Source organism: Aplidium turbinatum, chromosome 12 (assembly GCF_918807975.1).
Source record: "Aplidium turbinatum chromosome 12, kaAplTurb1.1, whole genome shotgun sequence".
Classification (NCBI taxonomy): domain Eukaryota; kingdom Metazoa; phylum Chordata; class Ascidiacea; order Aplousobranchia; family Polyclinidae; genus Aplidium; species Aplidium turbinatum.
This window is the reverse complement of record NC_137483.1, coordinates 4,144,802-4,288,980: the sequence shown is the minus strand read 5'-3', so window position 1 is coordinate 4,288,980 and position 144,179 is coordinate 4,144,802. Positions and strand designations below refer to the sequence as shown.

Sequence of the window (144,179 nt, the reverse complement as noted above, 5' to 3'; positions counted from 1 at the left end):
ATAGTTTTTTTTTGTTCTTGGCATTGCGCTCTAAATCTTTACCAAAAATTAACGTTTTGTTCTTGCCAGACTTCGTGACAATTGTCGTTTGAACTTCCATCACAACTCATCACATCATCGACTTTAAAAAAATGTAAAAGAGCAAAAATTTAAAGAAAAGTCTGGCAACCCTCAAAACTTACAATCCAAAAGCTGGAATTAGTGTCGTACATTTTTGATCCGACTTCACAGCCCTGTTTGGGATAGAAACGTCTGAAACTACACAATAAGTTCCACAACTTAAAAAAACACAATACGCAAGTCAAGAAAATTTAACTTTTCGATTATTTTTTCGATATTTTGATAAATTACTGAGTATTGAAGCAAACTAAGACTTGGTGATGAGCTGGACGAAAAAAGCATTTCTTCTACGACTTGAGATTGTGATTATTTTAGAGTTATAAATCACTTGTGGAGAACCAAAACACGGATGAACAATGTTTACAACATTCTCGGCCGGCGAGGCTGCAAAACTTCTCTGAAAGAATGCAACACTTTTTTTGTGCCACAGACATTTTCAGGATGTGTCTCAAAATTGCTTGTAGGAGAAAGTCAAAGAAACAAAATATTTTTTCCGCTTGATGGAAATAATGAGCTAGGAAAATCACAAACGATGACGGATTTGCGAAATGTGATATTTTATCATAAATTGTGATATACAATTTTGGTAAAGAGGTCACTTTCTTCAACCACAGACATATACAACCAAGCAACCACACGGCATTTAACATAATCGATTAAAAATTGAACAAACTATAAGCTACAAACGTTTTCGGCCATACACACGTTAGCCCTTATCAAGTAACAAAAAACAACTACTTATCATATCTACAATGAAAATGAATAACTGATCTAAACACTGAATTGAAAAACGAAATGCAAAATGAAACGGCAGAACAAAGGAGAAAGGCACATCACATGGCGTTTAAATTACACCAGGCAAAGACGCATCATATGACGTATCAAGAAAAGACGTTGAGTAAATAAGAAGCACCTGAGGCAAACAACTGTGTATTGAGGCGAGGATTGTATGATTTTATTAGCAAAGCCTCGTGGATTTTAGTGTTTAGATTTTAGAAATTGTGATATGTTGATGTTTTAACTAAAAGCAGACGAACCTAGCAATGCCACGCAGTTATCTTGATATTTAAAAATTACGAACGTTTTCAGCTCCACAATAGCCGTTATCGACCATCTGAAAAAGCACTGACTGCACTTTACAATCAATTGTATTGCAAAAGAAAAACAATAAAACGAAATACATCAAAGCGAAGGCTCGATGCAAAATTATGGAACCTGCGATCAATAAATCAGAGGCTCTACCAATATTTACTAGACTCAGAGTATAATCTAAATAATTTCAAATTTTTTTTAGTTGTAATCATAAAATAAAAAGCCCAAAATGTAGATACTAATCCCATGTGCAGCAAACGTTTCGAAAACTACACTGCTTTCATTTTCAGTGCCCATGAATGAAAGCAATCTCTGGTACCGCTAAGTTTGAAGTTAAATTGCGGCTGGCGTGGCAAGGGCAAATCAACAAGCTACTATGAAAAAACAGTACTTGACAGAAGTCAGGGTGTGCAGTTTCACAACTTAAAATTTAGCATTATCAATTAAAACGGCATTGAACAGAAGTAGCAGTTTATAAAATCTCATCCTTTCATGAAAAACTCATTTATTCACACTGAAGATGAAAGCAGTTTAATTTTTGAAACGTTTGCTGAACATGACTTTAGTATCTACATTACATCAGTATATGCCGACAAAAATGAAATATTTTGACTATATCAAGCAATTACGGGAATAAAAAGCATGCTGGAAGCACTAGTAAAAACAAAAACAAAACAAAATGGAGACAGTTCATATGGGAAATCACAGCTGATCAAACATGATCAATCTGTTGAAGAAGAAGATGCCGGAGGTTGTCACTAAGGGACGCGATCCAGTTGTAAGCTATTTAGCAATATTGCTTGACCTGAAGTATTCATTTTTATTGAAACTTGTAGTTTTCTGTTTCATGTTTTGCTTCTTTTCACCCGAAATTGTTAATACGGGTAGAATGGTGTTAAAAAATCAAACGTTTTTTTGGTAGGCTATAGTTTGGCCGCTAAAATGAAATGTATGGCCGTGGAAAGGCCATTTTGGGGCCGTTACCAGCAACATTCCCTGGCCTAGAAAACAAGATACTGTGAAAAATGGCATAATAGTAAAAGTTAGGGCAATTTTTTTCAGGGCCTCTGGTATGCTGAAAGTTATCCAGGCCGAGTCCAAAAGTTCTCCTGGTCAACGCTCCTGATGAAACGAAACAGACCAGATAATTTGAAAGCATTGAATGTATCTTCTTTTAGGCAATACACGCTAAACTACAGTATACCAAGGCGTTGCAAGTTTTTTTGTCTTATCAAGACCTACGCCCTGTTGTAAAAGGTTTAGATTACCGGTACATGAAAGGGAAATCAACAAAGCCAATCTTTGGGTCTACCTTTAGGCATGCCACTAAGTGTCCTGTCAAAGACGCAGCCGCATGCTCATGACCGGTGTCGAACCGGTGCCCTGTCGATCACCTTGCCAAGGCGCATCTCACCACGCGACTATGCAGCCGATTTGCAAGTAATCTGCATTTACTCAGATGAGGTTACCTGGTAATGGAAAACAACTAAAATATCTGTGAGCTGCCAAGAGCATCAACAAACCACTAACAATTCTACGATCACTTAAAAACAGATTCAATTTTTCAAGCTTAGGTCAAGCTCACTCTGCCTTTGAAGTTAAACATTGATATGAATCACTTGCCTTCTTCACTCACCGCCAGTATCATGTGTGCTTCGGTTCACAAACACAGCAGAAGGGTCGGCAATCAGGTGGTTGCGTTCAAGCCACAGGCAGAAGCGATAATGAGGGTGGAAAGTTGTCAGTTGTAGAGATACACTTTATGCAAAGCAGGGTTCTGCTACATCGAAGTCAAAGATTTGATCACTGATGCTAAAACAAAGATTGATAAAAATTGTGAGCAATTAAGAAAAAATAATGTCATTTCAAGTCGTTTTCTGACAGTTTTTATCTAATGTTCTACGTTGTCTAACTTGGAAGTATAGGCTATCTACTGTAGTTCTACGATACACCGTAACTTTGAAAACACATTCGCATTAAACGATGAGGGATAAAAAAAATCAATGAAGCATGAATAAAAGTAAACTGGTTGAGATGTGTTATTGTGGTTCGTTTTCACTTTTACTTGATGCATTTCACTGGAAAAGCTGCCAAAAAGGTTTTTAAAATTGGCAATAAACCCAACAGCGCTCTATTAAAACTATTATCATTGATAGAGCCACTGCATTTCATCTGATACAAGTAGGCCTAATTGCCGAATTTGTTTATTTTTTTGTGTGGTACACCAAAATCAAGACATTTTTGTTTACAACCGCTTTTTTTTAAAGGTTCATACAAGTCTATACCAGCTACGTAAATCAACTTGTTCACAAACTAAGCCAAAAATCTCTCCATTTCACGCCTTTTTGTTGTTCCAAGATTGTACGTTTAAGATATCACTGACCAGATGCACACTATTAGTTACAAAAACAACCTTTTGAAAATAAGATATCTGTGCACCTTTATGTGATGTTGTCTTGACTATGTTCTTTTCACCAGAAATAAATAAAAAACTAATCAGCGGTGCTTGAGTTGCCATTTAGCTATCACTTTTCTTCAATCAGAATAGAAATAACATCTCAGACATGATAATCCTTTCAAGGTTTCTCTTTCATGCCCCTTTATTTCGGTTTATTGGTTGTAACAACATCACCTGCCTTTCTTTATTTTTGTTTTCAGTTGGTAATAAGTTTGTTTAGACTTTGCTGTGCCATGTCCTCTCTAGCCTAGTGTAGCCTACTGTAGCTTGTTTAAATTTCTCTTGTTTGAAGAAAATAATAATTACGTCATTAATAGGCTATCTGAGACGTTAATCAACGATGCAGCAACATAACATTATTAATTAACGTTTCTATTGTGTGTTGACTCCTACTTTCATGATGCATTCGCTAGAATAAACATTAGTTCTCACTTGATGGAACAGTCGGTTGTTGCAATGTCAATTTAAAATAACTTTTTGGGAGTTTGAACAAGTTTGAAAGTTCAACAAAGTCACGCAAAACTAATTGAAAATGATGGGAGTTTGTTTATCAAAGCAAGAAATAGCAATTGAAACTTAGTAGAAATAATATCGCCAATCAAAATTTCAATGAAAAAAATTTAATTTATAGCCATAACGTTTTTTGTTCAATTGCATTTGTATAAAATAGAGGCTTCAAACCACTGATGTCACCGAGTCAGAGCAGTTGACAATATTAACTCTGGCTTTAAAGTTGTCTGTGAACTTTCACATCAGATGCTGTTAAACGAAGAGGTGTCCTTGTTTTTCTTTCCTTAAAGCTACATACCGAGGGAGAACCATCATATTAAAAACTAACTCTTTCGTCGCGTTCAGATCGGGAGTCTACAAGTCAAGCCAGAAGCAGCAAATCATTTTTACCTTTAATCACTCAGGCTTATTAGGCTGCATTTGATAAGTCGATTAATTTGCTTTGCATGCAGTCTATAAGCTGTCATCTTAGAGATTAACTTCCGCGATAGATAGGTAACTCTGAGTCGATAGCTTTCATACATTGACCTTATCAAGTACGAAGCCTGATTGATTGCCGTGATTTGTATTGCAGGTTGCCAATAGCAGAGTTTTCAAGTGAATTCATTTGATTGGCTACAACAGTTTTTCTGAAGTGATCATTCAACTTGCGTTGGAAAAACCAGAAGTTGACATTTGAAATTGCTTTCAGAATAAAAGATAATTTACAAAAACTGAACATATATCCTGGCGATGAATTTTAAGTTTATATATCTTCTGTTTTGCACTTTTGTGTTATGCATATTTTTCTGTGGAAGCCCTGCAGAGGCAGGGTGTGCGGACCTCCAGCAGTGTTGCCCTGGTAAAGCATCAAGTTGCAGATACGAGTACGGAAATGGGGGAAGATACACAAGAGCGTGTTACTGTGACGAGTTCTGCCAAAAGTCTGGTGATTGCTGTGACGACTACAAAGAGCACTGCTTGAGTCGAGGTAAAATTAAGATGTTATTCTTTGTCATGATTTTCTGTACAATCAGCCATTGACACAAATGGCTAGAACGGCAACCCCTATGGAAAAATGCTTTCATTCTCGTGGAATGCTGTAAAATACATATAGTGTTGATCTGAAAATTTTAATTTTTATTAAACTTGTGAAACTGTTTTCCCGAAGCACATTTGTTCATGAAATGTTGTGGGATTCCATGTGTTGATCTGAAACAAAGAGCAACGGATGATATGGTTTCCAATCCATACATTATGCAAACACGCTTGTTGTTTATAAGCATAAACAATATTTTGGACGCCTTTATCTTCACCTTTTTGCATTCATACACGGAAACCACTATTAGACAATATAAAATAACTTCTATTTGATTTTGCTTTAAATTATGCTTCTATTTGAATAAAACTATACTGACGAAGTCACACTTGTGTAGCCAAAGCTCTTTTTATTAAACTTGCATTTGCCGATTTAGTGTGGTAGCCTTATGTCCACTTTTTTTTAATAAAAAACAAGTTTGCAAAACAATAGATTTACATAAAAAAAAAACTTTACATCAGTAATTAAAAATTTACAGGTTATTATATCTAAAAATACACCAGAAAAGGTTGAAGTTCCGGTTTATATTCCTTTAACGTACAATAGGCCTACATACTTGCTGTACTTTCATTGCTTCAAAAGTCATCCATTAGGGAATCAATGTCCAATAAAGTTTAAGTATTTTGACGTTATGTCTTAGGTGGATTGTGCGCAGTGTAGTGTAGCCTTACAACGCCTATACGACATCCATTAAAAAGCATGACTCATACAATAAAAACATCCGATTTCTATTCGTGCTTCTTGCCAACTACAAGTAATGCGTCGTTTCGGAAGATCGGACGTTTTACTTTGAACTGTTACTTTGACAAATAAATACTTTGAGTAACAGTCAAATAATCTTAAAAAAGTACAACAATGCTTTAGAAATAAACAAACAAATAATATGTTGATGAAAAGTAAATGCAGGAAGTAGAAGTCAAGTGCATGTTATTATTATTAAAAACAAAGTTGAAAACATAATTGAAATTATTATGGTACAGTTAGCTTTGTCTTTGTTTTTAAATTGTTTTTGTTTTTAAGTAAATTGAATTTTGCGGCACATAAACATATTATGAAAGATTAAATAGGGAAAGAACATCAAGAATTTGAACTGATGATATTAAAGAGTGGTCAGGACTTGATTACACAACTGCAAAAAAAAAATCTCACAACAGAGAAATTTGGCGCTTCATTGCCCCTACTAATCCTCGACTATAGAGGAAGGAACGTAATGCTGATGATGAAACATACGTTGCTTACGGCATTTTATAGATGAAATAATTCCCCATCAACAATACTTCAACAATCGAAAACTTCACTCTGTCAATCTCGGTAACCGGTTCTGCGTCAAAAGTCAACTAAGAAAAGATGGTCATGTTTTAGTAAAACAAGGTGCAACAATAACGAAACTCCGCCGCGTTTACATTATCCCACCAATTTAAAAGAGAAACTGTGATTACACGTTTACTATGCAATTTTTGAATGCTCTGTGTAGATTTAGATTTTAGATGGTAAACGGAAGACTAAAGGTTGTGCGTCTATGTTATCTGCCATAAAGCTGTTGTTTACAGAAGAAGGCTTAGTTACTGAATGGAAATGTCAGGAAACATCTCTTGGGTTTCCATAAAATAATGGGTTTCCATGATCCTGTCAAAACACAGCTAAGTGTTTGCAACGAGTTTTGAACCAGTAACTTTATGAACGTTGTCTGGAAGACACTCTTTCTGGTCTTACACGCAGTTGAACTGTTCTAGTGTGGTCTCTTCTTCATCTTGTGTTTAAGGCCACCACAGGTCACGTTGTTTCATCCAGGCGCAGCAGCCAATGAATTTTGTGTTCATCTAGCGTTGTGAGGTCCACATACAGTATCTATCCTGGGGTCGGTATGCAGGACATTGGTAGATAATGCCTTTTACAGTCTGAAAGTCTGAGCCACATGCACAAGATGGTGAGTCGGCGGGGTCCCATTGGAACATGTGGCTGTTAAAACGGCTCACCAAAGTTTGTGAGCAATTGAACTTCATCTTTTCTTCCAAAGTAGTTTTGCTCTGGGTGGAACATTGGTATTGGGAAGAACCATGAATTGAGCTGGTTTCCCCACTTCTTTCCATTTGCTGTTCCAAACTTTGGACGTATTGAAGTTGGAGTTGCAGATAGCTGCAACAAGGTGAAAGAAAAAAGATGATGCTGATGAGGAAAAGATGATGATTACAATGAGGGGAAATGCTCCACTTGACGAAACAAAACCAGCTTGTGCGTTGTCGTTGTTTTTGTAAAAAAACATCACTTTAAAAGCATCAGATCTTTTGTGTCTGTGTGTTAGGGATAATGTAGTGAGGATATGTGCATCGTGAAATCACCAGTAAAAGTGCTCGCAAAGCGTTATGAAATCACTTGAGTACTATGGCATTTAAGGCTTTGTTCGGTAATATTTAGAAAGCAGCTCTGTTCAATGTTCATATGGAAGTAGACTTGTATTGAATTGGTTAGGAATCGTTGACCTTTGAAAAGGTTCCTTGCGGGGTGCGACTATTTTTTCTTTTTCTTGATTTTGTGGTTATTGTGCGAAGTCGTGATACTGTGATAGTAATGTTAGTTTTGTATAACGCTGAATCCATTGCATTCAAGGGTTGCTTTTAAAAGCGTTAAAAAAGTATATAGATAGCGGTATAGAGACAAGATAGCGGTATAAAGACTCACTGAAGAGTAATCTTAAACTGTGTAACATCAATTATACAAACTGGGAGGAAACGGCAGAGGATAGGCTGCTTTGGAGATCTGCCACTCAGAAAGGTATTGCCACGTTTGAGAAGAGCAGATCTAAAAGGTTAAAAGAAAAAAGAATGCAAAGAAAAGAACGACAATCACACCCACAACCAACTCTCCCAAAGGATCTTAAATGTACCAAATGCAACCGAACTTTTAAAGCCAAGATTGGACTAATTAGCCATTTAAGAACTCACCGTTAGCTTTTATTTTATTGCGAAGGCCATCATCCTCGAAGACGAGGGATAGCCATCATGTCGCAATTAGTTTCGTAAGAGCATTTCGTAAATTTGATGCCTGCATTACCATAGTACTTAACTTTCATACTAAATTTAGCTTCTAAAATGGATGTGAACTCACAATATAGCACAAGAAAACTTATTTTTCTTGACTTGAAAACTATACGATAAATTGCATGCAGTAGGCTATACTAGACGGCTTTAAACGTTAACAAACGCAATAAAAAAATCTTTCATTGAGACCTACTAACAGTAAACGATTACAACCGAGCATGATCTGAAAACACACTACAAAATAAATTAGGGCCAAAACGAGTGTTGAAGAGTATTTCGAAAAATACATAATTTATTACAGCAATTTGTTTTTTTTAAAGAAACCATTCCTCTTCTAGTCTAGTTGAATCATAGCAATTCTGTTTCACCGAACCTTTTAGTGTTGATACTTTTTATTTTGACTTTAGTAAATGTTAAGTCGGCGTTCAAGAGCTGAATTGCTTGTTTAACATCTACAGATGCTATTTACTCGAATTTTGAACGACTTTTAAAAAACTCGTAAATTTGAATTGATATGAAATTTAACATTTGCTGTTGCGTCTTGCGTAAATATCAAAGTTCAGAATAAGACGATGAATGGGTTTAAGAAGTTAAGGTTTTCTACCAGCCAGAAGTTTGCACACTCTATGAATGAATACATCATAACTATTTGTATTGAGGGTTTGGTACTTAACATGTGGCATTTAAAATTGATAAAACTAAAACATTGCAGACTAAATGTTGTTTGTTAAAAAACATGCTATCAAACACTGTATCAAATATATGTAAATATGATACAAAGTCTTTTTTCTTTGTGCTTGACGTCATTAGTCCTCCCTACATTAGTCGTATTCTGAAACTGTAGATTTTCTTCTTTTAACTCAAAACAGAATGGTAGAGCATTGTCAAACTCACAATTGGCGATTGGGATGTAGGTGGGGGGCACAAAATTGTGAAAATAAAGTGAGTTATTATTTTGGTTTGAAATCCATAATTTTTAGTGCGTTTTTAAATGCAACTGCTGAGCACGCGCAGAGGTGGCTAGTCTTTACTTTTAGGCTGATGAGAAACGGCTAGTCCTAGTCGCTGATCTATTTAGCTTCATTGGGTTCATCTGGCCTTCACAGAAAGGCTGCTGTTAACAAAACCCATAGTTATAAGTTTTATAATCTAGGTTGACATCGCCATCTATTGCAGGTAGACTTCCTTGTTTGAAAATCTATTCTGGCTGCTTTCTTGTAGCGCAAGTTTCTTTTTCCAGCTTGAAGCCCAAGATCTGGGGCCGCAGATGCGGATTGTCGGTTTCAGTTGTGATTGTTCCTGCTCTTCGTTCGTACCCACAGTTTTCATATTCATTTTGTTTTCGTATCCCGGTGTAACGGTCCAGGAGTAACCGCAGTCCAAGAGTTACCAGGGTTGCCAAATAAAATTAATTATTTTTTTTTTATAAAAATTATTGAAATTCTTACTGCTCAAAAAGTTACATTGACAATTTTAAGCATTGATTAATCTTAAATGAAAAGGTGTCCATTAGTTTGAGAGCAACTACTCAATTAAACTTAGTTGCAAAGTTTTTGTTTTTGTATTGCTTTCGGATGCGCCGGCAGCTTTGGTCATTTGTGGTCTGACGTCATTTCTAGACTGCCACGCTGCAGCATCGTGGTAACTTTTGGACCGCAGTAACTCCTGGACCGTTACACCGGCTTACGCCTTTCTTCCATCATTTTTTTTTTCTTTAACAGTGGATCAAAAAATGGGTATCCACTATCCAGTTGCAATGAAACTAATGATATTGTGACAGTGAGTATTGCGATAACAAAAAGGTGTGCAGTACAGTAGCCTACTCTGTAGAAGAATAGACAAAAGCTAAGGTCTGCTGTACGCAGAATATCATCTCTGCGCTCTAACTGAAGCCTGTCACAGTCAGGAGTTTTTACAAGGCGACACGGGATGACAGTTCTAATTGCAGAAACTCCAAATGATAATGGTACCTAGGAAACCGATTTGAAAGTAATAGTTCAAACACGATTATTTAGTCACTATTAATCGAAAAAAATTCACAAACAAAAATTTAAAAATAGATTTTGATATTTTTACAGTGCAGTAATATGAAATAAGCGTTCGTCACACGCTCGTAAGCTACTGAATTATTTCAACATTCCAACCAAAAGACGTTTTGTCAATAAAACCGGAACAATCCAAAATATGCAAAAAATGTTTAACATTTGATGTCGTATAATATTGCGGAGTAGTTAGTTAAATATTAACCATGTCCTTATAAGTGGGTAGTTTGGAAGACTAGAAAGCCCCACGTTGCTAAAAATTGGTTGAAAATTATTACTGTAATTGTGACCTCATATTAACAATGGAAAAAAAATTCAATGCCATCACTTTGACATGCGCAATTGTGGATGGAACCATACTCAATACGTGAATGCATCCAGAAGATACAATCCCCAGACTACAGTATACCATGAACCAGGGTTTCCCAAACTGTGGTCTGCGGGCCATTGATGGTCCGCGACGACTGCACAAGTAGTCCGTGGCAATATGACTAAAAATTACAAAGTCACACATATAGTCCTGCTTGTGTGAGGCAGCATTTTCAGCTCATACTAACATGAAGACAAAATACAGGTCCAGACTTTCCGTGGACCCTGACTTACGAGCTTGACTTTCACAAATAACTCCGAGAATGATGACTTATGCAATAAGAATCCCATCCGTTCCATTGATGTCAGTTTTTTAAATAAATAAAATTCGGTTTTATTCATTTTACCTTTGTATTGGGGGTCTGCAAATGAACAGATTCACAAATAGTGGCCCAAAAAGTTTAGGAAACCCTGCATGAACTGTTCCATCCTGTCGTGCGCTCAACGGTGTATACTTACGCCGTTTGAACTATCGCCAATAGTTGTCCTCACTTCTAGCCCGAGTCACCGCCGCTGTTGGTGGATAGTAAAAAAGAACCTCATCCCTTGGACTATAGCATAAAAAATGTTTACTTGAAAAAGATTCCAATTCATCATTTAGTCAGTTTTCGAAAGCTTGCTAATGTAGATGGAGTGTGTTTTAATGTGAGGATTATGTGTTGGGTAACTATTAGATCGGGTTTCGAAGGGTATAAAATCTTCAACACCAATCATCGTATCGAACCCTTTTGTTTCTTCTTTTTGGTGTATTCTTACGATTGATCAATGATTAAAGTTTTAAGATTTCATCGCTTTAAAGAATAAACTAACGTTATTGGCTGGTTGCGCAAGTTTGTTAGGCTAAACTCAGTGTTAAAAAGAAGAAAATTTTCTCACAAAAACACTGTGTTGTGTTTACTATTTAGCACTAAGTTTGAAAAACTGTATAAACAATAACAAATTACGAAAAGAACATTCTTGCATTAAACCTGAAATCCTTACGTTATGTCTATGCATAGTGACGCAACAATCTTCGAACACACAGCAAGCGTAACAATGCCTTTCAAAGCTCCATTCACTCAATGGCATTGTTGTCTTAGTTTGTGTTCACCAGCAGTGTCGATAATTGCTTCTTTATTGCTCTTCCGTAACCGTATATTGACTCATTTACTGTTTTTAAAGTTCTTGTAACAAAAACCACATTATTCGCCCAACACGTCAATGCAACCCGAGCATGAGTTAAGCGCTTATATTAGTGTGTGACCGCACAAATGGTTTTAATAAATCTCATTGAAAACCAGTTTTAAAAGTAAACGCTTTCTTAAATAACTTTTCTGAACACTGTGGTTGCTTTCATGTCTGCTTTCTGATTTTGACGTTAAAATGGTGGCAAAAAACGTTTTTTGTTTCCAGTTAAAAAATTGTTATCTGTAATCGTAACAAGTTGTAAAAAAAACATTGCAAAATTTAAAATTACGCGCTGTGCAATGAGGTTTATAGCTTTAAAACCTTTGACCCAAACGTGTTTCACTGATTCCAAATTTTCGCTTTAAAAGCTTGATGTGTACGTAATTATTCACATACAAAAACTTTAAGTATCATTATTTTATATTCGAGGTAAATGTTTGACAAAGTCCAAATATCAAATTATCATGCTTATAATTCGCCGTTTGGACTCGCCGAACATTTACCTTGCATATAGAATTTCCAGGCAGCATTACGTCCTTTGGATCAGTAATTGGGCTTTTCTCTAGCCCCGACTTGACTGGGCGTGAAGCTACTTCATTATTTTTACATATCATTGTTTTATCCATTGAAACCAAGATTGAACAACACTTTATTGATAATAAAAGCTCATGCGGTGGTTGACAAGCTGTGGCAGACAATGTGTTTTGTTGTACCACAAAAATACAAATGTAACCAGCAAGCACACCATAGAAACACTTGTGTTGATTGACAGGGACATTTAAATAAACACCCAGGTAGTTGCAAAGTTTTACAACAGAACGAATTGCAAATTTGTCAACACCATGCTGAATTATCTTGCAGGTTTCTTTTGTCCGTTATATTTCTGTCAGTAACCGATCTACAAGATACAGGCTACGTTGGTACAACGTACTTAAACATTTTAATGGAATAGCCTGGTAGCCTGTATACTTTAAACATAAGCTCTCTTTTAGGGATGAAACGTATTGAAAGTTCAAACAATTACAGTATCATCATAGCATTACAGCATAGCACATGACCAGGAACTGTGTTCCCAAAGCCAGTGCAAACCGCCACTACCACAGAAAACTGGCAGCACCAGTCCATAGTAAAACAAGTCGGTTGTATCTACATTATGAAGTAAATAACGATCATGCTGCTAAAAGAAAAGCGAAACTCAGTCTATTGCAATTACAATATGTTTTCAGTTAAAAGACATCAACGTTTACTTCCCCACTAATAGGCTACCGCTACATCTAATTTAATGCAATAAAGTTCAAGTTAGGGTGGAACCGAACCAAAGATGTACAACTCAAGTTTACTGTTATTGAAATATTGACGCAAAAAAAACGCGCATCATATAAACACGTAGCCTATGCAAAACTCACAAAAAATGTCAAACGTCTGAGCGTCAAGTTTTTGGGGAGGGTGTGTTCTGTTAGAATCTTGAGTAAGGTGAGCTAAAATTGTGCATTGTGTCATTCTTCTTTTATGGATATAAAGAAATATTACATTACAACATTCTTTCATTGGACTTTAATGCAAAAAGTAATCTGATGCACTTTCTACCAACACTTAGCCACCTTGGGAAGAATTAAGAACTTGCATGTGTTCTTTGTTGGTTTGTCGCAGTGTAAAACTTCTTTGTTTATCTCATTCATCGTTTAATTAAAGGAGTGGCGAGACAGTTTAAACGTACGCAAGCTTGTAACACAGCAGCTTGATGCCTATTATTATCAGTCATTCTTGTAATTTATTTTTGGTTGGCAATTTGAAAACAAACCTTGGATCCATCATGTAGCAAGTTTTAAAATGTCCATACATCTTTTATCAGTCAATTTATTTCTTACACTTTGTTTGCTTCTTTTGATAGCAAACGAGTTGATGTGGTTGATTTACAAATACTATTTATCGTCCTATGCACTCTGATTGATTGTTCCTAAAGATGGGATTTCAGCAAAAGCAGTGTTTGAATGTTTCAAAGGCGAGTTTTTCCCATGCGTGAAAGACACTTTCTCTAAGAAGAACTCATTGTATTAACTAATCTTACGTGAGGTCAATTTACGCTATCCCCTATCCTTCAAATAAACATTGTTAAAGATATATTGTGATAGTTTGCTGTAGCACTTTTCAGTTTAATAACCAATTCATTTAGCCTTACGGTGTCTTTTTATGACGAATGCATAACGGCCCTCATACAACAGTTCTCATTGTTATGTTTGTTAAGTGTTTCTTGTTTTGAAGACTTCAACCGAAATGGGTTGAAACTTGTTGTACACGCTTTCATTCATTGTCTTTCTTATGAGTCAATTCAATTTTATGAATGAAAGATCCTATTTATTTACTATGGATTTTGAAGGGTAGATTTTAGCTGATAAACAAAATGATCTGCATCAGCAAACCACTATTCATTGTTGGGCAAGCCGCGAAATGACGTTTGAAGTTGTCCTGTTGACTTTACACTGGGAAAAAGCAAAAATAGTGAAAAGAAAAGCAATGTCAACGTTTTTGGAACAAGCAGTACTTTGAAACTACAGTAATTCTATTTTCCCGTTATGACAACACAATCAGTTAACATGAAAGCTTGCATGCCGGTTAGGTAGGCTACAGCGTGGAAAAGTGACACAAATTGCACAGCGTTGGGAAAACTAAATCTAATCCATTGTTACAAATAACAATTTTAAGACACGCATAGTTGACCTTCAAACGTTTTAAAATAGTTTCATGATTTGCCATAATAGCAAAATTAGATTTGCTAATAAAAACCAAAACAAGGTAATAATATCTCCCTTTACGCTGTTGAACCTTTTGAAGAATCAATATGTTTAAAGCATTATCACCATATAAGGAAATGTGAATAAATGCAAGTTCTTGTTGTACGTAACACACGTTTATGATGACGTAGGATAGAAGATAAAATCTAATCGAGGATACAAGTGAAGACAGTATTGGTTCCCGCGGCTCGTTGAAAAAACATTACAGAAAAATACATCGAATAAAGATGTTCTGAGACCATGTATCATCAATATTTGGTGGTCTGGTTCGTTTGCGTCGATTCTAGTTAGCATCCACTTAACATTTGTATGTTGCATGGAAAAATGAAATTGAAACCTAAACGTTTTGTGGTGAATATAGTCTACATTTTAGGGATACCATGTAAAACGGTGTGCCATCAATGCTTTGTTTTGTTTGTCGTATCAGGGCTGGCATTACACCTGGTAGTTGAAGATTTAGATTAAGTGGACGGGAAGGCAAGGAGGCCAATCTTCGTGACCACATTCGGGCATGCCTTTAAGTGTCCTGTTAAAGACTCAGCCGCATGCTCTTGAGCGGTGTCGAACCGGCGCCCTTTTCGATTGCTGTTCCAGGGCTTTCACCACTCGGCTATGCAGCCGACATGTTCAAATATGATTAATGTGCACTTTTAAGCGATTTCGCCATCAAATTAATGTTGCGTGGTGAGCTAGCTAATAGATAATTTTTTGCCCCGCTTTTGCTCGGGTAGAACCTGATTGTAGTTTAAATTAATTTGTAAAGAAGTCATTTGCATCTAGTTCACAATACTTGCTGGAAAAACAAAAGCCACAAAAAAACAGAAGTCGGTGCAACAAAATTTTGATAAGTTAATGTATAGCCTACTCGCCAGGTCAAAACAAACTGGTCTTAGATGTGTTTTAATGTGTGTTAACATTTGCAGCAAATCACTTTTCTGATAAATTTAACAACTTTAACTTGGCGTCATCATTTATTTTGTCATGTATGCGAGAACCTGGAAAAACAAAAACGCATAAACTCACAAAGTGTCATAAAATTAGTTGCATTTAGCCTGCTTCACAGTTCGGTTTCCGGGGAGAAGGCGGAGAATTTAAATGCAAACAAATTGGTCATTTTGAGAATAAGTTAAACATTTTCATATACCGTGTTTGCCAAGCCGCAAAGAGTAAACACTTACAAGACTGCAGCTTGGTCCAGTCTCACCGTAGAGTGTAAAACTTCAGCTTTAGCTTTATTACGCCTTTGCCAACATTTAAACAACGAAAAATATTTATCTTTCCGACTTCAAAGACCACTTCTAAGATTTTCTAATAACAACGCGATTGCAGATATGAGTCAAAATGAACTCATTCAATAGATTTGCGTTTTACAAGGTCTTGTGCTATTGCTTGTAAAGCCATTACTGGCTAAACCTAACCTATAGGCTACATAGTAGCCTGGCTCTTCGAGTTTTGTTTCTTTGCAAAACCAAAAAAGAATTAAACATTCTGCCCAAGACAAATTCTCTTGCAATTGCTACAGAAGCATCACATAGCTGTGTGTTTCAATGTATCACAATGCGTCAAGCTCACGGAACTCGTCAATCTCGGTGATCAGGCCTGCGTCAGTGGTCCAAAACCTCTACAAGTATGTGAAACTGTTAGGATGAAGCTTCAAAAGCGATTGTTTTGGTTTGAAAGTGACGATACCTACAATCAATCTGTGAAATTTACAGCAATTTATTCTCATGTCCCTCTTTCCAGTCAGGAGATTGGGCTGCAGTCGTATGAACCAACTCAAGTTGCCATTTAATCTACGAAGCTTACAAGCAGGCGTGGAAAAATATACTGAATGAAAGAAAAACAAAGCTTACACAGATTTTATCAATCTGAACCAATTTTTAACCGCTTAGTGCTTTTCATTCGATTTTAGTCTAAAAGCATTGTTACTGCTGATGACTCATTTTTTCGAGTTCAATATTTTAGAAGTTGTGTTTGATAAAGTGTAAAATGTCAATAAAAGTAGGAAGTTTATCAAAAAGCTAAGGTGTGTCGGTACACCCACTCCCGATTTTACTATACCGTACTGTTGTTATAAGGTCGCTGTGGTCAACTGAAAACGATTGACTGGATATATTTGTTTTGGCATCCATGTTAAGTAGATTTAAGAACTAAGTTTTTGGTCGATGTGCGAGAAATACAATTAGACTACACTACATTTTCTTCTGCAAACATTCACTGCAAACGTAAATACCAAATCGTGACATCCATGTGCGCCGGTTATCTTTTGCTTTGTAGAAAGTCAAGTTAGCAACAGTTGTCTTTGTTACATCGTTTCAACGTTCAGTGACGTTGCAATGATGTAAAAAAAGATAATTTAAATTACTGAGTCGGTGTGGTTGATAATGGTTATTGTCCCGAATACTTAGTGATCATTCATGAACTCTACTAAAGATAATTTATCTCAGCATGACATTTAACCCTTTGCTTTTCAACGTTTTTTTGGAAGTTAACTGCTCAAGGGGGGGCCGTTTTTGGATCAAATTCAATCAGCTGTTACGTGTTATCCGCTGATGCTATTTGAACAGAAGTTGCACTGGTGTGAAAGCAAATCATTTGTATATAAGTTTGAAAAGTCATTATTTTAAAATTTTATATGTTAAACTTGATATTTCAATTTTTGCAAAGGTACCCAAAAACGACAATTTTGATTTAACTTGCCGCTATTTAATTACCGTGCTAATCCGATTTCATGCAAACTTCTGAATAACAAAGAGCTCGATCGAACGCACGAAGTGTGTGTGCGGTGTGCCGAATCATTGCATTGATTAGAATTTACGACTTGCGAGCAAATCTTATTGTAAGCTACTCACTGATTCTAAAATAGTTACAATCAAAGTAACATTGTTACACGAATTTGAAAAAAAAACAAAACTGCGTTTGTTGTCTTACATTTTTATCCTAAACTAATGCATTCCCAAACTCATGGCTAGCTTCTAGTTTTATGGAACCAAATTTCTCATAAGTAACACCTTAGCCTGCTTGAATAGCTGTTTACATCTTCGTTTGTGTATTTAGGTCTACAATTGAGTTTGTAGTATGAATATTTTTAGTAGAGAGAAGACAGTTGAACAAGTTGTTGAAATTATCTGAAATTTCTAAGTTCAAATTAGGTGCTTTTGAAATTGTGGATTTGTGTCAAGTCGCATCACAAATATCATGCAGGCCACATCATAAGTCATTTCGCTTACGGGTGTTTATAAACATGACTCATAAATTACATCCACAAAAAATACAGCATTTATATCAACAAAGCTAAGTTCGAAGCTCACTTTTTATTGAAGATTGTGTCAATCAATTCGAAATAATGCAACAGCGAATTGCCGCCAGCGTCGAAATAATGCAACAGCGAATTGAGGAACGTGCGTAAACAAAGGAAATGTGAAATAACCCACAGTCAGCAAATCTACATAAATTTAACGTTTACAAATGTTGAATCAATGTAAAAGGACTGGATTGCTGACTGGGTCCTTATTGTTTGAAGCACTAAAAATACGCGTAATATCGACAACATCAGCAAGGCAGTGATTATGTTTCTGGCCAAAAAAAAAAAAATAACTTTTGACTTCAAAGATAAAAATGATTATAACGAAGCTTCAAAGTTTGTCGTAAAACATTTTACAGAGATACAATAAACATAATCATTTTGTGCCAGATTGTGAGAAGACTTCCTAGATTCTTTCCAACCATTTGCATGATTGCAAATTATTTTCTATAACTCTATATTGCTAAAAAATGGCTTCTTTGTTGAAACAACGTGGCTACAATTCTATAAGAAATTCTTAGGCCTACTACATTGAAGTAATGAAATTTTTTTTGTGATTTTGCTGATGACGTTTTACAATATCCGAGAAGTAAAAAATAATAATGATGAATTATTTTATAAAACCGTGGTTTGCAAGTGCTTCACAAAAAATTGTTGAGGGAAAATTTACTATTAGACGTAAAACGTTTGTAAAAGAAAATTGTCGGTTTACGTATTTATAATGTTTATTGCGCTGTTATCGAATTATAAACTGCCTGTATTGTCTACCTTTGTGGTTGCCGGCCAGCTTAGAGCAGCATGCAAACCATGCGTTTTTGGTATTTGCATCGTGTTATGATTCTCGAAAATCTCCCACAAGGTCTTTATTTTTATCGTGATATTTTTGTGCCTTGTCTGTCCTGAACTTGAAGTCATTGTGCAGCACAATCCACATCGGTTTTTAGACTCAGTCTTCATTGAAAATCTTTTGTGTGGTGCATCATTTCAAGTAGTGTCTTCCCCTAAACTGTTACACAAATCGCCCAGAACCAGAACCATCGTGTTATCTTACAGCAGTTGAGAGCCCGTTATTGTATGTGTGGAATTATTACTGTAGATGTCTGACTAAATTCATGCCAAAGTTGAGCAAATTCTGCTTTCGGGATCCTTGCCGTTATTTACGGTATTTTTTGTTGATAAGTTTGGGCAGCATTTTTCCAAGATAAATGAAGACATCGGTATTGTTCGTCACTTAGATTTAGTTTTCTCAGCATTGTTTATTCATTCTTTGATCCACTAGTTTGTCCCACTTTTGGTATAATCGGATCGTTTATAGCCTAAATGGCGGGTCTTCACAATAGCCGGCCTCTTATACATTGGCGCAACGTATTCAGATGTTGAATCAATGATGAAGAAAGCTGATTTGTTGTTTGTCTTATGTGACGCCTAACTTTATGCCTCGTCTACAGTACAAAATATTTTGTAATGTACATTGTGTACATTGTACATTTTGTTTGTAGGCCTACATTACAAAATATTTTGTAATGTAGATGAAGCATTATCATCTTTATTTTGCGCTCTTTGGAACAAAACACAGTGCACTGTGAAACAAAAATACAGGACATAACAACAAGTAGGCGACATAAATCAATGAAGGGACGCCATCGAGTTAGCTGCTACGTGTAAATGAAGCCTATCTCATAATTTTGAGTATCTCACAATTACTGTTTGCAAAAACGCTATTTCTCCGGCTTCTCCCAAAAGCATTTGCAGTGATACATTTCCTCAATTGCAAGTTTTGTCAATGAGAGCATTTCCATAGAACGTTTATTTCGAAACCAAGTTTTCGTGTCTTTATCCAAGAGAAGATTTCTTATTGTAACGTTTTTTATTCGTCAATGAATATTATCTGCTTGAAACAACTGTTTTGAATAGTTTGTGGCCTCCATAGTCTACTATTTTGATCGTGGATTGCTATTCTTCTTTGTAGAGCTGATAACGCAAAAAACGTTTGCTATTATTGTTTCTAATTAACAGCTTTGCGATCACTGGCTTTTCTTTGTAGCATAAGAAATAACGCGCTTTGTATTATTGAGGTCAAACCAAACAAAAGAAAGCAAGAGAATGCTTCTCTCTGCTCGCGCATATCGATGCACGAAGCAATTATGAGCTTATGGCTTGTCATCGCAATGTAATCCATTTCACGCTTTGCTGGAAGTTAGCTAGAAATAGCAAAAATTCACCAAAATCTTGAATTTACAAGAAAACTACACAACTTTTAGCATCAAATTTAATATCATCAGATCCGCCTGGCAATTTTAGGAAAAGTCAAGAAAAACCAAGTGCATGGCGTTACTGTGCTTCAAATAATTAAAGGAAATATGAGGGGGGGGCCAAATCCGGCCTCCCTTTGAGGAGCAAAGTGTTAAGTCTAATCTCAATGAATCAATGCAAAATTTTCTGATGGTTTGATGTCAAACGAAGCTTCAATAATAATTTGCAAAGCAAATCAACTTAATATTGTTTTTGACTGCGTTGTAATATTCTAAGACTTTTTGACCTTTATTTCAATGATTCTCTTTTGATAAATGTCGCAGAAGTTCGATTAAACTTTTGAAGAGTTTATTTTCACATATATCTAACTTGTTATCATATACCGTTACAAACACATGCTCAATTGGAAGTCTCGTATTAAAAGTAGGGTCAAAGATTAAGGTTTTTTGATGCGTTTGCTTCTTTGTGAAACTTTCAATAACAAAACATTATAATTTTTCAATAGATTCTTACCAGAGACGTCACAACATTCTGCGAAATCAATAGTCCGTATGAGATCAATTTAAGGTTTTTGTTATGACAATGGTAATACAAGGAAGTTGGGAGGAGAAATAGAGATACACGGAAATAAACTCACCTTGTAAATATGACATGCGTTATAATGTTGGATATAAACAACTTACAGCGTTCACACGAAAATTGTTGAACTACGGAAACCTGTTTTAAGCTTTTGAAACTAAAATATTCAAGTAAAAATCACCCACCAAATGCCACTTTAAATGTTTACTCGTCGTCGTCGGCTCTAACTCGTGTCCGAGCATTGGTTCCGTCTTCAAGGAGGATTTGGCTTTGGATGGTGATGTAGGACGTGGCTTGTTTAACTCGTTTCAAATCCCAATTATTTAATAAAATTTTTGTATTTAAAAGTAGGAAAAATTATAAATATAAAAATAATTGTTTGAAAATGTTGTTAAGGATAAAACTAATAAATTATTTTGATTTTTCCAACTTTGCACAAACCGGGCGATGACAGCAAATTACAAACGCAATGGCGCGTGGCAAGTCGATATTAAAAGCCTCCTTACCGCCATCTTTTGTTCACTCATGAAAAGCGCAGAAAGTTTCGAATTTGTCATGGAAAAAAATAATTGTTATTTTATTCAATCGCGCGAACGAACTAAGCTATTAAACCAAGCTGATGGTTAAATATGAAAATGATGTTTTATGTAGTAGCTTTTAAATGTTGTTTTTGCTAAAAAATATTGCTGATTGTCATTGCTATGATTGAGAATTGTTTACGTTATTCCAACGCAGTTTGACGTTTAATTGTTGTAAGTACTGCTAGTGAAAAACCTTTGCCACTGTAGTTTAACCACAGCATCCTCACCAGATGCTGCAATAACGAATGCTTTGATGTGGGTTAAATGCAGCACCTGGTTCATGCGATCCTCACAGCTTAACACCGCTGTGATTTTTATACAAGCCTAGTTCTTGGGTGGGCTTCATACGGTAATGGGATAATGATACAGTTTATGTACAAATGATTGATGATGTGAAAATGTCGTTCATCGCTAACATAAGTTAACTATCCAGCAAATCAGTCTTTTTAACATTAATTTAACGTCTGCAGACGTATAAATCATGTACAACTTACAATAGCCTTCTGGCTTTCTAACAACGATATTGCAGTTAGAAAAGCAAGTGAAGTTCCAGTTATCTCATTGCGCTTTTTCGAAAGAGTGCTGTGCCATCCTTGTAGAAATTGTTGCTAAAAATCTAATTCTACAAACAAGTATTTTATTTCGATTACTGCGTTAAATCAACCAAATAAGATTCATACTAAACTGGATTCCATATAGTTTTTTAAGTGAAACTACTAGAACTTTTAACTACCATTTACTAGAGTGGAAAGCTTTAAGACATCGGATAAGGTTGTAAACACTCAGGTCATTGCTTAACTAGTATTTTCATTAATTCAGTCATTGAAAATTCTTAAAGTAGGCCTATATCTCGTCTGACCACGTTTATCTACTTTAAACCCTTGGAGATATTACATCAACAACGTTTTCTTTAGAATTCTGCATAAGTTTCTTGCACAGTTGGTTGAACACCATGTGAATCAAAATTAATCTCCACGCCTGAACGCAATTTCCAAATGGACTTCAAAACTCGCGTCCTAAAATGGCTTCCTTGCCTTCCCTGAATCTTTAACCTCACATCATAAGCCTGGCATCCGTGACACGATAAACAAGTTATTCTGTGCATTCTTTCTACCATGTATTTATATTAAATTTTCAGCGCAAGATTGCATTATGACATACTGGAGTCATTGGAGCCACTGCACAGCAAGGTGCGGAAAGGGCGTTCGAGAAAGACGGCGGCAAATACATATAGCCCCATCTAACGGAGGAAAACCTTGTGGCAAGAGACGACAGACACGTGGTTGTTACCATAACGACAGAAGATGCCAAAATAAAGGTCAGTGTAAAAGTGCAGCAACCATAGCATGATTGGGTGGATGAGAGGCCTTTATCTTAATGGCATGATTTGCTTTTTGCTAAAATATAAAATGGAAATATGACAAGTTGGTGTCCTGTCAACCTCGTAAGCAATCAGGAAAAAGTGTTGGTTGGTTTTGAATATTTATCCTCGGAATGACAATGCATTGATAGTTTTTTCCTGGTAGTTTTGCATACTTGTAGAGGCTTTTGACGCAGAGCCGATTACCGAGATTGACAGAGTGAAGTTTCCGATTGTTGAAGTGTTGTTGCCAGGGAATTATTCCATTCATTAGGTACCGCTGAAGGGAGAGCAGTCCTTAAAATACGCTGCTCAAGCGCACACCCCGAGAGTCGAACCATGTTGAATCTTCTTCGTTCACGAAGACACGCGTTTAGTTTGCGATGATCGTATCATTTGATTTTGATGGAGAATCGAACAAGCAAATTTCGGGGATCGACCCTTCAATGGCCGCAAGGTCTGGATAGAATAACTCGACTGCTGCCATTTCATATACATGAAGCTCTCAGCTAAAAAAATCTATTTATTTTGCATTTTCTGCAGACGTTGAATCAATTTGAAAATCGAGCTTGAGAGCTGAAATTGGTTTGACAAGCGGCATAGTTAGATAATAAAATATCTTTGCACGCTTGTGCATTATTGGCTGAATATTCGATTGGAAAAACTGTCGCAATCAAACAAACCAGCCACTGATAGATTGTCCAATGTCCACATTAATCACATACGGTTCCACTTGGTGTTATTATGTCTTCCTTCTGACCAAAAGAATCGTCAAATAAGAAATTTGTGGAGTCCTGGTCTGACAAACATTGTTTCCGCTCACTTCGTGTAGGCTAAAATCTTAAGCCGATTTAAGAATAACCATTCCTCAGGTAGATTTTGCATTATTGTTTGCATGTTCGTATACCTGGGATGTTATCAGGTTTTATATGTTTGTGACATAGTAATGCATTGAAACAACGTTGCAGAAATTGCACAACTGCTTCCAAGCTATCTGAACAGGAAAAGAAACGAAGCAGATAAGTACGAAAGACCGAGTGTAGAAAAGATGATGGCAAAACGTCGAAAGAGGTAACCAATGATGTGTAAATATGTAGTTCAAACTAATTAGAATGATGCGTAGCGTCCAGTGAGATAGATAGGATGTTATAGCGGGGGGAAGCATTCGATTCGATTTCACATGTTTTCACAAAGAGCCACACTGTAATATTTTATAACCTGTTAAATTACCAAAAATATTTAGAAAAAAAGTGCAGATGGGGACATGGCCCAATGTACCCCTACGTACGCCACTGGTGGTGTCTGTGGCTCATAAGATTCTTCCAATTAGTCAAATAATTCTCGAATGGGTTGTAACAATGGGTTGTGTCCTTTTTGCAACAAAAATACGTGAGGAAATAACAAGAATGGGCCAAGATTACGAGATTGAGCGGTAACCACATGACAAAGTTGACACGACATAGTCCCTGGAAGCCTCAGGGTATCGTGACAATAATAATAAATGATACTTTTATTATTTTGATAAAAACGATGAGATTTAAATTAAAGAGGTTAAATCTATTCTTCCACTTTGGCCATGCCTGTGGCTACTGCGGTGTTATAATTTTTTTTAAAGTGGACTTCGACTTAACGTTGTATTTATTTGCTGCATTTCAGTTATTGCATCACCTACCGGATTGAATCAGTTTCATGGTACTGTCGCTATGCGTCGCCTTACCACGTGTTGAAAGTAGGTTCAATGGTGTGTGCTGAATGTCATGACACTGCTATGGATCGACAAAACCATTGCCAAGGTGAGATGGAAATCCCGTTGTAAATGAATTTTTGATACTTTCAACGTGACGCAATAATGTTTTCACATAGCGCTGTGTCAATTGTAAGCTCTCAAAGAAGTTTTCTCACTTCGAAGATAAAAATTCAATCAATCAATATCCATAGTTCTTAGCGCTTCACAAAACAGACAGTTCTAGTGCATGAAGACATAGCTGAATATATTATATACATTAAATCTCTTCTCTCAATACTAAGCGCTATGCAAGTATTCAATCACACTTTCATTAAGCCTTTGATACGCGGCAACAACGCGCAAAACCTATAACTAAAGATTCAGATACGAAAAATGCTTTGATCTTTATTCTCATTGGTAACTTGACACTTTTTTATGGAAAAAGATGTTGTACTAAAGTTGGTAAGGTTAAGACTGGTATATCTTAAGTTTACCTCTCAATGAGTTTGCTTGGTCAGCTTTCTATTCAGCTGGCTGCAGGTCCGCAATTAATCTGTCAATCTTCACTAGCATAAAGTTCCCTTTTTGAAGTTCCCCTTAAAAGGCACTTTTACGTCTTATTTAAGTTGCAAATTTAAACTAGATAAGACGTTAGTTTGTAAGCATTTAATGAGAATCATAAAAGTGTTGACAAAAATATATAAAAAATGTTTTTCACAGCTTACAATGAACCTTTGAAATAACACTAGCAGCCTTGTCTGTTGGATTTCCAAAATTATTTTTTTGCAGGAGCAAACTTGAGAATGCTTAGCCGCTGGAGGGCGATGGTGGGACGTTCTTGTTACGGGTCGTGGCAAAGTGTCGGTGACGTCACTGAAGACTGCCGGTGCGGTGAAAATCCGGGAAAAGATTTCATCTTTGTATGATGACGCATTACCTTGCGGCATGACGCTTATGACGTGCGCTTCATTGGTGGTGGAGCTTTGGCGGAAAAAATCATTGTATTTTTATGTTGCATGCGATCGATGCTACTTCTATTCGATAAAATGTTATCAGCATTATGTATTCTGATTTTTGAATTTTACTTTTTGAAATTATCAAAGTCTCTCAGCATATCATTCCCTTGTGCAGACGACCTCACTTTTTAAGAAAATTATTTTTAAGTTTGTTACCACACTAATTTTTCCTCCAAATATATTTCAACATCGTAAGCACGTTATGAATTTTAAAACGTTCCCGAAAGAGATGTATTTTATTTTGCATGTCAGCGTTTGTAATGAATTGTGTGTCACAATGCTAAAAAAAAAACACGTAAACGGTAAGACTCCGTTTTCAGAATGAAAGATCCATGCCAGGGGATCGCAGTTGCTTAAGAAAAACTGATCAAAACCTTGCTCAAATTAATTAAATTTTCCGGCACTTTATATCACAATATTTCTTTCCTCTAAACGTAGGCAGCTGTTACTATTTTATGGCCAAGCTGCAACCAGATTCATGATAAAAATTCCCGCCCAAAATATTTTATGAATTCAATAATTGACTGGAATCATCGCCATACTCCCTCAAGGTATTCGACTTTCGGTCTAATTATTTTGGTTTTCCTGTGAGAAAATTATGATAAAACATTTTGTTTTGAGACTTTCTAAGCTGCAACTAACAACGCCACATGCTGTTGACCCGATACCGAGAAACGTAATCTTTTCTTTATCGCGATGAACTAAGCAAAATGTCACCTTGCGATTGTGACGGCTTGAATGTTAATGAATGCTATGGCTATGACATCATCCATCACGTCGTTATGAACTAAAACTTATAAAACTTTCAAAAACATGATTGCATGTTTTTAAATCTGAGGTTAAACAAGAAGTTAATGAGATCCAGTGATTTTTCACACCACAAACTGGCGTGTTGTCTTGTAATGTTCAAACATTGCCCAATAAAACCTTTGGTTACTATTCCGGCACAGTTAAAGTCTTCTCAGCATCAAACAACTCTTAGTAATTCTGTATTTGGTGAAAATTTAACCGTTCAATAAAGCATTTAGGATTCTACAATCGACCAGCAGCATCATTCAAAACCGCACTTCTAAAAGAAAAACCATCAATGTTCTCGCAGTCATATGCAGCACCATGGCTACCTAAAGATATGGCAGCACTTTAACGGTTAAAGGAAATATGCTGTTTGAAAGGGACACCTAACTCATTGGTTTTGCGTCAACAAGATGCAGGACTGAGTAAGCAAATCTACAGTTGATACTTCGCACATAAAAACCAAAATGAAATACTTTTCAATACATTGCCATGATAGTATTGTTTTATTTTATCATGTTATTCAGAAAGCTTCCCATTTTCCGATGTGACTTAAATCGGTCTTTATATTGTTTCAAGCTATGTTGTATTGCATAGGTATGCTCAACCTTCTGGAACTATTGTTTTGCCTTTATAAGATCGCATGAATAGGCTTATAGCTACAGTATGTTATACGAGGTTGTTTCTCTGTGAATTCAGCATAAAATCGATCAAATCGCTTAGTTACCGCAACAAAATTGCATAATCGTAGTTTTGATTTAATGTCTAGTGTTTGTTATTTCAATGAAACTAACTTTATGTCAACTTCTCCAGTGTGTTATTTAAAAATCTAAAATTTTCTAAAGGTTGTACCTGAATAACTTTGGTCCAGAAAACAATCAATTCACACAGCTTCTAGTTTCGTAATCAAGAACGACTGTCTTTTGAACATGAAGTGAAATGTTGTTTCATTTGTGATTGGTGCATATCTTTTAATCTTATTATACAGCAATTTTAGCGTTGCATTAGCGTAAAATCGTTGTTGATTTCTTTCACTTGTGGGATGCCAGCTTGAGTCTATACGCACTACAGTAGCTTGATTTTAAGTTACATATATTTCTTCAAAGTACCAGCAAAACCACTAAAATTAAGCTCCCAAAGATGTTTTCTCAGTTCGAGGATCAAGATTTCCAGACAGTTTACGCGCTGATTTAAACTGTCACATACGGTACAAAATTATGTAAAAGAACTGGCATCAGACTATACAATTATACCTTTCATAATTGCAAATGTAATTATCTTTGTAAATATTCTTTAAACACATTCCGTTCAAGTTGAAATGGTGCTTTGGTGATAGCGATGGGTTTTTGAACATTTATTTACCCCACGTGTTTCGTAAACAGACATAACTCAGCAACAACACTACATTTAACATTGTAAAAACCAAAACCAATAAGCGAACGTTTTCGGCTAGTCATACAGCCATTTTCAAGCCTAAAAGAAAAATATTTTTTGAAAGAAATGGTAAAGAATCATACAGTATCACAGCAAAAATACGGTCAAATCTAAACATTTGAGAAACTGCTTAACTTGCTCACACAAAATGATAACTGAAAAATTACGCAGCACAACGGTCAAGTATTGGAAAGGTAAAATTAGTTAATTGTTCAGAAAAGGATTCAAGCAGATTAAACAAGACGGACAGAAGTGAAACACGAGATAGTGGCACAAACAAAGCAAAAATACGGGAAGCACAAGACGTGACAATTCAATCAAAAACTGTTTAAAGATAAGAGGCTCCGCCAGCAAATAATTGCCTGTTAAGCTCTAGGTTGATGATCAGAATTGATGATAAAAGATTTGATGATCAATGCCTCGTGAATCTTGGTGTCGAACTGTAAAATCGTCCGACTTGATTTTTCAATAAGGTTCTTAGAGGGTTTTTGTATTCGGCTTCCACTACGTCTCCAGCTGAGGAGCGTGATTTCAAGAACTTCCTAACAATTTATTGGTAAGGAATCCAAACGTCTTGCCACAACTTTGTCCAGATGTACTGCTTTGAAGTTTAACGTTAAGATTTTTTCCGTCTATAAAACATTTAAAGCTGGTTTCTATATTCAGTTGAAGTCTAACACTCCTTTGCGCTTATGTTCAAACGCCTTGTATAACTTCACTTGCTGGCATGATGCGAGTTCGACATACATTGGTATGACCACGCAATATTTGGCGACGAAAGTGGGAGAGCATTTGAATAATTTAGCTAATTTTAATAAAAACAGTGCAATTAAAGATCATATCAGAAACCAGGCGCGGATCTAGGAGTTTTTTTTTGGGGGTGGCCAGAAAATTTGAAAATGAATTAAAAAGTAAGAAAAAGATAAAACAGATAGCCTATGAACAATCAGTGGCGTAGCCAGGAATTTGGGGGGTTTTGACGGCCGGCGGGCGAAGCCCGACGGCGTGTTCGCCAAAGGCGACACCCAGCGACGCGGGATCTGGGGGACCTCCCCCAGAAAATTTTGAAAAATTATTTTGAATTTGGTGCATTCTGAGAGCATTTTCAACAAAAATATGGGTATAAATATTCTTGTAAAATGGTGCTGTTCGGTGGCATAGCAAAAAGATAAGATCATGTTTTCTTCGGCATTTTTTTGGTAATAAAGCTAAGCATCTATGTTTTCTTGTTGCTAATTCCTGGCTGAGATGTTTGAATGTTTGGTATTGGCAAAACTCGCTCTTTTAATGCAGTTTCGCTTAAAATTAGGCACACTTTGTTTTAGAGACATGGAGACTGAAAGCATCATTCTCAATCTCGTGACGTCACACGCGTGCCAAAGGGGGGGTTGTAAGTCAGCTGTGGGACTAATATCAGCTGTTTAGAAGCATATCAAACCATTCAACAATTTCTCACAAAATTTTGGGGGGGGCCCGGGCCCCTTGGGCCCCCCCCATAAATCCGCGCCTGTCAGAAACTGATAATCGTGTTCAAACAATAAACCCTGATTGGAGTTCTTCGAAATTGTTCGTAAGTGTTTGTCCAAGTTCTACACCAAGATTCACGAGGCATTGATCATCAAATCTTTCAACCCAGGGCTCAACAGGCAATTATTTGCTGGCTGAGCCTCTTATCTTTCAACTGTTCTTGATTGAACTGTCACGTCTTGTGCTTCTTGTATTTTTGCTTTGTTTGTGCCACTATGTCGTGTTATGCTTCTGTCCATCTTGCGCAATCTGCTTGAGTCCTTTTCCGAACAATTAATCAATTTTACCTCTCAAATGCTTGATAGGCCTACTGTATGATTCTTTAGTATTTCTTAAAAAATAATTTTCTTTGAGGCTTGAAAAGGGCTGTATGACTAGTCGAAAACGTTTGCTTATTGCTTTTTGTTTTATAATATTAAATGTAGTGTTGTTGCTGAGTTATGTCTGTTTATGGTTTAAAAAACTTACCTCTCTACTCAAATTGCACCACATGTTTCAGTCCCACAATCTTGAATAATCATCTTTGTTTAAAATTTTTGCTTTTAAACCCAAAACCAACATACACAACAAACTCCAAAAGAAAGTTACATTGTAGGTTATTTATCTTTTATAAAATAATAATGCTTGCATTAAATTACATGAAAATTGCACACAAAAGCAAGTTTGCCGTAAAAGCGTAGCGGGAGCAATTTCGTACATTTGCTCCTCTTGCTTACACACAGGCACGCTCTGGAGTTTCTCAAACCTCTATACTTGCATTGTAATGAAATAAAACTAACATTTATAGACATAGTGTTTGTAGTTCTGGTGACAATGGGAACGAAAACACACTGCTAAAATAAAATGCAGAATTGAAAAATCAACGCACTTAAAAGAGTGGAAGGTCTGCGTCTCTTGAATGATGAAATCAAAGACCGGCTGCTCGAATAATTTTCCAGTGTAGTCCAAGCACATCGTGAACCTGGGGTGATAAAAGGATACACCCTTGGCCCAGAAGCTCAAACAAAGAAGAAAAGGTCGATAACTTTGATTAGACTTAAGTTTACACAGACAGCTGTTTATTTCCTATAGGCTACTTCATAGATGCAAATATATAAACACTACAGATTAGTAAGAATAACTATGCACTAGAACTCTTACCCCGAAGCGCGTTTCAAACATTAGACGACAAGGGCAGCTTTTCCGTCAATCACACGAGTTACCAAGCGTTCCAGATTATGACCCTCGTAATTAGCGTGGTTGAAAAGGCAACTCACCAAAAGAGGGTATGTGATGTAACTTGTATGCTCAACCAACTCAGTAGCCAAGGGGCAGTTACTCTTTTTACTGCTTGTGGCCGAACAATATTTGTGTTAGGACAATATTTATAAACATACGCCGTCTAAACCTTTGAAACGCAAACAGTTGATCTGTTTAATTAGTTTAACCATTCTCTACTCAAAATTACAATTAACAATCACCGTAAGTTCAGAAGGTTTAAAATCAATTATCTTCCTATATCTATGCAAAAAAAACACTGTTAGCGACATTTTAAAAGTGCCTGCCGTTTTCAAAATGTCATATTTAAATTATCTTGGTTAGAATAAATATTGGAATGTCGTACGTAATGCTAGGGTTATAACTTAGTCAAGTTTAGAGGCGGATCCAGTCTTGAGAAAGGGGATTTCAATAAAGTACAATAATTTTCAGATCTACATTAATTCGGCCTTGCAGATACACAAAAAATAAAATAATATTTCTGTGTTTAAAGGGGGGCGATCGCCCCATTTCCCCCCTTAGATCCACCACTGGTAACATTGGCAGAGAAAGTCATCTTTTGTTCCATTGCGGAGGTTTTTTTTACAACGACTTTCACTCACATACACAAAATAAAGAAAAATTGAAACCTTAATACATGCAGTTGATAGGTAGGAGTGTGCAATATGCCTAACCACCTGGCTTAGCCACAGAATTCAAAACAAATGCAGTTTAATCTATACCCACTCAGCAAGTGAGCAAAATATTTACCTAATTCCTCTAGTTAAGAATGGCAAAGTTATAATAAGCTAGTTTTATCATAATGCTAAGATTAAGTCCACGTCGTATGCTTGAGAATTATTTTTTAACAAAATTCTCACCGAAACGTCGAAACAACAAGGTATTTGACCCAATTAAAATTTTGTTAGAAAATCGTAAAAGCAACAAACTTAGACAAAAGCTGAAAAACGCTTGGATTTGAGGTAGTATTTAAAGTGAAGTAAAACCGATTTTAAGTTTTATTGGCAGAAGTGCATGCTTGAAACAGGGGCTATTTATTGCAATGCAAGGATACTACGTAATAATTGCAGACAAATTTCATCTGTAGTTCGATTTTTGGTAAGTGAAGATGTTGCGTTGGGTTAAAATTCGCGTTTGGTATATTTGGTAATTTTCCGGAGTTAACATTTAATTCATACCGTCTGTTTGTTACATCGAATTGTCATGATTGATTGGATGTTAGCTCTGAAAGAATTGCAGCAAGCTACAAGTTCAGAGAGAAGAAAAAATGTCCAGATTTATGATAGGCCGAATTATTTTGGTTTTCTTCTTCGTCTTTCACTGTACCATGTTGGGAGAACATCGTACGGTGAAAGGTGTAAGAAAAGGCTCCAAAACTTCATCCAGAGATTCTGAATAAAGAATGAGTAAACAGTCACCACTGGACAGTGGCGGATTTAGAGGTAGGGCGATTGCCCCTTTAAACACAGAAAAGTAGCTTTATTTACCGTGTATTTGCAAAGTCGGATTAATGTAACCTACACATCACTGTGATTTTTTGGAAATCCGCCCAAGACTACTTTCTGAATCCGCTCCTGCCACTGTGTACTCTGGTTGATAGCACAGAGATGTACCATACTGGATCTTTTACTTTCAGCATTGATAGTTTTTTTTGCATTTATTTTTCATGGATTTCTTTATATGTCACGCAGAGATCTAAACATTTTGACAAATCAGTTTGATTCGGACTAAACTAGATACAAAACAAAGTTAATGTGAGTGTATTGTTCATTAAAATGAAAAATTTTCAATTTTACTTCGACTTTTAGTTTTAATCCTGGCGAGAACAGAAAATGAAGGGAATAAGATACTTGGCACATCTTTCGTCTTATAGTGCCCAATGCAGGTGGCATGAGGTACTGTAACGCGCAGAGAAAGCTCAGGGCTGCCATCATGAAACAATGTTCAACTATGCTGTGTTGCTGATCAAATACGAGGTCGTCAATGCGTCAATAATTTATTCTTTAATTGGTTCACAAATATCTTTGGTTCAGGACTGTCCTTAGCTTCTTTTTGTTAAAAAAAAATAAGCAAAAAAAATACAGAGATATAACCAAAGAAAAGTTTAGACCATGTTTTTAATTTTTTTATGAAATGTCTATTTTCCTTTCTGAGAGGTTAGTTCAAAAAATTGTTTTGAACGCCAGTGTGTTGTGTAAAATTTATCAAAATACACTTGAATGCATGTGCAAAGCGTGTTATTGAACGAAGAAACATCTGGCATAACAAATAAACTAAATCCAATTAAGATTGACGTTGCAAGCTAAGTAGGTTATCTGCTCAGTGGTGGATTGTTTCGTCATTCTCTCTGCCACATTCTCTCGTTAAATGAAGAGTGTTCGATTCAGGGCTGGGTCATTGTATCTGTTCTTATTTCTTGTATAATGCAATAAGTGAAGGCAGATGAGCAGATATCGAGAACGTGATCATAAAAACAACACCACGTGAACAGCGAACAGAAAATAACACTGCTTCTGGTGTAATAGAGCCTAAAAGCATCATATCATTGTAAAAGGCGGCTTGAATTGCATTTTGTTTGAAGGTGGTATATGTAACAATTTACACATTTTGAGAAAAACTCCGAGATACTGTAGTTGAACTCTACTGATTTTTCTAAAAATAGATTGATTGAGAACGTTATTTGACGTTATGTTACAGTCACTAGTTGTATGTATCAAGAAAGCTTAGCACTTTTACTGCGTTGTGGTTTTCGAGACGATGACGTTATTGTAACGTAATCGTGACGTGTTTTGCGTGCATTAAAAGTGACAGAATGTTCAATGTTTTCACTGGGCAGCGTTGATCCGTGAAATTTGATCGTGTCTGTAAAAGGAAGCTGCCGTCAGAGCTTGCTCTGTGCACGCATTGACAATTGTGCTGAGTTGAAAAATTTTACTATGAAGAAAGTGGATGGGAGAACATGCAAATAGTTCAATTATTGGTAAAGATATTAGAATTTCAAAAATTTTCGATGCTTGCGTCTAACTTTAATTTTGAGACCTTAGTACAAAATAGGATTTTTTGTAACATTATTGTGAGGATGATACGATGTGCTTTACTTTAGGAACAGCGCAGATAAAGGGAATCGATGTGCAGCAGTACTCCTTGGTTAAACATCAAACGGTGGACTTTACTGGAAAGTCTTTTTTGTAATTTGACTTTTCTAGAAGCATCGGTAATCAGCTGAAATTTGCTAACAGAGTAGCAGAGTAATGTTTATATCATTTTCGTTGAGCAACACTTTCATAATTATTTTTACAAACAGATATTCATAATACTGTAAGAAATCTAGTAGAAGTTTTTCTTTATTTACAGTGGAAGTGGAACGAAATGTGTGATAATCGAATAAAGCGATTTTCATAAATATATTTTCGAAACTTTTCATGTATTTGAAATTTTAATGGCCTTTCCGTAAATGTTTTTTTTTTCAGTTTTAGAATTGAGTTCAATATTTGAATTAGTGGTTGCGAACAGCGACTCACACACAAAATAAACCTCAAAGCTGAAATATCCGGCAGGTAGAGGTCAAGGTATTGTATTGAATGTCACATTTTAATCGAACAGAAACAACATTGAAAGCAGCTCAGTGACTGATTCTTCATCTCGAGTGCTGTGGGTTCGATCCCAGGTCGAGTCAAACCAAACGATTTGTTGTTTCTTGCATAAAGCAGTAAGGATAAGTCGGGTAATACTGTGTTCAAGTATACTGTCGCTAAAATGCTTTAGCTGTTATAAAACAATACATAAATTATGCCATAATTAATTTAATATGCCCCTCATCAACATTGTCTGAAGTAAAGTAACCCAGAGGAGATCTTAATACTTTTGTATGTATGTCTTACTAATTCACAGAAAAGAGAAAGCATGTTGAATTTGCTTTGCCTTGTGGTTGTTCATATGTTTGTGGTATGTTCCCCGATGCGTATTCCTCTCCGTTTGACAACATCGAAAGGAAACAAAACATCACACGCTGATCTCATTCGTCTCAATAGCTTGACAGCAAATCTGGCAGGCGACACGTTTCAAAGTAAGTTTTTTTTTTAATTTCACGGACCCTGTCATCGTTATAGCGTAAATACTACTTTCAATGCGTAGGCTATGAGCTACAAATAGGTAGATTAATTTCACATATTGGTTTTAGTACTTACTGTAAGCTATTTCATGAATTGTTGTATGAAAAGTTAAGTAAAAAAAAAAACTGATCAAGCCCGTGTGCTTGCTACTGTTAGCACAAAGACAAACCACGGACTTACTACAACTGTAAAGACGCACCATGTTGTCTACTGCAAAGACGAACTACGACTTTCGCTGTGGACTGGTATAAAACCAAACACCTTTATTCTGTTACTTTGACCACCCGATCTTAACCCGAAACAAGTTGTAGCCTAGATCAAAATAACCTACAATTACGATTTTTTAGCAGCGTTGTAGCCACAAGAGTAAAAGTTGTTGGAAAAAGGCCTTATTCAGACTGGTAGCCTACATAGTTATGCGAAATGTGCTGTCAGCCAAAAAAACTCTGTAGCCCAGACGCCCAGTGTCTAATACTTACCATTGGTGATATCACCAACATGTCCTTAACAGACCAATTTCTTTGATAATTGATTTTTCTGTGAGTTATTTCTTTAGAGATATTTTCTTCGCAGATGAGACAAAGGTTGATCTAACGATGGACTCAGTGATGCTACACAGTGTTTTGCGGTGGAGGAAATTCAACAACGACTCTAGATATTCTGTATATTATAGATCAAGCGAGTAAGATTTCAGTTGACAAATTTTCCTGTTTTTGTTGAAGCAATACTTGAAACACATGACGTATTGCAAACTCTGTGCCGGCTACTATAGTTTTCAAGCGTGTAATAGCTGTAACTTCTTATATCTTTATTACAGTAGCTTAAGACTATAAAAATTATACTTTTTCTGTTTGTTTCTTGGCCGGAGGGGAGATATTTGCTTATTGAATTCGGATCTGTTTGTTACGTCTTCATCGATTGCTTTCATGTTATGACATCACTGCGGACATAAAGAAAGTAGATCTGTACTGTCCGCCTGCATGCACTTAAACAGCTGAAAAGGATTATAAAATTTCTGGGAAATGTCATTCAGGAGGAGAGGATAAAAACTAGAATGCAAAAATGTTTGAAAGTTATTTTTAGTCGATTGAAAAAACTTCTCTTACGTCGCAATGAACAGCTAATGGCGAATCGTTGCCTATTCAAGTAAATGGATGTTGTTAACCAGGACATTAATTAATTGCAGGAAAATTTAGCTTTGGTCTGGTTGAGCCTCTTTTGAAGTTTAATTTTGGCACCTTCACATGCTTGTGTAGACTGCTGTAGAAGCTGTAGTGTAGCCTACCACTAACACAGGATAGGTTATCAAGAATAGCAGAGTTACGTTTCCGGTCGTTGTTGACTATAGATTTGGTTGGTGCAACATTTCACTTGGTGCAGAACGGAAAACTTATTTTGAAGTGCGCTGCTCAAGGACACGCCCAGGAATTAAACCAGCTTTGCTTGGTTGGTTTTAAATTTTTCTTTTCTGAGTTACAAAGCCTTTGATAGGTCATTCCTGGTAGTTTCGCATACTTGTAGAGGCTTTTGATGCAAGGCCAGTTACCGAGATTGGCAGAGTGGAGTTTCCTATTGTTAAAATGTTGTTGCCGAGAATTGTTCCATCTGCTAGGTGCCGCTGAATAGAGAGCAGACCTTAAAATGTAATGCTCAAACGCACACCCCGAAAGCCGAAGCAGCGCTGCTTGATCTTGAATTGGGTGCCTAGCCATTGAACTAACGGGGAGGAGGTGTTGATGTTTCTTCATTCACAAAGCTAGATGTTCATTTTACTAAGCTGTCGGAACTGGACTACACTGACGTTGTATTTTGATGGTTTTCAACGATTTTCAAACATCTTTATTTGTATTTTGAGATGTGTCACCTACTGCAAAGTAGGCTATATTTGCAAAACAAGGTAAATTAAGCCTACTCTTGTGGTCTAATAAATTGTTTTTGACACTACAACGATTGTGAAAATAAAATTTATTGTAAATAGTCCAGGGTCAAAAATCTGAGCAATTCTGCTATAACAGCCTTGTGCTGCCTAGAAACTTACAGTGTCAAGTGATCCTTATCATATTTTACAGAAAATGGACTTTGGTGAAGTCGTGTGCCAATATAACTTCCAATTATTGCGACGTAACTGATTATTTGGACGCTTTGATCACCTACGACTTTAAACTTAGAAACATGGATCAAAATAGGAGTTATATTTTGAGAAACTTTCTCCCAGAATATGACAGTAAGTAAATCAGAGAGGAATGCACTTCACGAGGTGACAGAGCATGAAGAACCTGTTGTTCATCATCATCAATTCGGGTGTACCAGGACACCGTCAACATAGTTTCTCCAAACATTCGTATTCATCATCAAATTTGACAGTTCATGTTTATATACTCTTGTGTCTTGTTCTATTTGATGATGAAAGGTTTTTGCCTGTAGACCCGTTTTCCTAGTGCTATAGTTTGGCTTCCAAAAAATAATATTACTAATTTCCTGCTAACTTTTAAAACTGTAACTTGCCACCTGTGGGCAGGTTACAAAGCATCGAAAATCGCTGTTTCGTACACAAAGAACGTGGTTCAGTGACGAAGTGCATTTCGGTAACAAACGTTTGGGCGGCTTTTTTCTACACACTATAGGCTACAGTTATAACACGGAATTTAGACTACACTGCAATTATTCGTTAAAACTGCATTACTCACCTTCTGTAGCTATCTGCATAAGGTTTCATAAACTAATAGTTTAGGATGCACCAAACATAGAAATGTAATTTTGTCTTCAACTAAAATGCGTTACTAAATTTAAAATTTATCACCATGAAAGGAGAATCGACTACCATGCGTCTTTGAGATTGTTTGTGATTGTCTGTTGTGGCACAAAAATGGCAATCATTATGCTCCACATGAAACTAGAAGGTTTTAAACAACGTTCTGTTGCAACAGCAAAGTTACTTCCTCCGAAACTCAAAAGCTCACGTCATGATCACGTGATTTCGATTCAGCCAATTGTGGAACTTCATTCAGATACAAGAAAACCGATATTGCAAGATCTTACTACTCTCGATTATCAGGTGAAATATAAGGCATAACATTTATCAATTTCTGTATACAAGTAAAGACAGATCTTTGCGAGTGCCGTGGATGAAAAAATGCATGCATTGGCTAAGCCGGCAGAATTAATGTGTAAAGGGCAGTTAGATTCCTTCGTCTTTGTACGTTCGTTTTGAATCCCTAAATACAAATCACTCCACCCTGGCTAGAGGTGTGTGGTAGGTAGCCGGTGATCGCACCAGGGTCGCATGGTTTGAAGCCACAAGTCTCATTTTCTGAACCACATGATTGCTTTCGAAAGTTAAGTATTTACTTTGTATACTTCAAGGTTAAATATTGGCCTTCATCTGCTAACGATGACCTACCACAACGGAACATGGATAAAATAAAAACAGTTTCCAATCGTAATACGGAAATTGTCATTGATGTGAGTTTTGAAAACTTAAATTTTGTTAATTATATTCAATTATATTGGCATTGTGGATTGTGTGTTAATTGGTGGAATTGTTTGTTAAAATTGTCTGCATGTATGATATGCTCCAGCCGGTTGTAAAGCCGCAAGGGCTAAGTAAAGTAACTTTTGATTCTTGGGAAATTGGCAATTTCGTACAATACATTCAGTTTGTATGTATGTTGTCCTTTGTGCAGCGTATATGGTGTAGAAGCATCATCATCATCATTTTGTTCCTTCCTCGTATGGAGGGTTGGATACAATGCGCCATTGTTCTCGACCATGAGCTGTGCGTACTGCACATTCATAAGTTAATTTTGTCCATTTTGTGATGTTTGTTGTCCAAATCATTCTTGGTCTGCTTTTACTTTTTTTACCGTTTATCTTCTATTAATGTTCTATCTTCTATTCTATCTTCTATCTATCTTCTATCTTCTATTAATGATCTTTGTAATGAATTTTGCCTTATTGTGTGTCCGCAATACTTCAATTTTCTTCTTTTGACTGTTTGTAAGAGCATTGGGCTTGAATTGAATTTGGAGAGTACTTCATCGTTAGTGATCTTTTGTTTCCATGAAATTTTTAACATTTGCCTGTATGTCCAGAGCTCGAAGGCATCGATCCGTTTCTCCATTTTTTGTGACATTGTCCAAGTTTCAGAATTGTATAGTAGGTAGAAGCATACTGCAGGTTTTATCGAACAATCATGAATTAAGAAAAACAAACAATGTCACCATCATCATAATACTTCTTAATACGTCATAATTCATCATCATAATTCATCATAATTCATTAATTCATTCATCATAATCATCATAATTCATCATAATACGTCACGATTTTTTCTTGTTTCAGTCTTTAGACCCGAAAAAGCGCTATTGTTTTGTCTTGCGCTATTACGAGGAATCGTATGCGAATGCAAACTGTACCAGTGGCTCAAGTGAGTGGGGCAATGTACACTGCCACAATGCCACAGTTTTTGTGACGCCAGTCAAAGAGCACCCGTCAAAAGTGACGATAATAACGCTAGCTTCGGTTGTTGTGTTTGTCATCATCTTGGTGCTCTTGTACAAAGGTTGGTCCATTTACAAACTTATTCAAAAAGATCGCAAGATACCAGATTACTTGGTAAGCAACATTACCGCAAGAACATTTATAACATCGCTTAGGTAAAAACAGATTTTAAAGTTGCAAGAGACTGAAATTTAATTTCACGTCAAAAGATTTACGGACAGTTTTTTTAGTATTAGATAGATATTTTAAATTTCTATTAATACAAAGGTATTTTGCTGAATATTCACATTAATAACAACATATTTGTACGGTATATGTAAAATGTTAGTTAGTTCGTACACGGTTTTACGTCGTTTGCTTCCCAGATTGAGAAGGTTGGACGTCAGTAATTTTCGATCCGGCTTGATAGCGGATTAAAGATGATTAATTCGATAATTAGGCAGCAATTAGGCAGTTTGAGTGCTTTATTCACTCCAGTTTTGTTTTATTAATGCGACCAGTTGGGAGCAGCTGACTAGGTGATCAAATGGTCTTTCACTGCTCCTGGATAATCAGATTGAATTGTTTAACACTAAGCATTTCTCTGTTTGTGAACTGTATGCTATTTTGATGCGATCTTATTGTGTACCAGTATAATGTATAGTCAGATTGGTAGTATTAATCTTTTCCTGTAGACCTACTCTAATTAAAATGTTTGTCATTATTGGTCGTCTAATTTAAATAACTTTATGGTTTTAGTTAAAAGCTTTTGCTGAGTTTGATAAAAAAGATGCAGCAACAAATTGGCTGGAGATGAAAGATCCTGAGGAAAAGCCAGAACCGATCATTGTCACTCGTTTCCCTGCCCGTCAAGTCTATGAGAATGATCCCACGTTAGTGGGAAGTCGTCACCGCAACGAACAAAGAAGATTCGTGAACCGAGGTATAGATCAAGAGTTCTTAGCTGAGGAGGAATTTACTCCTAAAATTAAATTTTACCTAGGGGATAGATAGAGGTGAGTCCCATACCTGATCCAAGCATCGGAAGATAAGAAGATAAGGTTCTCATTATACTAAGCCTTCGGCACTAACGAGAGTAGGGTGGCCAGTTCCTTTCTCTCGGCCGCCTTTCCTTTAGCAACTACGCCCACCCAATTAAGGGGATAAACGTACTAAACAAGAAAATTCAGACTATATCATAAATTCTAAAATTCGCTATGAAAAAGCTGATGGGGTAACTTTATTTTAAGACAGTCAGCAAGAGGTAAACAAGAGCAGAAACATTGGTATGTTTTTACTTTTACTTTTGCATTTATCAGATGCACGTTGCAACTACTGATAGAAACCACACTAAGCCTTATGGTGAAAATAACTAAACTTAAGACTCTGCAAAGATGGTTACCTTTTAACAAGCTAAATGCAAAAATAAGGTCCTTTTTGGGTTAAAAATAAGGCATTTTTATCCTTAAGTTTGTCCAGAAGACACCCATTGTAGTTGTAGGTCTATTAGCGTACACTTGTGTGATTGCTCAGCAATAGCTATTAAGATTCATTAAATGTTGAAAGCTTAATCAAACAAAGTCCAGACTGAGAAAGTCTGTTATGAAGGAGCCTATACTGCCTAAATGGTTGGGTTTTAGTATCCTATGCATGGCAGCATAGGTATTGAACACACTATACAAATCTTGTCACCAAGGTTAATCAGTTTAACTTTCCGGGTTAGTTATTGTTAATTTTTCGATAACTAGTTTCCGAGATAGATGACTTGTAAAATAACTTTCCGAATTTCTGGAAGGACTGTTACTATATTTGACTGCTAAATTTGTTTTTTAAGTTATACAATAAATAGATATGCTTTTTTTCAAGTCTTTTTTCACGCGAAGCACTGAACGAACAAACGATTTTTATATTTTTCAAATGTTTCAGAGTTACCAGCAAATGATCTGAGTCCTGCGTGGTGTCATGCGGAAGACGAAATTGTTGAAGTAGAAAAGACAAAAGAAGCTCGCTGTCCGCGTAAAGTTAAGAAGAAGAAGAAGCGGAAAAGAGGTTGGAGTGGGGGATACCACAGCGCTTCTTCTGATGACGCAATGTTTGACGTCAGCATGCTGCCAGATGAGTCAGGTGACTACGCACAAACAACGACGAAGTTTCTCCATGCCTCGCCGAGTTCATCTGCAAGTGAAGGCAAAGCCTCCAGTTCTAACGTCACTGTAGCACACGTCACACCTACATTACAAAAAGAATGCGATAATGACTCGCACCCGACTTACGCTGGTTATACTTGCATGAATGGCAAAGAAAAACCTCGAAACTCAGTCAAAAGATTGTCTGCAAATAGTAAAGTGGACATGGAACTATTACCTCTAAATGGGACTTCTCCATATGAAAACTATACATATTGCTCTAACCTGTACGGCAACATCCCAGATGTCTTTCTTCCACGGTGAAAAAACTGAATGATTGCTTGCTTACTTGCTGCTGTCTTGTCTTATCATGCTTGCTTGACTTCTCCATATAAAGACTACACAATACACATATAGCTTTAACCTGAAGCCTACGGCAACATCTCAGATGTCTTTCTTCCATGGTGAAAAACTGAATGATTGCTTGCTTGCTGGTGTCTTGAATAGTTTAAAAACATAGCCTACTGCTCAAAAGAAATGATAATTTTAAATAAAATGTTTTATAAAGTCACATACACTTGTAGGCTGGTATACGAAATATAGTTTATGTGCTAACCAGTGATCGTCAAACCAGCAGTTGTGCCGTAGAGTTTGTTGAAAACAAGACTATCTACTGATAAGGAGTTTGGAAGTGGGTCTTCTAGCACACTTACATTCTTGGCAAATCCCCATCCAGCATATCATTTCTTTCTTTTATTGATTGAACACTTGCAAAAGTTCAATTGAAAAAAATGATTGGCTGGATGGAAATAGAAGAGGTGATCTCGGTACCCTTCGACAGTCAGTTTGAAGCGTTTTCAACCGCAATTGATATCTATTGCATTGAATTCCGTGCAAATTGGTTTTCCTCAATACTAAGACATTTTCTGTACATGAGATGTATGGTAGAGTATTGTTGTTTATACTTTAATTTGATTAAAGCACCTGTTGTTGTTTAGTTCAAGGTAATTGAAATGAAACTGATTTAAAAACCGCTATTTGTGACCTGCTAAGGTCGTTTAATTTCGACAGACTTGTAGAGACTGCTACGTTACTGCTATTGTTAGAGACTGCTACCAATCACAAAAGTGACTTTACAATATGACATATGACGAGTCACGTAAGAATAGTAAGCGAAAAAGCATGTGTGTCGAATTAGTAGCCAAATTGTTGTTTTACCCCAACACTGATAAACTGACTAACATAGCACTGGTTTCCAGACCTTGAGCTGGGTGAGCTACCAGGAATCTACCCCATAAACGTTTCTCATCTTTTCTCAGTAGATAACTCCATTCGGTAACGTGCTTCGTTACTTAACTGTTTCAATCTCTATTTGCATCCAATACTTATGTTTTCAATTCATATGAAACATGTCGCTTAACGTTTTATTATTGCTGCTAAATAAAATTGTTTTTTGTTTTATTTTGAAAGGTGCGCTTCAAAGCTTTGTATTACATAAAGGAACATACAATAAAGCTTTTTAGGAGACAAATGGATGATTATTATTTGTCAAGCTTCGGCCAGTTCTAAACCAGGCGGCGACAATACCAGCGCTAGCAATACTTTTTGATAGTGCTGATAAATAAGTCCAAATCAAACTAGATGTTGTTAAATCCCCAACAACTGATACGTTTTAGAAAAGATCTTGAAATGTTCTATTAAGCAAAAGAAAAAGTTTTATGAAATATTAAACAAATCAAGTAATTAGCTAGCCTGGAAACGAAAAAAAATTAAAACGAAACTATTTAAAACCTAACAAAATAAATGGGGTGTAGCGCATTAAGTTGAAACTTTTCTACAGCTTATATTGCTTTATGGACAAAAATAATAATCGGAGGATTGTTTTTAACTGATGAAAAACGAGAAATATTGTGTCATAAAATATACAATTTCAAAACAAGTTTTTTTATTGACATTTTTTCAGCAAAGGTGTAGTAGCCTACATTAAATTTCAAAATACTGTTCCATTATTTGAATGCATGTGGTGCTCTCAACAATTCTAGAACATTTGAAGATTGGACAATAAATAAAGAAGGAGATATAATTAATGTTAAAAAAAAAAAAAACATTTTTGAGAAAACGCCAATTGAAGTTATTGCATCTGTCTAACATAGTGTACTATACATAGCCTAACATAGTAGTATATACTATAGCATAGTACCGTATAGCCTACATATCTCTAATTCAAATTTTAATTTCAGGTATTACCGATTTATTGCTTTTGCATATTTTTCAGGACCTTCTGGTGATTCCCCTTTTAGGGTGAAACATGCTGTAGAGGTTTTAGAGAGTAGTAAAATTCAAATGTTATTTTAAAAGGGAGTTGCATATCACAAGTCAATTATCAGTTCAAAAATGCCAAATTATAAATTTTTTGAGTGTTTTGCAATTGGTACTGAGGGTGAGAAAAACTAATTTTATTACACAATTGCGTTTAAAACTCAGTAACATAGTTACATATACAAACTCTCTATTAAATTTTCCATCTTTTAGAGTGAAAAAAATTAATCATTAGTATTGTCGCCTCAAACAATACGTCACCCCATCCTGTAACTGCAATTTTAAGTTAGAGATGCCCAGGGGCGCCGGAAGCGGGGGGGCAGGGGGGGGCGGATGCCCCCTCTGCCCTCAATTTTTCTGCAGATGGAGGGGCAGGGGGGGGGCAATGATGCCCTTTTAATGGAAGCTACTGCACATTTTGCAATATAACAATTTCTGCTATTCGCTTTTAGCCTAATTATAACCTTTCATTTTTGCCTCAAAATAATATATACGGCACAAAATTTGCAACACATTACAGGCCTTAAAACTAGTTTTTTTTTCGGCAGCTATCGTGGCTTACCGGGAGCTCCTTCTCGGCGGCCAAATCTGCGTGCTTGGAGACCAAAGTACAAATTAAAATAACGATAGCACAAGTAAATAGAATTTAACTTGCAACAATGCTAAAATGATCACTTAGCGTTGTTGAAGTCTGAGCCTGGGCGACGTCTTACAATAGAATCGTTGCACCACGCAATAACTGCTTTATCTTTATCGGGATTGTAATCCAGTATACGGTACTGCGGGACCATTTAATTCTAACGACACTCGCACGAGTGTCTCCAATGTGGCTGATTTTAAAGAAGTTTGCCACTCCCCTAGAATTCTGTTTAGCAACGAAAAACAACGTTCGACATGTGTTGACGATGACGGCAAGGTAATAAAATAAGTATTTCAATGATGTGAAGGACAATACTAAAAGAAGCATAATTTTTGCAAAATATGATCAAAAAATGTTGTCCCCTCTGATGTCAACTAACCTAGTTCTCCTTTTTAACAACGATTCAATGTCCGACAACATCGAATCGACATAAAAACGACAATATTGCCAGCCGATGTATATTAGCACTTCGGATTAAGACTTTGTTAAAATAAACGTCGGGAATTACAAACAAGACTTACAGCGCTGGTGATCGCAGATGGATATATTCCATCAATAACAAATATTTCCGCACAATGCAACAGTGGCGATTATGACGCGCTGACCTAATTTTGCGTCACTCTTTGATGCTACATATTTTCGACAGTTAATCCACGATCATTCTATTGCGAAATTAAATATAATTGGCTAGAAGAAACCGGCGGCCAAACTTAGCCGATTGAAGAGGTAGCACCGGCGGTCATTCAAGCACTACTTAGCGGCCATGGCCGCATGCTGCTTTAAGGCTTGACAGTAGGTTACATCATTATAACATAGCATGATGCCCTTCTTTGTATACCGGACACTTGTAGGCTATCATTACTCAATACATAGTGAGCTGATAGATTAGCATTATCGCTATATCTTATCTTAAAACTTGAAAAAAATTGGCCTTTTAGTAAACAAAAGTGCCCTTTTTTTGTAATCTTGCCCCCCCAGTCAAAAATCGTTCCGGCGCCCCTGGAGATGCCATCATGTCTTTGAATTATTTGTACTATGGTTCACCAAGCCCGTTGAGAGTGTATGCTAAATGTGGCCCGGTACCAATAAAATTTCCGGACCCCAAATCAGGGCACTTCTAAAAGTATACACTAGCCTATATCCAAAGAATACGTGGTGGCTTCTTCAAGCTTCCGGGTCTCTTGGAACAAATCAAAGTCAAAAGTCGAGTCAAAAGCTACCCACTAGACTCCCCTCTGTCAGCGCTATAAACTGTGGTTCATAGAATAGACTTTCACATGTACAACAAAACAACTGTAAGATCAAGCAGCGCTGGTCTCTCAGAAAGTGCTTTTTGAGCAACGCATATTTAGGACTGCTCTCCATTCAGCGGCACCAAGAACATGGGATTATTCACAGACAACACTTCTTCTAAAGATTTGTGTTTGGACCAACTGCACATTATTTTCCTGGCTTACATTTTTTACCAATATTTCACAGTAAAGAAGCAATTAATAAATTAACAGTTTGAACTAGAGTTTTGTAGGCCTACCCATTCCTCCACGACGGTGATATTGGAAAACCTCCTGAAGAGGTAAGCTAAACCAGGCGCGGATCTAGGATTTTTTTTCAGGGGGGGGGGTGGCGGGCAGAAAATTTGAAAATCAATTAAAAAGAAAGAAAAAGATAAAACAGATATGAACAATGATACTACGACATATACGATATGCTATAAAATAGACATTAAAACAGCCATTTTCATCAATTGTGAATGTTTAAGAAATAAATTTTGCTTGAATAAAAGTTGCTAAGCATGCAAGTAATCTTGATATCTGGTTCAAAACCCTGTATGCAGTGTCCATGACCAAATAGATATTAGTATGTTTGCAGGCATATACGGTAATTGATTGAAATTACAATGAAGACTAAAAACTATAAAACAGCTATTCAAGGTTTCAGATTGTTTCAACTGACGTCATCTGGTTCAGCGTTGGTTTCAGCTGAGTCAGCTCCAACAAATGTTGCTATTAAAATGTATTTGAAGTTGTATGAAAGAAAATAACGGAGTCTGATCGATGGATAATTTCAACCATAATAATAACAAAAAATTATTCTCCCCCCGGAATAAGTTAAGTCCACCGTGGGACTAATATTAGGTGTTTAGGAGCATATCAAACCATTTGATGCGGAAACATACAATTTCAACAATTTCTCACAAAATTTCGGATTTTTCAAAATTTCATAAATCCGCGCCTGAGCTGAACGCTAACAGGCTTCGGGAAGAATCAAGCCATGATTCGAGCGTTCACCTTTGTGACGTGAAACAACGACCTGTCAACTAAATAAAGGGAAAAAACTGTACTGGACTATTTAGTTAACCCTGGTACGGTACTGCGAGGCATGCAAAGTCGCGGCTTTGATCCTCACTTTCGACATTCTTTTCGTCACGAGATAGCCGACAAGCATATATCCAGCTTTTCAAAGGATAGGCTACGAATTACGAACCACGCCAAGATGACTTCCTCAAAGATATTTTACGTCTCTCACTTTTTTTTCTGATAAATTTGAATGGTTGCGTAACCAAAGTTTTAATCCACATGCCGCATTTCGCGAGTCTTGGCGGCTGCATTAAAATTTTCACTGATTTTTTCCTTGAAATTCGGCCTAAGCTTTAAGATTGTATATTTTAGAGCCCAGACGGTGTCAGATAGTTTCCTTGAGCGGAATGCTGTCCGCACTTTGGGCACCGCTGCTTTCAAGTAAGCAGAGCCTACGATTATCATCATAAATATGAATCCTGGTCTTTTATCACTGTAGCCCTAATCACGGCAAAGTTTCTCTGTAGGTCTTTTTGCATGCCTACTATGCAAATACCAACCAATTAGTGATCGATATAAATAGAAATGGGAGACCAAAATCTTTGTCTAAATAAGGGCAAAAGCAAGCAAGCAATTTGCGAAACAATACACCCTTTTAATAATTGTGAAAACGTTAAGGAAATGTGAAAACAGTGGGTAATTCATTTATAGTTTGATTGTAGCATATCGTAATTTGCTGCTGTTGAGTCCTACAGCATTGCTGCAAGGAGATAATGCTTTAACGAAATGCATACGGCTACAACAAGCAGTTGCATTCAAGAAACAAACACCAAGGAAATGAGTTTAGTTCTCACGCAGACTTTGTTTCTAAGTAATGTCCAATGAATTCAAATATGCAGAGCCCTGTCAAACTATATTAGTGACTTCATACGTACCTCATTACATTGTATATTAGTTTTTTTTGTGTTATTTTTTATATTTGTTGCTTAGGCTTTATAGCTACAAACATATAGCGTGCCATACATGAACAACTATCTAAGCACGGTTTAAACCATTTAAAGTTTTGCTACCTTTCCCCCAGTGACGTTTTGCTACCTTTCCCCTTGTATTTACATTTATTTCATGATAACCTACGATTTCATGTCGGTTCTTCAAAATTGACATCGATAATAAGCACAAACAATTTGAACATTTTTTTTACAAAATTTGCGCTACTAACTATCCTACAAGTTGCAACGTCAATCAACTGTTAGGGATACTTTCTAAATAGCAATACTTGCTCTTTTTACGTTGATTCAATGTCAAGCAATTCAAATGTTAAAAGGGCGGGTTTTGCTTGCTGGGTTGATAACAAAATTTATCCACAGTAGCCTATTACCAATATTATAATCGACAGAACATTTACTACAAACAACATGTCATTTTGTTCCAAACCTGACTGGCATGTTGTGGGGAAATTATTCTTGCTTTCGCTCAGGGGCGGATCTAGCAAGTGGCCTTGGGGAGGAGGGGACGATTTTAATAAAAGAATATTTTAATAAAATAATACCCGTCACTGCTTCCACCAGAAGTTGCTGAATAAAACAACCTAAGCCTATCATATTGTCATCGCCATAACAGAGAACAAATTTTACCAGCAATTAAAATGGAATGAGAATTACACGTTTGAAAAGCTTTTACACTTTTTTTATAAGAATATACAGCAAAAAAACACGCAAAAAACAAGACGATCTATTTGTCAGATTTGGCCAATGACTATTTTTTATTTAACCGTATACCACTTTTTTCAATCTGACAACTTCAAAGTGATGAGCACACATGTCAACATAGTTTCAGCATTATTAAAACTCAGTTTGTAATATTGGTTCATGAAAAGCGTGGCATGGTATAAAAAAGTCTCCACGTCAAAGCGCGATCTCGAACCAAGCAAAGCAAGCAAGAACGAACTACATAGCTACAACAACCTAAATCTCTCGCCACAAGTAGAAAAAATGAAGAGCACTTAGTGAAAGTTGTTATTGTTGACCGCTTTAGTTGTAGCGTTTGGGGTAGAACCAGGGCCGGATTTACCAATAGGCTAGGCAGGCTGAAGCCTAGGGTCTCAACGTCCAGGGGCCTCGAAATTCGATTTCGAAGTTTGTAATTCTTTTAAAAACTTGACAAGTTTAAACCCTACCTAAAGTATATACTGTATACAGTATATCAAGCTTTTCAGAGTAGAAAATTCTATACACAACTGGTTTCAACCACGTTGTAAACAGTCATTATTACGTCGTTGCATCATAATAAAGGCAATTATTACGCGCATTCTGCTGGAAGCTTCTATATTAAAGAACCGTAGTCTTCTCTGCAAAAAACAGTATCGGTAGTTGACATCAGGGCTGCCACTCCTAGTGGTTTTCCACTAGACCTAGTGGTTTTTGAAATAATCTAGTGGTTTTCTTGGAGAATCTAGTGTTTTTTTTAATTTTGAGAGTGGCAGCATCAACTTTCCTTCTGTTGTTAACAAAGAAGATTTAGATGATTTGCAAGAAGAATAGGGAGCTTTGCCTCAAGCATGCAATGCTCTCCATGATAGTGATAACCTTAGCCCACCAGAGTTTTGGCTAAAAATGGAAATGGACAACCAATAAATTCCTTTATCCCTATGCTCGACGCACTTGAAGCCAATGTAAGAAGAATAGCTAATGTGTATAGTGACATTGCAGAAATGTTCCTCTTTCTTGCTAATCTGAAAGCAACTAAGGTAGAAATAGTACGAGGCGTAGAACTTTTAAAGGAAGCGTAGGGGAAGGTCGGGTTAGTTGAGCCACTGGGTTAGTTGATCCACCCCTTTTAATTCTTAAATGTGGTGTGGTAACCACATTTTATCATCACGTGATCTTAAAGTTTCACAATGCGTGGTCTCCCGTCTGGTTTGAGTTGACGATTGATATTATATGTGGTGCTGAAGTTAAAAAGTTGTGTTTTGACCTCGGAAAGTAGATTTTTAAAATAGATGTATGTCCAATAATATTTTTTTATACTTAGTTACTGAGACAGTTTCATTTAATTTGTTTGGTAGCTTACCAAACAAGCTACTTACTGAATAAAAACCGGCATAGTGTGCCATGAAGTTTTGCTGTAATTTTAACATTTTCATGGCGGTATAGTTAAGGTGTTAGTTGAGCCACTGCTTTCGGTGTTAGTTGAGCCAGTGTAAAAAGGGCGTTATAATGCTTACGATACCTCCACACACCTTACATAGATTGCAGCCGTTGGATAAGTCTGTTTACGGTCCAATAAATCTCTTTGAACTACATAAAACTCAACAAAGGCACATAAACTCGGTCAAGCTTTAATGAAATTAAAAAAGAGGGGGTTTGCGACACTTTTTAACCTTAAATGGGCGTAAAGTCCACAAGGGATCCACGTAAAGCAGATACTTAAAGCATCTAAATATAGTGAAAAAATATTTGAATCAATTTTAAGATATTAACGTCTACCCTTTAAAGTACGTGTTAATTTGAAGAGAAGGAGACATTATTTGTGGTCTCTGTTAAAGAAGGACCTTTAGTGCAAACTAGCACACGTTAAAATTATTTGGATTATTGAAAAGCTTTAATGAAATGGTGTTATTTGGATGCCGTAGCAATACCTTAATTATTTGATGTATACGTTGAGTTACGAGCGACTCTTGGAACAATAATATTGTTAACCTGTTTTCATACATTGATATTATCACTTTAAATATAAACTAAGGCTTGGAAAAGAAACGTGGTTAAATTTGTGTTTTCAAAAATAATAAATGAGGCTCAACTAACCCCAGTCTGTGGCTCAACTAACCCTTACCGTGGTGTTAGTTGAGCCATTTGTCTACTAGTTTTTAAACACCTGTGGACCCGGTTGTCGTCGTTCGATAAGGCTTGTATTTCCTACAAATATTGTTTAATATACCCAGAAGGTAGAGCACTGTGAATGAAGAAATAAAAGCAACTCATAAAAAAAAAAATGCAAAAAGTGGCTCAACTAACCCGACCTTCCCAAGTTCCCCTATCTAGAAGATGTTGACCCGAAACTTACTGATGAACTTCTACATTTTCATTTGTACGTGAGACAAACACAAAACCAAGAGCAATCTATAATTTCCTTGTCTCATGGAGACCTTTATGAAGTTATGTGCAAGGAAAAAATTAACACTGCCTTTCCTAATGTGGAAGCAATATTAAGACTGTTTCTAAGCTTAATGGTCACTAACTGCTCAGGAGAGAGATCTTTCTCAAGGCTCAAAAGCATAAAAAATAAACTGAGATCGACAATGTCTCAAGAAAGGTTGTCCGCACTGAGCATTAAGAGTGACAAACTTAAACAGATAAATTTTGATGAACTTTTGCATGATTTTGCTTTGACGAAAGCTAGAAAAAAAAATTGGTAGCCTAGTCTTACTCTATTTGATGGCTGTAACTATTTCTTATGTCCTCGTAAATAAACTGTACAATAACGGTTGTTTGATCAAAGAAATTAAAAGCAAAACTGCCTTAACTAAATTTTTATTCTTTTAATTAAAAATTTGTACTCATGAATGTGGAAAATGAAAAGAACGAAGAGTTTAATGCACTCATATTTTTAACATTAAGCAATGACATGTGATGTTGTTTAGAGAGAAATTCTGAGCTCAAAAATAGGGAGGGGCCTCACAAATGGAATAGCCTAGGGCCTCTCATGGTCTAAATCCGGCCCTGGGTAGAACACTATACTCAGCCAACTCAGTGAGCGTTTTGTCAACTTAAGTACCCAACGTGTCAAATGAGTGTAAAATGCTGCGTTTGAAACGCAGATTTCTACAAGCTTCTAGTATAAGACTAAGTTGATTGCATGCGATCAAGGTAAAAAAGCAAGTGATGGCGATTGTCGAATTGTGACGTTACAATCACTTCGTTTGAGTGGCATGCGTCTGCCACTGTAAGTTTGGGCTAGAATAATGAAAAGGCAGTAAGAGGTTAATTTTGAGGGGTCAGCATTCTTGTGTAAACGAGTTCGTATCCGCATGCTAACATGCTCTTCTTCATATAGAGGCCTTGTGCCCTTGCAATTGGAGGCAATGACTGAAGATGGCTGTGCAGTGTGCATGCTTCACATTACTGATCAATTTATGAAGAAACCCGGGGAAGAAACTGACAAGTATTAAGGTGATAAGCACAAGTTGTTGCGTTTGTGTCAGAAATCTGTTATTTTTATCATGAAAAATTAAAAAATCAAGGTGAGTGAGTTGGTTGAGCGTTACTAAGTTTACTTGGACACAGAAAGTATTCTGCGAACGAAACTGCATATTTCACTACCCTTGGAAAGTGAATGGCGTTGAGTAATCCTTTGCTGACGTAAAAATAACGTTAAATGAAAGATCTTCCAACCGTAAACTTTCAGTTGCTGTTTGACATGATTTTCAAATTAGTCGAGGATTTTGTAAAGCTTGAAAAGAGCTTGTCACTCATGACGCAACTTTGTTCCACCAGTCGCTTAGCAACATACCACATAGGAGGCAGTGCTTTGGCTTGCCTGCTGTTTCTTTGTCAGTCTCTGTAACTGGAGAGCGGAAAGTAACAAAAACAATAGAAAATCGCGTGGAATACACAACAGAACAATAGAAAGTCCATATATTTCTTTCTTGTTCCTATCTTCAAGCTTGTCAGTAGGCCTATTGTAACTTGAATCTATTTTAATTGATTGACTTGTTTTTTTTCCCAGTTTCAAACGCTATGGTTGTAAAGGTATAGGCTACAGCACCATACTAAACTGATAAGATCAAGGATAATGTAAGCTATCACCACACAAGTGTGAATTCGTCAGTGAGTATCATTCTTATTCAAAGAGATAATGTTGGGGCCCATAATTTCTATCTGCTTGCACACTGTGTAGAGTATTTTGATACAGAAGTAGCTACACCAGATTTAGAAATTTTGAGTCTCAGCGTAAAACTGTCTAGTCTAAACCGACTGTATTTGTAGAGTTGGATCGGCAGGCTTCAATTGGATATTCTTTATGCTGTAAATTGCGAGAGATTTGGATAAATGGGCTAGAGGACAGGGTGTCGCCCTTACAGGAGTAAAGAAATAATGCATTTACAAGCACAACGTTGAAGAAATGGGGAACATGTTAAACCGACTGAACAAAGTCTCGATTTGTCACTTTCCAGACAGGCAAATCCACCATTTCCACGTTGATTCAACGTCTGTAGACTTTTTCTATTGATTCAACGTCGTTGATAGATTTTGCTGTGTGGCAACCACTTGTCCAGATTCTGGAAGCACATGTTGAAAGTAATTCTTTTCACAAGGGTCTTGCATTGTTTACGTAATTATTGCTTTGTCGCAATTTTCTTCAAGTTTTTGTCATAGTTATGTGTATTGAATTAAAATTGATGATCAATGAAATGGATTAGCACAAAAGAAACCGGCACAATAACAGAAGTGTACTTAAACTTTATACGCCTTTGACCGTGCCGGTGCGTCGACTATAGAAACGCCATTATAGCGCAACAGTAGCCCAATTGAAGACGTCTGTCGAGACGAGATGAATAAAATCTCTTAAAATAACAAAGTAGCTAAATGAAGGCTAAAGGGAATTTAAAGACAAAATATTTGTGGTATTGAATACACAAGGGTTTATGCCTTTAATTCAAACACAGATGCCTTGCTTTCGCTTTTATATCAGCAGACTAACTTTATACAGGCTGAGTAGAAAATTATTTTTTGTGGGAAACCTTGCATTCCACATTAATGAAAAAATCTTTAGGCTATTTTGAAAGAAGATTATTTCTCTAAGTCTAAGAGATTCACAGTCTGTGACAGAAGTGAAACTCAGCTCTTTTGTTTGAATAGTAAAACACAGTGAGTTTTCTATACTATGATAACAGCGTTGTTTCGACCTTAAATACCTGAACGTTACGACTTACGAGTGTATGGTAGCTTAGTTGAAAACAGTGGTAGATCCAGGGGGAGGGGTTTCTCACCCTAAATCATACAAAAGTAACTATATTCAAGGTGTAATGGCAAGGTTGGATAAATGTAGACCTAATTTTCTTTGTGTTTCGGTGGAATCGCCCCCTCAAAGCTACTTACTAGATCCGACCCTGACCAGAAAGAACACTTCTTAGATCTAGCGATCAGTGCCAGCAAACACTAAGCACAGTTGTAGATAACACCAGATCATCAACATGGATGCGACATTGAGAAGTTCCAAAGAATCTCTGCCGTTGCCATTCTTTCTACCGTCTTGTTTTTTCCCAAGGATTGTCCTACCAGCAACAATCCGTTCTTTTTGCATTGGTTAAACGTCTGCAGATGTTGTCAAGACTTTTTAGCTTGTTAATTCTGGGCACAATTCTCATGACAGTTGTTTTGATTTTTCAACTTAACTTATGTTTTCAGCAGAAAACTACTCTTATGCAATGCATTGAGTTTCGCTTTTAGCAGCATGATCGTCAATTGCTGACCGAACTGACGATTGAACGTTCTGTTTCGGCCTAATGCTGCGGGTTCGTTGTGGTAATAGCGGTTTTTACGAGCTTTCGGTCATTTGCACATGACCAGGGACATGACTGTGTTCTGAAAGCTCGTGGAAAAGCCGCTATTACCACAGCGTACCCGCACCATTAGGCTGAAAAAGAACGTTCAATCTACATTTGTGAAACTACAATTTGTGTTGTCATCCAACCAACTTGTTCTTGTTTGGGAATGATCGCAATTGGTGACATTTCATTTTTGGCGTTACCTCGCCTGTTATCAATCTTCTCGGTCAGCAAATCGTCATTTTTACATTGATTCTACGTCTGCAGATGCTAAACCAATACAATAAGGGTCTGTCTTTCTATTTGGGGTGACCTACTAGAGGCAACTGAAATAATTATGTCAGCTTACGCGATTGCAACGAATAGAGAAATTGTATCATTAATCATCTGAATTCAATCATTAAAGCTTATTTTATTCATAATTTACCAGAAGCAAGTTTGAAGCTTGAGTTGATGGAAGTGAAGCTAGGTGCACGTTTGAGTCTTTGAAGTTTATTTTGAAACAGAAACCTAAAGCTCAACACTTATCAATATCTTAGTTACAAAATTTACTTTCAAAATAACTAAATTTATTTTGTGTTTATACGTTGCAGAATCGTGGTATTTAATTGGTTGTTGTTTGTAGCAACAGAAGGAAAGTAAACTTGGCGGAAAATGGGGGATACCGCAGGAGACAAGCGGTTTGACTTTGTGTCAGAATATGTTTTAAAGACACTGAAATTAAAAATTGACAAATGGCAGAAGTGCATCGGTGTAGAAGAAAACAAAGTCTTGATAAGTGAATTCTTCGAGAAGCCTGATCACGTGATACTCGTAATCGCTGCCAACGCGGCTGGGCTTTTGTCGCCTTCAACAATCTTCCCTCTCTCTGGAAAGTCAAAAGCTGTCTATTTCATCAAACGAAACGCGGCCCAGATCTCACCGGACGGTGTCCAGAATCAACTTATGTTTGGAGATCTCTCGTACGCGCCCTTGGATCAAATGTCGTCACTAGTCGATGACGTAAGATATGACGTAACGTGGTTACAGTATTTAAATGGCCAAATTTTCTTAGACATAGCCAATTGAAACGAATCCTTTTTATACCATTTAGAATAATTAAATTAGACGCGAAAGTGTTTTTGCTTCTTTTTTAGTCTTTACCGAATTCCTGAAATTCAGTGCGCTTCCATTTGAGATCATAATGATCGCGCAACGTTTTCAGAAAGCATCCTAAAACGGACCATCGATGGCAACTTGAGTTGCTACTTCATCCCCATAACTGCCCCTTCAAGTTGACTTTTATTTGTTAGATTCTCAAGTTAAACAAACAAGAGAAAACTTTTTTTATTTGAAGTTAAATAAACAACTCAGCATCTTTTGATTGATTGTATCTCGACTTCTAGAGTGTCAATGAAAAGTAGCCTATAATGAAACTGTACCTACGGCTGTGTAGGATTATGAAACTAATGTCCACTGTGTTTTGTTCAATACTTTTGAAACAATGTGATTCATTGTGTTTAAAGCAATTAATTTCGAGCGGCCTCATTATTACAAAACAAGTCTTTTGTCAATTTCATGACAAGGTAATTTTTTTCAAGTTTAATTATAAATGTCAGTATTGAGTTTCCTGTTGGCAGTTCAATACACAGGAAAGACAAAGATACTTAGCCTGTTTCATAATACTTTAACTTAGCGCCTTGTAGCCTTATTATTCTACACACCCAATCGATTTTAGGTAGGTTGATACTTCAGTTCTCAATGAGCACCATAGGGCATGCCGTTTTGATATTTAGCAAGGCAATACACAAACATGGTATAGTTTAATCGGGCGTTTATTTTTTCGCTGAGAATGTCAAAGTTCAAAGGGGATCTTCTTTCGTACAGGATTTCTTTCTTTGATTGAAACAATCAGGGATTGATTTATTGTCGATTGTAAATCTTTACAATAAAACTGCTCAAATCCACATATAAAAATAACAAATATTATATTTGAAACAAATCAATCGAATTTGAACATGAAATTACTCGTCTAACAAAGCTAAATGCTCTGTTGTGTGATTGCACAAATTAAAATGTTGTTGACATTGCTTCTAGTTAAATATCGTTTTGCCATCGTTTTTACTGAAAGTACGAACATCTAATTTGAATAATTAAAAAGATTTTCTGTTTTTTTCTTCCAGGTGGTTGTGCCTCTACTTGCCAACGACAGAAACCATGACACGTGGCCCTACGTCGTTTCCGGTGACGTCCTACGTCACGTCCACAAGTTGAAGAGTAACGTATTTGTGGTTTCTGGACAGGTTAGTTCCGTTAAATTGAAACACTGCTTCCGTTATTTGTTTTTACAATTCAATCATGTTTCAAGTTAAATTTACCTTCAACAATATGTTTAGGCTACACACTTTTGGTTAGAATTTAACTGGCAAGCCCAGGCAGCAAAATCCGTCGTCGCGTCACGAAAAAAAGAACATAGTCAACTTTTGCTTTTTTTAGTTATCTCTGCTTTCTGAACAACGTTAAAAAAACTAAGGAAATCCTAAACAAAATTACATTGCAAGATAAACACAGGCAAATTTGCAATCGGGTCTCTCCGAACCAGGGCTTGACACATGATTGGTGTATTTTGTCGTGCAAAACAGTAACAACACAATACTATGTCATAGTGTACCAGCGATTGAATGCTAGCTAAAAACATCATTTGAATTGTATATTTTGCTTTTGAAAGGTGAAAGGCAAAACGCTGCTACCACTTCCTCCAGGAACGGAGAAGATTCCAGAAGACGAGCCAAAGCCCGAAACATCGAAGTATGATTTTGCTTATGTCCAGAGTTCAGAACAGATTTGTGTCAAGTTTGTTTATCAACGCTCAAGAAAAAAAAAGCTTTTGAATTTATGTGGTGTCTTTGCTACACAAAATTAGTCATTTTGTAAAAAGAGTTTTTTACTGTAAACTGTTGATAAGTAAGCTTTCTATAGATCATGAAAAAACTGATGCAGATGCTAGCCTCTTTCGTTCTTGAAATCATTTTTATATTTAATTATTTTTGACCTATATCTTTTAAAATACTTACGGTAAAGTAATTCTATATAAGTTTATAAAATAAATAAGAAAAACAACAAATAGGTAAAGGACGTGGTTTAAAAGCTATTTTTACAATCAGTTTAGGTTCATTTGTGTAGACACCTAACTTGTACATGACATTTCAAATATTGTATTGAGATATGTCTATAAATTTATGTAGAGATGACTTGATTGACGGACAAATCCTTCACACTTTGGAATCGGTTGTTATTGAATGGAGTCATCAAATCAGAAATGTATTGAAAAGAGATTCCTCAGAGACTCTACTTCAAGGACTTAATCCTCTTCCAAACACAGAGATTACCTTCTGGGCTGACAGATTCGAAAACCTTCAGTGTATTTATGACCAGGTATGTTCGACCTGCGTAAAATTTATAAATCGGAAAAATTTCAAGTTTATATGTTTGAAGTACGTTTCAAAGACTCCCTTAATATGCTATGACGCTGCAAAAGATAGCATAGCCGAGCAGGTATTTTGTTGCAGCTAACGACGCCAAAAGTGAAGGTGATGGCGCAGGTGCTGAAGAAGGTGCAGAGCAGCTACTTCCCAGCGTATCAACAGATGTTTAAAGATGTGGTAGCAGGTAGACTTGTTTTATTTTGAGATATGGTGATTGAAAATAAAAGTACAATGGTGGCGTTTAATAACTAGGTGCCATTAAAACCTTTCAAATCCACAAACGCGTGAGTTTACTTGAGTTTAATAAATTGACATGTTTTTTTAACCTTTATCTTTTTATCACTCAATTATAACATCAACATTATTTTCATGGATTTTGCCTTTATGAAAGGCTCTTTTCAACAGAATGACTAGACTGATGAAATGTGATTAAAATTCATGAAAACTTTAACAATTTTAAGTCAATGCTGGTCTTTGCATAATCATTCAAGCTCAATATACGCAGCCGCAGTTTACATCGCTGAATAAATTAGTCTCTACGTTGCGCAAAACTTCTCTACAGGAGAGCAGTGCAATGTATGATGAACGTAAAGTTCATTTTTGTTTTTTATAGGTCTTTCAGAAGCAAGGGACATCCATAATCATCTGAAGGCGATAAAGTGGCTGGTTGAAGACATGGAGGAAAAAGAGTTCAACGAGTACAGCATAACTATCCGTCCTCTCTTTGATACAATATGCAAGATTTGGGCACACAGCAGATACTACAGCGTGCCTACCCGGCTCATTGTTTTGCTGCAGGAAATCTGTAACTTATTTATCAATCAGGTACCTGAACGACCAAACTTAATTTGGCAGTAGCCAAATATCAACATATTCTTAAAGCAATTATAAAATAACAGGAGTTATCGTCAGAATAAAATAAGCCTTAAAGTGGTGAAGTAACACATAGCCCCTGAAGAGAGTTGGACGAAAACCTACAGTACAGCTTCGAGCTACCGTTAGCGACATACTACTCGCAAACATCCTTTTAATCATTACATAGATATTATTGGGTACTCAGAGACAAGCTCACCGCTATTTGAGAAAACTGGAAGATTATGTTCTGTATAAAAAACAATGCTATGATGGATTGGTCTTGGTTAAGAAAAGCATCTTAATAAAAAAAGCATCTTATATGACCAATCTAGAAATGGCCACGAGTAACTGCGACAATAAAACAATTTTTAAACCAGTAGGCTACGATGGTTATATTTACCATAAACAAACACAACATTGCACAAGAATGATGTGAAGTAATCGCGTAAACGCTGCTCGCCTGTTGCACCGCGGCGTCTCTATGCTTCCTGTTACATGTGGGAATACCCGTTTGATATAGAACTTCAAGTTGGAAATGTAGTTGGATTTCTTACTTTAGTCGAGCCTTTGTTTTTATTTTCAGTGCCGCAGTTTTCTGAATCCAGATGATCTCTTTAAAGGAGAAGTAGATGAGGTTCTCTCACAGGTTGAGGTCGCTATCAAAGTCCTCTCTAAATTTAGGTGAATGCTGCGTTTTCTTTTCATGCTAAATTGGAAACGTGTAGTCTAATCTTGACAGCGATTTTCTTGTAAGAAACGTTTTTTGGTGTTAGAAAATTTAGAGATGGCTGAGAGAAGGGGATTCACAGTTCGAAACGCCTTTTGTCAGGCTTTCTTCAAGAGTTTATCACAGGAATGAAACAGGCCTGAATTTGATGTAGTATAGCACAACACTTAATACATCAAACCCTATTACAGAAATCTGTTGCATTTTGACGATAACCGTATAAAGAGAGTCTGACGAAAAGCGATTGTAACATCGACAAAGTGTTTTATTTCCGAACACAGGAAGTGGTTTGCGAATGCAAATTTCAAGAGTGGAAGATCTTGAATTACTTGTACGGGTAGTGTTTATTATTTGTGTATCACAGAGAGAGCTACCAAGAACATAAGGAAAAACTCCCTTCATATTTCGAGGGAATGGAGAGAGATGTTGTTTTATGGGACTTTGATAATAGCCTAGTATTTGCTCGGATGGATCGATTTATTCGACGGCTCAAAGACATAATGGTGACTATTGTCAAATAATCAACTTGGAACATAATTGGTTTCTGTAAAATATCCTTGTTAATCATTATTACGTTATTAATACGAGTATGACTACTAAACTATATTTTTGTTTTTGGCGGAGTAGATTGTAGGTTATATTTTCTCTTATGTACATAATGAGTTTTATTGTCTTCTAACAAAACAGCATATAAAACTGAATCCTCTAACTACCTTGTCATTGTTTATTTCATTCATGCTGTGTTGTGATATTTCCAGACTTTATTCACCGACGCCAGCGACATGCTGAAACTTGAAAAGATCGAGTTTGGTGGAGTGAAAGGATCAGCTTTGAGCGGTCAAGTTGAAGCCCTTTTCGAAGAATTCAACACAATTTTCAAAGTGTTCAGTGATTTAAAATATGATCCCCTGGACCCAGTTGATGAGGTGAGAATTTTCGTTAAGTACTTGAACAACATGATATAACTTCATAGCGTCGGGTTTGGATCGATTTTAGTCTGGCATCTCATCCGTAGCCGTTTCAACAAAGGTAACCTTGTGTTGGCTGCCTCGGACGGGAGTCATCGACGCACGCAAGCCTCCAGACGTCAACAATGTAACGATCCAGGTCGTGGGGGACTTAAATAAAAATGTGTTCACATTGGAAGTTAGATTGGGAATGCTACTTTTCGTAACTTTTCTAGCACATCACTAAAAGTAAAAAAAGTCTTGTAAACAAGAGAATGCAGGTTCGTTTCGTAGTGGTTACGAAAACTTGATTTGCAGATAGTTTCCAATAAACTAATCATGTAAACGGCTTATTGCAAGCATGTTAACGTGCTTGCACAATCTTTAGAGCTTCAATAGAAACCTCGAGGAGTTCCAACAACACATTGAGGATATCGACAGAAGACTAGGAGCAATTGTTGCGCAATCATTTGATGATTGTCCTTCCACCGAATCAGCGTTTAAGCTTGTTCATATGTTCGGCAGTCTATTGGAAAGGTTAGATATCAGCTATTATCACTGTTGTATTTATTTAGTGGTTGTAAATACAGCGTTAGTAATTTACCGTTGAATGCTTAAGATAGTGCGTCCTTCAACGGTTGAATCAGTTCACAACGATTTAATTGCTGTATAAATAATAAAGTTGTACATAAAAGTAGTCTACTTATAGTTGTGGGAAAATATAGTATTAAGTAAACACAAAGATTTTTTGAGAACGTAAATTTAATAATTTAGCAATACAGTTGTACTTGTTGCCTCCAGTTCTTGCTGGAGTTTGTCGGTATGTTAACAAACTCAAAGTGTAACATAGTTCACCGTTTATAGTTAGTTCAATTAAAACTTGTCGTATTTCTTTTTACCATATTCTAGGTATTGTATAAGTGGTCCAGCATAAAATGCCTTGTGATCAAGCACTGTCACTGTTTTTGAAGTTACAATGTCAGTAAAGTAATCTGTTTGTTTTGTTCAGACCTTTGATCCGAGAGGATATGTGGCCGAAATATCCCATTCTTCTCCACATGTTTCACAAAGAGCTTGATGAGGCGAAGATCATCTTCGACAAGCAGATGGAATACGGAAAGAACAACGATGGTATGGTCACCTTTTTTGTCACCTAGGTCACCCTTTTTTGTCACATTTATTCACATTTGAAAAGTAAATCATCAAAATAAACAAAATTACGAACTCTAAACTCAGCAAACTCATTTACTAAAGTGAGTCCTCTGCTTTACAAGAGATAATAGAAATAGTATGAGTTAGTTGTTTATGAGTCCGTCGTTTTTTTACATTAGTTAAACATCCGCAGACGTAAAGAAGTGATTTGATGACTGGGTATTGGGTAATCGTGTCTTTAACCAATATTGGAGAAGATTAACAACTTTGAATTGAACACATTTTTCGTTGTTTAAACAACTGAATATCTTTTTCAGGTGTTTATCCTGTTAACAAGAACATGCCAGCTGTAGCAGGGGCGATAAGATGGTCAAAAGAGCTTCGACAAAGAATTGAAAATCCTTATAGCAAATTTACACACATCAATCATCCGTAAGTTAATTTATTTTGATTTTACTTGAATTTTTACAACAAAGGTAATTTGCATATCAATATGTTATGGAAGATGTGATCTACCACAAGCCAATGCAACAGATAGGCTTACATTTAAACTCATCGGCTTTCATAACTTAGTAGGCTAATATTGCCGGGTAGCAAGAAGCAAATTTGCAAGTATACGCACAGGGGCTCCCAGGCATAGATTGAAGAATTCCAGATTAGTTGAACTTTTTAGCGTCATATGACTTAGGCTGGTAGGCTAATTGGTTTATAGTAACATTGTTATGACACAACACAGGGTCATGGAAGCCGAAGAAGGGAAGTTGATGGAGATGAAGTACATTCAAATGATGCAGCTTCTCAAACAGTGAGTTCGTTTTATTGATGGTCAAGTATTAAATACTTTTTAATGACTCTACACAGCGTACTACATAAATTATACTGCCTGGCAAAGCTCAACCGATGAAACCTTGACATAATGTTGTGCTAGTGTCTTTTAGATTGGGCGATGTGTAAAAGTTTGAAATGGTTTAAAAGACTACAGGGTTCGTTAAAAAGAAAACGATGTATGACTGCAGTAAAATCGGCCTATACTTTGGCAATCATAATGAAACATGAAATTTATTTTCTTGTCAGATTCGAGGAAGGAATATACGTCAAATGGGCGGCCACAGTAGATGAAAGGTCGCAATACAATCTCAGCCAACCCTTAATTTCCAGAAATCCAGATACGAAGCTGATTTGTGTCAATTTTAACCCACAGGTGATTTAAAGTGTTACGACAAATTTTGCATGATTATTGTTGTTGTTGTTTTCTACAACGTTTTTATCCGCTTACCAAGAGTAGAATTTATGCTTTTTGTGCTTGTAAGACAGATTAAACGTCCGCATACCACTGCTAAGGCCAAAGCCTACCTGCCCAGAATTTGTAACTGTTGGAATTGTTTTATCTCGTAGCACAGTGTCACTAAAGCAAATGAACAGAAAGATTTTGCAAGCGGCACACAATCCCATTTGTGCAATTATTTAAACATTCTCAACAGACGCCCCTCAGAACATCAAGAAAGGGGTGGTTAGAAAGCATTGATATGCTTCCTAAGATTGTTTCTTTTTACCCCCATGCGAAGATATAAATCTCAGTTGTGCTCCGTTTCTTCATCAGCTCGTTTCAGTACTCCGGGAAGTAAAATATCTGGATGCAGATGAGATTGCAGATATTCCAGAGGAGGCTGCGAGTATCTTTGCTGCTAAGGAATCCTACCGACAATTTGTCGCTAACGTCGATTTAACCCAACAATGGTACAACAAGGTATGCTCCCATGAGACATTTAAACAAACTTCTGACATTTATTCGTGTCATAAATTTTTTCTCTAAGAAGAGCAAAAGAATGTGGTAATATTGATCAGCATGTCTTGGTTCATTTGCAACCAAACGAAAGATTTTTTAATCTACTGTTTGTATTTTGCCAACGATTTTATATATTTTTTGGTTGGAAAATGAAGTTTAAGCAAGTATTTAGAGTACATGTTGGGTTTTAACTTTAAAAGACGATTGGAGTATCGAAATGGTAACGCTGAAACTGTCTGTACTTAAAAAGCTAACAGAACAATGTACACTTTCAGTTAATGTAGTGCGAAATCACGTATTATCATCTTGCTTATTGATATAATATTGCTGAAAAAGTCAGTTTTCTTTCTCCTAACAGTTTTGACATAATGCTGACAGGTTCGTAACACGATCCTGGACGTAGAGTATCCTCTGATTGATGGACAACTGACAGCCATCGATGATCACTTAATGAAAGCCGAAAAAGATTTGTCATGGAAAAACGACGGTTAGTGTCGAATTAAATGAACATTTTTGTTGTGATACTTGGTATTCACATACTTCGTCAAAATAGACATAGTACTGAGCTATCTGTCTAATCTATGTTGAAAGATAGTTCACACTAAGATGAGTATCAGCTAGTACAAACGTCGCTTTGGCGTCAGATTGAAGTTGAATAATATGAGAAACACTATCAGAGACTTAATACTTGGTGCCTCATCTCTATCTTTCCATCGAATTGCTATAAACAATTCCCATTATAACTTACTGTAACTGCTTAAACAAATTTAACTGGCGTATTAAGCTACTGTTGTTTGGCTATGTTTGCCACATAGTTCTCCAGTCTCCACCGCTGCTTTCGCCAAGGAGATCGCTCCTTCTCCACCAAGTAGTAGGCTATAAGTTGGAAATAAAACATTATGCGTACACAACAATTTGCCATCGGAATTTTCTTTATTTGTTTGTTTTATGTGTTTTTCACTTTTTTCCAGGTGTGTGGGAATATATCCAAGAAACACGTGACCAAGTGTTCGATCTTGAACAGCGAGTACAAAAGGCAAAGGATAATGTTGACAAAGTAAACAAGACTATGACGACATGGGTTCTACCGCTTTTCGAAAGAAAAGAGAACAAGAAGGTAGAGATGATTGTAAATTATCATAGTTGGTTCATTTCCGTTTACTTCAAAAATGGTCCACGAAAATTAACACTGTAGAGCTTTATATAGTGGCGTTCGTAAGAAAGAGCTTTCCTTGTTAGATTGTTCAGCTGATGAAAAAAACCGTAGATACCCACTCAGCTGGTAATACAATAATTCCATAAGCTTACCAATTATCTAGTTTTGTAACAATTTCTTGTGTAGAATGCACAAATAAACGTAGTGGTTTGTTTAAAGTGTATGGCGTGTAACTTTTTAGTGGCATGTGACTTCCACTTGAGTGCACAGCAGTTATATTGATGAGACATCAAAGAATCGTCAAAGGAACTTGTGCTAAATTTAATAGCTAACAATATATTGCATTTAGGATGCCTTATTGAATTTGGATGATCGCGACGACAGACTAAACAAAAGACATACCATGATAAAGGATTGCGCCACACAGATCCATACTCTACTTGAGGTTGGAGGGTTTGGTGTTCTAGAACAATCGTTATAAGCGACAACTAACTGCAAAACGATGATTTAAATAAGTTTTATTACGTCAAAACAACTCTGGAACATGATTTGCTTTTAGACTGTTAAGTGGAATAGAGTCGTACAAAATGTCTTCTAAAATACTGCAGTTTTTATTTTCGTTTTTTCTCAGCACTCAGCGTTGATATTTGTTGATATCGCCTGTTAACAGCTACTTCGTTACGCTAAAACCACCTACACATAGTGCACCAATCAAAGCATTGGATACAACAAAACTTGTGACGTAGCAATGGCACTAAGCAATTATTCATTTTACTTTATAGGAAAATATGCAACTCTTCAAAGCCTCTTCGGATTCTGAAACTTGGAAAGCCTACGTCATGTATGTTGATGACATGGCTGTGGATGGGTGCTTTAACGCCATCGAGTGCTCACTCAAGTTCATGTTGAAACAGACCGATCATAGACTCGGTCTTCCTCCGCTGTTCCAAGCACAGCTGGAACTAAATGCACCCGACATGGTTTTCAAGTGAGTTTTATGAAACATTTTCGAATTCATTAACATCTCGTAAATTCACAAGATCTCCTTGCAATTAGTTTTTAACAACTATTTGACTTTATAGACGCCCTGTGTTTGTAAGATGATGTGAGGTGATGTTCTCTTGTGGGTGGGTTTTGTAGTTTTAATATATTTGCAGAAACTGCTGAAGATACATAAACGACTAAAGATTAAACAAGCATTGAAAAAGTCTCATCAAAAGCCAAATTGACTTAGTTGCTACCGTATTGCGACGCTTATGCTACAGATTTCCTTCACTAAAATATTTGTCTGAGCCATGTAATAATAACAATAATGTGTTTTTGTATAGCACTGTAGGCTATTCATCGCAGAAATGCGTTGCTCCTCAGCGCTTTACAAAGCAAACAGTGTCAATGTAAACTATTTTTAGACCGTCATTGGACTATGGAGGTGAAGAAGGTTTCTACGAGCTGGTGGAAGGCCTCATCAACGACATGTACAACCTGTCATCACTGGTTCCCAGGCTCACCAAAGATGGAGAAGTTCAACATTATCAGGTTTGTTGATAATTAAGAAATCTTCAATTTCGTAAAGCATTGGATCATTGTGACTTACTCCGCTGTCTTATCTTCATGTCGTGATGCACTATCCTCATCTAGTGGCCATTCGGTGTCTTTTATGAGCTTCAGAACGGTAACAATTCTACTTTGTCTCAATTGGCTATTTCTACGAATAGCTTTTTCAAACCATTCAACGTATTCTTTAAAAGTTTAGATATGCCACCTATGATTCATTATTATTATCTAGATTTATTCAAGTTACGTAGACTTTAAACCTTTTAATCTAGTTGTTCTACAAAGTTGTCACTACTTAAGGTTATTCAAATAGAATCTGGCATGTTCTCATTCATCTTTCCTAGGCTGACATGGAGGATATGGCTGACTTGTCAGACATGAAGAACGAATTGCTTGAGAGAGTACAAACTGTCATGGACAAAGCATGCGAATACAGGAACAGGTTATTACAAAAAGTTTGTAGTTTTGCGCTCGTATTTCCGTAACGTTACCTATTACTACAACTATATTTGTGATTGTAGCCTACTGTTTGAAAAATCGGAAGAAGTAAAGTATCAGATCGGTAAATCACAACCGCACTAATTTAAACAAGCAGGTGAACCAAAGTTCCGCTAACAGGGGCAATCGTTTGATTCCTGCTTGAAACAGATAACAAAGTAAATGGGTTATAACGTTTTTTTTTCTGAGGTAGTTTGAAGAGAGAGCAGGATGGACCAAAACCTTAAAACAGAGAACGGCTTTCACTTTATTTGTTGGAAAATCTTTAGCATCTGTCTGAGTAGATTTAACAGACTTTATTTTTTCCACAACGAAGATTTGTATCAACACAAAGCTCTCACTTTTACTTTGTGTGATTGATTCCTCTTCTTGTTATATTTTCTTCTTTTTTTTCTCAAACGAAACAATGCTCTGACAAGGTAACATGAGTGAGGTGTTATTTGCAGCTTTGACAACTACGCTTACTTATGGGTGGATGATCGAAACGAGTTCATGAAACAGTTTCTCACATACGGCCATGTCCTCACTACAGAAGAAATAGAGGCCCATGCGGAGGAAGGAGTGCCAGAGAATCCTCCAACACTTGACATGTTCAAGGAGCAGGTGTGTAATTCTGAAGCAACAAATGAACAAAAACTAGTTGATAGTTTAGAGATTGTGACCTATCAATTAGATATTAGACTCGAAAATACATATTGTGCAGTTTAAACCAATTAAAAGGGCGATGTTCGTCCGTGCATATCAATGTACAGACAGAAGCATCACAAAAATGAGGATCAAAACTTAATAATGGGATTACTTGATAAGCTAACATTAAGGTGGGGAAACATTTTAAAGAAAATAAGCCATACAATATTACAAAATTAATTTGCACGATTGATTCAAACATATTTACAATACAATGAAGTGGTTGCAATACTTTTTCGCTGTACATCTACGGCTTGCACATGAATTGACTCTCTCATTGAATAAACAGTGTGTGTCTTCGTTCTCTTCTTCATGTACGTTTGTTTTGTATTCGAACAAAAATAATGACTGACTGACTGATTTTGATCCCTTATTAGGTGGATGCTTATGAAAAGATCTACTGTGAAGTGGAAGAAATCAACCCAGTGGCCGTGTTTGATTCCTGGTTCCGAGTGGATGCCAAGCCATTTAAACAAGCTCTCCTCAACATCATCAAGAGATGGAGCTTTATGTTTAAACAACATCTCATTGACCACGTCACAAACAGGTGATTTTTATTATTGGCACGTCAAGTTGATTTATTGCTTAATGGGGCTAAGGGTCCACTTCTATACCATTTGCAAACAAAGATAATGAATTAACAAATCAGGTAAACATTACGAAAACTGCTTGATTTGTATTGTCAGACTTAATAGAGCTTTTCTTTTGTTTATCGATTCTTTTTAGTTTAAATTTATAAAAACGAGTTGGTAGATGAAGGATAATTTGCTTTTGGACAGTTGAAGAGCAGCCTACATTTGAAAGATAAAATTGGCTACAAAACGCCATCAGTAGAGACAATAGTTTTAACACGCTTTCACAGAATATTTTAATTTTTTAGTCTTTCCGATCTTGAGAACTTCATCAAAGTTGTCGACAAAGGAATGGGAGTTGAAGTTAATGAGGATGTTGGATACGATAGTTTGATCACTTTGATTGCCCACTTGCGGGTAAGACAATAATTTATTTGTTGAACTTATTCAGGGCAAATTGAAATCACTTCATCACAGATTTGTTGTGAGTCATAGTAGTATGTCACAAACATATACCAAAGCTGAATTCTGTATCAAATGTCTATCAAAACTATGTTACACCAAAAGTATAGCTTAGAGTTAGACAATAGACATCTAGCAAAGCTGAACTATTCAAATAAACTTTCTACCAAAAATCTATTGAGAATGTTTTGCTTCTTTTAAAAGTCATTACTTGTACTATCATTTGTTTACCTGTTCGACAATTGATATTATTAGGACGTGAAATCTCGACAAAGCACAACGGACGAAATGTTTGAACCTCTGAAGCAAACCATCGAATTATTGAAAACATATGATCAGGAAATGTCTGAAGATGTTCACAAGCAGTTGGAGGTAACGTTGTATGTTAATATGAGCATAGAAAGCATAGTGTTGTTTAGGCTAAATTCTAAAAAACTTTTACCATCTTCCGTCTTTCACATTTTGTCGCATCCGGGCTCACGCCCAGTAGTGTAAGACTTAGATTAAGCGGACGGGTAGGCAAAGAAACCAATCTTCTTGTCCACCTTCAGGCATGCCAAAGCGCCGTGCCATAGACACAGCCGAATGATCTTGAGCGGTGTCAGTCCCGCACCATTTCAAGCGTCGTATCAGGGCTCTCTCTCTCAATGAAACATTGTAACTAATGGCTATATTTTTGTGGCTGTAAGTTAAAAAAATTAGAAATGTTGTACAAGCGGAAGCTGTACAGCCTATTAATTTTTGTTAATTTACGCAATTATTATGTTATTCTGTAGCAACTTCCTGAGAAGTGGAATAACACCAAGAAAACAGCAGCGACTGTCAAGCAAGCTGTAGCTCCCCTGCAATCCAATGAAGTGGCTATTTTGAGACGAAAATGTAGCACATTCGATGTAAGTTTTTGTGCTTTTTTCAAGTGGTGATAAAAATGCTTGGTTTGGTTGTTGCCATTAGCTTTACTTATTCAGGCTGCAATCACCAGCAAGATTTTGAACAGAGTTGTCTATTGCTTCATATTCAACAATACCATTTTTGCAGGTTCAACAGCACGAGTTCAGAGAACGGTTCCGCAGAGATGCCCCATTCCGTTTCAATGCAGACAGACCGTACAACCTGTTGGATAGATGCCACGAAGAGATCACAGAGATGGAGAACGAGATGGCAAAACTGTACGAAGCCGCTGCTATTTTTGAAATCAACGTTCCTGACTTCAAACAGATGAAGCAATGCAGACGCGAAGTAAGTGGTGACAATAGATATTGCCTGGAAATCGAGCTAATAGCCTTTCCTTTATCCAGATGATAACCAAACCGACGATTTCGATTTTATCTCACTCTGGGCTCTATAGTCGACTAACAACGCCTGTTTGAATCTTTCTTATGTGTGAGCTGCATTCTATAAGTTTCTTCTATAGCAATCAATGTGATGAATACAACAAGTTGAGGGGCTCTTAGCACAAAGTAGTAAAGAGATTTTCTTGTAGTTTTTCTATTTTTATACGGTAACTGTCAACGACGGTAGAATTAAAATAAAGCTTAGCTTTAACCTGTCAGCAGTACAAAAGCATACTTATTTTTAAGTTGCCACTGTTTCATGACTGTCACTTGTGGTATAGGTGATCCTCCTCAAGTCCTTGTGGGACATGATCAACTTGGTTAGAACCAGCATCGAGGATTGGAAGAAAACAAAGTGGGCTCACATCAACGTTGAGCAGATGGAACTTGACTGCAAAAAGTTTGCTAAGGACATTCGAACTTTGGACAAGGAAGTACGTAAAAAAATTCTCAATGTTTGTAACGCCACCTCATCATCTTCGTAATGATAGATTTGTAGTATCTTTCGACGTTTATTTATTACCACGTAGTTGGGTGGTGTGCTGAAAAAAAAAACAGTGTAGTAGAAAAGCAAATATCTTTTCAGAAAATTTGACAACACACACTTACACTTAAAATTACGACAAAGGCGCTTTTCCTTATTCTCCAATAATTTCTTGAACAACTTTTCATTAGTTTGATGATGATTATGATTTCAAAGATGCGAGCCTGGGATTCATTCGGAGGTCTCGATTCAGTTGTGAAAAACATGCTGACCTCACTACGTGCGGTCAGTGAACTCCAGAACCCAGCCATCCGTGACCGCCATTGGCAGCAACTCATGCAAGCCACTAAAGTGAGTGTAAATAGAAAATAGAAAATAAATAGATTGATACTATAATAAGTTATCCTGATTTCATAACGGGCTAGCAGAATGAGTAGAGAATGATGTATTTTATACTCATATAATAGTGTATTAGTGCAATCTGTTGAAGAAGAAGCATGTTAATATTTTCATGAATAGCTATGAAGATTTCACGAATGGTTTGCTCCAAGCTTAAGAGAAAAATTCATGTACACGTTTAGATTGCCCTAGTAAAAACTGCAGGAGCCGTCTTCCGTTTAATCGTTTTTAGCTAAAAATTAAGTTTTGATTTATCCTTTAGAGTTTTTCCTGAAAGTGTTCAACCCATGCTTCAGACACTTTTTATATTTTGTCAGGTCAAATTTGTCATGGACGAAGACACAACACTCGCCGATCTTCTTATGCTCAATCTCCACAACTTCGAGGATGAAGTCAGAGGTATCGTCGACAAAGCGGTGAAAGAAATGGGAATGGAAAAGGTGGGCGAATGTGACAGGAGAAATAGTATTATAATTAAACAGAACTAGCCGAGTTGCTTGAATAATTAAGACAATGTTTTCATTCTTGAATTAAGAAATCCTTTTTAAGTTTAAATTTAGCTGTTTTGCAAATACTTTCTTGTAGAAGCGTTGAACCACCAAATTCCTCTTTTTTAGTGGCTTGACAAGGGCTAGATGTACAACCGAACACGTTTGCTATTTGTGTTTCTTTTATCATTCAAAATGCCTTGTTGTTGAGTTGCGTTTGCTTTTGACTAACTTGTTGTCTACTAGTTGTTACGTATTCAAATCTTTATCGTAATTTTGTAATAGATCCTCAAAGAACTTGATATCACTTGGAGCTCCATGGAATTCAAGTATGACGTCCACTCAAGAACACAACTTCCGCTCTTGCAGTCTGATGAGGAGTTGATTGAGACCCTGGAGGAAAATCAGGTAAATAATTTTGCTTAGTGGCAGGAATGCAGCATATACTCACTAAAAAGCTAAATCATGGTTGCCTTCACACTTCCAAAGAATTTGAATAACTGCCACAGGTTGGTCAAATTATTGTTTGTAGTGGAAGCAATGACTTATGAAAAGTGGTAAGCTGCCATCAAAGTAAGCAATTAAAATGGATGAGATTTACCAAAATGAAAAGAAACCTTTTTCGGACTTAATGAAAGCGTCATTGTATCATATTGCTTGAAAGTAGAGACTTTTTAAAACGGTTGATCCTGTAATTACAATTAAAAACTTAAACTTTAAACAATTAAATTACATGTAATCTCATATCTTTAACGTCACCATTGTTTAGGTCCAACTCCAAAATCTGATGACGTCAAAATACATTGCTTACTTCCTGGACCAAGTGTCAGGTTGGCAGAAGAGTCTCTCTACTGCTGACAGTGTCATCACCATTTGGTTTGAGGTCCAACGTACTTGGTCGTACCTGGAAGCGATCTTCATCGGGTCCGAAGATATTAGATCTCAACTTCCAGAAGATTCCAAAAGATTTGAAGGAATTGATATCGATTTCAGGGTACAAATTTATAGCAAATTAAATTTGCTTCTATTATTTCATAATAATGATGACTTCGCTACAGCGAGTAATGAAAAAGAGGTCCCCAGCTTCCCAGCCGTTGCTGCTAGAATTGTTTAGCTATTTGGATATAGGAAATAGAAAATTTAAATGAATTAATTCGCGTGAAAACATTCTACTTTACTGAACATTTTGACTAAATGAATTATTTTCTCACCTTCGTCATGCACAGGCCCAGAAGCATAATTTTCAACAAGAATGTAATGCTCCATAAATACTACCATTATTATAATGCAGTATTATCCCATTAATTAACAAATTGCAAGCCTTCTTATTTTACCATACCATTACATCAATACTGCTCTAAAATATATAAAATAGGATGTACACACTGATATGCAAAGAAAACTAATGGAATGTCTAGATTTGTAAAAAGGTCGGAGCGAGAAATGGAAATACAGTTTATATATTGTGCACAAGGCGGTAGGCCTGGAGCAGATACTGCGTGCAAAGACAATATATTTGTGAAGAAACTATATCACTTATCGCATAACTTTATCATAATCTTTGTAGGAATTAATCGCTGGAATGGAAGCCACACCAAACGTTGTCAAAGCAACAAACAAAGCTGGTTTGTACGAGACTTTGGAAGAACTGCAAAAGCGACTGGCTCTCTGTGAGAAAGCGCTGGCTGAATACCTGGACACGAAACGACTCGCCTTCCCGCGATTTTATTTCGTCTCATCTGCCGATCTGCTTGACATTCTCTCCAACGGTTAGTAACAAGTGGCGTTTAAATTTCAGAATTTTTTGTTGGTAAATAGTTTTGGCACTGAGACCTCAACCAAAGGACTTGGGAAACTTTCCAGCTAACAAGCCGTAGCTTACGTAAAGTTGTTGAATACCTTAAACAAATACCTCAAAACCTGTTTATGATATTTTTCATTTAGGGTATTACTAAGATCTGTTTAAATTTATTAAATGACCTCATTGCAGCATTCCTTCGCCCCCTCCCCTCTGTATCGTTTATTACCAACCCATCTATCCAAATATGATGGTTATGGCTTTTCTCAAATGGCATCATATGATCAATAAAATATATACAATACTTATTCAGGATGCTTTTTACTGTGTTAATAACGTAATATTTATCTCTTTGTGTCATGAAATAGATGTGATAAATTGTTTCAACTTGACGTAATATGTGTTTCAAAACGCAGGTACAAACCCTGTGGCTGTGTCCCGTCATCTTGCCAAGTTGTTCGACAACATGGCCAGCCTGAAGTTTAAGCCTGATGACAGTGGAGAGCCCACCAAGACCGCTTTGGGCATGTTCAGCAAAGAAAAAGAGTGAGTCATGGTTTGGATATGGTCTCTGGTTGTGTTGTTATGTCCAACAGTTAATAGAAGGAAGTTTCAATGTTAGAAAAACATTCAAAAACGTTGAACGAAACTAAACGTTAACCTTTCTGTTTTAGTAAAAACTACAAACTTCAGGCCTCACACTTATTTCTGTTTTAATTTATGCAAAAAGTGAAGATTTGATGAAGCTTCGAAACTAACGTAGCCTTGTAAAAGACTTTACAAAAACTACGCTGAACTTTATTTCTTTTACCGCCCAATAAAAGGAGCATCAAGCTTTTCCTGAGTAAAAAAAAGCTACTTTGACACTAACTACATATTGAACCCATGAAACGATAAAGGAGAAGACTGCTTCGTATAAAAACAAACGTCAACATAATGTACGTAACCCATTATCAAAAATTGTATGGTTTTTATTAACTAATGAAACGCACGACTATGTTTTCATAGTAAAAATATCCCGGAAATAGAAATCAGGTTAAGATTCTTACATTCATTTGTAATCTGTGTTGCCAGGTATGTTGATTTTGACAACCCCTGTGAATGCGTTGGTCCAGTTGAAAGTTGGCTGAACAAGCTCATGGAAATCATGAGATCCACTGTCAGGGAGCAGATGACTGAAGGAGTCGTGACTTACGAAGAAAAGCCAAGAGAACAATGGATCTTCGATTATCCGGCCCAGGTGATAATGACGATTTTTGTCGACAGCGTTTGTGATTTTAGCTGTGTCAGATTTTCATACAAGACCATTTTAGAAGGATAAAAACAAATCACTTTTTTTTTCTCGGTTAGAACACATAAAGCTGTCATGTAAAATCTCTTCCACTTGCTGCTTAAACAATCGTTGGAAAGTTTTCACGTTAAGTATAGGCTACCGAGCAGTCATTTCATCATCATTCTCGAAACAAAAACTATTTGGAAATGTTGTAACCCACTCCAACTCAAATAAAGACATTATAAAATCACATTGTATGTTATTATGAATATAATTCGAAGCTTAATTGCCATATGAACTATTGTTATTGCACTATAACTTGAATAACTGGGTTGAACGAATTGTATTAGAATTGAAAAAATAATTTGTGTTAACCAACAATTTCACAACTTGTAGGTGTCGCTGCTGGGCACACAGATATGGTGGACCACTGAGGTGAACATCTCGTTTGCCAGACTTGAAGAAGGTTATGAAAACGCCATGAAAGATTACTACAAGAAACAGGTGTAGTTCTGTTGCAATTATTCGCAGTTTTCAACTAATAAACGAAAGGCTAAAAGATTTTATCATCGCTATCTATTCTGAAGTGAATACAAAGGCGCCGGATAACAATAATTTAGAGACAATGCATTCATGGGTTCACATCTTGAGTCACTGAAAGATTGTTGTGCTGAAAAAGGTGGGTGAATATCAGGATTATTTACTTTCATAACATTAGCTGCATTCATCTGCTGAGTCAGGAAGTAAACGTCAAAAATCAAAACAAAGATGTATGATTTTGCTTTTAGTTTTAAATTTATCTGATAAACACTGCAGATCATAGTAGAAAAAGCACCTGAATTCGATTTAAATATATCAATTTTGCTGAGTAATAAACGATCACCTTCTCTCCAGGTCACTCAACTGAATACGCTGATTGGTCTGCTGATTGGTGATCTGAGCAGAAATGACCGTCAGAACATCATGACTATCTGCACCATTGATGTCCATGCCAAGGATGTCGTGGGAAAACTTATTGAACAAAAGGTGGGGTGCTTTACGTGGTGATTAGATGCAATAAAGTCATAGAAATGTTAAGTGATATACTGTGACTAGTAATTAAAATTCAAAACGCTTTACACTACAGTATCTACAGTACAATCATGCTATATAGGCCTACTGTTATTTGGACAGTCTAAAATCAAATGATCAACACTTTGCCTGCTTTTTCGCAAGTTGGACAAATTAGTGTGTTTTGATGGCCCCCATCGATAAAGCGTGGTAGGAGTTAAAGCATGACGGGATAAAATTCTATTGTAACTAATCCATTCCTTTCTAGTGCATGTCGAAAAACCTTAACATTGGATAAGCTTCATCTTCTCTAAAACTCTTTATTTGTTCTTTGTATCGTTTTTGATTCAAAGCATGCATTTTGTTTAGATTGACAACTCGCAAGCTTTCCTTTGGCTTTCTCAACTTCGTTTGAGGTGGGACGACAAAGTCAACCACGTGTTTGGAAATATTTGTGACGCGCAGTTCAAGTATTCGTATGAATACCTTGGATGTACTCCAAGACTGGTCATCACACCATTGACTGACAGGTAGTGGAAGTAAAACATTATAGTTGCTAGCAGTACTAGTAGCTTCGAATAGTGTTGTTTTGTTCCCATTGACTTAGTGAACTTTGTCTCATTATTTCGACATGTTTATCGCGCAGCACAATACATAAATTTTTGTTAACACTGGAAAATGATTAGGCCAGGTAGGTTTTGCAAGAACTATGATGTTTTAAGCTAAAAACATGGTACACAAAACAAAGTCTGTTTAATTTTAACCATTTAGTTTCAATGCAACAATCAGTCCACTTCTTTATTTCCTACCATTAAACGTAATTCACTTCAGATATAGTAACGCTAACACCGCATTAACTCATTAACATTAACAATCTTTTCCACGTAATAGACAACTACTATACGTATAGGCCACACTGAGAACGTCTCAAAGCTCTTTTACCTCCCAGCGTTTTCCTAACATTCTGCACTGATTAAAAATGTCATAACTTCGATCTGTAGTACAGAAACATTTTTTAAACATTCTAGATGCTACATCACCCTCACCCAGTCCCTCCACTTGACCATGAGTGGTGCTCCTGCTGGACCGGCCGGAACAGGGAAGACAGAGACTACTAAAGATTTGGGACGTGCCTTGGGCGTCATGGTATACGTGTTCAATTGTTCAGAACAGATGGACTACAAGTCTATTGGAAACATCTACAAGGTAGCTTGCAAGTTTTGTTACTATAGTGGTACCAGTTTTAGTCGGACGTAGTTGGAACGATTGTAACGGTAGAAAGTGCACCCAACTGAATTTGAATTTAAACAGTGGTAAGATGTGTATTTCGCTTAAATGTGAAAAAGGAAGAAGCACCCAACCATTACACTCTCTATAACCCACTCGGTATCATGTCTTGTAATAGGCTACAAATTAATTTATTTATATCACGTAATCCAAGACCTAAGAAAACATGGGATGAAATATTGGAGGACGATATAATCAGACGAGGCTTAATTATTGCTGATGTCAATGACCGAGAGAAGTGAAAGCGTCACTGTAAAATGCTAGAAACCCTGATGGTTTAGGATAGTGGCCAAGCCCTTGACAGTGAATTAATGACTTAACCACTTTGTTGTTACACCAGGGGTTGGCGCAAACCGGTGCTTGGGGATGCTTTGACGAATTCAACAGAATTTCAGTTGAAGTGTTGTCCGTCGTTGCCGTACAGGTATGAATATCTGTTGTCGACTTTTTTGATTTTTTTTTTTTTTAATGATAATGTTTAAGAACTGTTCTCGCATGGGAACAGAAATACATCTTCATCTATTTTGTAGAATTAGAGTTATGCAATATACGATGTGTCGTTGTTTTTAGCTGTCACCACAAATCTGAATGTCCACTATATCAACGAGCATGTGGTCAGAATACCAAGTACTGGGGTGGTCCAAAGGCTGAAACAGCACTGCCTTCGGGTTCCTTCTTTCCATGGCAGACTAAAAATAATGTACTGTTGTGCTCTTTGGTAGGGCAATTCAAATTGTTTTCTTGTGTATTAAAGTTATCAATTTGACTTTCGTCAACCAGGTGAAAACCATCCAAGATGCCATCAAAGAGAAGCGTGAAATGTTTGACTTCCTCGGTGAGAACATTCGCATTGTGCACACGGTTGGACTCTTCATCACAATGAACCCGGGCTACGCTGGAAGGACAGAACTTCCTGAAAATCTCAAAGCTTTGTTTAGGTAGTTTTGTGGTTGCTACCTTTCACAAAGGTTTATATAGCAAACGAGAATCCGAGCTTTTATGTGCATCAGCATTCAGCATGTATCAAACGCGAAAACGAAATATGATTGCAAAGACCGGTAATGATCTACCATGTTCCGCATTGCCAATTTACGGCGTAAAAAATTTACTTCGTTTTTCACTATCCTTCATTGTAGGCTTGTTTTAGATGGTTTGGCTTTAATTTTATTTTGTGGTATTTTACCTATTCGGAATTTTATCTGCGGTATGTGTTTTCTACCGTATTGTTTGAATTTATAATGAAATGTTTAAGAAAAGGCTGCCAAGAACCGGGTAAATTAATTATTCCACCTTTGTTCAGACCATGCGCTATGGTGGTCCCTGACTTTGCCATGATTTGCGAGATCATGTTGGTGGCAGAAGGTTTCATCGACAATCGATTGCTGGCTCGAAAGTTCATTACTTTGTACACTTTGTGTCGAGAACTCCTCTCCAAACAAGACCATTATGATTGGGGGCTGAGGGCCATCAAGTCTGTGCTGGTGGTGGCCGGAACCTTGAAACGTAGTGATCCTGGAAGAGCTGAGGATCAGGTAATAACAAAAGCTTTTGCTCCCATAGTTCTGCCGTTATGAAAGTTATGTTTTAAATGATATTTGTTTTTTATGTTTTTCCTTATGGAAAAAATACCCAACTGCTTAAGAGATTAGATGCAGACTGATGTAAACCGTGGATGTCAAGGTCTTTCTAATAACAAATGTAATACTGCATGAGTCACTCTGAGGGATGCAGCTTGTCCTCTGCGTAAAAGGTTGAAAGCAACGCCTTTCGAATAAAGCGCTGTATCCACATCCACACACATTATCATCTTACTTATATATTGTTGCTAGTGATTTTATACAAATAAACTGGCCACTTATAAATGACAAGCTTTAGAGTTACCGCTGTTATATTCAGGTGCATACTGGTCTTAAAATCAAGTGCCTGATTTCAGCTGAGGGTTTTATAGAATGCAGTATATGCTGTTAGATAAAGATGGACTAGAACCCTAACGTGAAATTATCTTTCCTTCATTTACAAAGTTCAGTTTATTTGTTTTTTTTAAAAAGAAAATACATAACAAAATGCTAAACTTCAGTCAGCTGTTTCTTGCTAACCGCAAAGTAACTGAAGAGCTTCAACATTTCGTGGTCATAGAAGCTGACGTTTTCTTGACAAAGCTGGTACTTTGCAGGTTCTCATGCGTGCTCTTCGTGATTTCAACATCCCAAAGATTGTCACAGATGATCTTCCCGTTTTCATGGGGTTGATCGGTGATCTGTTTCCAGCACTCGATGTTCCAAGGAAACGAGATCCAGAGTTTGAGAAAGTCGTCAGAGTGAGTTTTATATTTTATGCTCCCATCTTCCCGTTTCAAAGTAAAAAACAGGATGCAAATTTATACTTTAGCATGTGAAGTAGAAAACGTTCAAGTAATACTTTAGGCTACCACTTTAGAGTTGGTTTTAGTGATAATTAAATGTTTACGCAATGTGATATGAACACGCTGTCATGGACCAGGCTGCTGTCCTTTCTTCCATGCTATCACATCTTAACCCTTTGCTTTTCAACGTTTTTTTGGAAGTTAACTGCTCAAGGGGGGGCCGTTTTTGGATCAAATTCAATCAGCTGTTACGTGTTATCCGCTGATGCTATTTGAACAGAAGTTGCACTGGTGTGAAAGCAAATCATTTGTATATAAGTTTGAAAAGTCATTATTTTAAAATTTTATATGTTAAACTTGATATTTCAATTTTTGCAAAGGTACCCAAAAACGACAATTTTGATTTAACTTGCCGCTATTTAATTACCGTGCTAATCCGATTTCATGCAAACTTCTGAATAACAAAGAGCTCGATCGAACGCACGAAGTGTGTGTGCGGTGTGCCGAATCATTGCATTGATTAGAATTTACGACTTGCGAGCAAATCTTATTGTAAGCTACTCACTGATTCTAAAATAGTTACAATCAAAGTAACATTGTTACACGAATTTGAAAAAAAAACAAAACTGCGTTTGTTGTCTTACATTTTTATCCTAAACTAATGCATTCCCAAACTCATGGCTAGCTTCTAGTTTTATGGAACCAAATTTCTCATAAGTAACACCTTAGCCTGCTTGAATAGCTGTTTACATCTTCGTTTGTGTATTTAGGTCTACAATTGAGTTTGTAGTATGAATATTTTTAGTAGAGAGAAGACAGTTGAACAAGTTGTTGAAATTATCTGAAATTTCTAAGTTCAAATTAGGTGCTTTTGAAATTGTGGATTTGTGTCAAGTCGCATCACAAATATCATGCAGGCCACATCATAAGTCATTTCGCTTACGGGTGTTTATAAACATGACTCATAAATTACATCCACAAAAAATACAGCATTTATATCAACAAAGCTAAGTTCGAAGCTCACTTTTTATTGAAGATTGTGTCAATCAATTCGAAATAATGCAACAGCGAATTGCCGCCAGCGTCGAAATAATGCAACAGCGAATTGAGGAACGTGCGTAAACAAAGGAAATGTGAAATAACCCACAGTCAGCAAATCTACATAAATTTAACGTTTACAAATGTTGAATCAATGTAAAAGGACTGGATTGCTGACTGGGTCCTTATTGTTTGAAGCACTAAAAATACGCGTAATATCGACAACATCAGCAAGGCAGTGATTATGTTTCTGGCCAAAAAAAAAAAAATAACTTTTGACTTCAAAGATAAAAATGATTATAACGAAGCTTCAAAGTTTGTCGTAAAACATTTTACAGAGATACAATAAACATAATCATTTTGTGCCAGATTGTGAGAAGACTTCCTAGATTCTTTCCAACCATTTGCATGATTGCAAATTATTTTCTATAACTCTATATTGCTAAAAAATGGCTTCTTTGTTGAAACAACGTGGCTACAATTCTATAAGAAATTCTTAGGCCTACTACATTGAAGTAATGAAATTTTTTTTGTGATTTTGCTGATGACGTTTTACAATATCCGAGAAGTAAAAAATAATAATGATGAATTATTTTATAAAACCGTGGTTTGCAAGTGCTTCACAAAAAATTGTTGAGGGAAAATTTACTATTAGACGTAAAACGTTTGTAAAAGAAAATTGTCGGTTTACGTATTTATAATGTTTATTGCGCTGTTATCGAATTATAAACTGCCTGTATTGTCTACCTTTGTGGTTGCCGGCCAGCTTAGAGCAGCATGCAAACCATGCGTTTTTGGTATTTGCATCGTGTTATGATTCTCGAAAATCTCCCACAAGGTCTTTATTTTTATCGTGATATTTTTGTGCCTTGTCTGTCCTGAACTTGAAGTCATTGTGCAGCACAATCCACATCGGTTTTTAGACTCAGTCTTCATTGAAAATCTTTTGTGTGGTGCATCATTTCAAGTAGTGTCTTCCCCTAAACTGTTACACAAATCGCCCAGAACCAGAACCATCGTGTTATCTTACAGCAGTTGAGAGCCCGTTATTGTATGTGTGGAATTATTACTGTAGATGTCTGACTAAATTCATGCCAAAGTTGAGCAAATTCTGCTTTCGGGATCCTTGCCGTTATTTACGGTATTTTTTGTTGATAAGTTTGGGCAGCATTTTTCCAAGATAAATGAAGACATCGGTATTGTTCGTCACTTAGATTTAGTTTTCTCAGCATTGTTTATTCATTCTTTGATCCACTAGTTTGTCCCACTTTTGGTATAATCGGATCGTTTATAGCCTAAATGGCGGGTCTTCACAATAGCCGGCCTCTTATACATTGGCGCAACGTATTCAGATGTTGAATCAATGATGAAGAAAGCTGATTTGTTGTTTGTCTTATGTGACGCCTAACTTTATGCCTCGTCTACAGTACAAAATATTTTGTAATGTACATTGTGTACATTGTACATTTTGTTTGTAGGCCTACATTACAAAATATTTTGTAATGTAGATGAAGCATTATCATCTTTATTTTGCGCTCTTTGGAACAAAACACAGTGCACTGTGAAACAAAAATACAGGACATAACAACAAGTAGGCGACATAAATCAATGAAGGGACGCCATCGAGTTAGCTGCTACGTGTAAATGAAGCCTATCTCATAATTTTGAGTATCTCACAATTACTGTTTGCAAAAACGCTATTTCTCCGGCTTCTCCCAAAAGCATTTGCAGTGATACATTTCCTCAATTGCAAGTTTTGTCAATGAGAGCATTTCCATAGAACGTTTATTTCGAAACCAAGTTTTCGTGTCTTTATCCAAGAGAAGATTTCTTATTGTAACGTTTTTTATTCGTCAATGAATATTATCTGCTTGAAACAACTGTTTTGAATAGTTTGTGGCCTCCATAGTCTACTATTTTGATCGTGGATTGCTATTCTTCTTTGTAGAGCTGATAACGCAAAAAACGTTTGCTATTATTGTTTCTAATTAACAGCTTTGCGATCACTGGCTTTTCTTTGTAGCATAAGAAATAACGCGCTTTGTATTATTGAGGTCAAACCAAACAAAAGAAAGCAAGAGAATGCTTCTCTCTGCTCGCGCATATCGATGCACGAAGCAATTATGAGCTTATGGCTTGTCATCGCAATGTAATCCATTTCACGCTTTGCTGGAAGTTAGCTAGAAATAGCAAAAATTCACCAAAATCTTGAATTTACAAGAAAACTACACAACTTTTAGCATCAAATTTAATATCATCAGATCCGCCTGGCAATTTTAGGAAAAGTCAAGAAAAACCAAGTGCATGGCGTTACTGTGCTTCAAATAATTAAAGGAAATATGAGGGGGGGGCCAAATCCGGCCTCCCTTTGAGGAGCAAAGTGTTAAACAAAGTTTACATCTGGAAAGTGGGAATCGCTTTATTTTCTCCTGTGCACGAGATATGTTCGTTTTCCTACAAATATGTTTTTTTCAGGAATCTATTTTAGCACTTAAATTGCAATCGGAGGATAACTTCCTCTTGAAGATTGTTCAGCTGGAAGAGCTGTTGGGAGTAAGACATTCTGTCTTCATCATTGGTGGTGCTGGCACAGGGAAATCTCAGGTGATACACAATTGTCAGTGCTACATATTTTGGATTAAGTTTGTAACACTCAAAGAAGAGATTTAAAACCAACTGAAAAAAACACGTGATATTTCGCACGCAACATTAAATCATATATACAATAACAAAGAAAATGCATGTAACAATGGTTGGACAACACAAGGCCGTTTTACCGGCACTTAGGCCTAACTAAGTCCTGTACAATAATTGTCCGAGGCCCTGAAGTTGCGATAGAGAACTATTTTAATTAACTCTTCGTTATCAGATCTTGAAATCTCTGAACAAAACTTATCAAATCATGAAGCGAAAGCCAGTTTGGGTCGATCTTAATCCAAAAGCTGTCACCAACAACGAGCTGTACGGTACGTTTTCGTTAGATACTCGGCTAAACTGCATTGCTTAATGTAGTCAGGAAGTTAGATGCAATGACACGGTGTATTGAAGTAATTCGTCAGCACAAGTTCTAACTATCGGAGGAATTGACGTCTGTGTAGAACGTTTTTTCACCGTCATCATTAGGTTCCTTCCTCGTATTGAGCGTTGGATACAACGCGCCATTGTTCTCGAGCATGAGCTTTTCGTACTGCAGTTTCATAACTTAATTTTGTCCATTTAAAGATGTTCGTTGTCCAAATCATTTTTGGTCTGCCTTTGTTTCTTTTACCATTTATTTTCTCTTCTGATCTTTGTAAAGAGTTTTGCCTTGTTGTGTGTCCAAAATATTTCAATTTTCTTGATTTGACCATTCAGAAGAGAATTTTGTCACAATTTTTTGTCTAATTTGTTACCGTGAAGATAAAATATAATGGCAAATCTTGGATAAGTTTGCAGCTTCAATTCTTCATTAAATATTGTTTAAACGTCACCACATTATATTACCCAAAATCATAGGTCATAAATATATGGGTCGTTGCATTTCCGAGTTTCCATAGCTCATAGCAAAGAGTAAACTAAAGCAAAAAATGAGTAAGCTACGTTTTTCGAAAACAAAATGGGAAAAAATATTCTGTTGAATCACATCTGTTGCTTTATATTTCTAAAACTACAGACCGATTAAAGTAAATTGTTGCTTTGTGAAGGTGTCATCAACCCGGCCACAAGAGAATGGAAAGACGGTCTCTTTTCAACCATCATGAGAGACTTATCCAACATCGCCCATGACGGTCCCAAGTGGATTGTTCTGGATGGTGACATCGATCCGATGTGGATTGAGTCTCTTAACACAGTGATGGATGATAACAAAGTGAGTCAGCATCTTGGAAAAATGTGGCTTACCTAACAAGATTACATTTTCAAGGTGTTTGATCAATTGACATTGTTAGTCACTAAAATGGACTGAGGAAACAAAAGGCAAAGTTGATTAAAATAACAATAAGAGGTATGGTATTACTTTATTTGGTATGTCTGTTGTACAAGGTACAAGCAGGTAAACTCTTTGGCAAAGCTCTAACTGAAATGTTTCGTAATACTGTATATTTAAAATGACGTTTTTGTCAAATCTCCATCCAATACTTTCGATCATGTAGGCTAAACAAGTGAATAAAAAAATATCAGTAAGTTCTCAAGTATACGTAGCTCCACATAAAGTGAAAATTACATGACTTTGGACTTAAAAAGACGTTGTTCACTGCGGACAGTGGTCAATGTTTCGATCCTTCTCTTGTATCATGGGCCAATCCTATAAATGTTTGCTGGTACAGCACTTCATTTTTTTTTTAAATGTAGGCTAGACCAAACCCTTCCATTTGCACTGATTTGTTAGTTAAAGATATTTTTTGTTTTTCCTAGTCTTCAAAGAAAAAGCGTCAGCAGTGTTTTTTGATTTCAGCGTCAGTTTTTGATAAAAAAAAAAAAAAAAAGGAGGTTCGGGTTTCAATCACCATTAACCATATCTCTCACAGGTATTGACACTAGCCAGCAACGAACGCATTCCCTTGACTCCATCAATGAGAATGTTGTTTGAAATCAGCCATTTGAAGGCAGCAACACCAGCCACTGTTTCCAGGTAACAATCATAAAACAACGAACCTCAGGACTGACGCTCTGAATGGAGCTATAGCTTCCTTTCCAATAGTGCCATTTTTTAAATTGTCAAAATAAACTTCTAATGTGCGTTGATCTTTCTAAAAGTGAAAATGAAGTGAAAGTGACGAGTTTAAAAAGCAAAACAAGCGCGTTATGAAGTAAAAATAAACCTTTCGTAACGAAGATATGATTCCCGGCCAGTGTAAGAATTATTTTGCGATATAATCATTCGAGTTGTGAAGAAAAGTACACATAATGCAACCTTTCACAAACATTTGAAACTGCTGTCTTTTTTATAATAGAGCTGGCATCCTTTTCGTAAATCCTGCTGATCTCGGATGGAATCCTCCAGTGTCGTCATGGATCGACCAAAGAGAAGTGCAATCAGAAAGAGCAAACCTTACTATTCTGTTTGACAAATACGTTCCTCCGATCCTGGATGCTCTCAAGTTCAGGTTAGTTAATAGTGTGCTGGTGTTGATCAAAAGAAATGGAAGTGTGTTTCAAACATTGGCTAACATTGCTTTTCAACTTTACAACTAATTTGAATAAAAAACATAGATTTCCAAGAAAAGATTATTTTCTTGAAAAATACAGTTTAGGTTTCTATGAGTCAAGCTGGAGAGTGAAAACGTTTGTTGATAATCATGAGACTTTAAAGTGCAAACAAATTGATTATTTTCAATTTTTGTGCCACAGATTCAAAACCATCATTCCAATCCCGGAACAAAGCATGATTCAGATGCTGTGTCACCTCTTGGAGGTTCTTCTCACTCCCGAAAACACTCCTCCTGACTGTCCGAAAGATCTCTATGAACTTTACTTTGTCTTTGCTTGTATTTGGGCATTCGGTGGCGCAATGTTCCAAGATCAGGTATTTTGATTGCTGAAAAAACAAAGAAAATCAATCTAGCATTATCTGGGAAACGTAGCAGTATCGCTTCAACTTAAAACTCTAATAAATATTGCTTTAAAACCCTTGTCAACTTATTTTGAACACATGTGCTTATTTTCGTAGCCGTTTCAGCGAACAAGCAAATTAACAAAATTTATGTGCTTTTTCTTCCTTGTATTTTTTTTTTGTTTTCCGATCATTGTAACAAATAAACCGCAAAAACACCTAATGCAAGCTGTTGAACTTAAACAGTTGAATATTTTCAATAAACATTCAGATACCAGTAACTTAATTCTTTTGCACTTTTTTCTGCACCATACAGCTTGTAGACCACCGTGTGGAATTCAGCAAATGGTGGACAACTGAATTCAAAACAATCAAATTCCCAAGTCATGGAACAGTATTTGAATATTACATCGACAGTGCCACCAGAAAGTTCCAGCCTTGGAGCGAATTGGTTCCCAAGTTCGAGCTGGACCCTGAGATCCCACTTCAGGTAGATTCTGATGCAGTAATTTTAATTGGTAAAGCCACTGACAAAAAAAATAAAAACGTCGCTAGAAACAACTTCTTCTTCTATCGAGTCTTCTAAAGTTCGTTGATACACCACAGACTGACACATTCTTCCGCAACGGAGTTATACTCTGACAGGTCCCACCTACTGCACCGGGTGGCAAGCCGAGGGCAAACAAGAAGGTGGTCCGCTGTTTGGGGCTCGGTGCCACAGATACATGCAACAGGGCCCGTGTCGTAGCCCCACTCCACCATTGCAGACTTAGTGCGTCCAAAACCGGTTCAGAGTCGATTTAATGTTTTCCACTTTGCCCAAGGAGCGTTTGCTCCTGGGGAGAGGGACTCTGATGGTGGGATCTTCATTTCAGTGTATGATGGGTCATTTTCGAATAGTTGTTTCCATTACTTAAGTCTTGTTTCTTCTTTTGTTGAGGGTAGTGGCTAGAAACAACTGAACGACCTTTACAATTCTGGACACCTTGTCGCAAATCAAAATTAATGAATGATAAACTGTCTCCAGACAATGAAATATCTTCTGACAGGTGTCAAACCCACAACAATGCTTGATATGAACGACTCGGTTACATGTCTTGCAATACAAGCAAATTTATTTTCACACGAATCTTATTTGAATAAGCTTTAACTGAAGATGATCTAACTGCTAGCGGATCGAAATTGATTTTTAGCTGTTTTTGATTGAACTGACTCGTGTGAAAATAAACTTGTTTGTATGATGTAGTGTAGTAGGCTACTTTTATTTGGCTGCGAATAAATACATGTGCTCTGTGTAAAAATAAAACAATTTTTCATAATACAAACATCGGTTAAGTAACCTTGCTCTTTTCCCGTTGTGGTTAACTTCAACGCAAAATATTTTCAGGCTGTCTTAGTTCACAACTCAGAGACAATCAGCATCAAATACTTCATGGATCTCCTCATGGCCCAATTGCGTCCAGTCATGTTGGTTGGTAATGCAGGGACTGGGAAGTCTGTGCTCGTCAACAATAAACTCTCTCAATTGGATGAAGAAGATTTTGTTGTAGCCAACGTGCCGTTCAACTACTACACAACGTCACAGATGTTGCAAAGTAAGTTGTGAATACAGTTGTGAAAAATTGCTTGTTTTCAGCTTATCGCAGTTGCATTAATTAAAGTGGTATTAAAATGTAACATTATCAACGTACAAATATCACACAATGTTGATTTAATTACATGTCAGAAATAAATTTACGGTTCAGCTATGTTTGCTGAGTTCTATGAGTTGATTGACTTGAGCAGCTCGACAGTCAGTTTAAGTTTTCTCTAAGCCATGCTGTAACCTCTGTCATTTTATAATGTTTCATTCATAACAAAGGTTGGAATAACTGTGATGAGTTCTCCCAGTAGCCTAAATACTTTGGTTTTATCAAATGGCGTTGTCCTCTTTGCTCGAATTTCAACATGTTGGAGATACTTTTAAAAAGGGATTTAAACGCATTATGTTTCTGTACACTTATTGTTCATTCTAAACTTTTATAGCTGTGCTTGAAAAGCCCCTGGAAAAGAAAGCTGGAAGAAACTACGGTCCACCTGGCACAAAGAAGCTGGTGTACTTCATCGACGACATCAACATGCCAGAGGTCGACAAGTACGGCACAGTGCAACCTCACACTCTCATCAGACAGCACATGGACTACAAGCATTGGTGAGGCATTTGTAATATTTTTGAGATGGTCTGAAAAGCCTTAGGTCTGTTATTCGATTTGTTGGGTTGAAATTATGGGTTAATTTAGAAAACAAGCTTATTATTTCCTTGAAAAATGAAGGTGTGCAATACCATAGTGTTTTGAAGCACTCGAACTTGTACAAAACGTTGGTTTAAAAACGTAGTGGTATGCTAGGTTATAACAAAAAAATATCTGTGATAATGCTCAAATTCACACATTAGATTTTTTGATATAATTCAACTGTAAGGAAATATTTTTATGTTTAAAGTATAGCAACCAGGTAGCATTAGCTTTCATTGGTAAAATGCATATTGCCTGCAAAGACCAATAAACGCACAAAACGTTTTGAACAGGTACGATCGACAGAAGTTGACACTGAAAGAGATCCACAACGTCCAGTATGTCGTCTGCATGAACCCAACATCCGGATCCTTCACCATCAGCTCAAGGTTGCAGGTGAGTTGCCACACTCAGGTCGCGTTTAGTCTCTTTAGGTAGTTGCAATTACTATCACGTCCGGGCTTTTTCCCAGTAAAATACTGATGTACCGTAGATGATGCAGATAGGCAAGTAAGAAAAGTAAACTTCATCGTTCATACCTACGTTCAAGCAAGCTATTCTTACTAAGACGGCCATGTCCATTCGATGAACGTAGGTCAGGTGGTCTCAGTAGGCCTACTCGCTCACACAATTGACAGTCAACTAATGAGGATTACGAAAGTGCATATAACATTTTGGATTATCTGGGAAAGCAATGAAAGATGAAAAAGTGTAGTTTTCATAAAAATGAAGCCTGACAATATCAGTCGCCAAAACGTACAAAATCTTATAAGACCATACCGCAAGAGATTTACAAATGCCAAATGGTTTTTAAGCGCTCAATAATGTCATTGATATTATAATCTCACTTAAGGTATTTTTGCCTTGATCTCATTTAGACTGAGCTTAATGTATACAATATTCATGCAGAGACATTTCTGTGTGCTGGCTCTCAGCTTCCCTGGGAAAGAAGCTCTCCGCACCATCTACAGCAGCATCTACAACCAGCATATTAAATCAAACAAATTTAGCGCCGCCATCCAAAAAGCATCCCATCTGATCATTGATGCAGCGCTTGATCTTCATCAACGAGTAACTCAGATCTTCCTCCCCACTGCGATCAAGTTTCACTATGTCTTCAATCTTCGAGATCTTTCCAATATCTTCCAAGTAAGTGTCGTATATTTTAGCAGACCTGTGACAAATCACCTCTATGGTTCACTCTACTTATATATACGTTAGATATTTATACGCTTATACGCTCATACGCTCATACGCTTATACGCTCATACGCTTATACGCTCTGCTTATACGTTAGATATTTATTTACCCATGAATAGAACTAAAGTAGTTGACATAAAACTTTTTCCGGGCCATGACCCCGTATATTAAATTTTAAACGGAAATATAGTAAAGTATAATAAAGTGACTTGAAGCGAATATCGTCTCCTCATTAGCATTTATCTGCAACAATCACATTTAATGTAATTAATTCGGTTCAGTTTTCATTATATTATGCCTGCTTCATGATGGTGCTATATATTCTAAACTGCAATGCCGGGGTAAAACTTAACACGGCTTAATTTTTATATCAAAGCAATCAAATGCATCTCTCAATAAAAATACTTCTGTTTAGGTTTTGACAATAGTCATAATTTTTTGACCCAGAGTACCGGCATGGTTTACGTACAATGACAGTTTGAAGCAAAACGCGCCGCTCTTCCAAATTCATTAACAGTGTAGAGATACAAAGGTTCTATTTCTTTAGGGTATTCTGTTCACAACCCCTGAGGCCGTCAAAACTGTGCACGACAGCGTCAAGCTCTGGCTCCACGAAGCCTCTCGAGTGTACAAGGACAAACTTGTCGATGAAAAAGACATGTCAACGTTTGATGAACTTTCTATGGACATTGCCAAGAAATACTTTGAGGTATCATCGTTTAATTTATGTACCAAATTTTCACTGAGTATTAAAAGGTTTCATTCTACAGAAGATTGATTGATTGATTGATTGAATCTTTATCCTCGGACTGGGAAAGCTTCTTGCAGAGCTTAATCCTGGCAGTTTCGCATACTTGTAGAGGCTTTGAATCACTGACGCAGGCCCGGTCACCGAGATTGACAGAGTGAAGTTTCCGATTGTTGAAGTCTTGTTGCCAGGGAATTATTCCATCCATTAGATGCCGCTGAATGGAGAGCAGTCCTTAACGTGCGTTGCTCAAGCGCACACCCCGAGAGTCGAACCAGCGGCCCTTGATCTTGAAGCTTCTTCGTTCCAGAAGTGACGCGCTAACCAATTGAGCTATCGGGGCGGATAGGAGAACTGAGGCGGAGAACTGATGGGCGGCGGAGAGGGCGGCGGAGAACTGATAATTGATATGAGAATGTTTGGATCGATCGCCATAGCCAATTAAAACTTTCATTCGATGTGAAACTGTAAACGATAAGACCACTAACGAGCAAATACACTGCTTTCAAGATGTTTAAATACTGCTAACTACATTTCATTATGACATCACAGGACGCTCCTGTTGAGAATATAAAACCGGACCCCCACATCTACTGTCACTTCGCCACTGGGATCGGAGAGCCAAAGTACTTTCCCATCTCCACTTGGGATGCTCTCAACAAGCTTCTGGTGGACGCGTTAGACAATTACAATGAAATGAATGCAGCGATGAGTCTTGTCCTGTTTGGCGACGCTATGGCTCACATGTAAGTTCATATAGAGGTGACATTCTCTTTGAAGCACATAGCAAATATCTTACTGCGTGGATGTACTGTAGCCTGTTATGTTTGAAAACTTTTCCTGGTTTACAATTTTTGCAGTTGTTTTTATACTGTATATTTTGACAAGGTCTTGCTAAGTAAATTATGTTGTACGACCAGTATCTGTGACAGAAAAGATTTACTTTTTGAAAAAACAATTGTGATAAGTTCGTGACGTTATTTTTTAATGCATTAACTCCCAGTTGCCGAATCAATCGCATATTTGAAAGTCCACGCGGCAATGCATTATTGGTCGGTGTCGGTGGTTCTGGTAAACAGAGTTTGTCCAGACTTGCTGCTTTCATAAGCAACTTGGATGTGTTCCAAATCACACTTCGCAAAGGTTACGGCATTGCTGATTTGAAGGTACATATGACAATATGATGTGAACTGACAGGTTTCTGTTCGATTTTCATTCCTGCTGCTCATAAAATGAGGTTAATATGTAGGTTCACATTGCAATTAAATTTTGTGTAACTTGTCTTTTGGTTGCTTGTGAATGATGTCACTTCTAAATGTTTTGCATAAAGGAGATGGCAGGCGAATGTGGAAAAGTAGGTTATCTTCACTTGATGTGTCTACTTTTCTGGTATCATTTAATTTTTGTTACTTCTTCTCAGGTTGATCTAGGTGCGCTTTTCGTCAAGGCTGGGGTGAAAAACATTGGAGTTCTCTTCTTGCTGACTGATGCCCAAGTGAGTTCGTTTATTTTACCCACACCGCATCCTTTATTTTTTCCACACTCATGACCAATTATCATCGGTTTCCAATATTTTACATGATGTGATCAGGAACATCAGCTTACTTGGCATTCTATCAGACTATTCTGGTATGATCAATGATTATGTTTGTTATCGGTTTTATGAAGTGCGTTTATGTAAGTAGTAAGTTTGATGAGACGCCACACACAGAGGCACTGCTTCGATTCCAACTGACAGTGCATATACTCATTCTGCAGATAAGATTTAAACAAAAAGATGAAAAAAAACATTTTTTTTTTTGGATGGGAACAAAAGAGGACAGCTAAAAATTGCGCACAAAAACTGTTATTGGCTACAATTGTTATGGTAATTAACAATGACGTCCTGTTTTAACGTGCTTCATCTCACTAGGTTGCTGATGAGAGGTTCCTGGTTTTAGTCAACGACATGTTGTCCACTGGTGAGATTGCCGATCTCTTCCCTGATGATGAAATTGAGAACATCATAAACGGGGTGAGGAATGAAGTGAAAGGAGCTGGTTTGCAGGACACCAGAGAAACCTGCTGGAAGTTCTTCATTGAAAGAGTGCGAAGAAACTTAAAGGTAAATTGCTATAGATAGACTGGATTTAAAGTAAGCTGTGGGTTATGAGCTTCGTCCTCGCTTGTAGCTTTCAGTAGTGTTTTGTGTATCGCAATAACAGCTGATTCAACGCTCAGACGCTTCTGAAGAAAATACTCAAGTGTTTGGTGAATTAACCGCCGCATCAACAGCTAGCTTATTTAATTTATCTAACCTCTTCAATATATGTCCATGGCGACATGAGCACCCAGGCAGCAATATCTGTCATTGTTACATTTATTCAACGTCTGCAGACGTCAAATAAATGTAAAAATAAAGGATTTTACAACTGGTCATACCATGACACATAGAGGATTGTCGCATGACATAAATTACTGAAGTAATGAATAAAATGTCAATGGTGTTGCATAACTTGAAAGTAGTAGACCACCGAGCTGGCGATAGGGCTTATAACATTCAGTGATGGTTTTACGAAACGACAATCTGTTTGCATGATGTTGTGCATAGGTTGCTTTATGCTTCTCGCCGGTGGGGAACACCCTTCGTGTGCGTGCCAGGAAATTTCCAGGCGTGGTCAATTGCACAGCCATCGATTGGTTCCACGAATGGCCTAAGGATGCGCTGGAATCTGTAAGCTTGAGGTTCCTGGGCGAAATTGAGAATATTGAGGTGAGAAAAAGTTTAAACTGGTAAGAAAACTATTCTATTACACTCTTTGTTGGCGTTCCAGATTTACTTAGCATATGCAATTAGACATGTCTGTCTTTGTCTCAGAGGAATTTTATTTGTATGTTTTCGATATTGTTCGATAAAATGTTAAAGTCATACCTTCTGCATTAAGTTATGGAACAAAGGTTTTAGTGTACATGTCATAACCCATAAAAATTGTAGGAGTAGTTTTTCTTATGCGACGTTCTTCCAAGCCATCATCATAAGACAGAGAGGGTGATTCTATAGTCGACTGCAGACATTCAAAAGAGTCTATGCATTTAGTACAGAGCTATGTTTGCAATAAACCAACTTAAACTTTGCTTTCAACAAAAATCAGTGAACGACGAACAACTGACTTTGCTTTTTTATCTTAGTCTCTCATTTCTGCTGCAGACTATTAAGATATATATGACAAAGAAATATTTCTAAGTGGAAAAATAGTGTTACACACCAGTAAGCAGAGGTAAGTTGTATGTTGTTGATATTTTTATGAGATATGTTACAAACTCTTTTTTCTAGGATGACGCTCAGAAAGAATCGATCAGTAAATTCATGTCGTACGTCCACATGTGTGTCAATGACCAAGGAAAGGATTACTTGCTAAACGAAAGGTAAGAACGCTTCATGAAATAAACTGTGTTTATGCCTCCTATCCTTGACGGTTATCGTTTTGTATCTTCTCGTGTTTGCTATGCAACTCATTGAATGTCTGGTTTCTTGTAACCTAGAATATCCTGTGCGTTTTTAAATGCTATTGCAGCAAGTAAGTGTGTTACACTTTTAAAACCGTAAAATCATGTGGATGTGACTTATTTTGAAACATCTTTGCAGAAGCAGCCATTTACATGCCAAAACGTTTTGTTGAACCATAGACAGACAAAACAAAGTAACTTTAACGAGTTTAACATTATGTAATACACAAAAAAAATACAGCGTAATTAAACAAAACAAACGGTTTTGACACGTACTTGTAACCGCATCAGGAATTACAAATCTGCAATATACATAAAATGAAAACGTTTAGTTTCCACAAATGTAATAATATTTAATTAAACACTCCTTGCAGACGCTACAACTACACCACCCCGAAGAGTTTCTTGGAACAAATCAAGCTGTACGAGACTTTGTTGGCCAAGAAAAACGCGGAACTGCAAGCTTCGGTGGAACGTCTTGAGAATGGTTTACAAAAGCTGCGAAGCACTGCAGCTCAGGTAAGAAGACGGTAACAACAACTAGTTGTTCCGAACAGTGTTGTTTCAAAGTCTGCAGAAGGTTGTTTCCTAAAAAAGGGGGCAGTTTGTTTCGATCAAATACATCTCCGTTAGAATTAGATCAATCCCCGGAGTTATTGACAGGAAAAAATCACCAATGTCACAACATGATGCCAAATTTGGCTGCAAAGTATTTTTTACATGATTTTTCGAACATTCCCATTTTAGCACATTGTTTGGTAAACGCCCTCCATGAGGGAAAAACCTCATACTGCCACCATGAAATGATTCAAGTTTTTATAGCCACACACCGTATGTCTAATTGGCTCCCTCATTCTGTTGGTTAACCTAAAACAAATCGACTTTGAAATAAAATTGTTCATTATCGCTTCAATCCATAGGTCGACGATTTGAAAGCTAAATTGGCAGCACAAGAAATTGAATTGAAACAAAAGAACGAAGACGCGGACAAGCTTATCCAGGTTTGTAATGATAATATTCAAAGCAACGTTGGGTATTGGAGAGTAAACTGATAGATTGAATTTTTTAACCTCGGACTGGGAAAGCTTCTTTGACAGCTTAATCCTGGCAGTTTCGCATATACTTGTAGAGGCTTTGATTCACTGACACAGGCTCGGTCACCGAGATTGACAGATTGAAGTTTCCGATTGTTAAAGTGTTGTTGCCGGGAAATTATTCCATCCAATAGAAGAAGCTAAATGGAGAGCAGTCCTTAACGTGCAATGCCCAAACGCAGACCTTGAGAGTTAAACCAGCGCCGCATGATCTTAAAGCTTCTTCTTTTATGCGCCAACCAACTGAGCTATCGGGGTGGACTGGACTAACCAACTGCTTTTACTTGTCAGTGGTTCTGTAATAAAATTGTCACTTTATCCAGTACAACATATCATGCAAGGACTCGTGTTGTAAATGTTTTATGAACTGATTTAATTTAGCATAGGATGCATTGCTACTTACGCAGCAACAGCTAGCCAGCCTCATTTTAAAGATTAGAAATCAACTTCGCTACAATAGCATCTGCAGTCTCACAACTTCAAACTGATTTAATTCAAATGCTTCTTCACATCTCTTTTCAAACTCACTATGTTTGTGACCAATTTCAATTATGTTACACATTAGTTTTAAAATAGAGATGTAAGCGTCACTTAATATGTTTTTGGTGCAGGTTGTCGGAGTTGAGACAGAGAAAGTGAGCAAAGAGAAAGCAATAGCTGACATTGAAGAAGAAAAGGTTACCGTCATCGAAATTGAAGTAACGAAGAAAAAGAACGATTGTGAATCTGACCTTGCCAAGGCTGAACCAGCTCTAATAGCCGCTCAACAAGCTCTGGATACACTGAACAAAGTGAGGAACACCACTATGTATAAATTGCAGTTTCATTTTCGGTCATCCAAGCGAAACACAATGCTTGCCGTAGCAGCTTAATCATTAGATGGTGTAAGAGTGTTGTTATCACGGACCTTACAACTTTTAGTCATGGACCTTAGAACTTGTAATTTCCTAAGGTTTGGCAATCTTGCCAAATCCTTGTAACTAGATTAGTAAATCTACGCTTTTCCAGGCTCGTGTTATACAATGACAAATAATATTTTTTGCTTTGATGGTCTAAAATAAAACATGAATTTGAAAAGTTGTTAACTTGTTACGATTTAGCTGAGACGCAGTTTTATGAGGTTAAAGCGTTAGTTGAAAACTAAGCACCACACCAAAGGAAACACAATGAGGTGTAGCCCAACGGTCATTCAAAGGCTTCAAAGAATTTCTGTTTATTTATAACTTAGCTAAGAAAATGTAAAAGTTTAATCCGTTTTGCAGAATAACTTGACAGAGTTGAAGTCCTTCGGGTCCCCTCCAGGGGCCGTGGTTAACGTAGTGGCTGGGGTGATGGTTCTAATGGCCACAACTGGAAAAATTCCCAAAGATAGAAGTTGGAAGTCGGGCAAGATTATGATGGCAAAGGTAAGCTCTCTCTCTCTACTTTGCTTCAAAGAAGCCTGGTCTTCATCCTTAAACATCAGGTCCACCAGTTGTCTTCAGTGGCTCCTCCATTTCTCTCATATGGCGGTGAAGAATTTAAAGCACATAAGGAAAAGCACAAACATTTTTTGCTACAAATGGTTTCGAATTCGTCTTCTTCGTTTGAATGTTCATTCATGCTTTATAACAGTTGGTTCATCTAAAAACTACTGTGACATATGTGTCTTCATTCCTTCTCAGGTTGACCAGTTCCTTGACGCTTTGATTACCTACGATAAGGAGAACATTCCTGAGGCATGTTTGAAGCAAATCAAACCGTACATCGACAATCCTGAGTTTGATCCCGAGTTCATTCGATCAAAGGTAAACTTAGAGATTATTTTATCAAATTTTACCAAACTTGAAATTTTTGAAAAAGATTGGAGTGCAACACTTTTATAAGCAAATTTTGTGACGTGAAAACTATTTCGGTACTGTCCTGTTAAAGTCAAAAAATTTTGTAAGTAGTTAATTGCAAGTGAAAGTATATTTTGTATGGTATTTGGCCTTAGCACTTTTTAACAGTAGCCTGGTCAAAATACCAGTAAAGTTTAAAATTACATACGTGACAATGAATGCTTTTCGTTGTCGTTTAACGCTTGGTCAGCAATTTTTTTGAAACTTTATTGTTCATAGTCGCTTGCCGCTGCTGGTTTGTGTGCTTGGGCCATCAACATCGTGCGCTTCTATGAAATCTTCTGTGACGTCGAACCAAAGAGAATCGCTCTTGCTAAAGCGACCGCTGAGCTTCAGGCTGCCCAGGATAAGCTTGCCGTTATCAAGAACAAAATTGCCGTGAGTATTTCAAACAAACATGTCTGTCGGAAATACGCAACTTATTTGTAAGTGCATTGGATCAAAATTAGAAGTTTCACTTGAAGTCTGCTTAGATTTCAGTTTCAATCATTGAACCTACACGACGAAGTAAATTTCTCTTAATATTCTGACTTTGTATTCATATTCCAGACAGCAAAATGTCAGAGGTGGAATCAATGTAAAAATGGTTAAAATTGTACGATAACACGTTTTGTACGATTTACTTCGGATGACAAATATAATCCTAGACAACAAAATCCAACAACAAATTTTTGTATTTTTCAATTTTATTGTACCACAGAACACTTTTTGTGCACAACAAAATCATGCAAAACAGCAAACAAACTTTTAATTATTTTGTAGCAAATCAAACACTTTTAACTATTGCTAACTTACAATTATGATAACTAGAGCAGCAAGCAGCCATACTTTGTTTATCTTATTGTTCTGTAATGAAGCGATACCATTATATCCATGTAACATCTCTTGTTCCCCGTATTGCGGGGAGCCTGAACAGTAATTTGTCACATAAAAAGACTTTTTGTCAAACAGCTGTTGGTCTGCAGAACACTTGTTCCAAGTCACAGGGCAATGGGTTTGATTGGACGTTGCAAAAATTGTTTCTCAGGGAACTAATAGTCCTGAGATTCAGCTTTGCATTAGATAGTTCGGTAGCCTACTATTGAGCAAGAATAAAGAAGGTTGTTTGCTTTAGGTCTTGAATGAAAATTTGGCACAACTGACCGCCCAGTTTGAAGAGGCTACGGCGGCGAAACTGAAATGTCAGCAAGAAGCAGAAGCAACACAACTAACCATTTCATTGGCCAACAGGTGAGGACTAATGTCGGTTCTTCCACCATAAACTTGAAAAGCACCAAAGTGTCTTTAAAATCCAGTAGGCTCTTATGGGATGTTCAATTTGAGAACTGATTCAACATACTTGCAATTTCAAAGTATAATCATGGATTTAATTCTATAGACTTGTTGGTGGGCTGACAAGCGAGAACGTACGTTGGGCACAAGCAGTCCAGGACTTCAGAGAGCAAGAGACTAAACTCACAGGAAATACTCTCATCATCACAGGTGAACAATTTTTAAAGATGCCATGTAAAGATAAATACTGTAATCTGTCACCCGACAGTTGGTCGAAAAACAATTTATGGAATAGCATGGTGATTGAGTAAAAACTTAGAATCAAGAAATTACCCAAGTCCCTGCATGAATGGTCGTTCGACCTTCCAGGTTAACAGTACCACAGTAATCTAATTAACCTATTTAAGTTAGCAAAACAAATTATTGAACAAAGATCGTCGTCGGTATAAAAGCAGATTATCACCTCATACATCTTGTAATAGTTCAGCTTAGTTTGCACCATAAAAACGTATCATGTTATTTAACCAAATGCCTGGTGCACAGCCTCATTCAATTTTTAAAGATATTTCTGTTGATTTTACAGACAGGCTTGCTTCACCTTACAAAATGTAGGCAAAATACTTTCTATGATTCTTTAAACTGTTTTCAGCATACTGCAAACTTAGGCTACAGTTTTGGCTACTTTGCATCAGCTATTTTACGTTATTCAGCATAGAGTATAGTACTTTCTTCTCGAAACTTTGCTTTTCTTAAGTGCATACTTACTTTCCTTCATAGTTTATCTTATTTCACAATGAAAAGTCAAACCCCAAAAAAACAATTGAACTGAACCCATATGGATTGTTGATTGGGTTGTTGATGGGTGGGTTGATGGGTGATGTTGATGGGTGATGTTGTGGGTTGTTGATTGTTGATATAAATTGTTGATTTTATCTTTCACAAATTCCATTTCATGCTACATTGTCAGGTTCTCTCACAACTACACATGACATTGAATTCAGTGGTGTAAGCTGCGGTGACCATTTGTTGGATATGTGCTTTTTTCAATGTTTCAGACACATACTTGATTAGCACTATAATTTTTCATATCAAGTTTCATTTTGATATGATCTGAAAAACGATTGTGCAAACCAGTATGTGTTCGGAGCTTGCTAAAAAAAATAAAAAGCCTACCCAATAAAATATTCACTGTACGCCACTGATAGATGACGGTCAGATCAAACAATTGATGTGTTTTCAGCATTCGTCTCATACGTTGGTTACTTCACAAAGCCATACAGGCTTCGTCTTATGGAGGAACTTTGGTTGCCGTTCCTTAAGTCTTTAGAGGTAAGATAAAGCTTTTTCTGCTTCACAATGAGATGCGGAGTTCGAATAGTTTGCTACAAGTGAATTGATCAACTGAGTTTGGTGCACCGAGACTAGATATAAACGCCAAAATATCCAGGAAAAGTGTTTGAAGTGTGCCAATGACCATATTACGTCGTTACTACCAACTTAACATCCATAAATTTCAATTGCCGTCAGGCACTTTGTTTAGTATATTTCATAGTACGGAAAGATTAGCCTAATTTGTAATAAGATACCATCCATAGTGGTAAGCATATCATGTTCCTTTACTAGACTCCAATTCCAATCACGGAAGATTTCGACTTCCTGTCGATGCTTACCGACGAAGCCGACATCGCTGGATGGAACAACGAAGGATTGCCTTCCGATAGAATGAGCACGGAAAACGCCACAATACTGGTAAGCATCGTATCACCCTCAAACTGTCAACCATACCTCATGTGACTTTGAACGACCTGCTTTAGTTTTAGCACTTACAAAAGTACGATCAAGTCTTCTTTTGATAAAAATAATCAAAGTTGAATGTAACAGTAGCATACAGTAATATTGTTTGAACTTAACGTTTAAGTTTTCCCAGTATAGTAAATTTGGCAGGAAGAGTATCGCACGTAGTTCTTTTTCTGAAGTGTAAGTTTGATACAAGTAGCCTGCTTGCTGCGCTACAACTGTTTGTAAAACTTATACATAAAAAGGTGGAAGAGTAGATATGTATTTCATGCCCCACTCTCCAATTATATGTCTCCTTGACAAGCCTAAAGTAGATCCGATAAGTATAAAAAGTCTTTACCAGTTCAATATTTTTAGACGAATTGTCAACGTTGGCCTTTGATGATCGATCCTCAGCTTCAGGGCATCAAGTGGATTAAGAAGAAGTACGGTTCAGATTTAAAGGTCATCAGGATTGGACAGAGAGGGTAATGTTTGAAAAGTGTGCGACTAGGAGACAATATTTGATCAAAAGTGAGATTGTAAAGTTTGTTATGTGGATCATGATCAAAGCTGATAATTCTAACTGTATCAGACTGAATACTATACTATAAGTCCGTGTTTGGTGTTATCAAACAGATAGCGAGAACACATGTTGCAGCTACTACGATAAGAACGTTTCGTAGGTTAAGCTGATCTTCATCTTAACCGAGCAACCCAATCAGCAGATTCAATGCGCAAAAATGTACAAAATTGACGCAACTTGCTTGATCCTGAGGCTATGATTGTCACAAGAACATTGTTTTCGCTAGCGATTTGCCTTTCATTGGCATCCATAACTTTGCAGATACTTGGATGTGATTGAGAACGCTCTTGGTGTGGGAGATACTGTGCTGATAGAAAACATTGAAGAGTCTGTTGACCCTGTTCTGGGTCCACTGCTGGGCAGAGAAACCATCAAGAAAGGAAGGTACAGCTATACCATATCTAGATGCTTTTTGTATCCTTTCGTATGTGATGAGGCATAGAAACAGAAATGGAGCACAACCAACAACTCTTGCAAGCTATTTAATGCCATGTGATATCCTCTACTTCTCTTTGTTTTAACTTTTTCTTTAGTACTAATCTTATAAATATATGTTTTATATTGGGGTGTTAGTTTTTTTTAATTTGGTCCATGCTGATATCTTTGTAAATAGCCGTGCTTTCTTGAAACAGGTACATAAAGATTGGGGACAAGGAATGCGAATACCACTCAAACTTCCGCCTTATTCTGCATACGAAACTGGCCAATCCTCATTACCAGCCTGAGATGCAAGCCCAGTGCACACTCATCAACTTCACTGTGACAAGAGAAGGTCTCGAAGATCAGCTACTGGCAAACGTGGTGGGAATGGAAAGACCAGACTTGGAAGCACTGAAGGTCAGTCGATGATTACAAGGCATACTTACAAAATTACTACAGTAAAACGCCATTGTTTAATGGATGTCAAGTTGTTGAAGTTAAGATAATCAAAGTAATCTTGTTAGAGTAGTCTTTTTAGTTTTTGTTGGTGTAATTTCTGACATTTTGTTACAAGCGCTGAGGTAGCCTATTGCTTTAGAGAAACTTTAGCTGAAAAACACCATCTCTAAAGTCCATCATCTTCAGTGTATGCTTAATGATTGCTAACGAGAAATTAATTCCCACAGCTTGACCTTACAAAGCAACAGAATGATTTCAAGATCACACTCAAGAGACTTGAAGACGATTTACTTGCCAGGCTATCAGCTGCGTCAGGCGATTTCCTGAGTGACACAGCTCTTGTTGAAAATCTTGAGAACACTAAGAAAACAGGTTCGTCTACTACTTATATGTCACAAGTTGCTATTTTGAATTCTTCAGAAATTTTCATAAAGGGAATAACGAAAGCAACCATGGAAAATAGCAGAAAATCCTACAATATAAATCTCAACAAATACCATTACTCTTTACCCGACGCAGTAACTATATTACAAATATCAAGCCAACTATAGATCAGAAACGTCCTCATTCTGTACTTTTATCAGTTTTTGTTACAAAGTGACCTTATACACAGTAGCTGGTTTTACAATTATTCGGCTGCAAATATTCCCAACTAATACAATATTTATACACATTAGGTTTTGTTTATCTAATTCTTATTACAATTACTTAGTCGTATTAAGCATACTTGATTGCTTTTCTAGCAGCACTATGTCTAAAAATGAGCAAGCAGAAGAAATTAAGTGTACTTTTTGACAAAATATTGCTGATTTTAGAAGGCAATCTATCAATCAAATAAATTTTACGTTCAGCTGCTGAGGTTGAGGTTAAGGTGAAAGAAGCAAAGACTACAGAGATTCAGATTAACGAGGCGAGAGAACACTACAGACCTGCCGCCGCAAGAGCATCCTTGCTGTACTTCATTCTTAACGACCTGTACAAGATCCACCCAATGTACCAATTTTCACTGAAGGTAATGAAGAAGCTATAGCCTACTATTTTTATTTTAAACAGTTTGAAGCGGAATTTTTTAACTGGTCAATTTCAGCTAGCCATTGCTTGAATTTTTAAGTAGGTGGCCAGCATTGATGGCTCCAACTTTCAATCCTACCAACAATAACGACTGGACAGTGGACAGGAGCCAAGCGTGATACCTACTTTAAACTTTGTGTATTGCTCGATTTTCACATCACACTGCATCGATAATGAACGGTTTTTTCATGCAATAAACATAAAATGTTATGACGTTTTATGATGAATTTGATTTTAAGTGCGCTCACAACACAAAAAGCATGGCACGAATGTTATTAATGTTCTATTCTTGTGTTTAGTCGTTCAGCATCGTATTCGAGAAGGCTGTGCTGAAAGCAGAGCCAGACGAAAACCTGAAGAACAGGGTGAAGAATCTGATCACGTCGATCACGTTTTCAGTCTTCCTCTACACATCCAGAGGATTGTTTGAGAAACACAAGATCATATTCACCGCGCAAGTTGCCTTCCAGGTAAAAAGATGAAAGATACTAACACAAGAAACAGTATTTATAAAAAATAGTACAAAAAATATATCAAATTGCTCATTATACACTACAGCAGGACTAGTTTGTGTTTCAATAGCAAGCATGTAAACGACTCGTCATGAGATAGACCGACTTGGGCAGTTTTGATCTGTTGTGTTTAACTAGAGCTGACATATGTGGGTTAAAGTTTGTTTATCTTCGTCAGGTGATGCTGGTTCAAAGACTGATCAACCCTGTTGAGTTGGACTTCCTCCTGAGATTTCCTTCCCAAATGAACGTCACCAGTCCAGTGGACTTCCTCGGGAACACCTCGTGGGGATCAATTAAGGTTTGTTACATAGCTCAGGATTTTGAACCACTTCATTTACTATTATTACTGAAATTTTTTTTTTTTTTGAAACAATAACTGTAAACAGTTTCCAGCAATGACATAGTCTACTGTGGGTGTGAGTATGTTGCACAGATATAAGTGATAAGCAATATCTCTGATGAAAAACATAGCACCAAATATTGCTGGCTGCAAAGCAATATATTTTGACGCTCAGTCTGCTGAACTCTATCTGTATCGAACAATGTCATGTGGTTGTTAACTTCGGTTTTTAATCTGTGCAATCATCATATGTGCGGGCTGTCATTCAAACACTGTTACGTTTGTGTTGTCACAAAAACAATTGTGAAATCAAAATCTTGTCGAAGCATTTATGTTATTGAACCAGGCATTGATATAACTTTCGTAGTTCAATTCTCACAATTTTTGGTATGATTTTAGTTATTGTCCGAGATGGAGGAATTCCGTAACTTGGACCGAGATATTGAAGGATCTGCAAAGAGATGGAAGAAACTGGCCGAGAGTGAAGCACCGGAGAAAGAAAAGCTCCCCCAGGAATGGAAGAACAAAAATCCGCTTCAAAAGCTTTGCATTATGAGAGCTTTGAGAGCAGACAGAATGACATACGCAGTGAGGTATTGAAAAAAATTGCGTGTCTATTGACAGGTGTTCAATGCAAACTCACAACCATTTCTATTTTATAGAGTTTGAAATGTGTTTAAATATGCAAACGTAACCCTGTAGACTTACATCGGAAATTTTCAGTCCCTTCATTTTGTAAGATTAATTCGACATCAATTACTTTCAAAAATTTTCACAAAGCGTTTTGACTATGAAAATATATAGTTTTTATATTATGCAAGCTAGAATAATGAGCAATCATGCAGCAAATGCTAGGGACGGTAGATACCGGGACGCGCAACTCCGTTGTTCCGCCAACATAGAAGGGTCAATTGCCAATTTGACATTTTTTTCACGCTTTGTTGCTCGCTTGTTTTCAACTAAAAACCTTAAATTACTTTAAAACCAACTTCATTCTTATATAACCTATAAAATGTACATTATTTTGTAAATCAGAAAAAATCGTAACCCTTCTAGTGTTGCGGATAAGCCAAAAGCGGATGTAGTTGCGCATCCCGATATTCTACTGTCCCTAAGCAAATGCATGCGTTGATCAAGCGCTCGGCTTCTGATCAACGAAGCTGATGAACAAGACATCTCTGCGGCTACTTGGGCGGACCATAAATGGAATTCTGAATGGAGGTCAAGCACCACCAGACTCCATTCATTCATCCCCGACGCCGACACACGCCTCATCGGCCTGACACTACAGAGACAGGCACGGGTGCGCCTCAACCGTCTCCGTACGGGCGTCGGGCTTTTCCGCTCAACCATGCACCAATGGGGAATGGCTTCTTCCTCCTCCTGTGAATGTGGTGCCGAGGAACAGACCGCAGACCACATCATCAATGACTGTACCATCTTCAAGCCACCTAACCGAGTGGAAGGTCTGCGCGTCATGGATGATGAAACTAAAAACTGGCTGCTCTCTAGCAGCCTTCCAGTGTAGTCCGGGAACATCGTGAATCTGTGGTGGTAAAAGGATAGACCCTCGGCCCCAGAAGCTCAGACGACGACGACGATGCAGCAAAGTTTTAGTAACCATAAAAAAAACTAGTTGATGGGGCGAAAGATTAATCTTGTTTAAATTTACTCACTTTTTACAGAGATTTTGTTGAAGAGAAACTTGGTGCTGAATACGCAGAGACTCGGGGAATTCCGTTCGAAAAATCGTATGAAGAGACTGGACCACAGACACCGACTTTCTTCATTTTGTCACCAGGTGACGCTCTATGTGACCAGGTTTTGAAATAAATTTTGATTCGCAATGTAGTTTTATATTGTTTCGCTTTTTGAACAAGGTCATTCCCACTTTATAAAGCAATAATATTTGGACATGACAAGTAAATTTAGATTAGACAATAATTTTTTGTTAAGACAAGACATTGTCTTAGTACTCGAAGTCTAAAACAATAGGTTCATGTATCTGCACAAGCATGGTAGCACCCATGTCAATTATTATATAATTTCAATTTAGTATGTTCATGTTAAGAGACTATATGTATTGCATTATAGTTTTGGTTCTAATGCGTTTCTGCAACAAGGCATTTATGGCCCAGACAGTGCAGATCAGACGTGCAGCCTACTAGATTGCCTGGATCATTGTTACAGAGTAATTAATGTGACAAGCATTACAGAAAACAAGTCGTTGGCGTTTTCGTCATCTTGTGTTAGCTTGGAGGTTAGACTACAGTTACTAGAAGAGTAAAAAGTGTTAAAACAAAACTGTGCGTTAGGTGTCGATCCTCTGAAGGACGTGGAAAGGTTGGGAAAAAGATTGGGATTTACTTTCGACAACAAGAAGTTCCACAACGTTTCTCTTGGGCAAGGTCAAGAGGTGGTTGCCGAATCTGCGCTGGATGTCGCTGCAGCTGACGGCCACTGGGTGGTGTTACAGGTGAAGTTTACCACAAAGCAAAATTTCGTGTTTTGTCTCTTTTATGTCAAGTTCATAAAAACAAACCAATGTCTCATGTACTAAATTTTACTAAAAATACAAAAAACCAAAACACAACAGAACAACGTAATATTATAACACAGCAATTACAACTACATAAAGAATACACTTAACCTGTCAGTTGCAATCGTTTAACTGCATTTTTGTATTGGCAAAAAACAAACATCTTGATGAGGCTATTATAAAACGTTACGTGTGGAAATTAATTTTAGTCTGTTATACGCTATTTACAAAGTATCGTCCAAGTATCCAATAGTGATTTCATTAATATTTACAGAACATTCACTTGGTGGCAAAATGGTTGTCAGCCCTTCAGGATAAACTGGAGAAACATAGCGTGGGAAGCCACCCAGACTTCAGGGTGTTCATTAGTGCCGAACCAGCGTCATCAGCGGACAGCCACATCATTCCACAAGGGATCTTGGAGAACTCCATCAAAATAACCAACGAACCCCCAACAGGAATGCATTCTAATCTACACAAAGCATTTGACAACTTCAATCAGGTAACTACAATCCTAAAAAGCATCAAATTAATACTAGTGGTTAAGAAAGTGTAGTTTACACTTCTTCGGCTTGATGATGTCCGTAATAATTTGAAGGACTAGGTTGGGTTTAACATTAAATAAACAAAAAGAATAAATGACTGATTTAAGTGGAATATACGGTAATATGGATATTGGATAGCCTACATTCAGTCAAGAAAACCAAGTGTAACAACAATGCACCAATGTGGTGACTTTCGCGGTGATACAAAAGTGACATTTTATCGACTTCTTTAATTTAAGTACCTTCGAAAAACTATCAAACCCAACTTTGGCCTGATAAATTGAACAAAACTATAAGAAGGGTGGTCAACATTGAAATGTGCTGCGATAGTCAAACACGGCGTGATTACAATTTCACAACATAAACACGGAGTGAAACGAAGAGAAATCTTGTTCGCAGGATACTTTGGAAATGTGCGCCAGGGAGGTTGAATTCAAGAGCATTTTGTTCTCGCTCTGTTATTTCCACGCGGTAGTATCAGAGAGGCGCAAGTTTGGACCGCAAGGCTGGAACAGGGTTTATCCATTCAACACCGGAGATCTTACCATCTCAGTGAACGTTCTTTACAACTACTTGGAAGCAAATTCTAAAGTAACGACTTGACGTCTTAACAGTTTATATTACTTATTCAAAAACGCTGCAACATTATTTGATAATGTACACGCCTATACAACTTCAGCGGCATAGCCTTGGAAAAACCGGCGAGACAAAAGTTTTCTGAATGCTAAATAATCGAACTTTTCAAATGTTTTTATGCAGTTGTTTGCTCACAAAGCTTCATATTTTATTTTCATAACTCAACCAACGTTGGTGTCGACACAACAAACATAAAGTTGATGTCATAAACGGTGAAAATGACGTCATAAATGGTGAACATGACGTCATAAAGTTTTAAAGTCCACACTTTGATATTGTACGATGTGGTTTGATACTAATTATTTTATTAGGTTCCTTGGGACGACTTGCGATACTTGTTTGGAGAAATCATGTACGGAGGGCACATCACTGATGATTGGGACAGACATCTCTGCAGGACCTACTTGAAGGAATACATGAATCAAGACATGTTTGACAGTGTCATCTATCTTGCACCAGGATTCCCATTGCCACCAAGCTTGGACTACAATGGTTAGGCTTGGATGTTATTATGTTAATTCAACGCATTTCATTCAGACAACATAATTTTGAAAAAGTATTTCTCCACTCACAAGATATCGTAAAATCGATTGCCTGCATTTCCATATGTGCTTTTTAAATTTGAGATTTAAAGAAATAATTTTTCGACTGTCTTGTTGAATCCGCAAAATTATGTTATTTTTGAAGTAATAGTTCAATTTTCGGTTATTATGCGACTACTAAACACGTTTTTTCAGTGATAGCGTGCAGTTATAATGTTACATATTATGCTCAACAGTTGTATGCGTTGTGAAATTAGCGACGCTATCTGGTGACAAAACGTCGGAAACAAAGTTGGTTGTCATTTTCAACATCTCGTGGTAACTTAACCTGCAATTACCAAAAAACGCAAGAAAATATTTCATAACTAAATGCTTCACAGTCCTCATTCTGTATCTGAAGTGTTAAATTTTAACTTGTTTGCATCATTTCAAAGGCACGCACTTCTATTCACAGGCTACCATCAATACATTGATGACGTTTTGCCTCCCGAGAGCCCATACTTGTACGGCCTCCATCCCAATGCTGAAATTGATTTCCTTACTACCACTTCCGATAATCTTTTCCGAACCATTTTGGAACTGATGCCCAGAGACACCAGTGCAGGAGCAGGATCGGGACCAACCCGTGAAGAGAAGGTAAGTTGATGCAGCAAACGATTTGTTGTAGCACAACCGCCCAATGATGTTGACAGGGGGTACTTTTGAACCCAGGCCCAGCTATGGTCCCGAAACTAACCAAAAGGACCAAAACAAAAAAATACCGCATATTTCTTGAAGTTCTGTTGTTTTCTCTAAAAGTGTCTTGTTTAAAAGACCCTGTCCTCTCATTTGTACCAGGTCCAAGCTATCTTCTCACCCGCTTTGCAACCACGTATTTGAAAACTGCAGTGTTTCGTTTTGTTTTACGCTTTCAGCTGTTTTCATTCCTCATAGTAATACTGCAATGGTGAATTTTTACAATGAGTAAAAATTGCCAAAAAAGGTCCATGACCATAACTCATTGCTAATGGCATCAACAGATCAAGACAGTTCTTGACGAGATTTTGGAAAAACTACCAGAATCATTCAACATGGTTGAATTGATGGGGAAGGTTGAGCCAGCAGACAGAACTCCATACGTGGTCGTGGCATTCCAAGAATGTGAAAGAATGAACACACTTACAAACGAACTACGGTAAGAAGAAAATACGTAGTAAACACAGAAGTTTGCAAACATGAAAGGTGGTAAGACTGCTTAGTGCTCAACAGTGTCATTTATGGTTAAACGGCTTAAATTCAGCAGTGATAAAATGATTAGCCTTATTAAACTGAGAATAAATTGTTTTAAAACGACTCTCAGCTGTATTAGCAAAGTCTAATACTTTGGAAATATTTCAGAACGTCCTTGAAAACGCTTGATCTTGGTCTCAAGGGAGAGTTGACTATCACGGCGGCCATGGAAGCATTAGGAAATGCCTTATTCTTGGATTCTGTACCGGAATCATGGGCAGCCAAAGCATACCCATCCATGGCTGGTCTGTCAGCCTGGTAAGTAGAAGTTTTATTTGCGTACATAAAATATCATACATGGATTTTGCCTGCTTGTAACGGTGAGATGACACAGCGGACTTTGCACTAGTAACTAAATATGGGACTTTTTGCCTACTTTACTCTTGAATTTGCTGCAGTTTAACGACATCACACGATAACAAAACTAGTTTTACTTTGGAGTAAAACGGTTGGAACGCTTGGTTAATCTAATCAAAAAAAAGAGCCCAAAATTTAGATACTAAACTCATATTCAGTATACGTTTCAAAAACTATATTGCCTTTATCTTCAGTGAATTAAGTTTTAATTTTGTTATAAAACTATCCCATGCTCATTATTATCACCTCTTCCTTCTGTTGGTAACTGACAAATCAACGGATATAGAAGTTTTTATTCATTTTGAAACTAATATTTTGACTTCTCTCATGCCGCTAAGTGGTTTTGGCATCTAGGTCCTAAATCAAAGTGCATGTTTTATCCATCTCATTCATACAGGTACGCTGATTTGCTGTTGCGTATAAAGGAACTTGAGCACTGGACTGCTGACTTCCAGTTACCTGCAGCCATATGGCTTGGAGGATTCTTTAACCCGCAGAGTTTCTTGACTGCTATTATGCAGGTAGGAATTCAAACAGATAGCGTGTGTTACATCAGTTGATATAAAATATGAAAAAATCTACTTTAACAGCATCGAACTTTTTTTACCTATGATTGCTTAAACAGTTGGAATAGAAGTTTCGGAACTAGTGACAACTCATTTACGTAAAGGTCTGCTTTTAAAAACCCCTATTTCTTGAGGTTTACTCTACCACGAACAATGCTTGATTTACAAATATTTCCGATAGGCGATGGCGCGAAAGAACGAATGGCCGCTGGACAAGATGTGCCTACAGTGTGACGTCACTAAGAAACATAAAGAAGATTTCAGCAGCTCACCACGAGAGGGCGCTTATATCCACAGCTTGTATATGGAAGGTAACAAGATGGCAGAAACGTATTGCAGTATTTCAGTTGTACAGTATACGCCTATTTACGACGTTTTATAGCCTATACAAAATCGATTTTGTTATTCATTTTTTAATAAAAATGAAAGTTGATGTAATTGGTAATGGAAACATTTTAGTTATGTACGGTACGCTGCATAATTTTTGAAAGTATACAAGGATGGTAGCTTCAAAATAGCTATATAAACTTAAGGGAACCAAATTTTTAGGTTAGATCAACAAAATAATAGCAATTTATGGAAACCACTCTCGGCAAAATAATGCAAAATAATTTTGAATTATAGGTTTATTATTCAAAATTTGTGTTTTGTTGTAGGCGCCCGTTGGGACACGCAAACATCTCTGATTTCTGAAGGAATACTTAAAGATCTTACTCCAACAATGCCTGTTATCTTTATCAAGGTAAGCTGAAATATTTATTACATTCTTTTCAATACATAAATTAAAACAAAATATAAAGGAAAAAAAAGGTTAAAACTTTTGTTGCTACTATTTTGATAATGAAACCTTCACATTGTGGTTTGTACTGTACACAGTGTACACCGGTGGGCTGTTATGGCAACATTGCTGTTCGCTGAATTATCACCAGGTGTGATGGTAACAACGTAATACCAGTTTTCAGGAAAACAAAGCAAGTCGGACTAGAAATAGTTTGTGCTAATGTTTGTAACAAAGTAACAACAATCAATTCAGGTTAAAACCTAGTAACTGCATAATTTGTTAGTACAACATAGCTTAAAATTTTGTCCAAGCTGTATCATACCCTGTAACATCATCAAAATCATTTAGGCAATTCCTGTTGACAAGCAAGAAACAAGGAACATATATGCATGCCCTGTGTACAAGACAAAGATGAGAGGTCCAACGTTTGTTTGGACTTTCAATCTAAAGACGAAGGAAAAGCCTGCGAAGTGGACGGTTGGAGGAGTTGCCATTCTGCTCATGGTGTAATCTTACCAAAACAATGTCTTGACTATCGAAAATATTATCTCTGCAAATGGTTTCTAAGATGTCTTTATATTATACTCTTTTCCCACAGTTTTTATAAAACCACTGATGCTGGTCGATGAAGCGCTTTTCAGGCTACCAAAATTATTTTGTTAATGATTGCGATGTCAAAAAGAAATGATTAACATGTCTTGTAAAAATTGCTTTGAAATGGTGATGTGTGCCAAGTAATTCATGTGATTATGTTTCGTTTTTATAATGAAGTCAATTTGCAATTGGTTAATAACTTATTTACTTTTGTACAGATGTTTATTATGTATAAGCACATTGTAACGCATTCACTTCAGCATTCTGACAAATGATAGTATTTAACAGAACTGTGTAACCTTTAAAACTGTGAAGATTTACTTAAATCTACAAATAAACTATATTTTCCTTATTCCTGCGCTGTAGATAAGTCATAACGTCTTTTTGCAAGTGATGAAGTTTTAAGACAAATGACATAAACATTGATACGCTGACGCTCAGAGACAAATGACTTCCAACCATAGGCCTAAATACAAAATAATACTGTATTATCTTAAAACTGTTACATAACACCATATGAGTAGTTGGTGTAAGTGCTCAGTGAAATTGTTACAGTTTTTTTTATAGAATCCAAAAATCAAACACCCAGCAAACATTTAAAAAAGTTTGACATACACAAAGAGCGAGATTTCAACCAAAAACATATTTTACTTTTCAAACATAAAATTGGGAAAAAACACATGGCGCAATGTGTAATAGATATTCCGTCAAAACGTGCTATTGAGACTCACTTGATTGGCTATTTATCATCCATTGATGTAAGTTTATTGAGGGCTGTTTCAACTTTATCCACAAACGTAGGAAAGCTTGGATCGGCGATGCACATGTACATGAACTGTTCCAATCGCTGCTGTTCTTCAGCCGCGTCGGAGCTGAAAACAATAACTGAAGCATAAAATGCATGGACGAAAAATGCGTTTTGCTTTGCTTTCCAACACCTTCCACCTTAAACGCCAACTTTCAACAGAGGATGCTGGATGGCTGGCAAAGTGACTATATTTTTATTAGCAATACTAGAATTTAGATAAATAAATAGAGTTTATCCAGTGCAACATGGCAAACTACGCCTCTAGGTGCTTTACAACAGATGGTGAGAAACAATCCTCCTCATAATGCCCAATAAAATAGAATGTTTTCAAGTAAACTTTGAATTTATTTCAATCTTCAGCTTTTCTGTACAGCCTATTACACAAATTCCAGCAGAAAAAGCTTGGACGCTTCAGCTGCCCTGTTGAGTATTGTAAAGATAAGGTAACATCTACTGTCCTATGCGGTACATGAGAATTGAGAACGCAGAGATCAGGCATTTATGAAGGCAAGTATTTAACACGTAAGCAAAGCATAAAGATAACTGGGCGCTAGACCACGAACAACAATTCTGAAGAGGGTATGTGATAGCCTATACACTATAATACAAGGCGTCAACGAAGCGATTTTAGCAGTCAGGAGTTTGCTGAGGAGCGAGGAAATTAAACTTTGAAGGGGCAAGATAGTACAATATGCAGATTATAGATTTTAGCATGTTATACTTTTACATACCTTAAACTGTCCTCTAAGGATTTGCATTGTCTATAAATCAATGGTAAATCGTTTGTGGTATTTTTCAAGATCTTAGATGTCAATACACTGATGTTTGCTTCTGTCAAGTTGCTGGGAGTTTCATCACCGTCTTTATTAAGTTTATCTTCGTTCTGCATTCAATGCGAAAACTTACTTTGTAAATGTTAAACTACAAACATCGTATTTTTTAGAGTTTGAATCAGTAGGCCTAACTGAACAGACAAAGAGATAATCTAGCCATAAGAATGCGGTGGAATAAACACGTTAAATATTGTTGGACTATTTACAAATTCTTAGTTACGACTATTAACATTATCTAGGAAAAATAAGCTACCTAATTAAAGTGATATGACCATATAATTGTATACAAACGCTTGAACGTCCGATTGGTATGAAGAAATTGATTTCTTATCAAACATACAGTATATAATAAAGTTAGACTTAAACTTGTGCAATAAGCCTATTTTCAGAAGCAGCAGTGGTAAAAATCTCTTTACTTTTTCTTCTTTCTTGTCAGAATTATCTCTAACAGCTTGCCTCACAGTGAAATACAAAGACAAGGCCTCTACGCACTCCCTGCAAGCAGCCTCTGCTGTTTGATCATCGGATTCTGAAAACTGTTTAAAAATAAAACGCAACTTGACAACAGTATTCACAGCGATGTATCTCATCAATTTAAAACTCAAAAGCAATGTTCTGGAGACTGATTTGCTACACTTGGTAGTAGTCAGATTCGAGTAAGTTGGTAGTCTGAGTAGCAGTTGATAAATGTAGTCTTTGTCTACATTTTGTGAAATTTTGGGCATTTTTATGTTACCGTGCAAGCACTGAAATAGATTGTTACCGTGCAAGCACTGAAATAGATATAAAAAAGAAAAGTTAAACAAAATTTAATAGGTTTGCAGTTAAAATTTTGTCGGCAATTTTCAATCATTTATATACAGAGAATTTTTTTTGCAAAGTGAAGTATATTCGATTCTTTCTTCTCATAACTCATCACCACTCTCACAGCGTTAGTGTGAAAAGCTTCACACTTATCTGACATCTAGCGGTTACGTTCACAACGCAGTTTGAAAATTTTTGGCTGTTCAAATTAATGTAAACAAAAAAGATCAAAAAATCCAAAATTTTGTAGTTTGTCAGAAATTTTAGTCATTTAAAGCATTTAAAAGAAAAATTACTGTGCCGAATGACACACATACCAGTAGTTTAAAGATATTTGGTTAAAAAAATCTAGATTCTTAAGCTAATAAAAACAAAAATCTACCTGTACACGAAACATACGGGATTCCTGGCTAACATTGTATAAAAATGACAACATTTCCTTTTTCTGAAAGATTTTCGAAGATTTTGAGTGAGATTTGGCAAACGGAAGGAAAATACTTTCAAAGATATTTTTATCTCGGGTTATTAGCATATGCCCATCTGAAGTCAAGGTAAGTCGTATTACTGATGTTGCAGTAGCTGAAATGCAAGAATTGAAACCTTAAACCGTCTAAAGAGGCATTTAGTTTTACTCTAGAACGGTCACTTTAAATACTAAATTTGTTACCAACCAAAACTTAAAAGGACCAAATTGTTTCAATGCTTGGTGAATCTGAGTAAAAAAATACATAGCTAGTAGGTAGAAGCTCAATAAACGTAGAAGCATTCTGAAGGTTATTTTGTTTTTATTTTCAGTTTTACAAATCAAACGATAAAAATTATTCGATTTGTAGCTTTGAAGATGACAATGAAAAAAAGTATATATAGTAAGTAAATCTATATAAAATTTGTTACAAATTGCTACTACACATCATGCTCTTACATTCCTCTTTTTTCCAATTTCCATTCGATCCAGGCTCCACCTCACTTCCTGGAACTAAATGAAAAATCTTTTAGTTATGTTAAGGTCCATGACAGGTCATTTTTAGTGAGAAGGTAGATAAAGCTAACATCACAGCACAAAACCTTTCTGTCAAGTCTATTGTTAATGAATAACATTCAGACTTGGTACATGCGATTTTCCTTAACTACGTCAACCATTGTATTGCATCACACATGTCTTGGTTATACTTAATTAGTTAATTGTAACTCTAAATATGAAATGTCAGTTTGCATCAGTTATTGTAACTTCTATATTAATTTTGAATAACGCATTTAATAATACAAGCGGTCTTTAGGCTAGGCTCTGCATTAGACCTCCCCAATCCCCGGACTTTCTTTTGTTTTCATCTATATTGTGACTTTTCTGCATGGGTTTTCAATGCTGATTTCAAAAATTTGCATAAAATTTTTTTTCGATCAACGTCTGGGAAGTTATTCGCTGTTGCTTAGCAACAACTTTTTATAAAAATTACAAAAATCCTCTTTAAAACCCCTTTACTTTTAACCTAGTATGCTGATATCTAGATTATCTGAAAACATTTCTTCTGCTGAAGAATTTGAAAAAAAAATTATTAAAATTGGACAATCGGTACCAGAGTTATGACCATTTAAGTACCCAGATTACGCAGTCACGCATGACTGATTTTTGTTAATTTATTGCCAAATGATACTAGAAAAATGGTGAAAGTTGCTGTTAAGGGGTTTTTGGGGGTAAGGAGTTCAAAAAATATATTAAAAAGTGTCTCAGAGCAACAGAAAATAAGTTATTAAAAATTGATACGAACAGTCATGCATGAATGATTTTGTCGCAGTCGCTTCATTCCTGCAATGAGATGTATTCCTTGGGCACCACAAATGTTAAATGCCTGGAGTCATATACAATATAACGTGGAACCGATCATCTCAAGGTAGCTAACAACTGGGTACCCATTGCACTTGATGTTAGAATACACGCTTCATTGCTCGAAAAGAGCTCTGATCAAGTGCAAGAGGGTCACGGTCTGCCACAATTTCAATAGCATCTCTCACCCAGCACAATGTAGTCTATGTATCTAAATGAAGTGGCAAAAATGGATTAAGTCAGCTGAACTTAACGATAACCTTCTGTAATGCATTTCAAGTTTCACTATTGATCAGTTAGCATTTTCTACTTGTATTTTGTATGATTATTGATTATATAACGTATTGTATACACTTCTACTGTCTAACATTCCGTGTGTATTCATGTATCCATCATGGAGCTGAGGAAGAGTAAAATGAACAATGGTTGTTTGCTTGGTAATTTGCAGTCTTTAAAACATTTTAAGGAAGGACAATTTAGACTAACTACTGGAGATGTTCTTTAGAAATACATATTATCATCTTCAATTAAATCCTCGTAACCACCAGAGTGGGAAGCTCGCAGCTTGGGATACAGCAGTATGTCTAGCAAAAGTATGGCAGCCTGCTTGCATTCCACTGATGACAAAACAAAATATCCAAAACAAAATTATTTGTTTGGTTGATGAATACAAGAAATACAAACATGCCAAAAAGGAATCTGCTGCCTTAATTAAATTTCAAGAAACACTAACAACACGATTTATAATATCTGCTAAGAATGCCGAAAATCTTAATAACAAAAACAAAATATTGCTACCAGAAGATAAAGCAGAAGATATACAGTTTCTTAAATTACTTGAAACAAACCAACCAGCATCTCTTGAACCCCTTGATAGAAAGAGGTTGAAACGCTTCAAGAATTATGCATTGAAGAATCGAATAACGGTAATAAAGTATGATGTGTGTTTGTTCCCAGTATGCTTAACGGCCCAATGATTTTTAAAGTAACATACCTATTAATTTTTGATACGGATGCATAAACAAGATGTTTTTTACAGATAAATGCAGATTTTCAGCCATCTACCTCAGGACTTAATTTACTCTCCTCGTCATCTTCTGATGTCATCTTTCCAATAAATTAAGTCGAATCTGCACTCGAAATTTAATTAAGGCAGCAGATTCCTTTTTGGCATGTTTGTATTTCTTGTATTCATCAACCAAACAAATAATTTTGTTTTGGATATTTTGTTTTGTCATCAGTGGAATGCAAGCAGGCTGCCATACTTTTGCTAGACACTGTATCCCAAGCTGCGAGCTTCCCACTCTGGGGGTTACGAGGATTTAATTGAAGATGATGTATGTATTTCTGAAGAACATCTCCAGTAGTTGGTCTAAATTGTCCTTCCTTAAAATGTTTTAAAGGCTGCAAATTACCAAGCAAACAACCATTGTTCATTTTACCCTTCCTGAGCTCCATGATGGATACATGAATACACACGAAATATTAGACAGTAGAAGTGTATACAATACGATATATAATCAATAATCATACAAAATACAAGTAGAAAATGCTAACTGATCAATAGTGAAACTTGAAATGCATTACAGAAGGTTATTGTTAAGTTCAGCTGACTTAATCTATTTTTGCCACATGATTTAGATACATAGGCTACATTATGCTGGGTGAGAGATGCTATTGAAATTGTGGCGAACCGTGACCCTCTTGCACTTGATCAGAGCTCTTTCCGAGCAATGAAGCGTGTATTCTAACATCAAGTGCAATGGGTACCCAGATGTTAGCTACATTAAGATGATCGGTTCCACGTTACATTGTATATGACTCCAGGCATTTAACGTTTGTGGTGCCTATGGAATACATCTCGTTGCAGGAATGAAGCAACTGCGACAAAATCATTCATGCATGACTGTTCGTATCACTTTTTTAATAACTTTTTTTCTGTTGCTCTGAGACACATTTTAATATATTCTTTGAACTCCTTACCCCCAAAAACCCCTTGACAGCAAGTTTCACCATTTTTTTAGTATCATTTGGCAATAAATTAACAAAAATCAGTCATGCGTGACTGCGCAATCTGGGTACTTAAACGGTCATAACTCTGGTACCAATTGTCCAATTTTAATAATTTTTTTTTCAAATTCTTCAGCAGAAGAAATGCTTTCATATAATCTAGATATCAGCATACTAGATTAAAAGTAAAGTGGTTTTAAAGGGGATTTTTGTAATTTTTATGAAAAGTTGTTGCTAAGCAACAGCAAATAACTTCCCAGACGTTAATCAAAAAAAAATTTTATGCAAATTTTTGAAATCAGCATTGAAAACCCATGCAGAAAAGTCACAATATAGATGAAAACAAAAAAAAGTCCGGGGATTGGGGAGGTCTACTCTGCATGAACTACAGTTGATAAAATAACACAATTTTATTTCATGTAGGCTACAGTTCAAATCTGTTTTAAATGTTGCACTCTGATACCATACTTTGCAAATAGTTAAGTGTTTCTTCAACATTTGCATTTTAGCCTACTTTGTAATCTTACTTTTTATACTTTCATGTGGTTGGAATCTAGAATATACTTTTAGACACCAATGCTTCACTTGCCCTGGGACATGTGAATTCATGTCTTCTGTCTAGATTATCTTTTTATTTGTAGTCACAATTGAAACCAATGATCAAATTTACAGGCTGTAAAGGCTATAAATTGCAGCCTAGATTACCACTTTTTGGAAACACTAGTACCTATAGTATGTGAGAAATTCCTGTAGATTTTATAAGATAGCAAGACTATGTTATTCAAATTAACAGCTATTTAACCTTAAAAGTCTTTCAAATAATCTATTATCTGGCAGAAAAATAGCAACATAAGATTGACTGGTGATTGCCTGGGCTCATTAGGACAAGCAGTGTACAACTGTACATTTTATATATTTAGACTTATTTTTAGGCCTGCTTTGACATTTAAACAAATAAACTCTCTACCTAACAAGTGCTCTAGTGTAGTGTAGTACTGAGGCTGTACTAGCAGCCTATGGAGATAGGCTAACTGCAAATTCAAGTGTCCTAAACTGCAATGGTAGAAACACATCTTCCACTATCATCCTGTTTCTATCACAGAGAGCATAAAAGTTTCATGCATGTAGCCAACATGAGAAATAAATTCCTTTTAAGCAAGACAATTATTGAAAGCTTTTTCAGATTTAATCACAGTGGAAATAATGTGGATGCCAGAATGATATTTAATCACTGTGTCATTTTACCAAGATGGCAGAACATCGAAATGATGCTCAAACTGAACCGACCCAAAACATACAGCCAAGCCTTGCATGCTTGCTAGTTGCAATGCCAAACATCATAGATCAATATTATTGATACATGTGTGAACTGTGAGGTAGGTGTACTTAATCTCATTCACCACACCAACTGCTCAGCATCAGTAGCCAGTTTTCTCTTCCATACTCAAACACAACACAAAGATTGCAGCACTTACATGATATGATGCAGTTGATGCTATTATAAAAGGTTTAAAAAGCCTTCAAAGTCAGCTGAAGCCAAACCTAACTTCTGTTGAACTTCAAGCTCAATAGCTTATTATCTACTGTGTTGGTGAAAACTGAGTCAAAATAACTAAAAATCAAATATATAAACTAATTCTTTAGCCTACATGCCAAATCAGATATGGTAAATAATTTACATGAAAGGACTGCCATTTTTTAGTAGGCTACAATATTGGTAGCGTACCGTATCTAATATAAATAAAGTCAATCTATTTGATCCAGAAGCTCAGAAAAAAACATTAAGCCAATCTGGTCAGCTTCTTGATGGTAAAAAGTACTGCACTGTATTATTATTATATGACAAACATAGCAGAGTAAGGTAGAAGCGACAAAACGTGGACGTTATAGGCTAGCGTGCATGATACCAAAGCAGGACAATCAGTTCAAAATATGGCACGGTCGCAACTCCTTTAATAAAATTTTTATAAATTGAAAACAAAAAGAAAAAAAAAGGCTAGTGAGTTTTTTTCTTTAACAATTAATATGAGTAAAAAAAAATTCTAAATTCATATAATTTTTAGGTGTTACGACCGTGCCATATTTTTAACTGATTGTCCAGCTTTGCTATCATGCACGCTATAACCTCCGTGTTTTGTCGCTTCTACCTTTTTCTAGACCTCTGCTATGTTTAATCTGATAAAAAAACGCATATTATTTTCACATGCTTTTTCTTGAAGGGGCGGCAAAATCTGAATCCGCCCCGGGCGGCACATTCCCTAGCTACGCCACTGAATTGAACAGACGTCCCGCCCCGATAGCTCAATTGGTTAGCGCGTCACTTCTGGAACGAAGAAGCTTCAAGATCAAGCGGCGCTGGTTCGACTCTCAGGATGTGCGCTTGAGCAACGCACGTTAAGGACTGCTCTCCATTCAGCGGCATCTAATGGATGGAATAGTTCCCCGGCAACAAGACTTCAACAATCGGAAACTTCACTCTGTCAATCTCGGTGACCGGGCCTGCGTCAGTGATTCAAAGCCTCTACAAGTATGCGAAACTGCCAGGATTAAGCTCTGCAAGAAGCTTTCCCAGTCCGAGGATAAAGATTCAGTCAATCAGTCAATCAAGTATAGCCTAATGCGCGCAGGTGATCAAGAATTTTATTTACCCGCGAATTCATTAACCTTTGCAGACGCAATGTTGCCAAATGCCATAAAATCAAATGCCGCTTGGAAAATCGCAATTTCCCGAACTATTCTTTGTTACATTGAAGAAAAAAAGATTCTTTAACGTTATTTTGATATTTTTTGGCTGATTTTAAATTAAGCTCTGCAAAAAATGCTTCTCAAACATAATTGTTTCCAAAATTCTAGGACAGAATTTTGCCTCTGTTTTTTCTTGACCAAATTTCCAATCACAGAAGAAAAACAGGATGAATCTACAATGTTCTCAATTAAAAAATGGATTCAATCGGAGAAGAAAAGCTACTTTGGGAACAATTGCTTGCGGCCTTCCAAAAGGCAATAACGAACTGAAGTTTCTTAATTTGAGGACAAGATTTTTCTCTGGCAACACTGTGCAGATGATCAGAAATCCATTTTGCTGTTGGTGAAACTTTAAATTGTTTATAGAAACGTTGAGGGGTAAATTAATTTCACCGCGAAGTTAACAACAATTTTCAACTCTTGTCCTTATTCAATGCGATAGAGTGGCGTATGGGGAAGGTCTGGGGTAGCCTACACCAGTGGCGTAGCTAGGGAATGTGCCGCCCGGGGCGGATTCTGATTTTGCCGCCCCTGCAAGAAAAACCATGTGAAAATGAAATGCGTTTTTTTTATCAGCACTGCAATACGCAACGTGCTATTTTCAATTTGCGATGTAAAGTCAGACGAACGTACCATTATCAGTAGCGTAGCCAGGAATTGTGAAAGGGAGAGGTTTTGACGGCCGGCGGGCGAAGCCCGACGGCGTACTCGCCGAAGACGACACTTATCGGCGGGGGGTTTGGGGGGCCTCCCCCAAAACATTTTGAAAAATTACTTTGAATTTGGTGCATTCTGAGAGCATTTTCAACAAAAATGTGGGTATGAATATTCCTGTAAAATGGTGCTGTCCGGTGGCATAGCAAAAGAATAAGATCATGTTTTCTTCGGCATTTTTCGAAAATAAAGCTGAAGTCTTTATGTTTTCTTGTTGCTAATTCCTAACTGAGATATTTGAATGTTTGGTATTGGAAAAACTAGCTCTTTTAATGCAGTTTCGTTTAAAATTAGGCAAACTTTTTTTTAGAGACATACGTTGATTGCTTTTTTTTTGCGAGATTATTACAGTTTTATTATTTATCAATTTTCTCCTTAGTTGATCCAAAAAAACGATCTTATTCCGGTAAGTCACTAACTTTTATGTTTTAAAGTTAACCCGAAGTTTAAAAAAATGTAACGTCTTAGACGTCATACATCTTAATGAGTGTCAGACAAAAAGCTTTGAGACAAAGAAGTTACTTTATTTCTGATATATTCAAGTTTTGTATAACGAATCACTGAAATCGGGTACGGTATAGGCTATAAAAGGTTAGTGCAATTTTTCACAGCTGTAGATATTGCGGTGTTTCCATCGACTGCACGAGTTAGCTGGATACCATGGATACTGAACAGTTGTAGAGCGGTCACACCCTGCTATATGAATTATGAAAGGTCATTTGAATTATAAAGCATAATATGACACACAAGTTCATAATACAGCTAACAGCTATGAAAAATTCATCAACACAAGCAATAAGAATGCAAAAAATCATTGATACTGATGAAACTAAAGGGAAAAAGGAAGTCGACGAACCTTTTCACACATCTTCAACAGTTGGGACCAATTTTCTATACACATTAACCAAAGCCAAACCATTTAACCGGGTTTTCAGAGGTTGAATTTCTTAAATAAGTTTAAGTCTTCGAAGAGCAGAAAAAGATCTTTCATTGGTGCAAGTGGTAGGCTAACTGGAAGAGTAGCCAGAATGCGGAGTAAAATATTAATGTTTGGAAACGTTGACTGCGGGAAAAATGGCAATGCACTTACAGCACTTTTTGGCAAGCTGGTTTGGGAAGAATTGAAAAGACATCGATACCACATATACGCAGTTCAGATATAATAGCAAGGACGTTTATACACGGCAGATCTGCTTCGTAAAATTCAAAGAGTGATTCAGTTTTCTCCATTTAGTTTTTCTCAAAAAGGGGGGTTGAAACCCCCAACCCCCCCCCACTCTTTGGCTACGCCACTGACCACTATAATTTAGTAATATACTAAATGCAAAAGCACAAAAACTGCTGTAGAATTAAAATAATCAATTTGTAACCTTTTACAAGGCTACCCAAATTTGAAGAGCATGTTTCCGCCTCTGCTTAATAAAGGCTTGTAGGAACTTTGTAACGTATTAAAAACATAACGGCAGAAAAATTCATGAAAATTTGAAACGTTTTTAGATATTTAAGATGTTTTGACAGGGCCGGATTTAGCAGTAGGCAGAGTAGGCAGTTGCCTAGGGCGGCAAATTATATTGGGGGCGGCAAAATATACGAATATATTACATTGATAAATGATAATACTGTACGTGAATATAATAATTCACAACAGATATATATTATTAATAAATATGTTATCACATCACACACATTTAGAAACAGTGCGGCAAGTCATGTATGGCAAGTCATCGCCCCTAGAGTACTTCACGTTTGATTGGTTTTCAACAATATGTGCTGCTTAGCGCTTGTTTTATTTTTCTGTCTTGCTTAGTATGGAGGACTATAGGGTTTGTCTGTGCAATTTTTATTAATCTTTGTTCGGTTTGTTTCACTGTTAGTAAATTTAAAGGAGCCTAGAAAAAATGTTTTTAGTCAATGTTAGGTTGATGGAAAAGTTGCTGGCTATTTTGTGTAGCCTACTTGCCTTGATGCTTAAAGTATGTAAACCATGAATGATCGCATGAATGATCTCACATTTTTGAGCATTAACTCGTTTTTACTTGTTTCTACAGACTTTGAAGAAATTATTGATTTGTTTGCAAGAGAAAAAGCCCGCCGCAAGCGATTTTAAACAATTAGTTCATTATACAATGACATTCATTGATGTATTCAAATAAACAGTGCAAATAACTTTTTTGTAAGGAATTGAAAATATAAACCGTAGCGCACCATCGAAAAAATTTTTTTGGGGAGCGGCACTTTTCGTATCTGCCTAGGGCAGCGCTTAGGCTAAATCGGGCCCTGTGTTTTGAACGTTGCCATTCTGTTTGCTTTTATTTTTCGTGTACTTTTGCATTATAAAAAAAACAAAAAACGTCCTCTCTGAAAGTGCCGCCCCCAGACGTGCCGCCCGGGGCGGTCCGGGGGGGGCCCCCCCCCCCCCCCCCCCCCCCTCCTAGCTACGCCACTGGCCTACACGCTTTATAGGCCTATTCATGGCTTGGGCTTAATTTATTTATATTCATGGCGCGATCTTGGCTCGGGCTTCGTTAAATAAATACCTTCATCTTTACGCTACACACCCAAGGTTTAATAAGTTATGAAAACGTAGTAGATGATATTGATATCTCCCAATGCTTGGATTAAAAAATGAAACCTTTTTTACGTTTTAAAGCAAAATTGTTTGTTTTGATTTATTTTTTTTTGTGAAGAATTTTTTATCGACCAAACGTTGGTTTTGGTCAGTCCTAATTCTTCATAAAGAACAAGTCTATTGCAGTATCATGCCTGATAATTCTCCTTGCAGTTGAAATTGTCGTAATCGCACAAATTGCCTTCACCTCGGTTGTTATGCCAGCAAACTTAGGCCTACTCTTGTGCAAACACAGCACATGTAATTAACTTTTCTGCTGTTAATAAATACAAAATCACATGCTATGACGTAGGCCTATAGCCTGGTTGTAAAATACCAAGTTTGTGCAGAGACCTGCTGAAGTTCAGCTGCCGTAGTTCAGAAAGTTAAGAAAAAGCAGATGATGCAAGTAGACTACAACCGTATCAAAGAACAACTGCCAAATTTAGTCACGAAAGTGAAACTTGCACAATGAGGTGATGGTCTAAAGCAGCATTTCTTAAACTGGGGTAAATTTACCCCTGGGGGTAAATTTCTCGTTTGAGAGTAAATGAGCTATCAATCAAAATATTCACATCAGTTGACAGGACAGAAAAATTGTACCATTTGTAGTTATTGTAGCTGACTTTTCTAGTTCAGATTAACTGCTAACCGAAGCTAGTCTAGTAGCTTATTGATTCTTTATCGTCTAGTGGCGGTAACGTCATACTTTGCTAATAGATTGAAATATCTTCTCTGCATTGCTTACTATCAAATCTAAAGCAAAAAACTGACTTAATGTTGAATCCGATATTTGTTGTGCATTATCTACTACTTTACCAGACATTGAACAACTCGCTGCCAAAAAGCAAGCGCATCCGTCACATTAAATATAACTGATATAATTTGTTTTTTCGCTTTTTAATGAATGAGCGCCATTTTACATATTGGGTGTAAATCTGATAAGCATCTTTGTTGAAAGGGTAAAACATACAAAAAAGTTTAAGAACCACTGGTCTAAAGCCCTAAATCAACCTTCTATGAAAAAATAATAATCTAAAAGACTTAGTAATCCAGTATAAACGAATTTATTTTCACACGAGTCAGTTCAATCATAAACAGCTAAAAATTGATTTCGATCAACTTACAGTAGGCTATAGCTAGATCCTCTTCAGCTTATTCAAATTAGCATAGCTTATTACGGCATTATGAAGCGAAACGAGGCTTTGAAATTGAAAGCATGAAAGCCTTGAAAGGCTAATTGTGAAAAATCCAGGCTAGTGGCGCTGCTTTGGATTTCGACTAATAGCTAGGTGGATAAGTTAGAAAGAAAGGAGCCAACCATTTTTTGCGTCCGCCTTCCATGTCTTGCCACATACGTATGCTCCCGATGGGAGCCAAATCTATTCCCTACGAAACGTAGTTACATGGACACTCTGTTTCGTTATATTTAATCAAAGAAAGTTGGAAGCCTATAAGGTTTGCGATGTTCTTTCCCCATAGCCTACTCACAAGGTCATGATCTTCTCTGTAAAAGCAATTTGACCAGATTACTTCACGTTGTCTGTTTGGTAATAATTATAGATTTTACAAGTGACGTAGGTCAACAATATTAAACAGAACAGCACAAAATATGTTTTACAAAAGATTAGTTGACTACCTTATTAGCCTAATAGTTCTCTGGAAAAAATAACCAAAAACTGCATTTAGGGTAACGTATCTACCTCCACAGCTTCTATTGTTACTTGTTTCTTTCGGTGAGATGTCGCAGCCGATGAGGCGCTAGCTCTCTAATAATGCAAACCTGGTTTGACACCGACCATAAGCTGGTTGTTGATAACCACTGCTCAGTGCTCACCTCTACCCAGGGTAGAAAATGTTGATCAACAATGGAATTGGCTGTGAAAAACATAGCTACGTCGTTTGTTTTTGTAGGCTATAACCCAAGAAATGTTTTTGGGTTTGGGTTTTCTCATCTATTTTTTGTCAATGTCCTATAGGTTTGCGTCTATCAAACACAAACGTAGCCGTTATTTATACGTACGGTATATCCATACATTGTAGCCTATTGTAAATCTGCAACAAATTTTGTGAGCCCGTGCGGTTGCCTGCATGCTTTTGTCATGACAATGTGGACGATGTTTGTAGTTCTGCTCATGATGGGAACGACCTTTGCATCCGAATGCAGTGGAAAGGTCAGTTCTAAAATAAAATTTAACTGTTTATATTTGGGAGTGTTAAAAGAATCAGCAAGCTTGATATGAATAAACTTTAAAAGATGGTAATTTTTTTTTAGCCCGACCCTAATGCAAAGCCTAACTTGAACCCAATCAGCAGGCCTTCTCTTAGCCTCATCTCCACCACTACGAATGGAAAGTTGTATTCAGTTGGATCTGATAACCCAGCAATGAAAGTTCTCCACGTCTGGGGTAATGAACCATATGGTCGTCTGAAGTGACATGTTCTTGGCTAGGTTTTCACGTGATGTTTCAAAGAATATATTGTGAAACTTTTTAACTGAACCATGCAGGATGAAGTCTAATCCAGGCATGAAGTACAATTATTTTGCCGCAATCATTGGACCAACGACGTAGCCTGATAGTTGATTTAAGATTGAGTATGGTTGTCAGTTTTATTTAGCAATGAATGTCTTATATTTCACCACTAACCCAAAGCATTCTGGTATTGTATATCTGATTGAACAACAGGTACTCCTTACGAGATGGGATTTGCACACGGCACGTTGCTGAAGAAAGAAGCAGCTGACTTTATGAACGAAGTCTGGAGCTATCTCGAGGATCAAGTGGTAAGCTTGCAATAAACTCGTTGCTTACGTAGTTTTTTGACTTTACAACTTGGGATGCTCAGAAACTAACATCCGACTAACAAACAACCCACTAAAATGGTAATCACTTTTGCATGAATTCGTTACAACAATTTAAATAACCAGACGACTCAGAAACGATACCGATATTGTACGGTGACCATTTTTTGGGTGTTCACTTTTTTGGAAAGTTTTAAATATATGTTTGATTTGCACAATGAGTCTTTATATCATATCATTTCAGTTTATTTTGATATCTTATGAACTGCCATTAAACAATCTGCAAACCTGGTATATGTAGCCTGTTCAAAAAAAGTGAACACACAAAAAACATAGTCATCGTGCACTCATTGCTGCTAGACCGTTGTATTTTCCATTTTTGTTATCATATTTTCGATCACGGGCATCGCAATACTTTTGTAATATCATTATAATTAAAATCTAATTGATGTTAGATAGAGGCTATTAATGGAACTGCTTCCAAATATCACTTCCAAGAGTGGTTTCTAAAAGACGTCAGTAATTTCGGGTAAGCATGACATTCAGATATTTAAATTAACCTTTTAACCTAAAGCTTTGTTTTACTTTATGTGAGCTAATCAAAGGTATTTTTCCCCATAAGTAGTGCTTACGTGAGTGAAGTTTGATTTGTAAAACAAAACTTATATAAAATCGTATCATGTCATGTCTAGGATAATGTACAGCTACTGAGGATCCCATGAGATTATGTTTAGCCGCTGGAGATCAGAGCGGAGGAATTTGGAATTGAGATTTACAATTGCCGTCAACGTTAACTTATCTGTAATAGTTGTCTGTCCCGAAAGTTGGTGAAACTCTCATCTTTATGAACGAAGAACCGATAGCAATGTACCGATTCACAGATTGTACGCTTGAGCAACACATTTCAAAGACAGCTTTCTATTTCGCGGAAACAAGTAGATGAAAAATGCACAGCAACTTCTTACGAGAGTCAAGAAGCATTTCAACATTGATTTTTTTAAACAAAAATATTGCTTGACGGTATTTTTTCTAAACTTTGCGTTGAAAGAACAACATAAAGCCACTAAAACAATCGACGTAGCTACGTTTGTCGCAGCCTATTCCATTGTTGATCAACAATCCAAATATTGCTTTAAATCGTTATTTTGTTTTCAAGATTGGAAGTCGCTTGCGATCTTGAAGTATTGGCCACGTCAAAGTTCAGTGGTGACTACTTTTTACAAGAAATCAAGGGCCTAGCAGATGCGTGTGGAGTTAATTATAAAGTAATCTTTTAGCCAATGTTTATTATGTTCAATATATTACATTGTATATAAGCTACGACTATGGGTAACACACTTAATTTGTTTGCTGTGACAATAGATCAATATTGAGCTCTAAGTTATTGAAGTCTTTTTCAGCTTGATTAAAATAAATTAGATCGATTGTTTACTGGCTAACTGGATTACTGCATATCGTATTCACTATTCAGCTACCATTGATCATGTTACATGCCCAAAAACTATTTGCCTTTGTTTTTGTTTTGAGAGTTGCATTCATTCTTTTATATTGCTCATGGCCACCTAGAGATGCAGCCTGATTTGTCACATTTTGCAGATTTTGATTAACGCTACTGCAAGTGTTTGACTGACATTTTTGTCGGTTTGTTGGTTTAAGTAGGTTAATCTTTATCTACCATGGGCACGTTTTCCTTCAATTTTGCCTGTGAGAGAGAGAGATGTTCTCATTTTCCGTTTCTCAGCATGTGTCCTACAAAGATTACTCTACAAAAGAAAGTAAAACTAGACTGGACTGTTCTGTTTAGAAAATTCAACGTATCCACATGTTGGGAGAGCTGACCAAAGGGTCATGCTCCATGTTTGGTGTTTGGGGAGCAGCAGTCCCACAGATCAACGGAAGAAGTTCTGGCACGTTGCAACTTCGTGCCTTAGATTGGAACATGGATGGTAAGATTCTTGGCTATTCTTATGAAGAAGTTTTCAACTCCCATGCTTTTCTACCTGAAGCAGAGAATTTACCAAACTATAGCAGGTCGTTTGTATCTACATTTGTGAAGTTAGCAACGTTCATGCTGCTAATAGCAAAACTCAAACTTGGTTCATGTGACCAAGCTTTTCTTGCCAATAAAACCACGTTTTACTTACATGCATTTTCAAGCTAAAAAACTAAAGAAAATTTCAGACATTTTATCATCTTCTTGGAAAACAAACCCTGTCGGTTAACGGTTTTTACTTTTCAATTTATTTCACGTTGTTGCAATGAAAGTTTTCCTTGCCCCTTAAAACGATTTCAATTGCACAAAAGTATCCAACTTTATTTTTGTTTGCACGAAAGATTAAAACGAATATTTATCAATTCTGTCGCTTAGCTTTGGACAAACATTAAAAGAACAACATACAAACAATTAAGTAAATAAGACTTGCAGCTCCCAGTTAATCATTTATTTTTCTACAGGTCCTTTTCATAATTATCCCCAACTGACAGTCTACCACCCAGCGACCAATCTCACTGATAGCAACGGAATGAAAGCAAAAGCTTTTGTCAATCTTGGATGGACAGGTAGCTGTAACCTTTGACCTCAGAAAGCACATTTGCGTTTGATTAAAGTTTTACAACTGCAAACACAATCTATTTTTTGAACCATTGAATGATCAAAGCCTAGAAGAGTAGGCCTACAAGGCTACACTGCGCTGGCTGTTTGCCTGCATATAGCCTATATTGTTCAGTTATCAACAAAATTTGTTTTTTTCAAGCAAGGAAGATAGGTTTTTATCATAAAGACCTAAATTTAAAGCCATTGAAAAGATCACTTGGCTGCTGTACTGGTGTGATCTCCGGGGCCTCCAAATCAAAACAACGTTGTGTCTTTCTGTAACTTTTTTTTAATTTGCAAAATTGTCATTCAAAAAATTTCACTCTTATGACACTGGTAGACTTATAAAAGGTTTGTAAAAAATCACTTCCCTTTCAGGTTGGTTGGGTTCAATCACCGGCATGTCGGAAGCAAAGCTTGCGATTTCAGAAATCGGTGCTTCTTTTCCTGACAGCTCATTTGGAAAAGAATCACGATTTGGCAATCCATTTACGGTGAGAGACATGTCTTTGTGTTGTGCAAGAAAAGGGCAAATTACTATTTTTCATAGCTTTAACTTAGAAAATTGTTGTTTTCTGGGTAGTCTAACAGGCTATTAGTGGCCTATAGCCTATAGTAGTTAAAACACTGTTGAGTGTTGAGGCTATTAAACTTTTACGAATAAATATTACTTCCCTTTTTCACCCTAAGTACCACTATGTGCTGCTCGATTAAAGTGGAAAAATTGATTTTTTTTTACCAATCTTCTTCTTGAGCAGTGTATGAAACATAGGCATACTCCTTTTTCATTGTTTCAGTATATTCTTCGAGATATTCTTCAATTTGACTACACGCTAGATGACGCAATTAACCGACTTTCCAACTCAGCTCGGACTTGTGATCTCATTCTTGGCGTTGGTGACGGAAAGGTTAGTGACGTCACACTATTCTGAAAATCAAAACTCACTCATCAGAATAAAACTTACTACTTCAACCTGATGTGAGAGCTTCCAAGCCTCTGTGATCTCCAGAGTTGTAGGCTATATTACTGCAGGGAACTAACTGCTATCCGCGCTGGTCCGACTCTCGGGTGTGCGCTTGAGCAACGCATTTTCAGGACTGCTCTCCATTCAGCGGCACCTAGTGAATGGAATAATTCCCCGGTAACAACACTTCAACAATCGACAACTTCACTCTGTCAATCTCAGTAACCGGCCCTGTGTCACTAAGAGCCTCTACAAGTAGGCTATGCGAAACTACCAGGAATAACCTATCAAGGCCTTGTCAATCCGAAGATAAAGATTCAACACCAAACCAAACCGAATCACAACCGCCAGGTCGATCGACATGTAAAGGTCAGTTAAAACTAAGTCTCTTTCGCAAACTGATTTATAACATTTACTACATTTCGTTTAGGAGGACCGAGGATTCAGAGGAATTCAATATTCTGCTTCGGTTGCAAACTTCTTCGATGATCAAAATATGAGACCGACAGCGTCATGGCATCCCAAGATCACCGATGCTGTATATTACGGTGGGAAATTTGGAACGAGCGGTTGTATTGTTACGCTACAAATGGTGAAAAATCATGCGATTGTTTCAAATTATGTTCTCCTTAGCATAGGCTACGATACGAGATTGACGAAATGTCTTTTCAATAAAACACCAATTGGGAAAAAGACCTCTGGTTTTAAAATGACACATCCGCTTTTATCAGGCTGCAACAATGAGAAATAATATCAATTTAAAATTTTTGGAAAAGGAAATTCACCTTTCTGGATTAAAAAAATGCATTTTTTTGTTACAAATCTTTGCTTTCAGATTTAAGTTGTAGGTTATAGTTGTCAAAATGCCTCTGACAGTGGCAAGTTAAAAGGTAAAACCTAAGTTCTTGCTTCAAAAAATAATGCCTCGCCTACAATAATTAACATGTTTATAAAATAGTGATAGCCTAGTTTGAAGTTTGCTAACTTACGGAGACTTATCATGAATAACTTGGTTATTGGTAAATGTGTTTTTCAAGTCTTGCAACCTTTTTCTGAGAAGCAGGCCTATTTAAGTATTTTTCCTCAGGAATGGATTGGCTTTGCCCCGGATACAGTGATGTGCTGAGCAAGCAAATTTTGAAGAATTACGGAAAAATAACAGCAGAAGTCACGGTGAGGGACATCGTGCCTATTGTACAAACTGGTTCTACACACATTGCCATTTACGACTTGACAAACGACAAAATGCTTGTCTCTGTTGCTCGAGCTGACTCTCAAAGTGGTCCTGACGATGCGTATGACCGGTTAGTAAAAATAGACTATATAGCCTATCTGATAATTTTCTAACTTATCAAAAAGTTGTGATGATGTAAAAGCGACAACCATTTTACTTTTTTGCTTTGTCAATCCTATGCGACATTTTTGCTTTCATTGTCCAGCTTATCAGATGATGAAGCAGGTTACCGCGTAATTGTTCATAGTGCAATAGCCTAAGCCCTAAGGTACTAAGGTAGGCTAGGCATATTCCTACAACAAGAAAATGTGTTCTAGCCTATAGGCAGCAGTTTTTGTCAAATGAAATAACTTATTAGCCTACATCTATAGCTTTGGGATACATTTCAACAATTATTAGTTGTTATTTTTTATGTTTCAGGCAATTCCTTATGTTCAACCCCTCAGTTTTGTTTGCTGAGAAACCTCCACAAAAATGATGTTGGTTCGTGATCACACTGTAGCTACAGTATACGAATTACTATTATTTTAATGTAATTTTTTCCAGCAACATTGAGTGGCATGTAGGCTAGACCTGCTAATAATCGTTCTTTATTAATATTGTTATAGCCTAAGCTTAGGCTATACTGTATTTCGTTTAATACGATTTTATAACTATTGTAAATATTTCTTGCAAATATAATAATTATACATTGATTTACCGCTCTTTTTCAATAAATTATTTGTAGGCTAGTGTCAGGTAGATAGGCCTAGGCCTATTCTCAGAGATTCTTCCCTAGCTGTAGCCCTTAATTAGCGCCCAAAGAAGATATGTTTCTGTGGGTTCTTTCATAGGATAGCCTACAAATATTTCGATACAAATATTTCGTGAAATCACGGTGAGACCCAGACTAGCGTAGGCTATAGTTCAGTTCAGTTCAGTTGTTTTTGTTTCTGACCATCATATCAAAAACAATACACGTCAACATAGCAAAGATCGAGAAAAAGGTAGAAGCGACAAAACGCGAACATTAAAACGTGCTTGTGACCGAAGTAAGTTATTGAGTTGAAAAAAATTTGGCGCGGTCACAACACCTTCAGAAAAATTTAAGATGTAAAGGGAAAATAAAAAAAGAAAATGTTACAAAAATAACAACAACATATATTTAGGCTATAGCTTTATTAGCCCACATAGCTTTAGCTGATATATTTAATATTTGTATGGACAGTTGCTATGAAGATCGGCCATAGTGCGTTATCAAGAGTGCTGATGGTCGTGAGGGCAACACGTCTTGATGCGTTTAGCTCATAGCAAAGAAAAGCAAGGCAGGCAAAGAAAACCCCTCAAAGAAATCCTACCACGGGCAAAGCCATTTCAAGCGCAACGCACCATGCTTTGCACGAATCACAAAATGGATAGGCCATAACTTGACGACATGAAAACAATGACAAAAACAAATAAAACAAACTAGCAAAAACAACATCATCATCTTGCGAAAATCCAATTATACCCAGGAAAGTTAGCCTATGTCTTGAAGATATCAAGCGTGCTTTGTTATAAAGTTGCGTTGATAAAGCGATAATTTTAGACCCCAGTCAGCTAAACTCGTCACCTCCACACCAATCCAACGTTAGCAAACGTTGGATTAATGCAAAAATGACAGGCATCGCTAGCTGGGATGTAGTAGTGGCATGTCACAGTAGTATGAGAAATTTGGGTTACCGTGTGTTTTACACGTTAAACCAAAATAAAAGTAAAAAAAAAAATTCAATTCGGCATATTACGTAGAAAAAATTGCAGACAAACGAACAAACAATAGCATGACGATCCAGTCTAAGACATTGATATAAAAAACAATTGTATAGTCAAAGACAGTAGCCTATTTTATAGTTTTTCATGACTTTACAAGCTAACATCCCTTGATCAAAGTGTTGCGACCGGGCAAAATCCTTGTAGGCTGTTAATAGGAATTTCCAGATAATTTCTATGTTATGAAAAAAAGGGTATTATTTTTTTGGTTTGATGGACGGAAATAAAAAGCAAACAAAAAAACATGATAATGATGACTAGGTAGGCTATCTGATAAATTCAAAAACCAAATCACATCTGATAAAAGAGTTCAAAAGACTGGCTTTCATTTAGCTGCACTTTGTGAATGAAACAATTTGCAGAGAACAACACTTCAACAACAATTGACTAATTGACTGAATCTTTATTCTCGGCCGGGAAAAACTTCATTGCGAGCTTGGTCCTGGCAATTTCGCTTATCGGTACTTGTAGAGACTTTGAACCACTGACGTGCAGGCCCGGTCACCGAGATTAGCAGAGTAGCCTAAAGCAGTGGTTCTCAACCTTTTTGTTTTGACGGACCCCTTTTGGTACCTTCGAAGCGGTCGCGGACCCTTAATTTTTTTTTATAATATCTGAAATTTTAGTATATCGCTTTTTCTATAATGGAATCAAATGTTTCATAACTTTCGAAACAACACACTTAGAAGAATTTGCTGAACTCGCGACGCACGCCAATTCATGACATTGATGAAATTATCTTATGAGCAATATGTTGGGACACAGCATCAAAAATCAGTAATCTATATGTCGATTTGATGTTTTTCTATAAATTTTTATTCTGCGACCGTTACAAAGAATTTCTCCCTTTTTTCATTTCTAATCAATATAATTTCGTTATAGTCTTTGTCACTGCAAAACTGTGAGTGGTGAGAGACTGCTGACTAACGTTTCTCAAAAGAATTAAGTTGAACATAGCCTTATTAAAAATTTGTTTCATTTATATGAAATTTTTTTAGTTAGGAAGCCAAACATTTGTGTAATGTCCTTTGAAAGTTCAGAAGACATCACACCAGTTCTTTGAGAAGTAGGCTACAGTTTGAAAATCACGGTAATACACAAATAAAGCACAACCAACCAATTTTTTAATTTCGTAATTTATCAATCATGCTGCAAACTCGGAAACTTTCACGGACCCCTTGAAATCGCTTCGCGGACCCCCGGTTGAGAACCACTGGCCTAAAATTTTCCGATTGTTGAAGTAGTGTTGCCGGAGAATTATTTATCTTAGCGCCGTTAAATTAAGTGCTTGCAAAATTAAGTGATAAAATAAAGCTTCAGAAAGGGGTGCGCCAAGGTGACACTCTTTCACCTGTCATGTTTAGGCTACAGCTGGAGTTGAAGAGATATTCAAGAGGCTGAAATCTGAGACTGGACTTGTCATTAATGGACAACTGCTGAGCAATCTCAGATTTGCAGATGACATCATCCTTTTTGCACAGTCAGAGTGTACTCTACAACAATTGCTTGGGAACTGAATCGAGAAGGGAAACAAGATGGAATGAAGATGAACAAGAAAAAGACAAAAATAATGTGTAACGAAATAGCAGGGAAACAACCAAGGACGGGTATTTTGATAGATGGAGAAAATATAGAGGAGGTTGATCAATAGGCTACAAATATCTAGGGAAAATGATAACACCAGGAAACGACATCGAAACTGAGATCACCCAAAGGATAACATCAGGCTGGAGAAGATTTGGTCAATATAGCACTTTTTTAAAGAGCACAAACATTTCAATTAGCCTAAAACGAAAAATCATGGACACCGTAATATTGCCAACATTAACATACGGAGCAGAACTATGGTCACTCACAACACAACAAACAAAAAAACTGGCAGCAGCGCAAAGGAACATGGAAAGAATAATATAAAACATAAATAGAAAAGACAAGATTAGAAATGAAGTCATCAGAAACAAAACTTGTAGGCCTACCGTATCAAAGATGTTATAGAAACAGCAACAATAAACCTAAAGTGGCAATGGGCGGGACATGTAGCAAGAATGACAGACAACAGATGAGCCAAGATAACCACAGAATGGACACCAATATATGCAAGAAGAACTAGAGGGAGACCAAAAAGAAGATGGCAAGATGACATAGAAGAAAAGATTGGCATCACCTGGATGAGAACAGCAAAAGACAGAATGTTGTGGAAACATATGTGGAGGCCATTTGCCAGCAGTGGCATGAACGGCTGATGACGGTGATGAAATGAAGAGCAGTCCTTAAAATGCGTTGCTCTGCGAAAGTCTAACCAGCGCCGCTTGATCTTGAAACTTCTTCAATCACGAAGTCACATGCTAACCAACTGAGCTATCGCGCAGGACAATCGGAAACTTCGCTCTGTCAAATGTCAATGACCGGGTCCGCGTTAGTGGCTCAAAGCCTTTACAAGTATGCAAAACTACCAGGACTAATATTAATATTTTGAAAAAGCTTTTTCAGTCGGAGTATAATTATTCAACCAATCAAAATATCACTTGCCAACAATCATGCAACTTGTGACACCACTTAGCCCACGCAACCTATTGGGCAGTCTACCATTTTTACAATGATTGAGACAGAGATCAAAGCAACGATGTGTAAACTCAAGGTGTGCATTTCATCAGTATATTTCAAGAGCAGCTTTCCATTCAGCAATAGGCCAATAGACTACCTAGTGGATAGACCAGTTTATCAACAACATTTTATTTAACAAGCGAAAACTTTAATCTGTTCGACTTTCTGATCGGGCGGGTGTCAGTGATTCAAAGCATTTGCACATAAATAAGAAAAACTGCAAAAAGTGGATCTTTTGAAAAAGTTTCTCAGAGCGAGAAGAACAATTTGAGCAATCAATTGATGTGAATCATTGGAGAACTTTTAAAACGTTGTTGCAAAAAACAGCCGCTAGAGGGTAGTGCATTGAAGTTTACGAATTTTGAAAGAGAAACCCTAACTTTTGTCTACGTGTTCTGGAAATTGTAGGACTCTTCATGTTCAGCATATTTTGGTGTTTAAACTTTGAGTTTAAAAGTAGTAAAGTCGTAAACATTTCAACTTTATCACCAGTCTGAAATAGCTTATTGAGAAATAATTTGTACAGGTTTTCAAATCTTATAGGGTTAAACTTTCAAAATATACCTTTCTACAAGAAAAGCTTGTTATTAATCTTTGTTTATCATAAAATTTGAAGTCACAAACAGAATAGGTGATTGTGTTTTGATATGTTTAGTTGTTTACTGTATGTAATGTTTTGCTCAGCAGTCTGATATTTTTCTAAGAGCCTAGCTATCTGGAAAACTGCTATTTAAGATTTGTTGATGTGGTTGGGTTGATGTGCATATTTGCGACCATTGAGATAATTGCATCCAATTCACATTGTTTTATTAAGTGGATCACGTAGAATTATTCAACCAATATGACAGCGGTGTTCGGACACATTTTGGAAATAAAACAGCAATCACAAAATGTACTATAGTCAAGTGGGGTAAAAAAAGTAGTGGGGTTATTGGGATAAAAAAAAAACACTTACCATCTCACATCTAAAATGAGTACCGTACTGTAGATATTCACTCAAATTTTTTAGTGTCTGTTTAAGTGGTCTCTGGTGATTACTTTGAGGGGTAGAGGAAAAATATTGGATTTGACAAAGAAGAGATATGTTAAATAGAGTAAATATGGCCAGCAAAAGGTGCAAAAAAAGGTTCGGAGGAATTTATTAAACGTTTTTGCTAAATTTTAGTGATAGGTAGTATGAATGTTTTAATGTTATATTGTGAGTACTATGTTGTGAGGCTACTAGATGCAACAAAGACTGGGGCCTCTAAATGTTTGTGTAAATTATTATTGAGGTGTTTTTTTTACCCCAATAAAATTCATTGATTTGGGTAAAAAAAAACAGTGTATTTCATGGAATGTTTTGGCTTTGTATTGGTGTTATGTCAACTGCCTAGCAGTAAATCACCAAAAAATACAAATACAAACTTCTGGATGCGTCAGTGCCAATGCATGCATGTGTTATGCTGCATAACATATGCTGATTGTGCATAACTTATGCACAATCAATTGATGTTTGTTGGAATTGGGGGTCCGAGGTTAAGGTTAGTGTTGTGGGTTAGTCGATCAATAGCGCAGATTGAGAGTACAGAGTGATCCATTGATCAATAGTGCACAACACATACGGTACAATCATACATGTTACACAAACTGTTGTTTTATTTCCTGTCTGGTGTTTTTTAGTTGTATGTTTATTTACAAACTACTGGTTGATTTTTTAGGATTCACAATCAGCGAAATTTAATCGCCCACTCGCATGTTCAAACTAGAACTGCAGATAAAATTCAAGATGGCGTGCATAAGTTACTAGACACAATTTTTTGTCTTACTGCTGTTTTTATTACAGAAATGAGACTTTGCGATTTCACAATGTGTATTTTAATACAAATTGCATACAAAAATTGTGGGCAAAATCGTTTACATCATCATCATGACCCATCCGGTCGATTTCGATTATGGGTTCAGCATCTCTCACAGTCCTTGATATATGAGTTACACAAAGCTTCTTTCCTCTGGTGGAGAATCATTAACACTACATATGAAATCCATAGCAAAACATATGAAATCAATATTATAATAATAAAGAAGAAGCTGCTATACTAACAGGTGTTTTATTTTTACTCCAAAGCTGGGGTAAAAAAAAATTCAGGTATTTTGTGCATAATTTTCAAACCAGTTAATGGTTTTAAAAAATTTCATTGGGGGATGATAGACATATCGCTCACCTAGAACCGAACTATGTTATGTCCAATTTTTGCAAAAATCACTTTTTCAACTTTTCTTGGGTTTTGGACATAGCTCTATCTGATGGCATGCTCAGATTTCTCTTATGTCAATTATTTTAGCTTTTAGCCTATGTTAAGTGCTGCAGAAATTTCAAAATTTTCAAACAGAACTGTGCTATGTCCTTCCCTGGACTTAACATAATGTCAACCTATTAACTGTGTCTGGACATAACATAGTATGTTGGACTTAAACTAGTTGCTACTTTTGACTGATTGAAAATGCTGGACATAATACATGTTGTGAAAAGGTGATCTTCTGGTTGATGTATTGATGGTAAATTCTCAGCACATTTTTGACATTGTGTCACTCAGGGATGACACAGGCTGTGTAAGGCTGGTTGCTATGGGTCATTTAAAACCAATCCTACCATAGAGACAATCACTGATTTTAGCCAAGTTGTTGACTTCAAAACATTTGTGAATGATTCACCACAATACTCACATATCATTCGAGGCTCAACTTTTGATTCTGGGGTCCACGTCTTTTAGGCGCAGACAGTTAAGCGCCGGTCAAATAGGTGCGCACACTGTGGCATCAGGATATTTAGGTGCACAGCACTGTGGCGTCCATTCATTTAGGTGCTATTCCATGTAAAGTCTGCAGATTGTATCAGATTGGCAGGTTTGGCAAAACCTAGTCGGAGTTTTGACGGAAAACTAAGTTATTCTTCACTCAAGCCTACCACCCGCTTGAATATAGCCTACGGTATATTTTTTACTAAAGCAATGCCAGATACAGCAGCTTCACTCACTGAAGCCATGACTAACCACAAATAAATGCACGCGCATTAACAAAACAACATATTTTTCTTTTCAATAGAAACATTTTGTGTGAAAAGCATTGCCCTACCTGCCAAGCTGATACAATCTGCAGACTTTACTAAGAATAGCATGTATATAAATGAACGAGTGCCACAGTGCTCCGCACCTAAATATCCTGACGCCAGTATTGCCGCCTATTTGACCAACGGTCCAACGCCTAACTGCCTGCGCCTAAAAGACTTGCTCACTGATTCTGACGGTGAAAAAATACTGTGGACCAAGATTATGCAATTAATGTTTTGCTAGGTAAATCCAGTCAAGCTATACTTTAAGTACAAATATTCAGAGCCGTCTTTCAGTGAGATAGACTTCATAAAATCAAGTCGACAGAGCAGCAGACAACTTGCAACTGAATTTTCATTGCCGTTAGTTATGGAACTACCCAAATGTTACAAATCACAGCTGGCAGTAAAAAAGGACAAAAAAGCCGATTTGATGAAATTATGCAAAAAAACCTCATTCCTCCACACCACCACCACTTTTATGCAGACATTCCAGAAGTAGCTGAACAGTGAACACCTATGCTAGTTTTGCTTTTGTTTCAGCTGGACTCATCTTGACTACAGTACTCAAAAGAACTGTTGAAAATTCTGAGATACTAAGTATCAATTTTGCTGATATTTAGGTTGCAGAGTTATTAACTTTCCTTGTAATTTCATTATGTTGTTTGTTCGTTCTGTAGATACTGTTAGAAATTAGCATAGAGATTTTATTTAACCATTCCTTGAATTCTAGTTTCATGAATGCATCACTGGTTTGTGACAATGATTAAGGTTGTCAGATCAACTAATTTAGTAAACACAGTATTGTTTAATAACTTACAGTGTTATGATTGGGATGTTTTTTAATGTCCAGATGTTAATTTAGTTGAGCTGTTGGAGATTATTTCAAAGTCTGATGAAAGTTGGTGATTAGGCAGCTAAATTTGATATTCAGAAATCTCAGTTATGGTTCTATCTAACAAACGTGATTGCAGCATTGAGCAATAAACCTTTCAGCTATTTACTAGCTAGGTTTTTTGAGGAGGCCATGTACCAAAAGTCCAAATAAGACCTGGCACATTTTATAGCACTATTGCAGAAGATGTGAAAGAGTATGGCAAAGAAACAATTGAACATAATATCACACAAGTGAAAAGATTGTGTAGTACCAAAACAGGAAATCATGGTTCTACACTGTAAAAAAGTTTACAACTGCTACCTGGATGCTTCCATCTCAATTTATAGCTCCATCTAAAATTGTTTCAATGTAAAAACAGTGGTTACAATACTTCAATCGATTTTATAAATATGCTATGTCCGTTATTTTATGAAATTACCAGTTAGAATTTTCAAAACCAAACAATGTTAAGTCCGTCCGATACTTAAAAAAACACTATATTGCTCACCCTAGTGGTTAAAAAGTATCATAAATTATGCCCAACAACCAGCAAGATATTACTAGTCACACTGGTATAAAATATTGCATATATATCGGGAGATAATTTACAAAAACCCAATTCAAAATCTATTTTCCTGTTTTTCTCAAAACTTGAAAAATGGACATAACATAGTTCGGTTCTAGGTGAGCGATATATACATGGTCTGTATATTGTGACCAACTTTAGTGGTCATACTTGATAAGTTAAAAAATCTAGGACAACCTTTCTGAAAAAAAATTTTTTTTTACCCCACTTGACTATATTATAATTTTAATACACACAACAATAGTTCAGTTCACTTTATTTTTTGTTTTTTTGGCAAAAAAAAAGAAAAAACATATACAAAAACGGGTGCAACCTAGTTTGTACCCTCAGTTCGTACCTTGAAAAGATCGAGAAAAAAAATTAAAAAATTCAAAGTCGCTGATTGCAGTTTCCGCAATCATTTTAAAATTTTTCCCCTGAAAAGATCGTGAGAAAAATTAGCTCAAAGCCGAAGTCCACTGATCGCAGTTTCCGCAAACATTTTTCCCCAGTTTGCGCTAACCCTAACCATAGAGTAATCTATGCTCTAACCCTAACTTTCGCTGATCGCAGTTTCCGCAAACATTTTTCCGCAGTTTCTGCTAACCCTTACCCTAATTCTAACCATAGAGTAATCTATGCTCTAACCCTCGCTTATCGCAGTTTCCGCAAACATTTTTCCACAGTTTTCGCTAACCTTTACCCTAACCATAGAGTAATCTACATATGCTCTAACCCTAACCCTCGCTGATCTCAGTTTCCGTTAAACGCAGTTTCCGCTTACCCATGGATCACGGAATTAGAAATTAATAAAAATTAAAAATAAGAATTAAAAATCTAATTAAAAGAATAACCCTCGCTGATCGCAGTTTCTGTTAAACGCAGTTTCCGCTTACCCATGGATCACGGAATTAGAAATTAATAAAAATTAAAAATAAGAATTAAAAATCTAATTAAAAGAATTAAAAATCTAATCCAGTGATCCATGGCTTACCCTAACTCTAACCATAGAGTAATCTATGCTCTAACCCTTGCTGATCGCAGTTTCCGCAAACATTTTTCTGTCGTTTTCGCTAACCCTAACCTTCGAGTTTGTTTCAAATTGTTTGGGAAAACTCCAATCAGCGACTTCGGCGTTGCGTTATTAAACTGCGATCAGCGACTTCGGCTTTTTTTAATTTTTTCTCTCGATCTTTTCAGGGTACGAACTGACTGTGCAAATGGTTCAAGGTACGAACTAGGCTGCACCCTACAAAAACACAATAAACACAAATAATTCGTACAACAAGGATGGGAGCGAAAGACCAAAAAGTCACCATAAGTCAGCTGCCACCCAAACGTTTAAACAAAATACTTGTGAAATACAAAATAAGTTACTTGTTAATACAAAATACAATACCACCAAATTATTACTCTCTTAAGCAGGGGCAGCTCACTACCGGTAGTGTGTGCTGTGTTGCTACAGCACTCCCATGAAAGTTTTCACAAAAAGTTTCTCAAATATCTTAGCTTTTCTTCTGCCCAAAATATATTTTATGTTCTCTGTTCACAGAATTTCTGACTGTTATAAATGTAAATTATATTTGGAAACTTTGCGTGCTGTGAAATATTTTGCACAAGGTTACAAGTAAAGAGACACTCAAATGTGATGTTGTAAAGCCACAAGTTTTTTTTAATTGCCAAATACAAACGAATAGCAAAACAATATGTTTTGAAGCAGCACACGAGTATAACACGAGTGTTGAGGAAAAAAGGCAGTGTGAAAAGTCAATGAGCGTCTGGTGTCGTGGTAACGTCAAAAGCAGCTTACGGCGCAATAGCGACGACATTGTGAATCCGCCTTCCTATTGTGAAATTACGCATTGTTAAGTGTTACGTAATAAACCAATTATTATAGTAGTTAAAAGTTTTGCTGGTTAGTATTACGGTACGGTAGTCTTAGTTACAGAAGAACACAGCTAGAAAACTAATACTTTATAGGATAGGTCTACTTCCCATCCTTCGAAAAAACTGCTTGAATGTAATATGTCATGCGATGAGCAACTTATCTACAATTCTACATCAAAAATGTAAAGTGACATGGTTACGGTTGAATTTTTGTCGAGTAGGTAATGAAAAAAATAAGCGTTTTCTTTTATCATTTAGAATGTGTTATTCACATTTGTTTGTTGATCCTCCCCTTCAAAATATTATACATTTGCAAAGCTCTCAGTCTCAAGTAAGCCAAGGTTTACCTTAAACTTTTGTCACAATTTAGAGCTAACATATTTTCAGAATGCATCAAATCAAATGTAATTTTTCCGAGGGAGACGCCCTGCTGTTGTATTCGCCTTCAGCAGACACGCGGTCGGGGTGCGCCTGCCTGCAGCCCTCCCATTTCTAGGACTCACCAGCCGCCACTGCTCTTAAGAGTATGAAAATGTCCTTTTAATAAAAAAGTTCACTCTGTATTGTATAGGCTATTATATTATACGTACAACAGAGATATATTTACATGTGGAATTGTGTTTTGTTTCATAATATCTTTTGTGTTTGCAGAGTGTTAGATTGAACTAGTTTGTATGGTTTAATTAACATATTGATACAGAGATCAGAAAGTCAAACCCTAATTATGGTAAGAAAACTACACCATATTCATTGCTTTATTATGCAAATCTTACATTTTGTTATGATGCAGTATTTTTGATTTTTTATACCAAAGACAGGCAAGACACAACAATACCACAGGGTTGAGCATTACAACAGTATATATTTTTACATATTTACAAAATAGTTTAACAATCAAACGTTTTCGGCTTAACCTAAGCCCTCATCAGGAATCTGAAAATATTAATAAAATGCAATAAATTTCAACTTCTTAAAGGTAACTAGCTAACTAATTGTAAGCATCAAGAAATACGCAGCGGTTAAAAGCAATAGTGTGGAAAACAAACAGACGAACGGATTTTTGTACTTTAGTGAAAAGAGAAGCATGTTTACTTTCTGAATTTTGTGCTCTCATTTTTTTTTTTGCTGAAAAGACAAAGCATTCCTATAAGTTTGCATCTAAATGACAGCATCTGTGACGGGAGCAAGTCTTTTAGGCGCAGACAGTTAGGCGCCGGTCAAATAGGTGCGCACACTGTGGCGTCTAGATATTTAGGTGCGGAGCACTGTGGTGCCTGTTCATTTAGGTGCTATTCCTAGCAAAGTCTGCAGATTGTATCAGCTTGGCAGGTAGGGCAATGCTTTTCACACAAAATGTTGTAGCCTATTGAACAGAAAAATATGTCATGGCTCCCGTGTGTGAAGCTGCTTAAACCGGCAATGCTTTTCACACAAAATGTTATATTGAACAGAAAAATATATTGTATTTTAATGCGCGTGTTCGGCATTTATTTGTTGTTAGTCCAGGTTTGCGTCGGCGAAAGCTTTATCAATAAATTATTCAAGTTTCCAAACAAGACTGAGTTCACTTTTAGTGAGTCAAATAATAACCACACTAAACATCAGTAAAAAATATACCGTAGCCTATATTCAAGCGGGTGGTAGGCTTGAGTGAAGAGTAACTTAGTTTTCCTTCAAGACCCCGACTAGGTTTAATAACGAGCAAAGTCGCACCATTATGCTTGCAACTTGTAGCCAGGGTTCATATGCCCTATAGAAATGTATTTATGTAGTACCTAGACTCTAGGTACTAGACTCTACGCTCTAGGTCCTAGAGCGTTGTCTCATACGAACTCGCCACACGACCAATCCATCCCGAGTAGAAGTCATTTCCACACGCGCATTAACAAAACAACATATTTTTCTGTTCAATATAACGTTTGTGTGAAAAGCATTGAACTACCTGCCAAGCTGATACAATCTGCAGACTTTGCTAGGAATAGCACCTAAATGAACAGGCGCCACAGTGCTCCGCACCTAAATATCCAGACGCCACAGTGTGCGCACAGCTATTTGACCGGCGCCTAACTGTGTGCGCCTAAAAGACGTGGACCCTCTGTGACAATCAAACATATTATGTGTACTGTGTAGGATTGTTTTTATTCATTGTTGACCTTTATTCAGAGGCAGCTGGTAGATGACAATTATTTTCAGGCAACATCAATGCAACAAACAAAAAAATTACTCATTCTGTCAATTTTAGTTATCAAGCCTGTATCCATGGTTCAAAGCCTCCACATCTACAACTATGCAAAACTGTGAGAATTAAGTTTCCAGACTTTTCAGTTCAATGATAAAGAATCTCACATACAAACAAGTTCAGCTGGAATTTTTAGTTATTCCTGTTAAATGCATTTTTTGTTTTCAGGTTCTTCTTGCTGCAGCGGTTTGCACAAAGAATGGCAAAGCCATTGTTTCTCGTCAATTTGTTGAAATGACTCGGTCGAGAATCGAGGGCTTGTTAGCCGCATTTCCAAAGTTGATGAATACAGGTAGGTCATCCTGAAGCTGTTCACATTTTGTAGCATTTTATTAAACCACATGGCACATGTTGTACAATTTATGTTATTTGTTGGCACCAATAATACCGGGTCTGCTACTATTCGGCGAGTCCGATTCGAAGAGTTCCCTATTCGGAGACGGCCTTTTTCGGAGAGTTTACTTTATATTCGGAGATTTTTTGAAATTTTTTTTTTAAATTGTTATTAATTTTAAAAATTAGGTATTTAAAAATTATAGGTTTACTCTAAACTGCCACTTAGGTTTTTACTTCATCTTTTATGGCAAACGCTATTTGGCAACTGCCTTTTTTTAGTTGACACGTTTTCGTTGAGACTATCTCATTAACCCCTATTGTTAATCATGAAAACTGTTGTTTTGATGTAAAACACATATTTTGAACGAACCCAGACAACAAAATTCGTCATTTTTACATTGATTCGAACGTCTGCAGACGTTGAATCAATGTAAAAATGACGGATTTGCCGTCTGGAAAGGCACTCAAAGGTGAACGCTGGATAAAATACAAAAATGCAAAAGAAACGATATTGTGGAATAAAATACAAAATTCTCTAAATAAACAGAAGAATCAGACATACATCTCTCTGTTATCATTTTTAATGTAAAAATTCCTTTTTGTGGTCTCTTTGTCTGGAACAAATAAAAACTGTGCTGTCTTGTTGAAATATCCGATTGTAGTTTTGGTCTCAATCTCATCATCATGATTCGGAGTAAGATGTTTGTTAGATGATTCACAAGGCTAATTGTTCTGTAGAGTGAGCATTCTGTTGCTCCGGTTTTCTTTGGTAAAGTTATGAATATGGAACGTACCATATCACTAGGGTCTTTCCGGTGTCGTAAATATGATTTAAGATCTCAGTGGTTAGGTCTAAACTCCACTCATCTAAAGCTTCAAGAATTTCAACGATAAAAGAAACGATATTGTGGAATAAAATACAAAATTCTCTACTGTAAATAAACAGAAGCCGTCGTTGGATTTAGAATTTTGTAATAGTTGAGGATTCTA

General features: G+C 36.7%; 6 protein-coding genes across 6 annotated transcripts in view; 5 read left to right on the top strand and 1 right to left on the bottom strand.

The window, feature by feature from the left end:
• The first annotated feature begins 4,770 nt into the window (after window positions 1-4,770).
• On the top strand, window positions 4,771-27,274 carry LOC145780858 (somatomedin-B and thrombospondin type-1 domain-containing protein-like). The gene is made up of 5 exons (XM_082592507.1): window positions 4,771-5,150; window positions 22,522-22,701; window positions 23,712-23,814; window positions 24,400-24,536; window positions 25,259-27,274. Exons 1-5 carry the CDS (start codon window positions 4,913-4,915, stop codon window positions 25,393-25,395), a joined length of 795 nt encoding a protein of 264 aa, XP_082448633.1. The 5' UTR covers window positions 4,771-4,912; the 3' UTR covers window positions 25,396-27,274.
• Window positions 27,275-34,452: 7,178 nt separating this feature from the next.
• LOC145781318 (uncharacterized) lies at window positions 34,453-42,718 on the top strand. The gene is made up of 8 exons (XM_082593094.1): window positions 34,453-34,561; window positions 35,181-35,289; window positions 36,677-36,831; window positions 37,535-37,662; window positions 37,971-38,069; window positions 38,949-39,221; window positions 39,846-40,029; window positions 41,013-42,718. The coding sequence occupies exons 1-8, from the start codon at window positions 34,453-34,455 to the stop codon at window positions 41,534-41,536; spliced, it is 1,581 nt and encodes a 526-aa protein (XP_082449220.1). The 3' UTR covers window positions 41,537-42,718.
• Window positions 42,719-54,636: 11,918 nt separating this feature from the next.
• LOC145780752 (dynein beta chain, ciliary-like) lies at window positions 54,637-110,221 on the top strand. The gene is made up of 91 exons (XM_082592378.1): window positions 54,637-55,016; window positions 56,177-56,296; window positions 56,722-56,801; window positions 57,239-57,428; window positions 57,563-57,662; window positions 58,092-58,303; window positions 58,917-59,014; window positions 59,425-59,563; window positions 59,819-59,986; window positions 60,396-60,544; window positions 61,017-61,138; window positions 61,477-61,591; window positions 61,896-61,964; window positions 62,234-62,360; window positions 62,760-62,906; window positions 63,324-63,432; window positions 63,917-64,062; window positions 64,451-64,546; window positions 64,884-65,089; window positions 65,511-65,637; window positions 66,000-66,097; window positions 66,600-66,756; window positions 67,218-67,387; window positions 67,721-67,829; window positions 68,130-68,246; window positions 68,651-68,767; window positions 68,913-69,113; window positions 69,490-69,642; window positions 69,909-70,043; window positions 70,409-70,531; window positions 70,865-70,987; window positions 71,349-71,573; window positions 72,147-72,348; window positions 72,794-72,923; window positions 73,452-73,617; window positions 74,047-74,154; window positions 74,545-74,676; window positions 75,070-75,230; window positions 75,729-75,906; window positions 76,328-76,411; window positions 76,768-76,925; window positions 77,288-77,519; window positions 78,161-78,304; window positions 81,863-81,991; window positions 82,257-82,353; window positions 83,071-83,234; window positions 83,893-83,996; window positions 84,319-84,471; window positions 84,716-84,890; window positions 85,234-85,407; window positions 86,305-86,512; window positions 86,943-87,108; window positions 87,484-87,586; window positions 88,100-88,339; window positions 88,938-89,099; window positions 89,691-89,884; window positions 90,142-90,304; window positions 90,559-90,633; window positions 91,051-91,242; window positions 91,729-91,890; window positions 92,452-92,543; window positions 92,999-93,143; window positions 93,545-93,625; window positions 94,330-94,509; window positions 94,981-95,124; window positions 95,383-95,505; window positions 95,818-95,976; window positions 96,713-96,828; window positions 96,977-97,080; window positions 98,111-98,199; window positions 98,494-98,619; window positions 99,025-99,134; window positions 99,494-99,616; window positions 99,865-100,069; window positions 100,339-100,483; window positions 100,963-101,123; window positions 101,482-101,652; window positions 101,873-101,995; window positions 102,437-102,630; window positions 103,723-103,838; window positions 104,353-104,513; window positions 104,851-105,078; window positions 105,521-105,712; window positions 106,069-106,249; window positions 106,754-106,935; window positions 107,319-107,473; window positions 107,677-107,826; window positions 108,323-108,446; window positions 108,673-108,802; window positions 109,148-109,233; window positions 109,621-110,221. The coding sequence occupies exons 1-91, from the start codon at window positions 54,669-54,671 to the stop codon at window positions 109,780-109,782; spliced, it is 13,410 nt and encodes a 4,469-aa protein (XP_082448504.1). The 5' UTR covers window positions 54,637-54,668; the 3' UTR covers window positions 109,783-110,221.
• LOC145780753 (meiotic recombination protein REC114-like) lies at window positions 104,585-116,885 on the bottom strand. The gene is made up of 7 exons (XM_082592379.1): window positions 116,671-116,885; window positions 113,234-113,287; window positions 112,694-112,890; window positions 111,924-112,043; window positions 111,406-111,557; window positions 110,598-110,738; window positions 104,585-105,048 (listed from the first exon to the last, which is right to left on the bottom strand). The coding sequence occupies exons 1-6, from the start codon at window positions 116,750-116,752 to the stop codon at window positions 110,606-110,608; spliced, it is 738 nt and encodes a 245-aa protein (XP_082448505.1). The 5' UTR covers window positions 116,753-116,885; the 3' UTR covers window positions 104,585-105,048; window positions 110,598-110,605.
• Window positions 116,886-124,199: 7,314 nt separating this feature from the next.
• Window positions 124,200-130,494, top strand: LOC145781112 (protein dcd1B-like). Its single transcript, XM_082592866.1, has 12 exons — window positions 124,200-124,384; window positions 124,486-124,618; window positions 124,898-124,995; window positions 125,469-125,542; window positions 126,170-126,278; window positions 126,818-126,959; window positions 127,468-127,572; window positions 127,985-128,100; window positions 128,404-128,514; window positions 129,002-129,119; window positions 129,659-129,875; window positions 130,226-130,494. The coding sequence occupies exons 1-12, from the start codon at window positions 124,313-124,315 to the stop codon at window positions 130,281-130,283; spliced, it is 1,353 nt and encodes a 450-aa protein (XP_082448992.1). The 5' UTR covers window positions 124,200-124,312; the 3' UTR covers window positions 130,284-130,494.
• Window positions 130,495-141,263: 10,769 nt separating this feature from the next.
• Window positions 141,264-144,179, top strand: part of LOC145780474 (coatomer subunit delta-like) — a 13,932-nt gene continuing 11,016 nt past the window's right edge. Inside the window, exons 1-2 of the mRNA XM_082592085.1 lie at window positions 141,264-141,341; window positions 143,022-143,145. Coding sequence (XP_082448211.1) covers window positions 141,339-141,341; window positions 143,022-143,145 — 127 coding nt within the window. The 5' untranslated portion in view covers window positions 141,264-141,338. The remainder of the gene's footprint in view (window positions 141,342-143,021; window positions 143,146-144,179) is intronic.

What these genes read in the sequence shown, in the direction of transcription:
- LOC145780858 (XM_082592507.1), top strand. Translation starts at nt 4,913, where the DNA reads ATGAATTTTAAGTTTATATATCTTCTGTTTTGCACTTTTGTGTTATGC. An exon ending in AGAGCACTGCTTGAGTCGAG is followed by an intron (nt 5,151 to 22,521) that starts GTAAAATTAAGA and finishes TTAAATTTTCAG; the next exon opens with CGCAAGATTGCATTATGACA. An exon ending in ATGGCAAAACGTCGAAAGAG is followed by an intron (nt 23,815 to 24,399) that starts GTAACCAATGAT and finishes GCTGCATTTCAG; the next exon opens with TTATTGCATCACCTACCGGA.
- LOC145781318 (XM_082593094.1), top strand. Translation starts at nt 34,453, where the DNA reads ATGCGTATTCCTCTCCGTTTGACAACATCGAAAGGAAACAAAACATCA. An exon ending in GGCAGGCGACACGTTTCAAA is followed by an intron (nt 34,562 to 35,180) that starts GTAAGTTTTTTT and finishes TTTTCTTCGCAG; the next exon opens with ATGAGACAAAGGTTGATCTA. An exon ending in CTTTCTCCCAGAATATGACA is followed by an intron (nt 36,832 to 37,534) that starts GTAAGTAAATCA and finishes CTGTTGCAACAG; the next exon opens with CAAAGTTACTTCCTCCGAAA.
- LOC145780752 (XM_082592378.1), top strand. Translation starts at nt 54,669, where the DNA reads ATGGGGGATACCGCAGGAGACAAGCGGTTTGACTTTGTGTCAGAATAT. An exon ending in ATGTTCAGCAAAGAAAAAGA is followed by an intron (nt 72,924 to 73,451) that starts GTGAGTCATGGT and finishes CTGTGTTGCCAG; the next exon opens with GTATGTTGATTTTGACAACC. An exon ending in ACCAAGCTTGGACTACAATG is followed by an intron (nt 106,250 to 106,753) that starts GTTAGGCTTGGA and finishes TTCTATTCACAG; the next exon opens with GCTACCATCAATACATTGAT.
- LOC145780753 (XM_082592379.1), bottom strand. Translation starts at nt 116,752, where the DNA reads ATGAATTCACATGTCCCAGGGCAAGTGAAGCATTGGTGTCTAAAAGTA. An exon ending in CCCGTATGTTTCGTGTACAG is followed by an intron (nt 112,044 to 112,693) that starts GTAGATTTTTGT and finishes ATTTTTAAACAG; the next exon opens with TTTTCAGAATCCGATGATCA. An exon ending in TCCTTAGAGGACAGTTTAAG is followed by an intron (nt 110,739 to 111,405) that starts GTATGTAAAAGT and finishes TATTGTTTTCAG; the next exon opens with CTCCGACGCGGCTGAAGAAC.
- LOC145781112 (XM_082592866.1), top strand. Translation starts at nt 124,313, where the DNA reads ATGACAATGTGGACGATGTTTGTAGTTCTGCTCATGATGGGAACGACC. An exon ending in GCTATCTCGAGGATCAAGTG is followed by an intron (nt 124,996 to 125,468) that starts GTAAGCTTGCAA and finishes AATTGATGTTAG; the next exon opens with ATAGAGGCTATTAATGGAAC. An exon ending in TGTCAATCTTGGATGGACAG is followed by an intron (nt 127,573 to 127,984) that starts GTAGCTGTAACC and finishes CTTCCCTTTCAG; the next exon opens with GTTGGTTGGGTTCAATCACC.